At 40.7% G+C, this 117,243-nt stretch overlaps 7 protein-coding genes and 2 long non-coding RNA genes across 33 annotated transcripts in view; 4 read left to right on the top strand and 5 right to left on the bottom strand.

Annotated features, from left to right (window-relative positions):
- Positions 1-3,671: 3,671 nt before the first annotated feature.
- LOC5510443 lies at positions 3,672-4,840 on the bottom strand. Its single transcript, XR_004295646.2, has 2 exons — positions 4,462-4,840; positions 3,672-4,018 (listed from the first exon to the last, which is right to left on the bottom strand). It is a non-coding gene; the product is annotated as an uncharacterized LOC5510443 (long non-coding RNA).
- Positions 4,841-5,888: 1,048 nt separating this feature from the next.
- On the top strand, positions 5,889-11,315 carry LOC5510444 (ectonucleotide pyrophosphatase/phosphodiesterase family member 5). The gene is made up of 2 exons (XM_032379560.2): positions 5,889-8,608; positions 9,748-11,315. The coding sequence occupies exons 1-2, from the start codon at positions 7,453-7,455 to the stop codon at positions 10,041-10,043; spliced, it is 1,452 nt and encodes a 483-aa protein (XP_032235451.2). The 5' UTR covers positions 5,889-7,452; the 3' UTR covers positions 10,044-11,315.
- A 10,372-nt stretch (positions 11,316-21,687) lies between these two features.
- On the bottom strand, positions 21,688-27,327 carry LOC5510445 (alanine--glyoxylate aminotransferase). 3 transcript variants are annotated; one of them, XM_048722202.1, is made up of 9 exons: positions 26,794-27,327; positions 26,061-26,226; positions 25,609-25,764; positions 25,070-25,235; positions 24,837-24,932; positions 24,546-24,631; positions 24,172-24,217; positions 22,748-22,867; positions 21,688-21,831 (listed from the first exon to the last, which is right to left on the bottom strand). In XM_048722202.1, exons 1-8 carry the CDS (start codon positions 27,251-27,253, stop codon positions 22,757-22,759), a joined length of 1,287 nt encoding a protein of 428 aa, XP_048578159.1. In that variant the 5' UTR covers positions 27,254-27,327; the 3' UTR covers positions 21,688-21,831; positions 22,748-22,756. The 3 variants fall into 3 exon arrangements, with proteins under 3 accessions (XP_048578159.1, XP_032235473.1, XP_001630921.2); XM_032379582.2 differs by lacking the exon at positions 22,748-22,867; XM_001630871.3 differs by lacking the exon at positions 21,688-21,831 and having other exon boundaries at positions 22,335-22,867.
- Positions 27,328-27,462: 135 nt separating this feature from the next.
- Positions 27,463-28,763, top strand: LOC116617155. The gene is made up of 2 exons (XR_004295647.2): positions 27,463-27,558; positions 27,648-28,763. It is a non-coding gene; the product is annotated as an uncharacterized LOC116617155 (long non-coding RNA).
- On the bottom strand, positions 27,984-56,870 carry LOC5510446 (PH-interacting protein). 4 transcript variants are annotated; one of them, XM_048722186.1, is made up of 44 exons: positions 56,666-56,870; positions 56,531-56,589; positions 56,433-56,462; positions 56,188-56,247; positions 55,238-55,388; positions 54,041-54,133; positions 53,484-53,569; positions 53,028-53,102; positions 52,653-52,793; positions 52,177-52,257; positions 51,990-52,018; positions 51,798-51,869; positions 48,756-48,826; positions 48,456-48,556; positions 48,187-48,326; positions 47,856-47,907; positions 46,408-46,509; positions 45,666-45,732; positions 45,251-45,318; positions 44,883-45,011; positions 44,428-44,505; positions 43,821-44,010; positions 42,397-42,613; positions 41,887-41,983; positions 41,568-41,800; positions 41,388-41,465; positions 40,920-41,043; positions 40,405-40,524; positions 40,111-40,218; positions 39,796-39,877; positions 39,311-39,362; positions 37,747-37,829; positions 36,975-37,086; positions 35,586-35,647; positions 34,797-35,042; positions 34,398-34,446; positions 33,738-33,863; positions 33,277-33,343; positions 32,584-32,631; positions 32,356-32,385; positions 31,945-32,013; positions 31,776-31,871; positions 30,634-30,786; positions 27,984-29,951 (listed from the first exon to the last, which is right to left on the bottom strand). In XM_048722186.1, the coding sequence occupies exons 1-44, from the start codon at positions 56,694-56,696 to the stop codon at positions 28,815-28,817; spliced, it is 5,295 nt and encodes a 1,764-aa protein (XP_048578143.1). In that variant the 5' UTR covers positions 56,697-56,870; the 3' UTR covers positions 27,984-28,814. The 4 variants fall into 4 exon arrangements, with proteins under 4 accessions (XP_048578143.1, XP_048578140.1, XP_048578144.1 ...); XM_048722183.1 differs by lacking the exon at positions 34,398-34,446 and having other exon boundaries at positions 34,748-35,042; XM_048722187.1 differs by lacking the exon at positions 34,398-34,446 and having other exon boundaries at positions 34,748-35,042; positions 40,405-40,521.
- On the top strand, positions 56,429-62,660 carry LOC5510461 (dehydrodolichyl diphosphate synthase complex subunit DHDDS). 2 transcript variants are annotated; one of them, XM_048722203.1, is made up of 7 exons: positions 56,429-56,614; positions 58,425-58,567; positions 60,360-60,476; positions 60,755-60,856; positions 61,134-61,248; positions 61,543-61,650; positions 62,203-62,660. In XM_048722203.1, exons 2-7 carry the CDS (start codon positions 58,524-58,526, stop codon positions 62,485-62,487), a joined length of 771 nt encoding a protein of 256 aa, XP_048578160.1. In that variant the 5' UTR covers positions 56,429-56,614; positions 58,425-58,523; the 3' UTR covers positions 62,488-62,660. The 2 variants fall into 2 exon arrangements, with proteins under 2 accessions (XP_048578160.1, XP_032235474.2); XM_032379583.2 differs by lacking the exon at positions 56,429-56,614 and adding an exon at positions 57,147-57,420.
- Positions 62,661-63,839: 1,179 nt separating this feature from the next.
- Positions 63,840-90,726, bottom strand: LOC5510447. 12 transcript variants are annotated; one of them, XM_048722193.1, is made up of 14 exons: positions 86,618-86,834; positions 86,414-86,499; positions 85,528-85,602; positions 76,261-76,329; positions 74,619-74,778; positions 72,200-72,384; positions 70,103-70,239; positions 68,987-69,170; positions 68,504-68,598; positions 68,165-68,318; positions 67,429-67,492; positions 65,632-65,897; positions 64,783-64,942; positions 63,840-64,571 (listed from the first exon to the last, which is right to left on the bottom strand). In XM_048722193.1, exons 5-14 carry the CDS (start codon positions 74,767-74,769, stop codon positions 64,348-64,350), a joined length of 1,620 nt encoding a protein of 539 aa, XP_048578150.1. In that variant the 5' UTR covers positions 74,770-74,778; positions 76,261-76,329; positions 85,528-85,602; positions 86,414-86,499; positions 86,618-86,834; the 3' UTR covers positions 63,840-64,347. The 12 variants fall into 12 exon arrangements, with proteins under 12 accessions (XP_048578150.1, XP_048578147.1, XP_048578154.1 ...); XM_048722190.1 differs by lacking the exon at positions 85,528-85,602; XM_048722197.1 differs by lacking the exon at positions 86,618-86,834 and having other exon boundaries at positions 86,414-86,504.
- Positions 90,727-90,813: 87 nt separating this feature from the next.
- LOC5510462 lies at positions 90,814-111,602 on the top strand. Of its 8 annotated transcripts, XM_032379564.2 has the most exons (9): positions 90,814-90,942; positions 93,514-93,628; positions 104,813-105,522; positions 106,132-106,226; positions 106,542-106,695; positions 107,453-107,516; positions 108,149-108,414; positions 108,802-108,964; positions 110,431-111,602. In XM_032379564.2, exons 3-9 carry the CDS (start codon positions 104,842-104,844, stop codon positions 110,676-110,678), a joined length of 1,671 nt encoding a protein of 556 aa, XP_032235455.1. In that variant the 5' UTR covers positions 90,814-90,942; positions 93,514-93,628; positions 104,813-104,841; the 3' UTR covers positions 110,679-111,602. The 8 variants fall into 8 exon arrangements, with proteins under 8 accessions (XP_032235455.1, XP_001630895.1, XP_032235460.1 ...); XM_001630845.3 differs by lacking the exon at positions 90,814-90,942 and having other exon boundaries at positions 93,387-93,628; XM_032379569.2 differs by lacking the exons at positions 90,814-90,942; positions 93,514-93,628 and adding an exon at positions 93,805-93,959.
- A 1,740-nt stretch (positions 111,603-113,342) lies between these two features.
- LOC5510448 (mannosyl-oligosaccharide 1,2-alpha-mannosidase IA) overlaps positions 113,343-117,243 on the bottom strand; it is a 16,245-nt gene continuing 12,344 nt past the window's right edge. The window contains exon 12 of the mRNA XM_048722001.1: positions 113,343-114,031. Coding sequence (XP_048577958.1) covers positions 113,792-114,031 — 240 coding nt within the window. The 3' untranslated portion in view covers positions 113,343-113,791. The remainder of the gene's footprint in view (positions 114,032-117,243) is intronic.

Genomic DNA, 117,243 nt, shown 5'->3' with positions numbered 1-117,243 from the left:
TCAACCACGAGGCCTTCACTGTACTTAAAATATTTTCTATCTGTACTTTACAATACTCCGTCTCAATACCATCGGACCAATACCATCGTACCAATACCATCGTACCAATACCATCGGGCCAATACCAACGTACCTCGGGTGGACATCGCTCTTTTTTTAGATAGATATGTTTATTGAAAACCTTTGGCAGTTCATTTACAGAAACTGAATAAGATATACTAACAAGTTACGCATTACATATATAAATTCATAAATTAAGAAGTACAAAAATCGCTTGGTCTGTTTGTGCGAGGCCTTGGAATATGAGCATTGGTACTCCCTGACCTGAGAGAATACCCATGATGGTGGATACCATGCGCGCTTAGCACGGATTTCAAGGGCTCTGACCCGCGCGCGGACAAAAGAAACTTGTGACACCCCACGCCGTGTGGAGAGGTTCTGATTTCCGCGCGATAGAATAACCGGTTGAGGGCTAAGGGTAGTTGCTAGTTCCGTTTATAAACATCTACCCCACAACTGAGAGCACAAATAATGCACAGAATATAAGTTTGTAAACTCGCGGTGTAATACGTTATCTATAAAATAGCTCAGCACTTGGAATAAAGGTGCCTAAACTCGGGCCGCTTTTCGCAAGAAAACATTGCGGAATTCACGCGCTCTGATTAATATGCTAATTCCTGAAAGTCTTGCAGACCGACGTGTTTGCCTGTATCTCACACAGTATCATTGTATGTGTATGGTTATAAGGTGTGGCCATGCCGCACCAAGGGTGGGATCGGGACAATAGTAGCGGGAATAGTAGATGTGGGGAATACAGACCGCGAGCATCCACGGATATGCCAATGCGGTAACGTAACGACTTGCAAAGATTTCTAAGACCACATAAGATAAGCTGTCACACAAGATATGCTGTCACACAAGATAGATGTACTGGGTCACGCTATAGACACAAATGTGGACTTTAAAAGCACACTAGCATACACACATTGGCACCAGTCGGGACTTCATGATGAAGTTTAACTGAGGCAAACCGGCTATGCCATGCTGACGAGTCCTAATAAGGACGAAACAGCTGTCCATGGTTGCCGAACTGCACGGGTAATAGACTGTGCTAGCGTCCCGTCTTGGCCCGACTGGTGCCAATGTGTGTATGCTAGTGTGCTTCTAAAGTCCACGCTATAGACACAATCGCTCAAACGAAAACGAGATATTCAATGAGATATTGTACCATGTTGACATTTCCGGCTAACTTCCGCTCCCTTACAATAATGATATTTACAAGACTACCCTAGTTCAGATGTTCTAAACAATCGCTGCCAAAATACGGATCACGTACCCAAGAAGCCCTAAGAAATCACCTTTTAGTTGAGCTTTGAGTTAGATAGTGTTATCTCGTTATGGAAACTCATCTGTATCAGTCTCGCCCACATTGGCTGTTGATTAGCGGTTATGGCACCTGGTTTGGGTAGAAAAAAAATGGAGGGGGGGGCTAGTAGGGGGAATGTGTTAAGTGGGGAAGGGAGGGAGGTTTAGTAAGGTGAAGCTCTTTGAAATTTAAAGCAACCTTACAACATATGTTTTACAGTCAAATGCGAAGGGGGGAATGTGTAGTCCGGTCCTCGACGTGAAAACTGTTACTCGTGTTTATATGGTAATATGGTATGATTTTCGCGGAGTACGACAAGAAGACACAGAGAACAAAAACCCATCCTGCGCAGTTGTTTTTGGTGTCTGTCACATGGCATTTCAAAATCGACATCGACTGCGCAAGGATCTAGACGATACTTGGATAGCGCTTTTAATTGCCAACCAACCAACTCCACGTTCCCCAAAGGCAAAGCCAGCGACCATTTTGTCATACTCAGGATATTGCTGCTTACTGGAGGCAAACCAACTGATTTGAAATGTTTCATTTCGCCATCACATGAAATTTACACGACAGATAGGGGATGGAGAGGAGGAGGGTATGCGAGCGGGCGTTTTGCATAAATTATATACTCGACAACACTTGAATACATAAGTCATGAATGTGTTACGGGAAGCTGAACCCTTTGTATTGTAAAGTACACATGAGAGCTTCAGCTTTTTTCATGTTTATTGAAGATAAAATCTAAACTTTTCGCACAAATATATATTTATACAGTAAATTAGCTGAATCATACTCTTTATATAATAAATACTGAGCTTCGACGCATTGATCGAATGTTGTTTTATCTGCAATTGTACGCGTTAACATGTAATACTCCATTTCTAAAGCGAACCTGCGCCTTTGAAATTCATTTGTATAAAAACTAACTTTTCTCTTTGTTTACAAACGTGTCGTCGGGAGATTATAATGAAGGGATATAATAACTCGCACACGAAACCTTGCGAAATACATCTAAACAGAACTTTAGACATGTACATCTCATCGGCTATAGAATCTAACAGGTCAACATTGGCATTCACTAAGCGGAAATAATTCCAATATGCTTTTGTCATGTAAAAAATATCCATGAGATATGCTAATTGTCACTTGGCATCGTTGTGCAATGTAATAAGGTTCGGTACAGCATGCGAATTATTGCACGCACGCTACCTTGAATCCTTAATTAGCGCGATCGCATTTCAGGGCGCGCTTGTCAAAGGAAGTTGTTGATGTGTAGGCACGGTCGGTCTTCCTGTCGGCTGTATACGGGGTTTGGTGCTTGCTGTAAATATCCCTTTCGTGCATGATCAAACGTGATTGTGTCTATTGTCTGGAAGGGGTACCCCCGCCAAGGCTGTCTCGTCCGTGCGGGCTGTCTCTTATGTGCCCGTGTTTTCATAAAGGCCTGCTATCTAGAATTGTCTTTGAGACCATTAAACCATTTATCAGCAGTGTTGCCATCGAGTGTCTAGCGCACCTATATTGCCTAATTCCTGTTGCATGTCTGCACTGAAAGTGCACCGAAAAATGCTCTCGGTAGTTGCCATCGCTTGCGCACGATTTTGTCCGTCTTCTTCTGAGTACCATTTAGCGTCTCTTCACGTACGCGAATCCACGCACGCTTACTTTCCGCCGGGTCCATTCCACCGTCTGTCGCTTGTGTCGGCTCATCATCACGTTTCTGTAGATACTTCTGTAATCGCGTATCTTTAGTCGCTTACACGTACATGGGCCACGGTCTACCCCCTCGAGGCATACTCCTCTGAGGCTGGGGCCGCATGGCGGGGTAGTTGTAGTGGACGGATGACTGTGCTGCAATCCCTGCGTATACTTGCTGCCGTTTTCTCTGGAAGAAAATGCTGCGCAAATCGGGTAATTCGTACGGCCTGTTAAGCTGCATCTCCACTATGAGCCTCGCTAGAGCTGACTCATCAACATGGTCTAGACTTTCAAAGAAATCCTGGCTCAGTGGTGGGGTTGTGTCCTTGCGGAATTCAGGCATCTACAAAGCACGAATAAAATACTTGAGTTATAAGACGAGATCGTAACTTTTGGTCGGTTCTTTTAAAAACGTTGTAGCACAATAAAATTGCCTCTGGTAGTTGCGTAAGATTGAGGGTACTTAGAGTAAAGAAAATCACAGAAGACGCAAAGACCGGTACAAACTTGTTTACATCCGAACAACGTAGCTGTAATCAAAACAACTTTGAAAATGCACAGTACGCAAACGTGTAACCTACTTTAAAAAACTTACCTTGTCTTCAGACTGGTGGTGATTTACGTTATAAACAAAGTATAAAATCCGTGAGTCGCGGAGGGAAGCTGCGAATGCCTCTATCAGGTGACCTGCTCAATATTGAATAATGTGAGTACGAAATAGCCCCCACGCTCGAGTGATGTGACTTCAACTGAATCGTTCACAACCAGTTTCGGTTGATAACTGCGCCGCCAAAACAATAGCTATGCAAATTTGACCTCGACTGTTTCGTGTGATGATTTCACAAATGACGTACATACCACTGGCGCGGAACCGCCGACCCTAGGCAGGAATACTTCATGTATGAATCACCGCTACTACAGGGATCCCAAGAAATCAGAGTTGTTGGAAACCTGGGTAAAACACAGATTTTTTTTAGTGGACCAGTCTAATTTTTCACAATCAAGGTTTCATAAATAGCTTTGGGATGAGAGACAATAAGAATAACCTTAAGAATAGCAATATTCTACAAACGATATCTCAAATTTGTTATGGGCTCCCTGTGTTTTTGTTTGCACAAAGTACCACAATACCCATAGAAACGTCAATATTTTGATGCCTCACGTAACTCCGGTTGTAAATAACTTCCCTTTGATTTTAATTCACCCCATAAAGAGTAATGAGGCTTGACATGCCTACCGTGCCTTGTGGCTGGTATAAGTATTATTTTCGGGTGATTGTACGATTTTCATCTCTTCCGCTGTGTTCGGCATAACAATGCGCTATTGCCAAGGTCTTTTGGGTCGAGTACGGCGGGTTCTGTTTCGTGACAGATAAAAGTGCAAATTAGTCATACCTTGGACGTATAAAGGATACCGAGCCAGGTTCTTGCACGAAAGCTAGAATCAATTTCTCGAACAAGCACGAACTTCAAAGATTCAGGAAACTTCCGGATGAAGTGTATTTCTTCGCTCGTTGTGACCACACGCTCTTGGTATTTCGGGCTGACGCGGGAGTCTAGCGAGAATGCGCGTGTGATGGTTATCAAAGCTTCCCGTTTGTGTGTAATGTTTTTATGAGAGGTGGGAAGGTCGTGTTTATGAGAGGTGGGGATCGGAGGTCGTGTTTATGAGAAAAAAGGGGGGGGGATCAGAGTTCGTGTTTATGAGAGGAGGGTGGGGATGGGGAGGTCGTGTTTATGAGAAGAGGGGTAGGATGGGAGGTCGTGTTTATGAGAAGAGGGGTGGGGATGGGGAGGTCGTGTTTATGAGAAGAGGGGCTGGGGATGGGATGTCGTGTTTATGAGATAGAGGAGGGGGTGGGGAAGGGATGTCGTGTTTATGAGAGGAGAGGGTGGGGGATGGGATGACGTAATGAGAAGAGGGGGTGGGGATGGGATGTCGTGTATATGAGAAGAGGGGATGGAATGTCGTGTTTATGAGAGGAGGGGATGGGTATTGGATGTCGTGTCTATGAGAAGAGGGGGTGGGGATGGGATGTCGTGTTTATGAGAAGAGGGGGTGGGGATGGGATGTCGTGTTTATGAGAAGAGGGGGTTGGATGTCTTGTTTATGAGGGGAGAGGGTAGGATGGGATGACGTAATGAGAAGAGGGGGTGGGGATAGGATGTCGTGTTTATGAGAGGAGGCGATATGAGGATGGGATGTCGTGTTTATGAGAGGTGGGGATGAGGATGGGATGTCGTGTTTATGAGAGGTGGGAATGAGGATGGATTGTCGTGTTTATGAGAGGAGGGGTATGGGATGTCGTGTTTATGAGAGGAGGGGATGAGGATGGGATGTCGTGTTTATGAGAGGAGAGGGTGGGAATGGGATGACGTAATGAGAAGAGGTGGTGGGGATGGGATTTCGTGTTTATGAGAAGAGGGGGTAGGGATGGGATGTCGTGTTTATGAGAGGAGGGGATGGGGATGGGATGTCGTGTTTATGAGAAGAGGGGATGGCATGTCGTGTTTATTAGGGCAGAGGGTGGGATAGGATGACGTAATGAGAAGAGGGGGTGGGGATGGGATGTCGTGTTTATGAGAGGAGGGGGTGAGGATGGGATGTTGTGTTCATAAGAGGTGGGGATGAGGATGGGATGTCGTGTTTATGAGAGGAGGGGGATGGGATGTCGTGTTTATGAGAGGAGGGGATGAGGATGGGATGTCGTGTTTATGAGAGGAGGGGATGAGGATGGGATGTCGTGTTTATGAGAGGTGGGGATGAGGATGGGATGGCGTGTTTATGAGAGGAGGGGGAGGGATGTCGTGTTTATGAGAGGAGGGGGTGGGGATGGCTGATTGCTTCGGTCTATTGAAAAACAGGCATTTTAGAGGCCATTTGTATGCTTTTATGTAGGTGATAGAATTTCCCTCGAGATATGCCATTTGTCTGGTCATTACATGGATAGAAGGAACTCAAAAGAACTCAAGAGTATTTAATGGGCACACCCTAATTTTCCCCAACGTATACAGATGAATGAAACAAAGCCTTATCAAAGCGTGAGAGTTAAACAATCTTTTTATTAATGTTTGTCTTCTCAGGGTTTACGTGCGATATTTATTCTTTGTTTGCAGTGCAAAATTAACCCAATCAAGAATCGAAATGAACCGGCCATTTACAGAGTACTCGGATATCTAATTGCGTTTCTTTATCGCGGAAAATTGCGTATATCTCGTCTAGATTAAGAATAGGGTGGGAAGTTGAAGTGCAGTTTTGAGATATTGCTTGAGTGGAAAATTAGCGATGTATTTTATGTGCACGAAATTGAATCATTTATACGACTGTTTATTTAATCATTCGTCGGTTCGGAAAATTATTAAGTGTTGAATTGCCCATGCGTGTGACGATAAGACGGTCGCTTGCCTAGTGCGGTTGCAGGCGCGTACACAGGGGGGGTGCGCAGGGTGCGCGCGCACCCCCCTTGGCTGCCGAAAAGGGGGTAATTTCTTATTGAGGAATCTTCAAATTCTATGCTTTTTTTCATATTATATGTTATTCCTATGGCTGCACACACACCCCAGTCATACCGTTATTAACAGTACAGATAAAACAGTAAGATTATCAAATAAAATCTACTATGATATTATTTCTGTTTCAATATTCCTAAAAAAAATAAACTTCCACGTGGTACTGACTAAACGTTTTCTATACCAAGTTAGTCCCGACACTTATTTCAAATAAGGTTGCACTTAAGAATCCATGTGTCGTGACGTTCACAATAAGCAACACTGGTTTATTCTGCCTTCTCGTCGCGTTTCAATGTTATTCTATATACCTTCCTTACTGTACAGAGCCGTGGGTCAAATCTCCGCCGAGAAGGCACTTGTACAAACCGATTATCTGAGGTCTATAAGCAATGTCAAGTCCGTGCAACAAAGAATTCCTTGAATCGAATGGCCTTCAAGTCACCGTCAGCAACACTTGTCTACAGCACGAAAAGTTAAAAGGATGTGCGCAATGTTCGTGGACAGTCATTTTTGTTTTTGTTGTTGCTGTTGTTGTTGTTGTCCCAACCCTCCTTTAGTAGGGAGGCGGGGTTTCGGGGTCATTGGTCACCTGTTATGATGCACGGCCCGTTTTGTTCTCATTACTTATTCACAAGCTTAGCTTTTTTTCAAATATCGGTGCTTTTTACATTGATTCAAACGGTTTCTCTTCTTCCCAAAAAAAAATCACGTTCTATTCAAAACATGCACTACGCCTCGGTTTTTTGAATGATACTTAACAGTGCTCTTGTTATTTTAATTACAAAATTAAAGCCATTGTTTCGTAGATCAGCGGTTAATGTGTACTTAGTCACGGCAAGCTGCGTATCGGAATAAGTAATCTTTAACGTCGTCTTCATGCATGCTGTCATGGCCTTAATGGCCCTGTACCGACCCTCTGCGCTCTTAGGCATTCTCGCACATCTTCTCTGCCTCGTCCAGGGATTCTCAGACCATCCCGTCTTGCTGGTCTCTCTGGATGGTCTCAGCTGGCGCTACACGGGCGGCGACCTCGCTAACACTTCAAACCTTGATTACATCGCTTCTACTGGGGTCAAGGCGAAATGGATGCGGCCGATTCAACCCGTGAAAACATGGCCTATACATCAGACGTACATGACCGGATTATACGCTGAGACTCATGGAATCGTCTCTAATAATTTCTGGGATCCGCTTTTCAAAGAGAAGTTCGTTTTACAGTACGACTGCTCTAATTTTGACCCAAAGTTTTACAACTCTTCAGAGCCTCTTTGGCTGACGGTACAGAAGCGCGGCGGGAAGTCTGGCGTCCATTTCTGGCCTGGGTATTATAGCTATCCCGAGAAACCAAGTTATACCGAGAAACCGGAGTGTTTTGTGGACTGTTCAGCGATAAAGTCAAGCGACTTGCCTCGTTATAGAAACAAGACAAGGCAAGGATGGCCTCCGTATATTCACTGCTTTGCAAACCAAAGTCTGCCTTATAAAAACCGCATCGACAAGATACTCAACTGGATGAAATCTGACGACCCACCGAAGTTTGTCGCTTTGTATGTAAACGAGCCGGACTCTTCCGGGCACGGCTTTGGGCTATTTTCGGGTCATTACAAAAGGGCAGTGGAGAAAATGGACAAGGAGGTCATTGGGTATCTCATTGAACGTCTTATAAAGGCGGAATTGTTTGACAAGGTAAACCTGGTGGTTGTATCTGACCATGGCATGGTATCTATCTCGTCCTCTAGGTCTATCTACCTTAGTGACTTTGTTAACCCCGACACTTTTACCATGTCAGAGGCTGGCGTGGCGGGCCACCTGTGGCCTCGTGACCGAGTAGGACTAGAGGACGAGATCTACCAGAATTTGACAAGGGCTGCAGCTATAAATTCTCATTTTAGTGTGATTAAGAGAGATGACATTGACGAGAAATACCACTGGAAGGACAACCGAAGAATCCCGCCAATTTACGTGAAGACAGAGCTGGGCTGGACAGTTCACCAGATACGGCCAGCGGTCATCACCAATTATACAAGCGCGGGTAGGTATAGCAGCTTAACTCTCTTTCTGTGGTGTAGGCAATAGGGGACTTGAGCTAAGAAATCACGTGACTTTTTGGTTGACAAACTCTAGCAAAATAAACGCAGAAATGGCTGCGCCCGTCACACAAGAGAACGACGTGCTAGGCAACGCCGACAGAGCCAAAAAATGGCAAGTTTTTCCAAAGTAAGGTCTGGTTAACTTCGGTAAGCTTGAATTTTTGCATACAGGTTCCTTATGTTATGTAAACCAACATATCAAAAAGTGTTTTTTTCTAATTGATTCGTCTTCGAGACATGAGGCTTGAAGTGCAATTTTCAAATGTTCAAAGTATTAATTCTCCTCGTTTTTAGGGAGAAGTCGGGCTCCAATCAGAAATTAAGCCAACTTTGATCGCTTATATCTAAATTTAATATCTTCTAAATTTCTTTAAAATTTGGAATTAAACTTTTGGTCAGAGTAGCTTTTTGGATGCGGAATCTTTTATATCGAGAACTGGAAAATTTAATGCCTTTTTTTACTCTGTCGGCAACACCAAGATCTTCAGGCCTACAGCATTCTAGGTGTCAGGTATAAAGGGAACATGCCAGGGAGAGCAGACGCGTGCAGAGGTGTCAGGTATAAAGGGAACATGCCAGGGAGAGCAGACGCGTGCAGAGGTGGAGTGCGGGGCACACAGGGTGTACCAATACATTCTAGGTGTCAGGTATAAAGGGAACATGCCATGGAGAGCAGACGCGTACAGAGGTGTCAGGTATAAAGGGAACATGCCAGGGAGAGCAGACGCGTACAGAGGTGTCAGGTATAAAGGGAACATGCCAGGGAGAGCAGACGCGTACAGAGGTGGAGTGCGGGGCACACAGAGTGTACCAATACTATCCTTTTCCATGTGATGCCTATGACTGCGCAGCCCCTCCCCTAGTTACACACCTGGAGAGAGTATGGATATTAAAAATGCTGGCTCTCACAGATGTTTTTCATGCCGTGCGGTAAATTTGTTGGCTTAGTACGGCGAACCTCAGAGGTTCGATCAAAGGGGGACTCCTACACATAGAATCAATATTTAAAAATAAGAGATTGATCATACATTAAAACGACACATGTATGGAATAAATGGTGAAATGATGCTTTGTCTTACAGATCACGGCTGGTACCCAGTCCCCGGCCAAGAGCGCCTACTAGGCCCAGTCTTCTTTGCCCGCGGTCCTGCCTTTAAGCGGGATTATGAGTCACAGAACGGGCTCAACGTGATTGACGTGTATCCCCTGCTTTGCCATCTACTCGGCATAACACCGCTGCCGAACAACGGTTCACTAGACAACATGAAGGAAATTCTGGCAGATTCGTCGCTTAGCAACGCAATGTGCAATAAGATCTTTGGCTTGTGTCTTGGAATATGCGCCATTTTTGTTTTTATTGGACTTCAGAAGCTATAGGAAATCTTGGTTTACGTCACATTGTCCTTAAACGTACTTCTTAGTCTTTTATAAACCGCAGGTGGTTATTTGCTCCCCCCCCCCCCCCCCCCCCAAGAGCATATCAATATTTGGGTGACCTTCAAACCCGCTCGGTCAATCTCTGGGAGGCCTGGGTCTAAGGGCTTTTCAATATTAGTGAGATAAAAATTGGCCAAGCTGTCAGGTTTTTTTTTTACAAATTCTTGCCACGAGTCTCAAATTGACAGGGATCAGCATTTTTTACCATATTTGCTGGAGATCAGGGAGCGGGAAAACTTTAGCTCTTCTAAATATGGGCATCAATGACCATATAAGGCAATGCAAACGAAGGACACTATCCTTGGGGAATATGTTTGATATGTTCTTTTTAGGAGCTTCAGAAGACAGAAGCTATGGGATCAGACAGGCATGTGGACATGGAGTGAGAACCATACTAATATGGCTGGCAGAAAGAAAAGGAGAGCAAATGTATCACTACTTTTTTATTGTTTTTACCATAAGACGTCTTCCATTTCGACCATATCGAAGTTGCTCGATTTTAACTCGTTTGTGACTTGTGACTCGTCTGACAACTCGCACATCGTTCGAGGGAAATAGGGCCTTTGTAGGCGAAGCGTTTTATCGAAGCCACGAGGACAGAACCTGAACTAAGCATTTTCTCTGACATTTTCTCTCACCGTGCACTTTTTAATTACAAATTGTCTCGCTGAAAATAATTGCAAGTCGTACGCGCCATGTCACACGTGAAGATTTTCCTGCGCTATGGAAAATTTGTTGCGGAAAGAATAAATTAGTTCTACTTTTCGTGCGACTTTGAGAATGAAAAACAAGTTGCAAAGATGGTGTCACACGTAAAAAAGGACACACGTGCGACTTGCAATCAGTATTATTTTTTGCGAGACAAGTGCAAGAGATAAAACGTACGGTGACATGGCTTAAGACACTCGCGTTATCGTGTTTGCCGGACGTTGTGAACTTGCGTCAACGATACACAAGGGGGCTTTTTTTAAATATTGCTTTTCTTATCCGACATGTGCCTAGGAACGTCATTGCGCAGACGGATCAATAGTAGCAGAGGCGTAGTGTGGGCATTTTTACGAACTATGTACGAACTATGGCACCACGTTTTAGCCAAAACCTCCCCCTTGAAAACATATGAAAATGTTAGGATTGTTGACGTGCTCTGCAAATTTCCTGGCGCAGTTTATAACGCTCATCTACCATACATCAAAATAAAAAAATACTAAGGTACTTTTTGAGACTCGGACACGCTTGCCCCGTCCCAACCCTGCACACACATGATTTAAGATAAAATTATATATAATTATATACGCACGTGGTAGATTGGCCTTTAGGATGTAACGCCCCCGAGTTGGGCTACTGCAAATAACGAATGGTAAAAAGGAAGGAATGCGAAGATTGGTGATTTTGGGTGGCGAAGTGGCAGGGATAGTGGAAAAAAGTGAACGTTTTATTTCCTTATGCTCTGTTGTATTTTCCTATTACATTCATCATACACCTATTTCAAAAAAGGTTGTGCAAATGGCGAATTGCAAATAGTAAATGGTAGTTCTAAGCCTGAACGGTGCTTCTGGGTACTAATCATTCGTAAAATGAAAAGTTTTAAATAAAGTCTAGCAATGCCAGAGACATGCATTAATGATCTTTAATGGATAATTGTTTGATTTATCCATATTCTTCAGCATTTAATAGAAATTTATCGAGACCCATGGTTCATTTCGGTCCTAGAACTGCCATTTGCCAATCGCCATTTGCCGTTTCGCACTGACAACGTTTTTTGAACTAGGTATATGCTCAATTCAGTAGAGCCGACATATTCGCCATCGTTACTATGGTTATCACCATGGAGATGGAACGGCAATTATTGCCAACACTATTCACCATACACAGAAACCCAAAATGTGTACTCAAAACTTTGCACAATTGTTTTAAATAAGGTTGTACTCAAGAATCCACGCATAAAGTAAAAATGGCTGAACCCTGATCTCTGAAAGACATGTGAATGTCACAGACACTGATGTTACTGCTTCACAAAGATGAGTTTGCTTTTATTTAATTTTATTTGCTTGTTTTTTGATAGCCACAAAGCATTGCGGGTTACGACACATGGATTCCCCGAGTTCAGTCTTATTTGAAAAATAAAATGTTTTCACAAAACATGACCAGAAAAGGATACACAGATCCATTACCAGAAGCAGAAAACATTGCTTGGAACCGATAACTAAATAGCTCACTACAAATCACATACATCCAATTTATCACAAGATATAACATATCATACACATAGCCACCTCCATACATACTTAAAACCTTACACATGACCACAAGAAACGCATTACGCGCTTGAACACACGCTCTCCGCGTGACATGCAGAATAAAAGTCCCAGGCCCTGCGGCCAAAGCCTTGTGTCTCCGTTTTGATAAAATCTTTGTCGTCTCGTGAAGTAAATCCTCTTTGTGCACCCAACCAAGTCACAAACATCTGACGTCATAGAGAGATGGACAGATACGAGTCGATTATGTTCGCAGCACGCGTAGTTCTAGCCTGCTTGCCGGCTCTCATTGTGGGGTATTCGGAAATGTTTTATTTTCGAATATTGGGAACCCTGTGCGCGCGAAGGCCGAGGTGCGCTGGGCCGAGGGTGAAAAGTGATTTCTTTGCACCCGTAGTCCTTAAGACACTGTAGTACGAGCAGCAGCAAAATCGTACAATTTGGCAGCAAAAAAGTTCGAAAGCGATAATGCGCGTTTTACTACCGGCGACCAAGCTTTTGTCACAGCAAACTTTTTGTTGCAAATTGATAACGTTTGCTTCAGCAAGTAGAAGATGGTTCTATACTTTTTGCAACAAAACTCGGGGATACTACTGCAGTACTACTACAACAACCCAACTTGTCTCGCAGCAAAGTCACGCCAGGCATACGCAACAGCAGTTGCGTTAGCCAATGAAAAATAAGTTTTTAATTAAATTGCAATAAAAAAAGAATGCTGCGACAAAAATTGGTTTGCCGGTAATGAAACGCGCAACATCGCTTTCAAAATTTTTCTGCAGAAAGTTGCCTCAAAAGTTGTACCATTTTGCTGCGTGTATTTACCATACCTCAGTAGGGGGATGGCTGTACCCCGCAACTTTCTTGATGTTTCCGTACCGTGCCCCCCCCCCCCCCCCCCCCCAATATTTCCAGGCCTGCTGCGGTTCTGTACCTTTAGTAATAAAACAGACTGTCACGCTTAAGGATATCGCATGAAAACGTATTAAGTAGCCATACTAGAGTGTAGTACTAGACCATGTCACACTCTACAATATTGCATGACATCTGATAACCATACCAGACTCTGTCACGTTCGATAATATTGCATGACATCTGAGTGCCATTCCATACTCTGTCACGCTCGATAATGTTATGCACCCGGTCACGCTCGATAATATTGTATGACATCTGATAGCCATACCAGACTCCGTCACGCTCGATGATATATTGCATGACTGCATCTGATAGCTATTCCAGACTCTGGCACGCTCTATGGTATTGCATGACATCTGATAGTCATTCCAGACTCTGTCACGCTCTCGATGATATTGCATGACATCTTATACACATAACAGACCCTGTCACGCTCGGGGTTAACGCATGCATGACCTCGTGCAGTCGGCTGTAAGGCGTCACCCATCATCCGGGGACAGCAAATAGAACAGGAAGAGGCCGTGATTCGACTCGAATGAGCGCTGCATTTCTCCGTCATCACACGCCCCACCCCTTTGTAAGAATCTGTGTATTATGCACCAGTTGCGTCACAGAGCTGAAAAAGAGCTGATTACAAAGGTCCTCTGGACTTCCAATGGTCTAAAATAGCCTGGGACGAGCGCCCAGGAAACCTGCGATTTTCTAAAACGTTAGGGACTAGACTCCATTTTCAAGATGGCTACCAGCAAAATCGAAGCAACACGAAACCCTGCAAGTTTACGTGGACGTTCTACAACGATAAAAAAGCGAAAGAATGATTGACTCCCAAATATGGTATGCAAGCTAGGAGCTAGGAATACACCCGGGTCAGTAAAGCCATTACACTGAAATACGAAAAAAGCCCGACACACCCCATGATTTTTGCAGCCTTTGAAATAACCCGTCTGGCTCCATCTCAGTCTTGAATTTTACTAGCACCATATTAGTCCTTAGTGCCTTATCACCTAGCCTGCTTGCAGGTGTTTACCCGGTGTTTTTTTCGCTATGTTTACCCGGTGTTTTCGCTATGCGCCGAGTCGTGGCCGCCATCTTGTTTTATTCTGGCCGCGCGCGACCGAAAATCCAAGATGGCGCCCAAAACACCGAAAAGCGGGTCAACATAGCGAAAAAACACCGGGGTAAACGCCTGCAAACAGGCTTCTTAGCACCGTGTGAACGTGCGGTAGCACAGAGCGCGTTAATTGATGTGATTTCACACTGACCAAGTTACAGATCAGAGATATTGATCATTTCACCGGGACAAAATCTTGATATGAAAAATAGAATAACAGGAAAGATATTTTCACGGTTTTACCGGTGTACGCCAGGACATGGCACTTGATCACAAATACAATAATAAATATAAGAGAAATGGAAAAACAAACAAAAGAATATTTTAGAACGTAGGCGTAAAAAATAAAAAGCTGGTAGAAAATAAGGCCTGAGTTCTTATCCACTCTTATGAGTGTGATTTGAGTTGACGGCGCTAAGAACGTCATGTTTTGCTCAGATTTTGTCTCTCTATCGCTATTTTAAATCTGTGAAGGGATTACTGCGTTAGGAGACATTTGCTACTGCGTGCCCATGGTGACGGTATCCCTCACGATACATTCTAGTAAAGCAATATATTGGTGTTTGCTTAGAGGGTGAACAAGTTAATAAGTTTTGTGGCTAATTTTCAGCGATATTTTGAACAGATCCAAAGCCCGCCGAACCAATCCCTTTATGCGAATCTCCCGACACTTTTGGTGAAAAGTGATTTAAAAAAAACAATTATGTTATTATGCTTTCAAATTGTAGAGAACCAGGAATTATTACCTAACAAAGATTTAAGGCTTAAAATTCGTGAATGAAATTACCAATAATGTGATTTCTCGTGCGTTTTTTTGTGATTCTTCTCTTGTTACAATAAAAAAACGAGGTTTCTTTTAATCTATTTTAATAAAATGTCCCTAGATAATAAGCTTTCCTGTTTCTTCCATTCTGTCAAAACAATATTTTCAAAATCTTCTGAAAAAGTGTCAGAATAAAGTTGTTTTGACTGAAAAAAAGGCTGAAGACGATAACCGCACGTGACGTCACCCATAAAGATTCTCTAAATCGCCCTGTAGTTGCTTTATATTTGAGAAAGTACATAAGTTACTCACACTTTCCACTGTATGTTTTTATAACATTTTGGCGCTTCTAGAAGCGAGGGAAGAAAGACGTGATTTATTTCCCTCAGTATTGGCTCGAATAATCTTATCTGAAGATTTAGGGACTTCATCACGAAAATGACTAAAATCTCCCAAAAGAAGCATAGAAAATTGCATACTATTGTGTTTTTAAATGCGAGATAGAAAATATGATATTGTTATGTTAAAATATGGTATCAATATAAAAAAAATACTTATAAATACAATAACGGTACGCCAACTGGTGTCTAACTGTGTTTATTTAAGAAAGCTTTTAGCTACTATTTGAAAAATAAAACAACACAACATAACACACATCAATTTAATGTGGGAATGCACTCAAAGTATTCCATTTTTAGAATGGGAAAACACTTAGAATATATCATTCATAAGTGGAAAAACGTAAAAAAAAACCGGCGTTTATAGGTGTTTTGAAAATGTTTCTTTTTCCAAATCTTTTGCACGGAACCACAGCCAAAAACTCTCAAGCTAAGTGCAAAGTTCAGACTCTTCTATTTGTCAAACTTGGCGAGAAATTAATGCTTTCAACTGGAGTATGTGAGAAGGAAGCGGTCAAATTAATCATGTGTGAAACTGTCATCGCAATAGGAAAACTGCACACCTGCAGGATTTAGGTATAGACTTCATACAACGAGTCTAGTTGTATTTAAGTCAATCAAGCTTTATTCAAAATATGCTCTACCTTTACAAATATTTCTATACTTAATAACTTTATATAATCTGCACCTGCGTCAAATCAGTGTTGTAGAACACAGGCTGGTGAAATCCATTATTTATCAATTCACTCCTCCAACCGTTTCAAACCCTTAAAATGATCACATTTACAGTAATTTGTGGCGGTGAAACTTGTTAAATTGATCTTAGATGACAAAAGCCATTAAAAAAATCTTACTATTTAAGAATTTTTGAAGTTGTGAATAGCAAGAGAACGCGCTCGCCAGCGAGCCACATCTATACAGCTGACATTTTGGCATTTGCCATTATACTTATCTGAAATCAGGAAAACGCCCCCAAAAAGCGAAACACTTTTAAGCACTTAGACTGGAGAAGTGAGATTTTAAACCTGAACCGACTGGAGAAGTGAAATTTTAAACCTGAACCCCGGAAGATTTATAACCTATTAATAGACTTTGTTATATTTAAGGGAGTAATTGTGAAGGAAGGATTTGGGGTTGAAGCCATTTGGACGTTTCCCCCGAGGCGGAAACCTCGTCTTTATGCATATCGATATTCCTTGTCCACTCCGCGCTAATTACGAATCGCAATTTTTTTAGTTATCTTATATTTTGGTACAAAAAAAAACAAATATGCAACCATCGTATGTCATTTTTTAAGGTGTGATCTAACAAATTTCTAATTAAAAGCTGTACACATGTTCATTTTGGTACAAAATATTGATCAAGATTAGAAATAATGCATTATTTCACTTGTCAGAAACCTCTCTCGATTCCAGATGATGAACACCTGATTGCTTTCCTTTTCAGTTCATAGAAAATTACACGAAGAGATAATCATTTAACATTACGTCATGGCTAGGGTTGTTTACCGAAAGAGCATGCGTTTTAATGACTTCTCATCACATAACTATCGATGGAAGATGTTATGGCTGTGGTTTTTACTTGATTCTCTTCGTTCTTTCTCTGTGCAAAAGCAGGTTCTCTTGAACTCCATATGCTTTTCTTTGCATTTATATACAACAAAGATAAGGTTGCCTTTCTGTTGTCTGCGTGCTTTTTGACCATCCACATTTGGCATTGATACTTCAACCTTCTACTTAGCAACGCTTTGCTACCATTTGTAACTATTTCTGAAGAACTATGTAGCTGTGAGGAACCCATTCGCCTTGGCTAGGCTTTGTTCACTGCTCGTGCTAGTGGGCCTCACAGAAGATGCCATTTGAGTAGGTTGTCGGCGACTATAAGATTTCTTCTCTGTGTGCGTAACGGTGAACCACGTTCCTCCAAGACACGCTCTATCTCGTCGCATATCGCCAGCCTTCTCGCCTCATGCGATCGAACTGTGTAGTCTGTTTCCCTAAAGGCCAGTTCGTAACCTTCAAGGTCAGGCTCTTGCATTGTTTTTGATCGGACGAATTTCAAATCCCGCCGTTTGATTGAACTGTTCGCGGCGTCACGTCCTTCGCACGCGGCATCAAAAGATTTCCCCCGTAAGGTTATCCAAGGCTTCATGGCGAACATCTTCAACTTCCCGTTTCTCAAATGCGCGGCGTTGACGCTACTGCTGGCCGAAAGCCTTTGCAGTGGAAACCGGTCGTCATCATTTCTCCCCACCTCCTTGCCTGTATCATCTTCGTCCAGTTCCTCACAAACACTTTTCTGCCGCACTAAACCTCGTTTCGTTTTTCCCGCCATCTGCGGCGACCGCTCCAAAGTGACGACATCTTTCTCCATGATCAGTGATGCATGCTCGGCCTTAGCTCCCAGGAACTCCCAAGTGTGGCTAGACTCGATGATTCCAATGCTGTGTTTTCCCACTTCTTTCATCGTGCTCGCCTTGTAGAGCTATGAGATGGCGATAGACCACTCGCCATTCTTATACGCGGATCACGTGCTTATCTTTTCTAGTCACGTGTTTATCACGTGATCTTATCGCCAGGAGAACTAAGCCGGGCACGTTTGCGAGGTATTATCAAACAAGGAATAAAGTGAAAAGCTCCGAATTAAAAACAATGACGATAGTCCTGTTATCAATGATCGACAATTGCGTTAAAGCTTAAGAAAATAATTGAATTTTGAAAAAAACATATCAATATTTGGGTGACCTTAAAACTCGCTCGGCCCATCTCTTGGAGGCCTGGGTTTAAGGGCTTTTCAAGGCTTGTGTGATAAAGATTTGACCAAGCGATAACGTTTTTTTTTTTTACACATTTTTGCCTCGAGTCTGAAATGGACAGGAATCAGCATTTTTCACCATATTTTCTGGAGATCAGGGAGCGGGAAAACTTTAGCTCTTCTAAATATGGGCATCAATGCCTATGTAAGGCAATGCATACGAAGGACACTATCCGTGGGGAATATGTTTGATATGTGTTTTAAGAACCATCAATAAAACCAGTCGAATCTTATAAACACTATTACACCCATCTCGCTTTTAGTTTTTTTTTAAAATTGATCATATTTCTTGTTATTTTCAAGTCAAATATCCGAAAATAGGGGAGGGGGGTCTGGGGCCCGCTCGGCCCAGGCCTAGACCCGCCCCTGGGCAACAAAACAAAAGCACTTCCCACACTGTATGCAAACAGCTTTGTTGAGCCTTGATTTTTGACAGTTGTCTCGCCAGCAATATTTGCGATAATTACACACGGGGTTTATCATAGCAAGCCGGTCCTCAGACATGCAGTATTTTATCACTACGGAGTTCAGCCTATAAAAAAGTGTTTAGAATTTTACCGAGCGAGTTGTAATCTCGCCAATTGTCAAATTCAGGTCTTTCGTATGTAGTTTAGTTCAACCCCAAGGTTCAACCACCGTAGGAAAACTTCTTGAACCGGATCTGTTCTAGTTGAGCTAATTATTAAAAATGTTTTTGTTTTTATTGATATTTATTCCACTTCGAAATGAGATTACAATCTTGATGTGAGAATATTTTTATAAGAACGTTCAGCCAGAGATTTCAGGCCGAAGCTTTGGTAGAGCAAAACTTTCATTTGAGGGATTTGTTCTAAGACATACAAAGGGGGCGTAAGGGGGGCGAAAAACGCACTCAACACCGCACAGAAAAAGGCAAAAAACCGTCAAAATAAGTCAATAACCGTAAACCGCGAAGTCTAGAGAAACTGCAATACCGCGAAATAAAATAAAAACCACACCGATTTAAGGCAAAACCGCATCACCGCAAACCCTTACCCAAACCCTCCTTACATTATCAAATTGTGTCTCTCATTGGGACTTTGATACCCTGGGTACCAGAGACTCCGAGCTTCGCGGCGACAACGGGTAAGACTTTGAACGCTATTTTTAGCTTTCACCTGATTCATTCTCTTTTTTATATATCAGTGGTATTGTATCTTTATATTCAGTAACTAATCACTGAATTTAAAGAACATAATTTTTAAAAAATGAGAACGGCTCAGCCTCACCCTGAAAAGAGCGTAAATGTTATCACTAGTTAGAAGGGAAAAGGCTGTGACTCCGTTATTCCGAAGCGGTTCTTGTTGTTATTCAAGTACGTCAAAACGTATGCATCCCAAATGGATGGTTTGTTGAAATGGAGTCATTGTTATAGGTTGATGGGCTTCACTGTCTATATCGTTTATACAAGTAAAACAATTTAGGCAATATTAGAATTCTGTTTGCTATAATTCGACAAATTAACGTGTGCCAGTGAAATTACATCTTACATTATTAAGAAAAGCAATGCTTTTCAAATTCGTAATTCCGCTTTCTTCAAATATTGTTTGCATTTCAAATTACGCCCTCTATATCCGGTTCCATTACACCAATATAATTCTTGGATTATCTTGAACATTTATCATTATTCTTGTAAGAAAAACGAGATCGCTTTGTCGGGGTCATCAAACGTCCAGGTATCATGGACACTTTTAAACCCAACGGTAACATCGAGGTTAACCAAAATCCAGGACCAAGTGAAGAACAAAAAAATGGTGAGAACGAGAAAAATAGAAAAAGTCATATTCTAAGGTTAAAGAAATGCTTCAAACCACGGAAGCAACTGAGCTCTGAAGAAGTCCCAAATGAGAGCCAGCGAAATACCAGAAAGTGGAAGTCAAGCGAGATTCTAGACAACGCTAATCAACACGGTCATGGCGGATTTGAACCGAGAACATTGCAATTAAGCAATGGGAGTAATGGCCAGACACAAAAACATCTTTCTACGAAAGCTTACTTGATCGAGAAAACAGAAACACAAGGAAACACGACGGAGCCGTGTCCGTTAGAAATGGAAGGTACTCAGAGAAAGAAATATGATGGGGTGGAATACCTGGCCGAGCCACCAAAGGGGTATTGCTTCCGCAGAACGGGAATTTGTAGAGCGATCGAGAAAAACACAGGCACGGAAGACGGCGAGCTGTCACTGTACAAGCTACGTAAGGCTTTGATTGTAAAGACGGTGGTTCAAGAGAGATTCTTCTTATATTAGAATGATATGTAACGAGGCGTTACAAACTGAGACTAACGATTTATTATCACTTAGACTCCTTATCAACTAGACGAGGGGCGGGGGGGGGGGGGGGGGGGGGGGCGTGATGGGGGGGGGTGCGAAAACCGCATAGAAAAACCGTAAACCACGCAGTCTAGATACCGCGGAATAAAATACGAAAAACCGCGCCAGATTTAAGGCAAAACCACATCATCGCAAACCCTTACGCCCCCCTCCTAGATTCCTTATAGTGCAGGATGACTGAGAATCAAGAATCTGTTCGGAAAGGACAACGCAATCACGAATACAAAATAAGTACACTAACTGGTACGGACTATGGTGCATTTTTGGAAGAATTCATCAAAGCAATCACTTGCTTCCTAGGCACGTGGCGGAATGGGTGGGCAAGTACGGTGAAAACGTCAAATAGAAACGTGCTAGATCTCACGAATTGAGAAGGTAAACCGCTACATGCCGCGGGCGCGTTTACGCAGATCGCACAAGCCGATAATATAGTCTGCGGATGCCCATTTGTGGGCAGCGTAGACAAAAATAATCCAGTCAGATCATACAGCAAATGGTTAACCTGAGTCATCGGTTTATCTGATCTTTATTATAATTTCACCATCTTTATTATAATTTCACACTTCATGGGGCTACGGCAGGTGTGTTAGGGTGGTGAAAGTCCATTTTACAATTCTCTCTCTTTGAGGCAATACCTATGTTGTAATGCATTCAACAATTGTTTAATACTGGGAAATATAACAACGGGTTAATAAATTACAATGCCAGTGAATAAATATAAGGAACAATAAAAAAACTGGTCCGTTATTTCGGCTTTAGGTGCTTTCCCGTTCAACTAGAACTAAACTTTCGGGTTTCGAGGGTATTCATCCTCGTTGAACCCAGGGATACGCGGAGACTGAAGCGAACGCTCGCCTAAAAACGCCTGCGAGGGAGGCTACCGAAGATGTGTTTTTTTTTTTTCAAGTTTGAAAATAATCAATTGGCATCTAGATAGCAAATACATTGTGAACGGCAAATGAGAACAAAAAACAAAAATTATATTTTCTACTTTTATTTATTGTGGTAAATTCACAGCCTTGCTTTGTACCCGACATGCTCCATTGCTTCCTTGAGCATGCGCAGTGCGAGTGTCACGTAATGCTTTTCCGAATTGAAGCCCATAAAACCAAGCCTCCAGACCTGAAAATAAACCGGAAGCGGAAATAAACACAAACGCGAGTGGGATGACGTCACAATACCGCGAGAGCCCCAGTAAACTCTTTAAGACCACAGGTAACCCTGCGCCAGGATTTTAGCTCTAACAGCCCTCTATCCGTAGGAAAGTGTTTTAATCAACACAGAAGCAATTAAAAACCGTCGTTTCTACCTTATTTGGAGTTTCACAAAAAAACATCTTTAACAGATTGTTAATATAACACACTCGAGTTACAGGTAATGCAGGGCTCATTTATCAGTTTGATAAGGGGAGGGGTGCAGAATTACAGAAAATGTGGTAGATCTACAATTGTATGGAAATTGTATGGATAAAGAAAAAATAATCATACTTATTCGCATTTTTTTATGATTCCGATAAAAAATATCCTGCAAAATGACATTCACAAGAAAATATATCCGGCACCAAGAGCCCATAGAATTGTTAATGACCCATCTAATGGATAGCGACTTTTGAAATGGCCATATTATTACATGCTACCTAATAACCCTTTATTTTATGCACCTACTAACAATATAACCAATTTCTGATAGATATTTAATCTTTACAAATATTACCAGCTACTACATTATTATATACCTTAAAAGACTAGATATTATGTACAGGATGAATTTTCAAGGCTAAGCAAAACATTTATTGATTATGTATAATCTATTTGAAATTTCAAAATTCAAAGAGCTAAATAATAATAATAACAATAAAACCGAGGTAAAATGATTAATCATATACACCAGGCATTTTATGCCGAAATTGAAGGATCATTTAAAAACATCTACCTATTTACTACATATGAACATTCTACTGATTATAAATTTTCCAAGGCCTGAAGCTATGTTACAATAAGGATGTAACTAGGTCTTCACTGGCCAGGCTGGGGAGCACCTTGCCAGATCATTTTCCGGCAGACTGCTTGGTAGCGTCCAGGGCCTCTTTGAACAGCCGTAGGACTGCCGGCACATTCTCCTTGTGACTATTGAAACCCATCATCCCAATACGCCACACCTACGGCATCCATAACGGATTAATAATCCACACAGAGGAAAAACAAGGGGACAAAGAGGCAGGTCAAACACCCATGACAACATTACATGGAGGACAGAGGATGGTTTATCTAAAAATGTCATATGATTTAGTGCCATAGAAGGCTGGGAAATATTGAGGCCACACAATACAGAAACATTAAGAAAATATTGGCAGGCACAGTCCCGCCCCCACTGGTCATCTCCTTATAATTACCTCCCCCCTTGCTATGGCCCTGTCATCACATAGCATGAACCAGAGTCAAAAGAATGTCAAGGAAAGGATTATAAGCTTTAGTTACAATACATTATACATGCACATAGGTATGGCATATTGGTGTAATACTTTTTTAAAAAATAGCATTAATAAATAAGATTTTTTTTAAATGTGCTTTAGCACTCATTATTTGCTATGGCCCTGTGATCACATAGAATGAACAGGAGTCAAAAGAATGCCAAGGAAAGGATTATAAGCTTTAGTTACAATACATTATACATGCACATAGGTATGGCATATTGGTGTAATACTTTAAAAAAAATTGCATTAATAAATAAGAATTTTTTTAATGTGCTTTAGCACTCATTATTTCAATATATATACACCTATTTCAATTAAGTTTGACTATAAGAACATGGAAAATGATGAATGCCAAACACCACTGGTTAGGGAAAACAAGTCTTGTATCTGTTAATAGCATTTAATGAGGCTTTATTAAGCTTGTAGCGAGGCCCTTGTAATGAATGAACACATTTTTGATTATTATATATTATTATTGGCCAAACTTTGTTCCATTTTCCATTTTCTTATTTCTTTATTGAAATAAGTGTATACAGGCCAATTACTAGGGGGTCCCCTTTTGAGGGAAGTGAAGGAAGGATTTTTTAAGATGTCAAGCCGGATGAGCAGGAGTCTAGTTTTAGTAAAATCTTCCTACAAAACCCTCTAGAGCTACAGTATTTGGGCATTTTTACATTTTCTATAAGAAAACATTATTAAGTGACACTTACTCTTTGAAATGTGTATTTACACATATAAATAAGATATAGTTTAATTAAGCAATATTTCCTAGCCATCTTATACAGTAGCTATTGATTAGTGCGATAACATCCTAAGAGGTGACGAATTGTCCTTAGAAATATCCATCTTGGTTATTTCTGATTTGACTTCTTGTTCTTGGATCATTAAAAAAAGTTCTTGTTTTCTCAGATTTTTAAAATTGCATTCTCAGAATTTTTCAAATTGACCATATGCCAAGCCCTATTCTAGTAATAAAGCTAACCACATACCTTGCCAACAGTAGGGCCCATTCCGCCAACAATCTCAAAGTGATAACTAAAGGAAAGAAGGCAAAGAGTATATTAAAGCCAGTTGATCTGATTTGCGTGACGTGTGGTTTTGTAGGCTATGAAAACCCCATGCATGAGAACTAAATCCATTTGAATCATGCTAAAATTCAATCCATCCTACAAAAAAAAATCGACTCGATTATATTTCTACAATATCAAACAAAGGTGGGTAAGTCATATTTTTCAAAATGATGGGACTAAACATTCAAAACAAAAACAAAACAACAGTGTCATGCAAGTCAGTTTCCTGGACTTTAAACCAAGAACCTTGATGAATTTCTAATTTGAAAAATTCATCTGAATGCAACACTTACGTGCTCATGAGGTAATCCAGCACACCTTTCCAGTTCGGGAAATCAGGGGGGATCTCAATGGTGTTCAGGGTCGGCAGACGAAGATTCTACAAAGGAAGAGATTAAGGATAGGTCAAAACACAGGGCCATAACAAGACCTCTAAATACTGGGGGGGGGGACAATACAGAAAAATCAAGAAAAGGGGTAAAGCCACACCCTTACTGGTTTTAAGTAGAAATGTTACTAATTTTAGAGGGCAAAATTGAGTGAGCTATTTTTCATTTTCCCTTTAAGGAGAGCTAAGTGCTTACTTTATCTTTGACAAACATCTTAAGTCCCAAGTCCTCAATTCCTTTCCAGAAAAGCTCAGCGTTGTCATGATGTCTCTTCCAACAACTCTCAAGGCTCTGACAGAAGATACAAAAACTGTAAGTGCGAGAAACTGCAGAAATTATAGGCCCGACCACCAATGATTCAAAAACTCCCTGCTGCCACATTTTCTGTGGTAGTCTTGAGCAGTCTGAGAGTGAATTGATTTCTGTACCTCTTCTGCTAGCTGAGCCAAGCTCTCCCTCAGTGTATACAGCAGGTTGATGGGTGCGGTATGATGGTACCGCCGAGCTCCCTCGTCACACCCCCAGTAGTTACCAATTTCCAAGATGTCCAGATAGAATGATGGTACTCTGGTCTTCCTGTTTCGCACTTTCTCACTGGAATAGTATAAGAATAATAATCCAGTATAAGCATTATCTTAATAACCCCTTTGCCCTTTCACATAGTCACATATACTGGCACTGTCTATATAACAGTCATCTAATCAAACCTGAAAAATGCCTTACATTGCTCCTGTGTTACGTACATTGGTGTTGGTCTGCCTGTGGTGATATCTACATTGTCTTTAGTCTGCCTGTGCTGATTCTAGCATTGCATTTGGGCTGCCTGTGGTGATATCTAAACTGCTGTTGGTCTGCCTGTGGTGATATCTAAACTACTGTTGGTCTGCCTGTGGTGATATCTAAACTGCTGTTGGTCTGCCTGTGGTGATATCTAAACTGCTGTTGGTCTGCCTGTGGTGGTACTTACATTGCCCTTGGGCTGAATGTGATTGGACAGATGCCGGGTGGACATCCAAACACCTTTTGTGAACCAGTATACACCACATCAAGCTCCAAGTCGTCGGTGAAGAATGGGGTGCCGCCCAAGGATGCTACTGTGTCAGCGATGACCAGACAGTTGTACCTACAGACAGATTGGGATTATATCTTTCATGATACCAGAGTAGTAATGAAAGCAACATGTACTAGTCACAGAGTGCCCTATTAGAGTAGTGGACTATCAGTTTCTACTTTGTTAATAGTTTTATTTTAAATACAACAACAGTGGTCTATATGCAAGAAGACTTGTTGAAGGTTTGATACTTTATTAGTGATATTTAATTGAAAATCTCATGGTTACTGTACTTGAATTTGCCACTCTAAATCATGGTCCAAATTGTAATGTGTGGCCTTCTTTTAGCTCATAGTAAGAATACTTACTTGTGGCAAAGAGCACCAACACCCTCAAGTGGCTGACACACGCCTGTTGATGACTCGCTGTGAGTGATGAACATGGCAGCTGGTTTATGTTCTTTGAGCGCGGCCTCTATATCTTCAAGAGTAAAGGCCTCCCCAGGAGTCTTCTTAATCACTCTGACATCAAGCCCTGCAAGAACATGTAGCATTAACAATATGAAAGCATACTATACAAGGATAAAGGGAAGTCTGAAATTCATCTGGTTTATGGGAGAGGGGGCTAAAAATACTATGCTCATTGGTATAGCCAAACTGCCAAAAGATCAATTTCATGATTGATATCGTTAGTAAAAATATCAATCACATAAGACTACAACAAAACGGTGTTTTCATTTTCAATATGAGCTAAATTCTAAAAAAAACAGTGTCGACGATATTTTTTTATACTCCAAGTTGCTTGAATTCGAATAAAGCTCAAAACAAAATATGCGTTCCATATGAATTTTCGAATGTTCAGAAGCACTTGAACGGCTTCCCGATCTGTAACATTTCTAGTTCACGACTCCAACATGGCGGATCAGGGCCATATTTTATTGTTCGCGCTAGTGTTCTAGAATTTCAACAAGTTTAAACATTAATCGCGATTTTCCCAAACACATAATCTGCCTCCTGTTGTGCCGAACGTTTAGAAGGTTATTTCTACGAAAAGCAGAGAATGTTTACACGTGTTGCCTTCGAATCCCATCACGAGTCTTACCTTGTCGATCGGCGATATCCTTGGCTCGCATCCCCCACATTCCATTTTCACAGACCAGAAACGTCTCTCCTCGCTCGACAATGTTCATCATCGATCCTTCCATGCCCGTATGCCCGGCTCCAGTGAAGACAAGTGTGTATTCGTTGTTCGTTTGGAATGCATATTGTAACCCTGCCTTGATTTCGTCAAGAATATTGTGAAACTCCTTCTGAAAATGTCCTAACATTGGCATTGCCGCCGCGTTGTATATTCTCGCATTTGGATTCGAAGGTCCAGGTCCGAATAACAATTTTGGATGTGGCGCTAACGGCTTTAGAAGAGCCTTTGGGGGCTCGATTTTAGTAGTCGTTTGCATCGGAAAATGGGCCATTTCAGACGAACAGCGAACGTTTTTGATCAAAAGTCTACACTGCCTGAACAAAAGCGAAGTCTGCCGGCTCCGTAGAACACTCAGGCTCATGATTGGTTCGAAGGTTTTTATACCCGGTTCCTTACGTTATCCCTCTCAGGCACCAGTCAATTTAGTATCCTCTCTTGTTGATTCTGACTGGTTAATTTTTGGGGGTGTGTATTTATATAATTTTGTCACGTGACTTAGAAGGTAACGTGTCACGTCTCGGGGAAAACCAGTTTGTAACCGGATATTGGTTTTCCTAATTTGCAAAGGAGATACGATAAGCAAACTGGGCCAACAGCAAAGAAATAAGCTGAAATACTTCATCAACCTCCCAAATTACTGACGCTTAATATCACAGAGACTTATTGGTAATTATTAAATTGGTTAAGTCGCTATTTACTATGGCAATTATTTGTGAAAAAATCGTGACTTACAACAATAAACTTCCGTCAAACAGTGTAAGTTGCGTAGGAGTGATGACGTCAGAGGATCCTATGATCGACGCATGCTCATGATGGCTCGCATGTAACCCCAGCCAATAACCGGCTTGACCTGTTTTGGCGGGAAGCTTGCGTGGGACAATGGTTCATAGCTGGAATTGTCTGCATGACCCTGGCATATTTGTCAAGGAAACAGTATACTATCGTGAAGGAGGAAGATTCAGCCTGATTTATTGCATTCTTCCTTGATGAATAATAAAATAAATCAAGGTTCATGGTTCAAACGGATGTTCTAGAATCCCATTTGCCGCGTTTCTCTTCCTTGAATCACACACACAAGACTTGCACAACAATAACTTTTCTAGAATTTATTCGCAAATAAGCCATAAGAAATATGCACAAACCATACAAAAATAGAAAAAAAACATTTTTTTTTTATAATATACAGCAGTACTGACAAAGTAATAGGCTGATATCGTAATATTCAGGTTCGGAGGCGAACTGAGGAAGAAATTTTACAAATTTTCCAGGGAAGGAGAGGAAAAGGTACAGGTATCGTCATGAATAAAGATAAATCAAAACATATCAAAAACCCTTGCACAGCAATAAATAATTATAGCTAGTCATTCTTTGATGAAAAGCAGACTTCGGTAGAAAAAAATCTATTCTAGAATTGCCAGATTTAGGCTTATAAAAATGTACAAACTTGCCAAAAAATATCCGCTAGCATAGCGGTCACCTTTCATTTTCCACGTGCGGACACCAGATGAGAACGAAAAGCCGTGAAATTGGTTAGGCGTGCCCGCGAAAATTAGAAACAGCGGTGTCTTCAATGTTCGTATCACATTTACACATACTGACTACTAGTTACAACTATATAGCTTATATTATTAATCTAGAATCTTTATGCTCGCGACAATTATATCAGATATTTATTTTCATGCTTATCTGTTAATGGTAGAACTCTACTTTGTCAAATTTTATATAAATATGTAGTATTTAGTATATCTAAGCTTCGGTAATTCGCAAACCACTCGAAGAAACCCGGCATCCCTAGCGCGCTTACTCAAACAGTCCAAGCATTCTTAGCGGGCTCATTAAAAAAAAAAAAAAAATCCAAGCATTTTTAGCGGGCTTATTCGAATAAGACTAGTATCCTTTGCTACATTGAATAAGCATCAAGATTATTCAATGTAGTCCAGCATCCTTTGCGTGGGTCTGCGCACGCGCCCTCGGCTCGACACAGTGAGCACCTCGCCGTCACTGTCACTATCGGTTTCGGCATACGACACGCCCCGCCCTCGCGTGCGTCTACTCGACCGAGTCTCCTGGTCTATCGACGCACTGCTCGACCGACGGTTTGACCGGTTGCTTCGAGTACTACCCGACGAGGTTATACGCGAACGGGAAGAACGCGAGGTCCTAGAAGCTGCCGAACGTGAACCGGACTTACTCGGTAAGGCAGTCGGGCGGACTTTGGGTCTTACGGTACTACGCCGAGATGGTTGCTCCTCTAAGTACTCACTCTCCTCGCTCTCGTCACTATCCTCTTCTTCTTCTTCTTCATCATCATCGTCTTCACCATTCTCTTCATTCTCTTCGTCTTCGCCATTCTCTTCGTCTTCACCATTTTCCTCGTCTTCATTCTCTTCCTCCTCCTCCTCCTCTTCGTCTTCGTCCTCGTCATCATTCGTCTCCTCGGATACCAGCCTTGCCCGCCTTCTCGTAGAGTACTGATGTGGGGCAGCGTCTCCGTTCACAACCACCTCTGGCCGAGCGGGCTGCCGTCTTCTGGTGCTGCTACCTCCCGCCTCTGATGACACAGCGACCGCCGCTGCCGACTGTCTCCCGACGCGAGCGGATCTGGCTCCACCCCGTGCAGGGGGGCCCGCCTCCTGAGGGGGGGACACCTCTGCTATCGTTCGTACGCTGATTCTCAGAGGCGGCACCCTCGCAGCTGAGGAAGAGGAAGCTGCTGCTGTGTTGTTCTCAGCGGGACCCGCCCTACGAGTAGGAGGGAGCCTTATCGTTGTCCTGAGTGGGTCTCTACTCCCCGACGGTCGGGAGACTACACTATATCCACTATCCTCGGTGCTATCGGTAGCGTACGCTCGACTGTCGGAAGCTTCTCGGGCATTCACGATCCGCCACGACTGCTGACTTTCGCTACTCGTTCCCGCTGCACCCTGGGATTGCAGGAGTTGTTGAGTCCGCAGTCTTGTCCTTCGGGCTCCACCTGAGGCGCATGCGTACCAGTCGCTAAAAATGCTATCCACCCGGTCCTCGAACATGGCGGCGAGGCGGATAGTCATGCTGTAGATCTGCAAGGAGCACAACATGTTAATAAGCAAATATGACACATTTCAGGAAATACGAAGAGCACAATATGTTCACTGAAATCTATACGACACTTGTAAATCGCGCTTTCTGATTGGTCAGGGGTCCATGTGTTATTAGAAGAGACACGCATGCTTAGCGTCAGCATACGCGCGCTCCCCAAAACAAAGTTGTACGGTAACGTAAAAAGTAAAACGGTAACGTAAAAATTGAGGAAAACATCTCAATGAATGAACATGACATGGCATGGTATCAGGAGAATACTATTTTAAAATATTGTAATACTCATGATTCCCTACGGCTAATTACTAACCACGATTCAACGAAATACTACTACAAGGTTTTATGCATCCTCAGAAACCCAGGGCTTCGAGGTGCGACAACTAGGCGACGGAGGGAGGCGACGCCCTGGAGGACAGGTTTCATGCGAGCCCATCCATTCCCCATACCTCCCTCTCCCGCTAGCCCAATAGGTCATTCCAGCTATAAGCATGCGCGCGCACTCACCATGGGAACCTACCTCAACTACCGGCATGCAGCGCGCGCTTCGTTCGATGTAGGCTTAAAAAAGCGCGCGCTGCATTCTGGTAGTTGAGGTAGGTTTCTTTGGTTATGCGCGCGCAATCTTATAGCTGGAATGGCCTATTGCTATCATGCATCACTTACCCGAGATCTTGGCTGTGTGTTGTATGCTCGCGAGTTGGAGAACACGAGTCTTATATCGCTGACAAGCTGTTCTGGGTCGCTGTACTGATTCTCGACGAACTTGCGCCACACGGTGGAGAAATCCATGGGCTGTTCCACGTAATCTGTGTAGTCCTAGAGGATAAAAAGCACATCAGGTGCCTTCGAGATGAGAGGTATGATGCTCACCGAGAATAGGGAGGGGGAGGGGGTGGGGAAGGGCAAGAGGTAGGGAAAAGGTCTTGAAGAGGTAAGAATAGATTCAGTCATCAGCAGTGGCGTAGCCAGGAGAGGAGGAGGGCAAGAAGTAGGGAAGGTCTTGAAGAGGTAAGAATAGATTCAGTCATCAGCAGTGGCGTAGTCAGGAGTGGGTGGAGGGCAAGAGGTAGGGAAGATGTCTTGAAGAGGTAAGAATAGATTCACAGTCATCAGCAGTGGCGTAGCCAGGAGTGTTAACAGGTGGGAAGCCCTTTCAAGGCATTTTCTCCTGTATTTTAGATGTCTCATGCATTTACTGTCCTTTTGGCTGCTTTAAGGGGGGGGGCCTTGGCCCCCCTGGCTACGCCCCCTGATCAGATGGCTTCTAGGTGGATTCTTTGGCTCTTACCAGAGCAGTAGTAGAGTAGTACGGAAATACAAGCATTGCTATCACGTTGCTAATAACATGGAGTTAACAGGAGTCCATCATACTCAAGTTTATTATTTTTTTCGGAATAGAACCATCCTCTTGGACCCAGGGCGTCGCGAAGATCGAGCACACAGGGAGCACTCCCTGTCAGCCCGATCTCCGCGATGCCCGGGGTCCCCGAGGATGGGATGGAACCTTATCACCCTCCCCACACCCACGCCTTGAAGGTTGAAGTAAAGCCTTTTTTTCGCATAGACATGTTTTTATTGGAACCATGAGAGCATTAAGCGCTACATAAAAAAATGAAATTTTCTAATTTCTGCTAAGAAATGTATTTATGGAAAAGAAGGCGATACCATTACACACTGATTGCTTTCCCTTCCTTTAAATATCCCAATGTGAGTTTTTAAATTTTCCGTTGAATGTTACAATTTTGTTTCAGTTTTTATCATTTTTAGTCGCATGGGCAGTTGAAGGGGGAGGGGGGGGACCTCACCGGGAAGTCAGCCAGGTTGACAGGCGCCAGGAAGGGCTCGGCGTCCTCACGTGACATCAAAAAATTCAGTAGAATTCGCGCAGACGTCACCCAAGACTAAAAGGCAGAGGAGGTCAAATTAAAAACTCAAATTCACTCCCCGATTGGTCAAAACATGATTGACATGTACCTCTTCTCTAGGCTCCTCCTCCTCTTGTATCTTTTGTCGCTTGTTCTGACGTCGGCTCCGATCAGACTCCTGAACAGGATACAAACACAATGATCAACACAAGTAGGCATACGACAAGTAGGCATACGACAAGTAGATATACGACATGTAGACATAGGCATGTAGACATACGACAAGCAGACATACGACAAGCAGACATACGACAAGTAGACAAACGACAAGTAGGTATACGGCAAGTAGACATACGACAAGTAGACATACGACAAGTAGACATATGACAAGTAGACAAATGACAAGTAGGTATACGGCAAGTAGACATACGATAAGTAGATATACGACAAGTAGACATACGACAAGTAGACATACGGCAAGAAATCAAATCTAACGAGAAAAACGCAAGTAATTGCTCACCTTTTTCCTTTTACCGCGAGCGTCAGTTGTCTGCGGAAATCAAGACATCAATTGCAATGACATAAAGCAAAGTTATAGTAAGACAATTTTAACTTCAAGTGGTTAATATAAATTTATAGTACCAACTAGACAAAGTGAGATTCAAGTGGTTAATTTAAAACCATTATACAAAACAAGTTAGAAATATACAAAACAATGTAAGAATCAAGTGGCGAATATAACACCCACCTCCTCAGTGGTCTGTTCTGCGCCTGACTCATCCGATACACGGGTTACCTGTGATGACAACACAAAATAATTTTTGGTTTTTGCAAACTGAAAACTGAAAAGGAGTGGCGCGAGGCAAGCAAATTAAAAGGTCAACCAAGAAAAAAATCGATTATATATTCAAACAAATTAAGAAAAATAATCAAATATATGTATAAGTGGAAATCATCGGTCAAGAATCATCAACGTTTTGAGATGAAAAATATTCGATTTACTTGCAAGGACTTGACGCAAATGAAGAAGAGAATGCAAGTTGACAAAGTTGCGTAAGTGAACGCAAGTGGCCAAACAAAAGGATAACAAGTAGCAAAACTTGTGACAACTTGCGCTGACTTGCACTTCGTTTGACCAGGGCTTGCAGCCGCATTGTCACCAGTTTCCTTCCGAAGTTCCGACGGAAACCCCAACCGTTAAAATACAAAAGAATCTATTAGAATCCGTGATATTTAACAGGCCATCCGCTCTAAGTTATCAATCACATCCTCAAAAAACTTCCAATAGACACACTGCTTTCAATATTTTGAAATATTTTTTTTGCGTTTTCCGTTATTAAAAGAAATCGAAGACTGTTACGCAATCGACCGGAAGTAAACTGGTGACAATGAGGCTTTAAAAACCCAAAGTGAGCTAAGATCCAAACTGTTTACACGGTACCTCGATTTCTTCTGCTAATTCCTCTTCCTCACCAACCAATGACAAAACATCACGGCACGTGGAATCCCTGTGTGCGAGATCGCAAAAAAAAAAAAAAGATTGACAACGATGTAGTGCTAATGGTCATATGCCGCAGAAGTCCTACAAATTGCATTTGACTAGTACCTGGTCTTACCTCCTGATGATAAACCTTGTGCTAGAATACACGTAAGGTTGCTTTACATTTCGAAGAGCTCTAAGAAATATCCCACCTTTCCATTTTGTAACTCTATATACTCGTTTTTGTCATCCCCATTCTTGCCATTCCACGCCATCATTTATGTTCAACATTTTCCTCCCTTCCAGATTATCTATCCAACAAACCCCCCCACCACCACCACCACCACCCACCCACCCCAGGTGCTTTGGTACGAATACCCGCCTTCAACCGAAAACAAACTGATGCCCAGAGGGCTATTTACCGTATGAACTCTGATAGTATGTTCACGAGTCTTGTTGAGTTGCTGACTATCTGACTGTCCTCTTCGTTGTAAAGTCGTGCATTGCGCTCGATTTGCTTGATGTCCCAGATCAAAGCATTCGCTCGTCTGGAAAATAACGGTGCACACGAAAGAAGCAAATGAGTAAAAAAAAAAATCAGGCAGAAGACAGGCTTATGCATGAGTGTAGAGGACTCGCTTGCAGACAAAAGATATGCTTTTTAGAATCTAGCTTGTCGAAACTGGATTAGGTCGATAGGGTAGAGTCAATCTACTTACAGTAGAATCTATTGCCTAGTTTCTCGATAATGGTATGTAGGTCGATAGCGTAGGGTACAATCTACTCACCGGTAGAATCTATTGTTTCTCAATAATGGCATATAGGTCGATAAGGTGCCCTGCTATAGCAGAGCTTCCTTTCTGTTTGTTTCTATCAGATCACATATCCGTGTCGCGTCTCTATTCTTTTGCGTTCTTGTCTGCAGAGACGCAACACGGATATGTGAGCTTATAGAAACAAACAGAAAACGCTGCTTGCAGGGTATCGATAGGGTAGGGTACAATCTACTCACCAGTTAATTATATTGCCCAGCATCTCGATAATGGTATTTAGGTCGATAGCGTAGGATACAATCTACTCACCGGTAAAATCTATTGCCCAGCTTCTCGATAATGGTATGTAGGTCGATAGAGTAGGATACAATCTACTCACCAGTAAAATCTATTGCCTAGCTTCTCGATAATGGTATGTAGGTCGATAGCGTAGGGTACAATCTACTCACCAGTTGAATATATTGCCTAGCTGCTCGATAATGGTATTTAGGTCGATAGGGTATGGTACAATCTACTCACCGGTAAAATCTATTGCCTAGCTTCTCGATAATGGTATGTAGGTCGATAGCGTAGGGTACAATCTACTCACCAGTTAATTATATTGCCCAGCATCTCGATAATGGTATTTAGATCGATATCGTAGGATACAATCTACTCACCGGTAGAATCTATTGCCTAGCTTCTCGATAATTGTATGTAGGTCGATAGGGTATGGCACAACGCTCCAGTAGTCGGGATAGGCCTGGACATCCACGGGGTACACAAACGGACCCGCCAGACTCAGCTCACAAAGCCGGTCCACACATCCCATGATCCGTGACGTCATTTCGTCTCGACCCTCACCAAACCAGTCCGCCTCGGACGGCTCGTACGCAAGGGCTTGGCGGTCCTCATCGGTCAGCGGTATGTTACTGGTAGCTGCACCGGAAGTAGTCTCATCACCATTGCCGGGGTCTGGAAAAAGTGAAAGCGTCAGATACAACTTCTTCGATTCTATTGAAAATTGGACTTTAAAATCGATAGTTTGATAGAAAAAAAGTAAAAAAAATGCTTGCATTTTTAAATGAAATAATAGGCTTTGAAGGATGAAAGCGTAATGGGTTCAAACGTTCAAACGTTTTGTTTGATGGTCGGCTAAACGATAAAACATGTATGCTCAACACAAATGTTTGATTAAAATGTTTAGGTCTGGTTCAATAAAGTGCCATGTGAGCGGCTAAACGTGCAAACATACTGTTTGACAAACATGTTTTTATGTATAGCCAGGCCTTAAACAATATCGATCAACTTCTCCTTTGCTTTTGTTTATAATAGAAAAAAACAACGGTTTCTTCGCGAGAAAACTTAAAAATAACCATCCACGATTAAAGTCTGATACTTTATTACTGATACAGTATTTAATCGAAAGTTTCTCAGCTACTTGCTTAAATTGGCCGATGAAAATGGATTTTTTGTGACTCGACATTTAGCGGGAGCATAAAATGGCGGCCATTTTACCTTGATCGCTTACAGGCTCCAGGTCCCACGGACTCATCCTCTCGGTCTCTCCCGTGTCCCACCTACACACGAACCATAAAGAGATGACACACACGAACAGTCTCTCCCGTGTCCCACCTACACACGAACCATAAAGAGATGACACACACGAACAGTCTCTCCCGTGTCCCACCTACACACGAACCATAAAGAGATGACACACACGAACCATAAAGAGATGACACACACGAACCATAAAGAGATGACACAAACGAACCATTAAGAGATTACACACACGAATCATTAAGAGATTACACACACGAACCATAAAGAGATAAAATACACATGCAGGTCTATGAATTCAGCTGCCATCCGACACGAAGAAACTAGTACCCGAGAAAAGGGGCGAGGATCTCCATAAAAGTAAAAGTAGACAGGGTAATCGTAAAAAATCGTAAATCGTAAATAAATCCACCAGCTGCTATCCCTTAGGGGCTGTGCCTTGTGGGGTGTTATTCTGGTTCTGTTATCCCTTAGGGGCATGCTAATGGTGTCCCGAAACGCCCTTAAACCACAAGTCAACTGAGGGCTTAAAGAGCCCTGGTCAGCCACACCTTTGTTATTGTTTTCAACTATTATTGGGAGACAAATTATTAGAAGACACCCCAAAATAGCCACCTAAACATAAAATCTTATTATTTATTTACCAAATTCAATCGGAAATACCTCAAAAGCATTCACAAATCGATGGGAATCGATACATCCTGAAACTTGGTACTTTGCTAGGATGACAAAACGCGGCTGACAGAAGCTTTTTAATATTTCCGGCTTTTTTGTCGGTATCTAACGGTAGTGCTATCTTTTAGGTTGAAAATTGTTTCGACCACACCAATGTGCTCTTTCTTAGGGGTAAGCTTTGTTGTTGGCAACATCCAAAGTGTTATCTCTCAGTTGAGATTGATGTTACTTTCGCACTGCTTTAATAGGTATGTGCAACAAATAACCCAAAGCCTTTTCCAGACAATAACAGAGTAAAATATCCGCATTTTCTATGACAGTGATCCATTTGTGTTGAACCAGCGCCTCAAACGAATGCGAGTTTTGCTCTTGCAAGTCTCAAAGAAGAGTCGCCATACTACACAACAGCGCCCCGCTGGAATAACTTGCTCTATCAACATTAATAGCAGTCACTTCTAATACTTGAACTGAATTGGAACTGAATTCGCAGGACTTTACACCCAAACCTTGCTAAACCTTATGATGATAACAACACAGCAACAACAACAACAGCAACAATAACGATAAAAATAACAAATACTTAAAGAACAAAGTCCCAAATTGAAACAAAAAGCTTCCTTACATCAGCCGACTTCGTAACTTCGTTACTTTATGACTGACTTCGTAACTTACTCAACGGTTAAGCACATGAACTGGCTGTCGGGGTACTCCTCTTGGAGCGGACTTCGCTCGGTGATCACGCCAGCCCACCAGGAGTCATCGATGATGCTACGAAATCGATCACCTTGAAGCATAAAAACAGAGTCAGTCTTACACATCACTTCGCTTAACATTCCAAGACATCACTTGGCAAGTCATAACACTCTCTGCATTCCAAGACAAAGCTCAAACATCTCGAGAAATTTTACTTCGCGTAATGTGACATATTTTGGGAAATGAGAAGTCCGGATTACAGTGAAATATATCCGACTTTTTCTTTAGAGGATTACAGGGTAAATATGTCCGCATTTTCTATGACAGTGATCCACGTGTGTTGAACCAGCGCCTCAAACGAATGCGAGTTTTGCTCTTGCAAGTCTCAAAGAAGAGTCGCCATACTAAACAACAGCGCTCCGCTGGAATAACTTGCTCATGCGGACAGACAAGCTATGTAAAAAAAACTTCAGGATAACCATCCACTTTACATTTTCCTTGTATTTACTGGGTCGTTTCATAGAGATAGAGGTGTGAATATCACGGGAACATTTGTGGATGGGTATTCTGAAGTTGTTGTAAGATCGCTGTAAGATCTATGTAAAAAAACTTTAGAATAGCCGTCCACGTATTTGTATTTTCCTTGCATTTACTGGCTCGTTCTATAGACATCGAGGTGTTAAGTATTTAGTGAACTATTTGTGGACGGGTGTTCTGAATTTGCTTTAAGATAATCGAGATGGTAATGCACCTTCTTGCCAGTTCCTGTCGATGGAGCGGTCGTAGTGCTGGCGTAGGATGATAAAGTCAAGCACATCTTGCATGTCATGGTACCTATGTCAAACAGAACTCAGTTAGATCCCTCATTGGACATGTTGGATACGAGGTATCTATGTCATACAGAACTAAGATCCCTCATTGGACATGTTGGATACCAGGTATCTATGTCATACAGAACTAAGATCCCTTATTGGATATGTTGGATATCAGGTATCTCTGTCATACAGAACTAAGATCCCTCATTGGACATGTTGGATATAAGGTATCTCTGTCATACAGAACTAAGATCCCTCATTGGACATGTTGGATATCAGGTATCTATGTCATACAGAACTAAGATCCCTTATTGGATATGTTGGATATCAGGTATCTCTGTCATACAGAAATAATATCCCTCATTGGACATGTTGGATATCAGGTATCTCTGTCATACAGAACTTAGATCCCTCATTGGACATGTTGGATATAAGGTATCTCTGTCATACAGAACTAAGATCCCTCATTGGACATGTTGGATATCAGGTATCTCTGTCATACAGAACTTAGATCCCTCATTGGACATGTTGGATATAAGGTATCTCTGTCATACAGAACTAAGATCCCTCATTGGACATGTTGGATATCAGGTATCTCTGTCATACAAAACTAAGATCCCTCATTTGACATGTTGGATATCAGGTATCTATGTCATACAGAACTAAGATCCCTCATTGGACATGTTGGATATAAGGTATCTCTGTCATACAGAACTAAGATCCCTCATTGGACATGTTGGATATAAGGTATCTCTGTTATAAAAAAACTAAGATCCCTCATTGGACATGTTGGATATCAGGTATCTCTGTCATACAAAACTAAGATCCCTCATTTGACATGTTGGATATCAGGTATCTCTGTCATACAGAACTAAGATCCCTCATTGGACATGTTGGATATCAGGTATCTCTGTCATACAGAACTAAGATCCCTTATTGGATTTGTTGGATATCAGGTATCTCTGTCATACAGAACTAAGATCCCTTATTGAACATGTTGGATATAAGGTATCTCTGTCATACAAAACTAAGATCCCTCATTTGACATGTTGGATATCAGGTATCTCTGTCATACAGAACTAAGATCCCTCATTGGACATGTTGGATATCAGGTATCTCTGTCATACAGAACTAAGATCCCTTATTGGATATGTTGGATATCAGGTATCTCTGTCATACAGAACTAAGATCCCTCATTGAACATGTTGGATATAAGGTATCTCTGTCATACAAAACTAAGATCCCTCATTTGACATGTTGGATATCAGGTATCTATGTCATACAGAACTTAGATCCCTCATTGGACGTCTTGCAAATCTCACCAGATTCGAGACACAGCGTATTTAGGCACCACCTCCCCCCCCCCCCCCCCCACACACACACACACCCCCACGGCCTTACATATTTGTATCCTGTCTGCGTATTTACAATGCACGACTAAACAATCACTATTCTACTTGTTATCAAATACAACTAGTAAAAAAAACCAACGTGACATACTTGACAGTAAAGGATGCTCCCGTGTGAATCCCTGTGTCGGGGCTGATGAGAGCTGCGGATCAAGGTCAGCGGTTAATCATAACACACATGCCTCTCCATCGCATGAACTCATAGGGACTGGATGGCAGCAACAGTTGAAAAAAAATAGAATTAATTTGAGAATTGGAAGGTCACGCGCTAAAATCTTCTTAGCCATTGCCATTGTCGCAGTCCCTGTTATTTACCTAGCAAGTGTCAAGCTATAGTTTAAATTCATTTAGATTGTAGGCATTTACTGGCTATTATTTGGAGATTTAGGCATATTTTGGATACCGTCCCTTTCATGTATCTCCTTTTAAATGCAAATATATGTAAACGAACAAAGTCGATTGCTTCATATCCATTTGTATGCATTTGAATTTGAAGCGGCACATAAAAAAACTGACGTCTAAAGAAGGTCTCAGTGATCTATCTTGCATAATGAACTCCCTTTAGTGAACACGCACCGAGTTTGAGGCAGGCGAGGGTGGGAGGGATGCCGTTACTAGATGAGAAGTGTAGACTGACAATCCGGCAAAGCTCCACGGCCTAGGCAAAACATAGCAAATCTTTAGAATCCGTCATGTACTGTATGTATTCAATGTTATTCAGCTTGAATATATAGTTTTGCACAAATAATTCGCTGGGTAAGTGTAAGAAATTATTTTACCATCGTAGCTTGTAGAAGCGTTGCTTTTTCAGTTTTACTTTTGTCATGTTTAATCTTTACCCCCAGTCCTAGCCTGTTTTTTTTTTTTTTAGTTTGTTTCATGTCATGTTACCTCTAATCCAAGCTTGTAGTAGCATTGCTTCTTCGGGTTTGTGTCATAGATCTTTCGTCTCATAACTTCCTTGACATATCGCTCGTGGCCTTGGCGCAGATAGTACACCTTATAATGGAAGTTTAATATGGAATTTCATCATAGCTTGAATTCGCGTATCTTAAAAAGTTCTCTATCTTACAGCTTTCAGATGAAAAGGGGAAGGATATGCGGGAGAGGAAGTGTGGGGTATGGGTATGGAGGTTTCAATTTTTCGAATGCAGAGAGAGGATTGGATTAAGAGTTTTTTCTCACCTCGTCCCCTATCTGGGGTACGTAGGGGGATAGGCAGGGCTGGGTGCACATCAGCCATTCAGGAGGGTTGTAGAATTGGAGAACGTCGTCTACATTGTCCAACTTGGGCTTTTTAGGCTGCTACAAAAACACAGGTCAATTGGTCAGATACTATCAAAGATACTGGAAACGGCCGCATACCCAGAATTGGCGGGGGGGGGGGGGGGGGGGTGCGCAGAAATAGCATCTGAATAGTCCTTAAAAAGTAATGATCCACATGTTGCCGCCAAAAGGGGGTGCGCGCGCCTCCTGTGCACCCCCTGCGTATACCCCTTGGGGCGAGTGTACGGCAAGCGTGCTTGGTTATCCCAAGTGCTCTTTAAACACAACAGCCGAAAATAAAAAGGACTAAAACAATAAACTGGATTTATTGAATAAATGAAAAGATAGCATATAACTCAATGAGTGAATTGAGGAGTGACTATAAAGCTACTATTGCATAAAAAACATTATTCTGTCTTATCGATTATTAATACCTTCTTTTTTTGCGGCGGTTTTTCCTTCTTCTCTTTCTTCTGTTGGGATCGCTGTGGAGAGCTGGGGCCCGGCTGATCAGTGTAGGTTTCGTCATCAGAGGAACTCAATAGCCGCCGAACTCTCCTGAGGGATTATGTGTAAAAACAAAAAGAAGTATTTTGGTAAAGCACTTCAGAGGTAAGTGAGTTTCTAGATTATATTCAGTCCTTTTCAAAGATAGGATACACCAAGACATGGTCATTTTTTCATGAGCATTTCCATTCTTATTCTAAAAAAAGAACGCTTTATTTGCAAGAAAACATCAAAATATCAGTCCAGAATTGAAGCCTGATGCTTGAGTAACAATACCTATTTGATTAAACGTTTTTCAGTCTCCTGCTTGCTTTAGTCGATGGAAATGAAATAACTGAGTATTTGCGGGAGCGTAAAATGGCGGCGTGGATAGGCCTTCTTTTAATATGACAAACCTTGTTCGTCTGTTGTCATTCTGAGGCTGTGAGCGAATCCCGACCTCTTCTGTCCAATCAGAATACTCACTCGACTCACTGGAAACAAACAGTCTGTTTGTTAATCAATAGCATCCAAATATGAAAAAATTGCGCGTGTTTCCCGGAACTCTTTTCTTATAATTTCTAAGATGTCACTACCTCGAACTCTCGTTCCATTCTTCCTCATCTTCACTATCGCTCGGTGTCACTATCACCTCATCCTCCCCAGACTCCTCTGTCTCTTCCACGGACATGGCTGACCGTGTGGCGTACATAGCTCGCTGGGTCCTGGCACGAGTCCTAGCCCTCTCACGTGCGCGACTGGCCTGACGGGAAGATCTGCGTGATTGTGCACGCTGACTTCGCTCGTTTAGCGCTACGGCTTCTTGGATCTGAACAAATGAACATAGGTTAGATGCAATGCTCCGATAGTCGAACCCTTTATGTTTATCTTTTTTTATATTCCATGCTGACTTACCGCTTTTGCGGCGGCAGTTTGCGGACGCTTTTTCTTTTCCCGAAGGTAGTTCATTAGCTCATTACGGCCAAGATGTATACGGCGATCTTCCTCAAACCTGTTGGAGGGAGAAGGTCGTGTTATAATCACCGGTCGTTTAACGGTCGATGTTACATCTCATAGAATTGTTATCTTTTCACACAGAGAATCCTTTGCCACACTTCTTAAAGAATGTCGATCAACCATTCCTTTATTGTTTTATAATTTATATCTATTCACAAAAAAGTAATATATTATTGGACGATATTTGATTGAAAATATCTTGGTATCTCGCTTGAATCTGCTGAAGAAAATGGATTCATTGTATTCATTGCATAAAATGGCGGCAAGATTGGCCTTCTTTAAATAACAATTTGAAGCACAATTAGAGGGATTTGGACAAAGGGATTAAAAACTTCGCTGTTCTTTGATTGACTATTTTATCACGCTTCTATTGGAGTAGATGTGGAGATTCTGTGAGGTCTTACTCACTTTGCTACACTCGGCTTCAGTTCGGGTGCGATCTTGCGTTTCCGCCAAGCCGTGATGTCAGCCTCCGAAACGTCCTCGATGACCGGAACATTTCCATGCGCCTGTCGGACGCCTTCGACGTCTCCACTCTGACGCATCCCATAATTTCTGCTCCCTCCTGGACTTTGCAGAGGAGGGGGCATAGCTGCGACGTCCCCACGAGCAGGGGAGCTGGGACCTGTGGAGAAAAGAGGGTAGATTAAAGCTGCATTGTCACCTGCTTACTTCCGGTCGATTACGTAACAATCTCCGATGATATTTAACAGAAAACACGAAAAATATTCCAAAATTGGAAAAGCAGTCTGTCTATTGGAAGTTTCTTTGTAATTGCTGATTTAGAGCATATGGTCTGTTAAATAGCGCGGATCCTAATAGTTTCTATTTTCTTTTAACGGTTGAGGTTTCCCTCGGACATCCGGAAGTTAACTGGTGACAATGCGGCTATTAGAATTATGACCTACAACTGTTGCATTATTTAGACAAAAGCAGGTACAATAAAGGCTGTGCAATTAGCCCACGGAAGGAATTCGCGCAGTACTTTTCTCTTTCAAAAAAGTACATATTTTATGCGATTTACTCTATAAAAAATGATGAATTCGGGGTCCAATTTGGCCACCTATCTTTAAAGATAGGGCGAACTTTGATTTAAAACTAGAGGAGAAATTATTTTGACTATTATCTAAAAATATATAAAGTATATTTCTTACGATGCTTAGATACCAAACGTGAATCCCTCCAATAGCTCTGTTTAATGAGTGAATTATTCAAAAAAGCTGTATTCAGAAAGGATATGGCAGAATTTGCAGCCGCAGAGAATAAGTGCGCTTAATAATAATAATAATAATAGCATTAAAGATGGTTGACAAAAGAAAATTTACACCGCTGCGTAAATCTGTAATCGTTTAGTAAGTTATTACTCACTAGTTGAACAATGTAATCTCCCAAGATTTGAACCGTGCAAATTTGTCCGCTGGATAACTTTTATTCAGGATTTCTGCTAGATAAGGATTTATCGGGTAAAAAGACTTATCTAAGCATTGCGCAACCAGGCCCAGGTTAACCCATATAGAAGATACCCTAATGTTTTGAATAAGCACCCTACCTAAGTGCCCCACCTCGCCCTCGAATTTTGAAATAAGCGCCCCCTTTAAAAAGAGTGCCCCTATGGCGAAAATCTATTTATAAATAATAAAAACCCCTCAGAAGCTGATATTTCCCGCCAAAACAATTTAAGTGCACCCTCCCCAATAAGCGCCCCCTCTCCAGTAAGCTCCCCCAAAGACCAGAAAATTTTAATAAGCGCCCTGAGTGCTTATTCGAATCATTTTGGTACTTGAACATGTGGAAACAAAGATGCATCCAAATGTCGTTATCAGGTCACTCACCAGCATTCTCGGCAGCCTCGATTTCGGCAAGCAGGGGGGGTAGCTCGGCCCGGGGTGTAGTGGGTGGTTGCCTGGCAGTGCGAACGTTACTGCCATGGCCTGGAACTAGTCGCTGGACATGGGAGGGGTGGGGGTTCCCATCCACGTCAACCAGGAAGGGTGGGGGCATCAGGTGGGGTGCCGTCTGGGTCTGCGAGATAACAATACATATTCCACCATGAGAGATAACACACATACTCCACCATGAGAGATAACAAATATATTCCATCATGAGAGATAACAAACATATTCCACCATGAGAGATAACAAACATATCCCACCATGAGAGATAACAAACATATTCCACCATGAGAGATATCCAATATATTGCATCACGAGAGATAACAAATATATGCCATCACGAGAGATGACAAACATTATTCTACCACAAGAGATAAGAAACATATTCCATCACGAGAGATAACAAACATATTTTGCCATGAATGGTAACAAAAATATTCCACTATTGAGGGATAATCACGTTCAGTTTATAGTTCAATTGATTTCCTTCCCTATAAAGTCTGGTTTACGCAGCTTTTGAGTTCTGCAGTTGAATGTCTTCTTTTACCTGTTCATCCAGTACGTAGCTGTTAGCGTCACGAATCAGCGGTCGGTAGTCTGTGTGGAAAAACTGCTCGCTAGGGACCTGTGAATAAGTCAACACACCGTTTCAGCCTTATGTTTCATTGTACGATATGGGAAAAAATGTATGAGGAGTTGACAACTAGACATTGAGGCAGAAGCCTTGAAAACATCAGTAATATCTATCCTTTTTAGCACTCTTTACAAATCTTTAATTATACGGTATCTCATCAAACCATTACATAGGTGTATGCTGAAAAGAACGTGCCCCATGACATAACAATAAGCAAAAACATGATCAATAAAACGTCTGTTTCTAAACCGCAATAATCATTCTCAAAGCGGTAATGCATTAAAAAGAAGAGGGTGAAAAGTTATTTGGCTAACACCACCTATATGTGTTACTATAGAAAAACGAAAAATTGCTAACGGCATACACACCTTATTAAATGGGTCGCTGGATCCATAGCCAAAGATGCACAAGTGACCGTGGCTATCCGTACATGCAAACTGCAGACCATCAGGGGAGAACTTACAGTCAAACACTGCCCCATGGCCCTGGCCCTCGATCTGAAATAGAATGCAACCGTTGTATCAAATGGTGCTGGAAATCACTGGTTTACATTAATAGTGGATACAAATTGCTGAGTGAAGGGTTCAAAGTATGAAGTTTTTAAATGATTTACAATATTTTTTTTTCATGTGCACATTTGTTTTAACATGACACTTAGTGAGTGTGCTTAATGTGCTACTAACCAGGGTAACCAAGGCTACTCACTTACTGCACTGCACTTAACAAACAAACTTACTGAGTTAAAGAAACTCTTGATCATTTGCCCTGTCCTTAAATCCCACAATATGACAAGGCCGTCATGACCTGAAAAAGTTATAGGATGTTATAAAATTGTTTAAAAAGGTAAGATATACACAAATCATTTGTAATACTGAAGAGATCAAAAGATATAACGAGATATGTAGACACAAAATATCTGCATTTTCTATGACAGTGATCCATTTGAATTGAACCAGTGCATCAAACGAATGCGAGTGTTGCTCTTGCAAGTCTCAAAGAAGAGTCACCATACTAGACAACAGCGATCTGCTGGAAAAACTTGCTTTATCAGCATTTAATTCCACTATCATTTTTATTACTTTTGAAAAGTTTGGGCTGTGCTACTACTTATTTTGAACCAAATCATATAAATTCTCTATCACCTAGCTTACCTGCACTGAGGAAGATGTGTGGATCTGTTGGATGGGCTTCAAGAACAAACATCTCGTCATGATGACCCTGTAAACGTGAAGGAATCAATTAACTCTGTTTCTAACTGTTTGGTAACTGCAAACTGTTTGGTGACTGCTACTACATGGACAAATGTAACTGAGAAGGGGTATAGGGGTGCACTGTAGGTGATCTGTGGACTGGGATAGGAAAGGGTATTAGAGCAGGGGTACCTATGAAGAAGTGTGGCCACAATTGAGACAGTGAGTTGACCTAGGATAGAGAGGTGTGGACAAGCATACCTGAGAGGCGTCAGTAAAACAGTACATGGAAGCAATCCTTAAAAAGGGGTGGGGGGTAATGAATGGATCTTGGGTGGGGAGGGGGAGTATGTAATCACCTGTACTATGTAGACTAACAGCCCTGAAAGAAGATGGGGAGGGGCTTTATATGGACATAAGGTGGGGAGGGGGACTATGTTATCACCCGTACCCCTTGCAACACTGAAAGGGAACAAGTTGGGGTACCAAATGAACATAAGGTGGGAAGGGTGAGTATGAAATCACCTATACCGTGTGGACTAGCAACCCAAAGTGGAGGCGTGTGGGGGGTACTGCATAGACATAGAGTGAGGCCTGTTATACAGTAAATAGAAGCATCCCTTTGAGGTTGTGGGTGGGGGTTCTGAATGGACCCAGGGTGGAGAGGGGCATGTACTGTATGCACTTGAGAGCAAGTACTCACTTGTAGAACATGGATGAGTGCCCCAGTCTCGGCCTCCCAAACTTTCAGGGTGTGGTCATTGATTGCTGTCACCACATGGCGATCCCACAAGTCCCATGCAACCTGAAACATGTGACAGTTTAAACATTTATCTATGTAGAGTAAGTAAACTTCACAACATCAGAATCATCACAAATGAATGTCATGTTTAGTGTCAGCAGCCATTTTGTCATATTACCAAAATAGAAAGTGTGAGAAAGCATCCAATCAGCTGATTAGGGTGAGCTTCAAGGAAGTTTGATTGAATTTGGCAAATGAAATATTAAACTCTTCCCAAACACAAGTCAGTGGAGGTTTTGCTACCTGCGACAACTTGCGTTTCTTGTCCACTTCAGTTGATATGTTTAGAATTTGGACATGTTCAGATTTAGAATAAAAGTGCCAGGGCTTTAATCTTTTTAAGATTTCTCCACATAATTGTTTTTCTTTGGTATTGAATAAAAACTATAACAAGAGTGTGGCTGACAGAGAGGGCAAGCAAAAATAGCAAGTTCACCAAATTCTGATCAAACCTAATATGAAGGGACCACACACTATTGGAGAGAGACCTGTGATTTTCTTGTGAAAAATCACAATATTTTCACAGGAATACCACAGGTTCTTATAAATTTGAAATCCTGTGAAGACAGTTGTTTTCATGGGTATAAGGCTTGTGAAAATGCCTGTGAAAATATCGATGAAAATACCTGTGAGAAATCCTGTGAAAAAAGGGCTTCTGGAATTGAGCGCTTGTGCGGAAGCGCATAATTTGGCTTTCTCCGCGTAATCCACAAATTCCGCGTAATTTGGCTAAATTTTGAAAGACAAAACATTTAAGTGCACAGCTGATGTGTTCTTTTAGGGTTCTTACCTCTATTTCTCGTAAAAAAAAGACAGTTATTCTTCGTAAGAGTGCAATATTTCAAACTGAATTTCGAAAACAAATAAAATGACTAGGCATTCTTTGCTAAACCGCGAAGGCCAAGGACTAATAATAAAATACCTTTTTTAATTGGCTGGTGGCTAGGAACCAATGTAAACTTGCCTAAGATATTTTCACGCAAAAAATAAACCTTTTTAAGTTATTTCGTGCTTTCCTTCGGTACAAAATGTAGTTTGGGCGTAACAGCTGATATTCCGTTTATTTTAGCGCGTAATTCAGTAAAGAATCCTGCAAAATTTTGATTTAAAAAAAATGTATTGCAAAATCCTGCGTAATTTAGTGTGTAATGATTGATTTTCCACGTAATTTAGCAAAGAATCCCGCGTAATTTTGAGGGTTTTTTTCCACGTAATTCCAGAAGCCCTGTGAAAAGCATTAGAAATGCCAAAAAAATCACAGGAAAATCACAGGTCTCTCTCCAGTGGTTTGATTAGAATTAGCAAAATAGCAAAAAAAAAAAAAATACTATACATCATAGGCAACTCACCATAGTTGTCCTTGGCTTGATTGCCTTAAGAGCATCATCAATTGGCAAACATCTAAAATCATTAAAGACATTTATTTTCAAGCAAGGAATTAAGATACCCTCAGGAATTAGAATATTTTAATAGGTACAGTATTGTCAGGAATTTGTTTAGCTGGAAGTAAGCACTTAATCAAAGTGGGCACTTACTTCAAAATCCCAGCTTTAGCTCTATACCAGTTTACTAACTAAAACCCTTCCTTTTTTGGGGAAGACTGTTTGAGGAAAGGAGGCACTACATAAGTTAAAATTAATGGTAGCTGTGAGGTAAGCAAGCATTGTAAGTTCATCTCACCCTGGTAATGTCCTAGTTATGTCAAGGAGGATGTGTTCCCATTTAGATCTTTTAAAAAACCAGATGCGAGCTGTTCCATCACGGGAACCACTGAGAAACTTCTCACCAGTATGATTGAATTGAATGCTGTCAACATGGTCCTGATGACAAACAACGAAAAACTTATGATGGTTTAACTGTTACTGACTAATGTTGGTGATGATGACAATGACAACAGTGATGATGATGCTGATGAAGTTATACCAAACACTTTATTAATTAGCACATACTGAGTGGACATCTAGTTCAGCAATGCGTTCTGGGGGACCAGGGCTCATCTGGTAAATACGAATAATGTGGTCTGTGCTTCCAGCGACCAGGAAGCTCCCACCTGAAGACGAAACAACATTATCATTCATAAACAGGAAACTATGAACATGTGACAGACAGAACAACATAACATATTCATTATTTACAAACAGGAAACTTCCACCATGTGACAAAAAGAATATAACATGATTATGGTAAACAATAAATAAATCATCCAAGTGACTTCAGGCAGGTAAAGTAGGCAAGTGCTTTGCAAGTACCTGGACTGAATGACGAGCACACCATTTGTGTTCCTGGCCTGGACTTTTCTATAAACCTCAAGGGCTTAGGGCTTGAAATAAAATAAAAATGCATATAAGAAATGGTTATTGTTAGGTTTAATGCCTTAAATAGAAATGAAGGGATATAGAGGTGGTTCTTGTGACTTAATCTTAAAACTTCCCGTATGAAACGAGAAGTGCTTCAAAGCACTGCAAAAGCACTTCGCAGCGTACATGCAGCCAAAATGAAGCACTTTAGCAACTATTAAACAGCGGAAGCCACTTCACAGCACACTTCCATTCCGCTTTGAAGCGGATGAAGCGAAATGAAGTCATTTTAACGTCTTTTTGAAGCGGTCTGTTAACACCTTTCAAGTACGTACTCTGCTGCAAAAACGCTTCAAACAGCTCCAATCGCTTCTGAAGCGCTAGGGAATAACGTGCGAATAAGCTAGGTTGAGACATCGCATGAAGAGTGCACTAAGATCATATCATCATCCATCACAAAACAGCAAAATCGTAACAAGGCCGCACCGACTTCAATGTACTTTTTTAAATTTTCACGTCGTAGGTTGAGGGAATACATTATCTGATTGCTTGCTTTTTACAGCATTTTAGAATAGAGAATTCCATTCTCCGGGCTTTCTTTGTATCTTCTTCCTGAAACGATTGCCACGCGGCCAGCAGTAACTAGTCTATCACTTTCATCATTTTCACCAAAGAGACCATGAGAGTTTGTGTTTGAGTCTTCCTGAATATTATACAATTCATCTTCAAGGCTTTGTTTGAGCTCGTCGAGACGCTTATTGAGCCAGGCTGGCTGTTTGTTCCGGAATAGAAAGTTTTGACAAATTTTCGGAACATTGCAGACCATAATTCCTTTTTTTCCTGTGCGTTAAGCATGAGGTTTATATATGTTTGAACATCTGATAACATTTAGCAACACAAAATCAAATTGACAGCCTTCATGGTAAACATTTGAAGCATTCAAATTTAGATTGCTGAATAGCACGTGAATCAAAACGGACCAATGAAATCGGGTGTGCTATCTCCGTCAGTAAAGGCGGGATATCCATACTAGGTTCGTTGAAGTTAGTTGATCGAAGTGAATTGTGTCGTTGCATTTGCTAGCCAAGGTAAAACAATGTAATATGAAAAAGTGTTTGCACAAGTGTTTGCACAAGTGTTTGCACAAGTGTTTTGGGTGGACGAAGCCTGATTCAGTGTTGTCCAGATGGAAGAAATATGGGCCAAAGAAGTGGGGAAACGGGTAGAAATTGGCGTATTTTGGCCGTGAAGAGATGGGCCGCGGATTTGTAGAGTGGAGTACAACGCTGAAATAAAAGCTTTATCAGGAACGTATGTGCTTTTAGCATAAACTTGTAGGAGAATATGCTCACATTAATGTACTTTCTTATTTCATTACTTAATTTTTTATCAAGTCGTATACTGCTATCCACTAACAGTATACCATTAATGAAATAATTAATTGTAGGACCATAAAATTGACAATGGAGTCTTCAGTTATGCACTTCATAATCCTAACTACTCAAGCTAAGATACATTAGAATATCGTTTAAGTTTAAGTTGAGGTGTAAAACACAACATAAATGCTAACGATCACTGTATTTATAGTATAGCGATGATATATTCATTTACAAGATTTCATTTCCTAGCTATCAAAATTGCGAAGATAGCTAGCCTATTTTTTTTTACGGTATAGCTTATCTTTTAAAGTTGAGGTGTAAAACACAACATAAATGCTAACGATCACTGTATTTATAGTATCGCGATGATATATTCATTTACAAGATTTCATTTCCTAGCTATCAAAATTGCGAAGATAGCTAGCCTATTTTTTTTTTTTTTTTACGGTATAGCTTATCTTTTAAAGTTCTACACGCGGGGAGAAGATTGCAGTCGCCGATCGTAAATCGTTCACAAGTGTGTCGTCCATGCTGGAATCCTATCCTCTACCGAGGCATAATAAAAACATCAAATTTGAAATCCATTTAAATTTTATAAAGCGCTTAATGCTGCTACTATATACAACTGCAGAACATTAAAAGATGGATATAGATAACATTTATCTTTATAAAAATAAGAAAAATTGAAACGTCTGTACGAATAGGTATGTCCGTGAATGATGATTTCCTTTTCAAACCACCATTGGACGTAGCGCATGTTCTCACGCCACATCTTATGAGCTCACCAAACAGACACACGCGAATATTCAGCTTCTATTACTGATTTGCCGGTTTATGATAAACTAGCACTCACATTGTAGTTGCGAAAGCATTATTGTGCCATCTCATTTAAATTGTCTAGTTTGATATTTGAATTTTTATATATTTTATATTTCTAGCGTACGCAAAACGATGTTCAACGGTTTGGAAAGCCAAGGAGATTGACTGGAGCAAAACAGTGTGAACAAGCGCAATATAACGCCAAGCGGTCAATCGCAACCAAAGCGCAAAACGATAAGTGAAAGGACGTTATATACTTTGTATATAGAAGAACTGATTGGCAAAGAGAGACATTTAAAACCCTGAATTTTAATGTGTGGTGTGTAGAACGGGTTAAATTTTCCTAATTTTCTCTTCCTGCTGTAATCAGTACTGTATGCAATGAGGGTCATAGAAATATGGATTGCGTGAAACCCGAATAAAAATTGTTTTCATACCATCTTACGGCGTTAATCAATAAGAGTATCAATCATCGCTTCATAACGCTTCTTGATCGCTTCAAATAGGCTGCTAGATAAAGTAATCAATGGACCGCTTCAATATAGCTTCAGCGCTGCAGACACGCTTCTTGCGTGCTTCAATTGAAGCCAAAAAGTGCACTCAAAGAAGCCCCCAATATGAAGCCCCTTTGAAACCCTTCTTAAGCCCCTAATGAAGCCTTTTAAAAGCCCTTCAAAGCGCATCTCGTTTCATTTGGGTTGGGGCTTCATTCGAAACAAAAGGTAAAATTGTATCAGTATGAAGAACACAAAATGTGGTATTATTATTGTGTAGCATGTATTATTGTGTAGCTTACTCAAAGAGGTAGTTGGCTGGGTTAAACTTCCAGAAGCACACAGTACCATCACCGCCAGTAGACATTAGGTATCTAGAAAAAAATATATGTAAATATAAATAAAATGTACAAAGAATTTATTATAAAAGATACTCCTGAATCATGGATTATACATAGTTGTTGGTTATATAATTCAAAATATATATTTCTTACCTTGCATCGCTAGCTGGACTCGGACAAAACTACAAGTGCAGAGAGACAAACAAAACACATAAGCAACTAAGAGCATTAATTATTTAAGTGGCAAACATGAGGAAGTCCTCACCATAACAAATAATGTAAAATCATAATCTCTCGCTGAATCTATAAAATCAATTCATTTAAAAGATGATCATCTAACCTGTAATGAGGTGATCATGCCAGTATGGCCCTGTAAGACAGCAACAGGATATGTCGTCTGCAGCGACCACACCCTGATTAACTGTGGAAAGGAGGAACATGTCTTGTACTGTAGCTCATAAATCAAATCAACCTTATATTACATATCAAAACAATGCCTGTTGTGCCATTTAAATTTTATTTGGTTGCTTCAGTACATTACATTAAGGAAATTGGTTGGCTAAGGTACAGGGTGGATATGCACCTGCCTGGTCACCTAAAGTGGGCCATTCCCTATCGTAGGGCTGTCAAATACCATCTTTTTCATATGATACCTATGACTGCACAACCCTCTCAGTAAATTCTAAGTATGCATCTGACATTTAAAAGATAATGCATAACTATCGCCATTTCTAAAAGGGATGAAAGTGTTTAATAGTTGATGGCATGTATATAAAAATATTGCGACCTCCTGATCAGATCAAATAAAGCACATACCTTGTCACAACTCCCAGCAGCAACCAGAGTGTTTTCATAGTTGATAGCAATGTCGGACACTTCCCCATTATGGCCTCGAAGGGTGGCCAGGAGTCGTCCATCCTTGGTGGACCAGATCTTGACCAAGCTATCGTCAGCTCCCTTGTAACAGAGAGTCATTTTGCCCAACTCAAAAGAGCATCTCACTTTTATTTCAAATAAAGTAATATATGGGAAACAAACTCTTTTGATACTGAAGAAATGCATGTAATACAGACGTACAGAACTATATTTTCTGGTATAAGAACATTTTTTTTAACAATGGAATATCATTTTTTTGAACGATGGAATATAATTTCAAAATTTTTAGTCCTAACAGCAGAGGTGAATACTTACAGTAATAATGCACTGCCCAGTCCGATCAAACAGAACGCAATAGACGGCAGATAGGTGACCAAGTATACGTCGATGCTGTCATTACAACAGATAATAGTGAGTGCACAACAAAGACATATATTTTTAAGAGACAGGTGTCTTGTAAATCTGTCATCTAAACCCTAGCACATGCACCTAATTTAAAAAACCTTGTCAGAGCGAACAGCGAACGGCAGTTCCAAGACCAAAAGGTGTTTATGGGTACTAATACATCAATAAATAATGCCAGAGCCTGACATTTATGGCCTTTAATAGACTATTGTATGATTGATCCATATTCTCCAGTGCTCTTTGAAATAATGAAAAACATGGTCAGTCAACTACCACTTGCCAATTGCCATTTGCTGTTTCCACTGACAGCATTTTTCTTAGACGGGTGCATATACACAAGACTTTAGGCTTGATAACAATGATTACCATTGACTGCTTGACATAAACATTGGGTTGAGCAAGTTGTCTCTTGACAGCAGGTCCACTGAGCTCACGGCCAAGCAGGACTTGGGCTAAAGAAATCAGAGGCTCTATTAGCAAACTCACAATTGCAAATATATTTTCCTAGTTAGTTATTTATGTACTTAACATGCACAGTTATTATAAGGTTATTGAATAGAATAAATAGGTCACAAAAATTCTAGGGAGATAAAGAAATTAAAAAGGCCATACAAAGTTAAGTCTTCTACAGTTCTCATTTGGGTCTATTGTCCTGTGTCCAATGTTTATTTGCAAAATGAAGACGAGTTATTATTTACAGTAAGTGATGTTATAGTGTTGATAAAGTGTTTTACTTTTGGAAAGTTTGACCCGCGTCTTTCCACACCAGAAGTTTTTACAGAATAGTAATAGACTCAGCAATCCAGTAACATTTTTGCAACCCACCATAACAACTGCCTTATGCTTCCTGATAATAATGACCAATAAGATGTAAAATGACCTATGCAGATCTTGCAGTTCTAATGCTGTAGTGGTTGTCTTACCAATGTTAGGGCGGAGCCTTTTACCAATAGGCGGCAGAAGGGGGGCACCATGGTTGCAGAGAGCCAATGAGGAGACAGTTGGGTGGATGCTTTCTGTTAGAAATACAATAACAAAAAAAAAGTTTAAAAGAGGCAGATCTAGCTTTTTGCTGAATGGGGGTTTGACCTTTATCATCAATACAATTGACCACTCCCCATCAAGTATAAAATGGTCTCTTAGAGTGGTTTGGGTGCATCCCCAAAAAAGAAGTACTATTTTATCTTATTCCCTACCAGGAACTCTTAAAGTACTCTCTCAATGTCTGAGCACCAAGGAGAGACAAGGGATGGGTGAAAGCATGTATCGAAGGGGAAAATTCTGTATAGCATTTTTCACATATAAAACTTTCCCTAGGAAGCCCAAGAGAGGGGTTTAAACCTCCTATCCCCTCCCCCAGGAGCTGTTACTGTTTAGATGAGGAGAGTTGGATGAGTGTTTTTTTCATAGAAAGAATAACAGTTTCCATGTTTCTCATGTTTTTCCTAATTGAAAAATATATCATATTCTGATGAATTCTTCTGGACTGAAGGCTTTTTTGAAACCCACCCTCTCCACCCTTAAAAAACTCAAATGTGATAAAATTAAGTGTAATAATCAGAAATTACTGTTTCTTCTAAATATAAAACGAGTAAGTACATATTTTGTTATATTCACCTATATATAAGTTTCCAATAGCTATGAGTTATGATCTGAATAAGCACCCTCATTTAAATAAGCGACCCTCCTAGTCCACGAATTTTGGGATCAGCGCCCCCTCTTAAATAAGCCCCCCCCCCCCCCCCCCCCAAGACCCAAAAAGTTAGATAAGCGTCTCAGGCACTCATTTCGAATCATTACGGTACCTGAATCATAATCATCTGTAACTCTGAATTCTTAAAGCCGTATTGTCACCAGTTTACTTGCGGCGGTCCAATGAAAACCTCAACCGTTAAAAGACAAAAGAATCTATTAGAATCCGAGATATTTAACAGGCCATCCGCTCTTAATTATGGATCACATCCTCAAAGAAACTTCCAATAGACAAACTGCTTTCAATATTTTGTAATAGTTTTCGCGTTTTCTGTTAAAAAATCATCAGAGATTGTTAGGTAATCGACCGGAAGTAAACTGGTGACAATGTGGCTTTAAAATAATACGAATATTAAGCCAAGACAAACCTGAGCCTGTTCTTAGGAGTGATTGCCTGCCTGCTCCTAATAAAGTCTGGACGCCTCGGACACTAGATGGCACACACTTGTCGAGTAGAGGGCAGAGACGGGAGGAGATCTGGGCCAGAAAGTCGACCGAGATGTGTCTATTTTCGTACGACTAAAATAACACAAATAACATGCGTCTATCAGACCAGAAACGGGCTTTGACGCTAAAAGGTCAAAATAATCAACTCTCATCCAGCATGGAAAATATAAATACTAGAAATGTAAAGCTCTACAATATAAATTTTAATACCAAACTTGAAAACCGACAACTCTCAGCACAGAGGAGCGAAATAAACGATGCTTATATTTCTAAGCTAAGGTTTTATGTTACATATCAATCAAGAAATAACATTCTGTTTTTATTTCACGCAACTCCAGATGACACGAGTGAAACAATCGGATCCAAATCCTAGTTTTCACTCGATAAATGGGCGATCAAAGCTTCCAAAACAATAAAGCTCGAACGTTTCAATGTGCTAATTCAGAGCGCTGAATATGTAATTTGACCCCGGCGCGGAATGGACAATCGGTAATTGACATATGGCAGTCACGAGGTGTCAGTTCCGCCGGGCTGATGTCACCGCAGAGGGATGTAATTGGCTGAGGCCACAAGGAGATTGGAATCTATTATCTTTGGAATAATAGATCGCGTTGGCATGCGTAGTTCGCTTGCCAGGCTTCGCTCTGAATTTCATAATGAAGCGAAGTAAAACTCCCTACTTTGCCGCGACCCAAAACCCCAAAAAACTTGCGATTTCAACAATAGAAAACTGATCCCAGGAAAACCCAGATCATAGAATTTAGAAAAACCCGTTTTACCTCAAATAAAACCTCCCTAATAAATTTTAGCGGGCCTGAAGCGTTCTAGAGGAGTTATGTGCGTGTTCGGGTCGAAATGGGGTTGTTTTTACCGTTTCTTGGTACGATTTGGGGTGAGAGTTTCCTTCCCAGTCTAATCGTCTCGGCAGAAGCTGTTGAGAAATGGGTAACAAGTCATGTCGCGTAAACATTGCATGCATTAAAATCTATTGTTCCCTATCCACGCTCCTATCATCTGTAGCCGAGAAAATTAGATATCCTTCAAAAACAGGGTAAATCCTACTAGTAGGGGTGTAGCAGACTCCTACGAGATGTGTAAGGGGTGTTTCATACGTACCGCGTATTCTTCCAATTCGCATATCAGAGCCTACGAGGAACAACGCGCTACATTAGACTCAAAATTGAACCGAATTCTCAACAAAACCACATCCATACCTCCGCTGCCCTCTTGCATGGTCCACCACTAAGGAACTTGGCAACCAGGAAATAGAGTTCTATAATTTTTGGACAAAATAGGGGGTAAGAAACAGCCGGGGGAACGGCCTCGAATTCGGCGAAATTCGGGCCTACCTTTTTGGAGTCTTTCTTGGGTAGAATCCATTGGGATGGTTTACTGGTTGTGTGTTTACTATCCCTGGACTAGTTAAAGTCCGTATCTTTCGCTTTGTTGGCCATAAAAGTTGTGTAGATTCACGAATTCTTAGCACGGTTACAGCGTGACATGGCGGCAAACAGCCTTGAACTTGTCTTTGTCATGACATCACTTTTGAACTAACACTTATTATGTACAACCTCGTAGAAACTAAGAGCTGATTGGCCAAGTCATATCAAGTCACGAACATAACACAAATCCTACTCGGCTCAAACTCCATGGAAAAAAATAAAAACGCCTCATAAATTCATGTTATAACTTTTAATATAAATGTTGCTTTTATTTCTTTTACCACACTTTTGTGCTGAATTTTAGCTATCACAAAAGCAGAATTCGAAATGTCCGCAATGCACCAGACCAATCACAGAGCGCATTATTATGAGCTATTGAGCGGAATTTAGAGTGCTGTGCTAGCGCATGCTCTCCTGTTCACAACTCGCCGCGAATTTCTAGTTTGAGGAAAAAGACGTAGTTTAATTTTTTTATTTTCATGGCTTGGTTCAAGGAAAAACAAAATACAAGCTACATTCGAAATTTCTGTAGCAATGTGCTGAAATCTGGGGAAATACCAAAACATGTAGCGATAATAATGGACGGAAATCGCCGGTTCGCAAAGAAAGTGAATTGCGAAAGATCCAAAGGCCACGAAAAGGGCTTCGAAAAACTCACTGAGGTCTGTAAAATATACGAATATTTAGCTTTCTCTTTCTGATGCGTGGGATTTCAATCTCTTGGGGCTATTTCCTTCGAGTTATGCAACGCAGTATACTTGTGTAAGATTATTTATCGTTATCAGTGGAAAATGCTCCTCTTCTGTCCACGTAGGCAAAAATATCAAAACAAGGTTTCCTTTTGAGATTTCAAAATACAAGAACTTTGCTTTGATTAAGCTCATTTTGAAATACGTATACAGAGAATATATGTATATTTTGCATGATACCAGACAAGGCTCAACATTGTTTACAAACATTCTATTGTAAATTTTACTCCTATCCCAGTTTTTTCCAAAACTTTCTAAAAATAAATGCCTGTTTTGCTTATCAAAGGATGCATGTCGATTATCACCGGTGTTTTATAGTTGTTACCTTGATTTTAATCGAGTACTAGATGTAGCCCTATCTGTCTTTGTAAATGCGCCCTCATCACCCTGTCCCTTTCCAACCCCACCCCTCTTCACCTTTAATCCTTCACCACAAATTAAGATAGCAACAAAGCGGTTATAGTGCTGAATATATGAGATTGGTATTACTAACTATTATGATTATGTAAGAGATAGTGGCTAGATCACATCATTGCTTGATTATATAGCAATAGTTGTCAACCTCTTTTAGGAAAAATCTTGATAAAATACAGTGAATGAATTTTAAGATAGCTAATGCGAGAGAATACAGTAAATGTATGGATATTTAAAAAAAGGCTTGAGAAAAGGTTCAAGATCTTTAGACTTTAGTCTAATGCGGGAGAGTTGACAGGAAGGTATAACTGACACGGATATTTGTGGGTTTTTTTTAAATCATGTCTTCCCTGGTGAAAACAAGGAAGTCACAAAACTTAGTAGGGCCTTGACTTAGAATGGCTTATTGTACTAAAACAAATTATCACCACGCAATCAGGCTGTATCAGGTGTTAGGAACAGATCTACTGTAGATGGACAAGAATTTCTTATTTCATTTTCAGGTTCTCGAGTGGTGCTTCGAGCTTGGTATACCAGAGGTCACAGTATATGCCTTTAGTATAGAGAATTTCAAGAGATCTAAAGATGAGGTTGAATGCTTGATGGAACTCGCAAAACAGAAATTTGACCGTCTTCTGGAGGAAAGGTAGATTTCTGTTACTGTTTGTATCTTTGATATATGAAGACATTATCATTTTGGAATATTTCCCATTTTTAACTGGTGAATGCTTGTAAAGCATTTACGAGTTATTGGAGGGACTTCTGTGTCACATGATCGTGGGATAGTTGGATGGTCGGATTGGTCATCCGTAAACTTTTTGTGGTCTTTCTGTGCTTTAGCAACACAGCGATCCTTAGTTCATATGTATACTTTCGGTATTCAACTTCCGGTTAAAGCCTGATGCCTGAGTCATTGACCTGTAACTGCTAAAGTATATAAGCTAGTTTCTTCAGAAAAGTCTTCCATGTGGGTTGAGCGTGCAAATGCGCCTTCGTCACCGAGGTCAATTGATCTTCTAAGGTTCAGTCCAATTCAAGCTGTTAGTTTGCAAACAAAACAAGTAAAATGCTAGCAAAGCTTTTAATTCTCTTTGTTTTAGTACTTGCCAATTTGTTGGCAAGTACTAAAAAAATGTTGTTGTTTGTTTGAATTTGTGCTCAAAGAGCGACTAGCCGAAACTGTGACTTTTAAAGTCCTTGAAAAACAAAGGGAAAAGCCTGCAGGGTAATTAAAAAAAGCCTCTGTTAGAAGGACAAAATCGAAAAGAATAGATTTCCACAAATAAATTTGTCACAATTCTTCCCAATCTAAATATCGAACAAAACTCGTACAAACACGGCCCTTGCTTATTCATCGAATAACAATTTTGCGAGTTTCTAGAATGTTAACATGCATAAAACACATTGTATGACAGCAGCGTGATCAATTATTCAGGTTATTTTATTTTGTTTCCTGAAAGAATATGCTGAAATTTAACATGCTAGCAAAAACTTTTCGAACTGTACGATATCAATAACATTAAAACTAAATTTAGCTACAGCTTGATTCAGCAATTCCACATTTTAGTCAGCGGTGTGGACACTTGTCTTGGACCGCAGCGAACCCAGGTTTGATTCCCACTGATTCCCTCTATTTTTTTCTGTTTTTTTATTTTATTTTTATAATAATAATAATAATAATAATAATAATAATAATAATAATAATAATAATAATAATAGTAATAGTAATAGTAATAGTAATAGTAATAGTAATAGTAATAATAATAATAGTTTCAGTCAGGAAGTAACCCAGAACTTACACTAGGCCAGTACTTCAGTGAAATAATCAAATTTACCAGGCAAAACAATGCTAATATTTATGTCTTATCTTCTTATGAGCCTTCTTTAAACACTCTCTATAAAATACAGAATGCAAATGTAATGATCAGACAGAAGAATCAAATTTTATTGTGTTAACAACAGTGCTTTTATTAATTCGTAGTTCAGTAGTGAGTCAAAAGTGGGTAATTCCTTTTTTCCAGCTTGATGACATGCCTTAAGGGGGGGTGACTGGGGGTATGTAAATCCGCTGAACTGCTACATTTTCAGGGCAAATCCGTGGCTCCGCAGATATTTTTAGATCCACATGGTTTGATAGATAAACAATAACATCGATTGAAATTCATTTAAAATCCGAAATTCGACCGTCAAAGCAGCCAAAATCCGAAATACGCGCCCAAATTGTCCTGATCCTTGATCCGCCGTATTTTCAAAAACTGCCAATTCACTGAAATAATCATCGAAATCCGAAATCTGTGAGCATTTCGGGGCCGAATCCGCAGATCCGCGAACCTATTCACCCCCCCCCCCCCCTTAAGAAGTTATGTCTGTTGTTTATTGAAGGCTTTGTTAAGGTTTATTGTTAATATGTTTGTTTCTTTGTTTGTTGTCTATATCAGAGATATGATTGATAAACATGGTGTTTGTGTGCGAGTTCTTGGGGACCTTTCTATGTTACCTGATGACCTACAACGATCTATAGCCAGAGCTGTTAACTTCTCTAAACACAACACAAGGTAATATGAAAATGATAAACTCTTTTGGAGTTTGTTTGACCCTCTTGTCAGTGCAAATGGCAGTTATAACATCAGAAATTAAGACTTTTTAGTACCTATCAGTCTTAGAACTGCTATAAATATTTTTTAAATTAGGTGTATGAATGGAATAGTATGGCGAGTTAATGAGAACTAGGTATACATACCAGATAATTGTGGTGTTGACTCGAGATGTCTTTTTTCCAGGAAGCAAGATGGAAGTATACTGTCGAATAATGCGTTTTTGTTATTTTCTCAAGGCATGTCCTTAATGTGTGCATGGCATATACATCGCGACATGAGATCTGTGAAGCAATAAAAACAATGGCAAAAGCTGTAGAGGATGGAGCATTGAAACCCATGTGAGTAATTTGAATTATGTAACTACCACGACAGTATCATAAAGATTTGGGCTAAAAAGGTTTAGGCTAGGCTAGAGATATAAGCCGGTATGAGTAGATCAGTGCTCTTAAAGACACAGTGTTCCCCCTCCCCCTCTCTCTGATATAAGCCTTCTACGCTCTTCCATAGGTATGTACTGTAAGTGAACATGTGGAATATCAATGCCCTAAAAGACACAGTTACACCCCCCCCCCCCCCCCACCTCTCTCTGATCTTCGCCTTTTGTCTCTCAAAAAGGGATATAAGTGAGAATGTACTAGACCAGTGCCTGTACACTCATCAATCACCCGAGCCTGATCTGCTGATCCGTACGTCAGGAGAAGTTCGTTTCAGTGACTTTCTACTGTGGCAGGTAAGGGATAAGTGATGGAGTGATTGTTAGGTAACGTAACAAGGCTGAAAAGTTAACATTTGTATATTGATTTTCATGACATGCTCTTTGTAAGGAGTTTATCTGAGCTAGAAATGTTTTGATGTTATTTTTTGGCCAGCTTTTAATTGCATAGCATAGATGGTAAGATATATCAGTTGCTCCTTTCTGTTCATTATCTGTTGTAGTTTATAAACTGTTTACCTCTATATTTGACGATTGCTTATCTTTGTCAATTATCTTGTAATTAAAAAGCTATGTGTATTGAATTTCCAGTGCTCCTATACAAGTCTCTCGTTTCTAAAAGTGCTCTGGCCAGAATTCTCTGTTTGGAATTTTTACTCAGCGATATTATCCTACCAGTGGAACTTCACTGCCATACAGGTATGGTTGGATTAACTCTCTCACCCCTATTAAAACTCATCGTCTTTATAAACCTCACAAACACCCTAAAATTTACCAGGACTCCAAAACCTCGAAGGAATTATTACTAGGATATAGGATAGATAATCTTAAAGCAAATGTCTCAGTTGTTGAAATATGGATCTTGATTTCTGACAAAGTTAGAAAAGAAAAAAAATGTATTAACACAAAATGAATTGCATCATTGTAACAGGGATGATTCCCTAGGGAACTCCCTTGATGTAAATAACAACAAAACGGCTGCTAGTGGAGGCTCTTGCAAAGCGGTGGCTGGACTAAGAGTCGACTGCAGTGCATTGTTGGATGTATGAGGGTCTGTTTTCACTCTGTGTCTCAAACTTTTTCCTCAAAAGAAGCCTGGAGTGGATGGTTAGATAACTATTATTAATCAATATAAGAGTTCTTGTTTTTGAAAAAAATTACTGTTATCAGCCTGAGGACATCCCATCTGACGAAGTAATTTTATTTGGTCTAGCGCTTATCCTTTTTTTCTTCTTTTATTATGTTCTGTAGAAAATACGACAAGATGCACAAAAAGATAAAATTCATAAAGAAATGGAAGCCGATTTAGAAGTGGTTTTAAATGAACTCCGAGCTGAAAATGTGTGTGTATCAAATGGTTCATCATCATCTAATGGAAGTGGGTCACACTATGAAGAACTGATGAGGAAACCAGCTCTGAAAGCCCGCGTGGAGAAATACCAGGACAAGAAAAGGGAAAGAATAGAAAGATTTCTAAGTGGGCTGGACGAGCTACGAACTGACTACTTGCACAGAATGTGCACAGTGCAGAATTGATAGACATATTTTAACTATAATTATATTAGACAGAATCATTTAAACGAAACAGAAATGGGATTGATAATTTATTAGCATTTTTGCACTTTTTTGGTGTTTTGGGTTTTTGACTTGGAGTATACAGTAATTATTTTTGTATGAAAATAGAACTAAATTTTTATTTGTGGTATCGATATATTTTCTACTTGTAATTATATGAGTCTCGTACCCAGTCGCTGCGCGTTGCATTTTTGGAAGGTTGAAAAAGCGCACGGTGCATGATGGTCAGGATGCGGTTTCGGGGTCTGAACTCGTTTGACGTTATTTTTTATCCGTCTCCGCTTCAGGGTTACAACGGATGTCCGCGCAACAGCAAATAACGACTTGGTACGAGTCTGTCGTTATATGTGCTTCATTGTTTTGTTACTACTCTTGTGCATTTGTTCTTTGTTATCATCTTGCATGAGTCAGTCATCAATATCATCATCATCATCCGATCATCGTCATCATCATCATCGTCGTCGTCATCACCATCTTCTAGGTTGACATCATCACCACCACAATCATCATCACCACTACCACCACCATCATCATCATCACAACCACCACCACTATTCTCACTGGACTCATAGTATGATATATAAGGAAAAAACTCAGAAATTCAGTCTCATTTGAGCTCGCAAGCCACGAGGTCGCTGTTCGGAGTTTTATGTTCTCTGTTCCCCCGTTATGCGCATATTTGCTAGCTGTTAACCAGTGGCCTTTTGTTTTGTATATTAGATCGTTGGCCGGGCTACGCTAAATTCCTTTTCTGTCTCGGGCAATGCCAGCCTAGTCCCAGGCGTTCTTACCGGGTTTCTTGTGAACCCTGATGTAGCTTGGGGGCTGGGACGAGCTCGGGGAGATGGTTTTCTGTGACGTCACAACTCTTATTTATCAGCCTTGACTAGGCTGAACACAGGAAACCCGATAAGAACGGTTTTCCTGTGCTCAGCTTAGTCACAAGCGTTCTTATCGGGTTTCCTGTGTTCAGCCTAATCGCAGGGGTTCTTATCGGGCTTCCTGTGTTCAGCCTAGCCCAGGCGTTCTTATCGGGTTTTCTGTGTTCAGCCTAGTCCAAGGCGTTCTTATCGGTTTTCCTGTGGTTGCTTAGAGTTGTGATACAAGTTCTGTGGGTGGGCTCGTCTCAGCCCATAAGCTGCCTCGAGGTTCACAACCAAGCAAACCCAAGGAAAACCGGTAAGAGCGCCTGGGACTAGGCTGGAATCAATGGGCTTTAATAGCAGGCCCCAGTGCTGAAAAACGCAAGACCAGCGTTTTGAAATGGCGGCTTTTTACCGGGAACTGTGACTGTGAACTGATGACAATGCGGCTTTATACACTGAGATTTTGTTTGTTTTCGCCAGAACACGCGCATGCGCATACATTATTCAGCACTGCCATTAGCAGTGCATAAAAGAACGGAATGGCGGCGGCTCATCGGAGGTAATGCGAGGGGCATCATTTGAAAAGAATTGCAGAATACAATAAAAGAGAGGTCGGCGTGCATGCAAAGAGCAGAGACTCGATTATCTAAAACTGTGGCAATACCCGTGTTCAGGTCCTCGGGCGATTATACAAATGGAAGTCTGTTGTGAAGGGCCATCATTTTTGCGCAAGTATTCTTTCAAAGCATGCATTTAACATTAATATGTCTAGCGGTTTACCCCATCGGCGCAAAAAAAACTGAGACCGCTTTACGAGAGTTTATCAATTATCTAAAACTTTAAATTTGGAGCGATATACTAGAAATAGCAAAGCGATGTCCACCTGCCTCACGGGTTATGACATTTGCTGCACAGTTGGATAACAAACCGAAACGATAACAAAATGCGCTAATTACTATACATCAGTACGATTTCCCGTTATATGATTAGCGTTAGCGGCGTTAAATTGTTTGTCTCGTAGCTTCTTGAGGTTGTCTATCCATGACTCGTGGAACATCTGGTATTCGGCAATCATCGTGTCAAGTTTGGCATACTGAGTCTCGTCCGTTGGCTGTAGCTTCACCGTCTCGTCATTCGAGTTAAACGCCATCTTGGAATTGAATTGCATGCGCTGGTTACCTAGCAACAGAAGCAGAACTTATAAACAACGGCACAACGCGAGTGTTTTCGGGCCTCTTATTTAGAAAAGGGGCTTTTATCGATTTCGGACTTCCTGTGGCGCTAAACTCGCCCTCATTCCCTCTCTTCCACAGGAAGCCCAATTGCCTGCACAGGAGGCTACAGCATGTAGACAACAGCCGAACTTTTATAATGATAATTTGTTACTCACGAAGTTTGGGCCGTCGGCAGAACATCTCCCAAATAAATCCAATCGCAAATAGGAATCCAACGGAGCCAAGCCCCGCGTACATAATAGTAGCAAACATGTCTTCTTGGTAGAACAACGCCTCAGCGGCCTTCAGCTGGGGACTGACGTCATCAGTCGGATTCTATAAATAACACAACGTGACGTCACTAGTCAAGGAGTCCATTTCATTTATCGGTTATAAATAGTGAGGCGTACATATCCCGATCTTGATTGTGGAATTGTAGATCTATAGATATGGAAATATAGCGTTTTTGTGAGAAATGTGTGGGACGCAAGAAAAACTTTCATGACTACGGAATGTGGTGTCATACTGTACGTCTTGCATCTTTTCGGCATGCCAAGCTAAGTGTCGGTATAGCACAAAGAGCCAAAGCTAGTAACAGAAGGCTATGGTCACCGTGTGACGTCATACAATAAATGAACTCACCTATAAAACGGGACCTAAGATTTGTGTTTGTTGGATACGATATCCGGAATTGAAAGATAGCCCTTATTGGCCATTCTTATATTGCGCGGGGGACTGGGTCGAGTCGATAAGCGAACAGCATGCTGGGATATTTTAGGGGTGCAATTCAACATGGCGTCATAAACATGTTGATACTGAATGAAACGATAGAAAATGGCTTTGGCAATTCTGCTCCCGGAATATCTTCGTTTGTGAGATTCACAACATCGACAGTGGCATCGTTGGATCGTTAAATGGCGACGCCTAAAATCATCCCAGCATGCAGTTCGCTTATCAACTCGACCCAGCCTCCCACGCAACATAAAATGGCGAATATGCGAGTCTCATGTTTGGGCTGTAAGTACCTTAAGAGGAGATAGCTTCTCTGCAATACTTTCAAACACTTCGTGAGGGTAATCGTTAAAGTACTCCCTCATGCATGCCTCAAGACGCGAGGAATTCAGCGCCAGAGCCACGCCATAGGTAATCGAGTGATCGATGTATTTCTCCACTCTGATTGGCTCATCTCGGATCAGTTTCAGAAAGTAAGTGATGACGTAATTATCCACCAATGCGCCGTCGATGTCGTTGGTCAGCAGTTCCGATGTCATTTTGTATATACTGGGGAATACTGAAAATCGTATGAAAGCACATTGTTTCATCCACTTATATATGTTTTATCAAATTAGAAGAGGGCCTTGATAGGGTAAACCGTAAAACGTTCAACTTAAATTTAGAAAAAAATAACAGTTAACTGTTATAAAGATGCCGAAAATTTAACAGTAACCGCCTATTTTCCCCCTGTAAACGTAGAAACGCCTATTTTGTAACCGTTTGACGTACAAACGCCTATTTTTTTACCGTTAACCGTAAATCAGGTTTCCCCATTGAGACTCTCTAAATTTTGCAAAATGCGCGCAAGAAGCAGGAGAACAGCATTTTCTAATCTATTCTCCGAGAAGCAGGAGAACAGCATTTTCCAATCTATTCTCCGAGAAGCAGGAGAACAGCATTTTTCCAATCTATTCTCCGAGAAGCAGGAGAACAGCATTTTCTAATCTATTCTCCGAGAAGCAGGAGAACAGCATTTTCTAATCTATTCTCCGAGAAGCAGGAGAACAGCATTTTCTATTCTATTCTCTGAGAAGCAGGAGAACAGCATTTTCTATTCTATTCTCCGAGAAGCAGGAGAACAGCATTTTCCAATCTATTCTCCGAGAAGCAGGAGAACAGCATTTTCCAATCTATTCTCCGAGAAGCAGGAGAACAGCATTTTCCAATCTATTCTCCGAGAAGCAGGAGAACAGCATTTTCCAATCTATTCTCCGAGAAGCAGGAGAACAGCATTTTCCAATCTATTCTCCGAGAAGCAGGAGAACAGCATTTTCCAATCTATTCTCCGAGAAGCAGGAGAACAGCATTGTCCAATCTATTCTCCGAGAAGCAGGAGAACAGCATTTTCCAATCTATTCTCCGAGAAGCAGGAGAACAGCATTTTCCAATCTATTCTCCGAGAAGCAGGAGAACAGCATTTTCTAATCTATTCTCCGAGAAGCAGGAGAACAGCATTTTCCAATCTATTCTCCGAGAAGCAGGAGAACAGCATTTTCCAATCTATTCTCCGAGAAGCAGGAGAACAGCATTTTCCAATCTATTCTCCGAGAAGCAGGAGAACAGCATTTTCTAATCTATTCTCCGAGAAGCAGGAGAACAGCATTTTCCAATCTATTCTCCGAGAAGCAGGAAAACAGCATTTTCCAATCTATTCTCCGAGAAGCAGGAGAACAGCATTTTCCAATCTATTCTCCGAGAAGCAGGAGAACAGCATTTTCCAATCTATTCTCCGAGAAGCAGGAGAACAGCATTTTCCAATCTATTCTCCGAGAAGCAGGAGAACAGCATTTTCCAATCTATTCTCCGAGAAGCAGGAGAACAGCATTTTCCAATCTATTCTCCGAGAAGCAGGAGAACAGCATTTTCCAATCTATTCTCCGAGAAGCAGGAGAACAGCATTTTCCAATCTATTCTCCGAGCTTTTTGCCCAACAATGCCAGCATATGTTCTTTTTTCGCATGGGGCTCAAACATGCGTTAGGAAAACGCCCCCTCAAAGGGACTTGTTGGCCTGTGGGCATGCGCAAAGGCGACAAGAGAGAGCTGTACCTTTCATATCGGCATTCATGCTCACTCCCAGGCGGTATTCCTCACTCCCGTTCACGGCCCCGATCTTAAAACAAAGTACAGCGTTAATTAGAGTGGATTTCAAAAACCCGTGAAATACTATTTAGTTTATTTAGTAAACACTGTAATGTCTTTGCTCTCTTTTATTCCGGTTTGACAATTACATTTTAACAATTACATTTTGTTGCACGGGATTTTGAAAACCACTCTAACAGGCGCGTAGTGTAGAATAAGCTGGTAGAGATACCTTATATCCGTGTATTTTAAAATTAGGATAAATGCTTAATTATAGGGGGTAACTTAGATCCGTGTATATTAAAGTTGGGGCAATTGCTAAGTGTGTAGAGATACCTTAGATCCGTGTATTATTAAGTTGGGACAAGTTCTTGCTGATAGAGATACCATAGATCCGTGTATTTTAAAGTAAGGGTAAGTTCTTGAGTATGGAGATACCTTAGATTTGTGTATTAAAAAGTTGGGACAAGTTCTTGATGATAGAGGTACCTTAGATCCGTGTATTTTAAGCTATTTTAAAATAAGGGTAAGTTCTTGAGTATAGAGATACCTTAGATCCGTGTATATTAAAGTTGGGGCAATTGCTGAGTGTATAGAGATACCTTAGATCCGTGTATTTTTAAGTTGGGACAAGTTCTTGCTGATCTTAGATCATAGATCCGTGTTTTTTAAAGGTAAGGTAAGTGCTTGCTAATATAGATACCTTAGATCCGTGTATTTTAAAATTGGGGTAAGTGCTTGCTGATAGAGATGCGGTGACGAGTGCGGTAAAGATGGACACTATGATGACGCCTGTGATGATCCACACGATGCAGAACACGCGGCCAAACGCAGACTTGGGAGATCGGTCGCCATACCTGGTCAACAAGCAAAGCATTTAAGAAATGAAGAATTTTTTTGTGCCTTCCTCGCGCTATTACAACGGAGTGCTGAGTCCAAGGCAATTTTCTCACCCTACGGTTGTCATGGTTACTAAAGTCACCCTCACCCTAATATTGTCATGGTAACTAAAATCCTTACCATAAATAAAATCATTTCTTACCCTACGGTTGTCATGGTTACTAATGCCCACCAGAACCCTTCCCAGGCCCCTCTGAGGAATGGGGGAGGGAACTCGTCCGGGTTCTGACTGTGATCCTAGAATAATGACAAGAAGAATAAAATGGTTACAAGAGACAGGCCATATAGAAACAGACAAACGGTTTATTGTATTGATAATAACCCCACCCTCCACTTCCCTACTCACCGGGAAGCATACGATGATACCCGAGAAGGAGGCGGTCACCGGAATAAAAGTGAGCATGAATAAACTCCCCTTCAGGGCCATAGCACGGGGTGGGCCACTGGGGGCACCCCCTCCCCGCTGCCGCCCCAAAATGTTTTCAAAAATTATAAGAAAATGACCGGTAGGGGCGTGGTTGTGCCCCCACCCCCCAACATTTTATAATTTTTTCCTTATTGTGCATCCCCCCCCCATCTTCCGTGGCCTGCTACGGCTCTGCCCACCCTTCCCTCCCCTACTCACCAGGAACCATATGATGATACCCGAGAGGGAGGCGGTCACCAGGATAAAGATCAGCATGGGCCACGCGCTGATGATTGTCGTGAAGAGCACGTGGGTTCGCGTCTTGCTCGGGTCGTCATGCACGAGAAGAATAATACGCGGGGCTCGCACGAGCTGCAGGAAGGCGTGGCCACGGAACGACCGACTGTAGAAACAATGGTAGAATATAACAACACCTTAAGACACAAAACATTGAGCGAAACACTCTACAGGATAGGGACCTTACGCAAAAACGATGGCGCCGTTTTTTTTTTTTATGCCGTCACCGTTGTCATTGCGAAAGGTCCCTAATGATAAACTGGTGGAGCAAGCGCCCTGGGGGACTCTCCAGAAAAGTAGACGGTGGTGATCTCATGGTCACGGTGGTCACATGTTATAGAGTATAAAAATATAATCCCTTATAGGGTGTTGGTAAAACAAAATTTTGTTCCGATTTTGCTTACGATATAAAATTCTCCAACTGCTATTCCTAAGGGGATGTTTACCGTTGTTTTTCGATTCTGTTATCTCTTAGGGTATAAATTTCGACCAATTGCTATTCCTAAGGGTTAAAAATGCAATCGACCACACCCAATTTGCTATCTCTTAGGGGTTAGAATTTCTGAAGTGCCCTCCCTTAGGGTTAAAATCGATTTTGCCGACGATCACCCCGTCTGTTTTTGTCGAGTCCCCCACCCCCAGGGAGCAAGCGGCTGTAAATTACACAAATCGACATCACTGATGAGCACAGAAGGATCAAAATTGCAATTCCCTACTCCATTGCCTCTCTGGTAGTTATATAAACAACCTGGCTGAGTTAGACGGCACGATTTAGTCATATGCGAACCTGCCTACGACACGACTTAACACAGACTACGTTACTTATTCGTATACGAGAATCGTATCGGAGTCGTAGGCTGATTTAAACTCAGCGACTCGAGTTGTAGAGGTGTCGCATACAACAAAATTGTGCCGTCCGAAAAGTTTCCTCTGGCATTTCAAGGATACGTACTGTAAAACTCACCACTTTTCATCGCATCCCGACCATGTGGAGTGGCGGTAGGGTGGGAGGAGAGAGGGGCCGTATGGGTTACTCACCTAAAAGCGTCATACCCGTACAGGGGAAAAGTCATGTCGTACTCGTTGCTCATCATGGTGTCTTCTGCATGTCGTACTGATTTGAGGAATTTACCGAACAGCACAGTGCTATTGGGGTGGCAGCAAGCCTGAAGCATCTACGAGGAGACAAAAAATGCTTTTTTGATAAGGCGCCGTAAATATCACAAGTACTTGGGGGGTGGGGTAGGGGTTCTTAACAAATACTATATATTTTGCGTCCTCTATACCCCGGTCAACAATTCTAGCTACACGCCTACCGTCGATTATTGTGTCAAGGTATGTGTCTTATGTCCTTGTCTTCTTCTCTAGTGTCGTGTCACGCTGTATCGTCTATTCTTATCTTATCTTGTCGTGTCGTGACAGGTCTTATTATACGTCGTGTGTACATTTGTATATTTTTGTGTCGTTTCTCAAATGCCATGTTTTGTCATGTGAAACTACGTCGTGTTTATTATTATTGCGAGGATTGTATCGCTTTGTGTTTTGCATGCCGTGTTAAGTTGTAACATGCCCTTTTACCGTGCCCCGTACTGTGTCTTGTCACGTTGTTTCATGTCTTGTGAGTTTGTCGTACCGTTTCGTGTTCGCATTTTTTACCGTGTCCTGTGTTGTATCGTGTCGTGTCGCTTTTAAATTTCCGTATCGTACCGCGTCGTGTCACATTGTATGGATGCGTGCACGCATGGTGTACCGTGTCGTGTTCGTACGGTGTACCGTTTCGTGTCGCGTCAAGTTTTATTGGGGATTTAATGTTATTATGAATTATGTATGGTGTAATGTATTTTGTAGTTAGCTGACCCTACCGGTAATTCAGTTGTAAAAGAAGTGCAAACAGTTGAAATAAACGAGCATTATTATTATTATTATTATTATTATTATTATTATTATTATATCGTCCCATGTACGTACGGTGTGCCTTGTCGGATCGCGTTATATCGTGTCGTGTTCGTACGGTGTACCGTGTCGTGTCGCGTTATATTGTGTCGTGTTCCTACGGTGTACCGTGTCGTGTCGCGTTATATTGTGTCGTGTACGTACGGTGTACCGTGTCGTGTCGCGTTATATCGTGTCGTGTCTTGTATATCGTGTCGTGTACGTACGGCGTACCGTGTCGTATTTTCTTCGTGGCGTGTACGTACTTTGTACCGTGTCGTGTCGCGTTATATCGTGTCGTGTCCGTACGGTGTACCGTGTCGCGTCGCGTTGTATCGTGTCGTGTCGTGTTCGTACGGTTTACAGTGTGATGTCGCGTTATATCGTGTCGTGTACGTACGGTGTACCGTGTCGTATTTTATTCGTGTTGTGTACGTACGGCGTACCGTGTCGTATTTTCTTCGTGGTGTGTACGTACTTTGTACCGTGTCGTGTCGCGTTATATCGTGTCGTGTTCGTACGGCGTACCGTGTCGTAATTTCTTCGTGGCGTGTACGTACTTTGTACCGTGTCGTGTCGCGTTATATCGTGTCGTGTTCGTACGGTGTACCGTGTCGTGTCGCGTTATATTGTGTCGTGTTCCTACGGTGTACCGTGTCGTGTCGCGTTATATTGTGTCGTGTACGTACGGTGTACCGTGTCGTATCACGTTGTATCGTGTCGTGTTCGTATTGCGTACCGTGTCGTGTCGCGTTATATCGTGTCGTGTCTTGTATATCGTGTCGTGTACGTACGGCGTACCGTGTCGTATTTTCTTCGTGGCGTGTACGTACTTTGTACCGTGTCGTGTCGCGTTATATCGTGTCGTGTTCGTACGGTGTACCGTGTCGCGTTGTATCGTGTCGTGTTCGTACGGTTTACAGTGTGATGTCGCGTTATATCGTGTCTTGTACGTACGGTGTACCGTGTCGTATTTTATTCGTGTCGTGTACGTACGGCGTACCGTGTCGTATTTTATTCGTGGCGTGTACGTACGGTGTACCGTGTCGTGTCGCGTTATATCGTGTCGTGTTCGTACGGTGTACCGTGTCGCGTCGCGTTATATCGTGTGGTGTACGTACGGCGTATCGTGTCGTATTTTATTCGTGACGTGTTCGCACGGTGTTCCGTGCCGTGTCGCGTTGTGTCCTTGGTTTGACGTACCTGACTCATTATCGAAGGGAACATGCCATCTACCGTGAATCCCACACGTCTGTTGTGAACGGATTTAAATAGCGTGACATAGGGCGAGTACTGGTGCCAAGCTATGGACAAAGGCATCCCGGCCTCACACCGCTCATCCAGCGAATACTGGCGGGAAATCGCCTTCACTCGGTCAAGGTCTTGACCTGAAAGAAGGCATTCAGATATGATGCGGGGAAATCCAGGGGTTAAGTGTGATGGAGTAGGTGCGATAGTGGTCATGGTCTTGACCTGAAAGAAAGGCATTCAGATATGATGTGGGGAAATCCAGGGATTAAGTGCGATGGAGTAGGTGCGGTAGTGGTCAAGGTCTTGACCTGAAAGAAGGCATTCAAACATGATGTGGGGAAATGCAGGGGTTAAGTGCGATGGAGTAAGGTGCAGTAGTGATCAAGGTCTTGACCTGAAAGAAAGGCATTCAGATATGATGTGGGGAAATCCAGGGGTTAAGTGCGATGGAGTAGGTGCGGTAGTGGTCAAGGTCTTGACCTGACAAAAAGGCATTCAGATATGATGTGGGGAAATCCAGGGGTTAAGTGCGATGGAGTAGATGCGGTAGTGGTCAAGGTCTTGACCTGAAAAAAGGCATTCACATATGATGTGGGGAAATGCAGGGGTTAAGTGCGATGGAGTAGGTGCGGTAGTGGTCATGGTCTTGACCTGAAAGAAAGGCATTCAGATATGATGTGGGAAATCCAGGGGTTAAGTGCGATGGTGTAGGTGCGGTAGTGGTCAAGGTCTTGACCTGAAAGAAGGCATTCAAACATGATGTGGGGAAATACAGGGGTTAAGTGCGATTAGGTGCGGTAGTGGTCAAGGTCTTGACCTGAAAGAAAGGCATTCAGATATGATGTGGGGAAATCCAGGGGTTAAGTGCGATGGAGTAGGTGCGGTAGTGGTCAAGGCCTTGACCTGACAAAAAGGCATTTAGATATGATGTGGGGGAATCAAGGGGTTAAGTTCGATGAAGTAGGTGCGGTAGTGGTCAAGGTCTTGACCTGACAAAAATGCATTCAGATATGATGTGGGAAAATCCAGGGGTTAAGTGCGATGGAGTAGATGCGGTAGTGGTCAAGGTCTTGACCTGAAAAAAGGCATTCACATATGATGTGGGGAAATGCAGGGGTTAAGTGCGATGGAGTAGGTGCGGTAGTGGTCATGGTCTTGACCTGAAAGAAAGGCATTCAGATATGATGTGGGGAAATCCAGGGGTTAAGTGCGATGGAGTAGGTGCGGTAGTGGTCATGGTCTTGACCTGAAAGAAGGCATTCAAACGTGATGTGGGGAAATCCAGGGGTTAAGTGCGATAAAGTAGGTGCGGTAGTGGTCATGGTCTTGACCTGAAAGAAGGCATTCAAACATGATGTGGGGAAATGCAGGGGTTAAGTGCGATGGAGTAGGTGCGGTAGTGGTCAAGGTCTTGACCTGAAAGAAAGGCATTCAGATATGATGTGGGGAAATCCAGGGTTTAAGTGCGATGGAGTAGGTGCGGTAGTGGTCATGGTCTTGACCGGAAAAAGTCATTCAGATATGATGTGGGGAAATCCAGGGGTTAAGTGCGATGGAGTAGGTGCGGTAGTGGTCATGGTCTTGACCTGAAAAAAAGGATTTAGATATGATGTGGGGAAATGCAGGGGTTAAGTGCGATGGAGTAGGTGCGGTAGTGGTCAAGGTCTTGACCTGAAAGAAGGCATTCAAACATGATGTGGGGAAATCCAGGGGTTAAGTGCGATGGAGTAGGTGCGGTAGTGGTCATGGTCTTGACCTGAAAAAAAGGATTTAGATATGATGTGGGGAAATGCAGGGGTTAAGTGCGATGGAGTAGGTGCGGTAGTGGTCATGGTCTTGACCTGAAAGAAAGGCATTCAGATATGATGTGGGGAAATCCAGGGGTTAAGTGCGATGGAGTAGGTGCGGTAGTGGTCAAGGTAGGTGAAGTGGAAGTGAGTGTGCCGTAATGGATTGAAAAGTTGGAAGTATGAGTTGTGGTATGACAGGTACCGTCAGTGTGAAGGGAGCTTAGGGTCGTTTAGGGCCTCGTAGCAGGGAGTGGGCACAGGGGCACCCCCACCCCACCCCCCACCCAAGTATGGGCGTGGCTGTGCCCTCAAATATTTACTTGATGTTTCTGTATTGTGCCCCCCCCCCCAATATTTCGAGGCCTGCTAAGCCTTTTAAAAAAAGCAATGCTTATTAATACATCCCGAAAGTTTCTTGTCCTTATTTTGATTGTTAATGATTTGTTTTTTAGTCGCTCCATGGCGTGACATTTCTGAGTTTGTTTTAGCTCGAGTCTGCCACTTAAAAGATTTCTCAGTGAGAGTCGCCTATTGGTTAGTAGAGGTGGCGTGGGTGAGGTAGAGGACCAATCATTACTTACCAAATCTAGAGACATTTGCATCTAAGTCCATCATGTTGTATGCGATGTGGAAGGCATTGTCCGAATGGTTCCTACTCTTGAAATATGGGATAAAGATGCCACCAACGGGGGTAAGACTGGTGACTAGCGCTAGCAGAGCCAGGGACCACATGGTCGGTATCTGAAAGCAATAACCACAGGTATCCCAGGAATAAGGAGTTATTTCAGAAAACGATACCGTTGTTGTTTTGTGAGATAAACTAAACGGCTAGAGCGAATAGTAAAGCAAAATAATTAGGATTTAAAGGGAAAATTTACCGTGTTGATAACACCTTGATAATATAGATCATTTTACTGAAAGGTTACCGTGTGGATAAGACCTTGTTATAATATAGATCATCTCTACTGAAAGGTTACCGTGTGGATAACACCTTGGTTATATAGATTACTCTACTGGAATGTTACCTTGTGGATAAGACCTTGTGATAATATATATCATTATCTACTGAAAGGTTACCGTGTGGATAACACCTTGTGTTAATATAGATTACTCTAATGAAAGGTTACCGTGTGGATAAGACCTTGATGATATATATCATTATCTACTGAAAGGTTACCGTGTGGATAAGACCTTGTTATAATATAGATCATTATTTACTGAAAAGTTTCCGTGTGGACAAGACCATGATGATATATATCGTTATCTACGCCAAGGTTACCGCGTGGATAAGGTCTTGATAATAAAAGACAAGCCGTGAGGCACTGTAAACTATCGCCAATCACTCAACGCCACTTGGCTGCGATCTCGATATATGTTTTGCTAGCGCAAGTGTAAACACCTCATATAAACACCCAGTGTTGAATGCGTAAACACTTTTAGACATTTATTCGAAAAGCTTGTGTGGGAAGACAAGACAATTAACTGAAAATTCACTAACAATCAGTACAAGACAGAACACCGAATACTTCCCGTGATATTTGCATTTTCAATTCTGTTCGGCCTTGTAATTGTTACAGCTGCGTATTCAGACTGAATTTAATAAAAAAGTTTAATGAAATATGTACTTTAGGTTACATGAAATACGTGGTAAATGTAGCTAGGTAAGAAGCCAAAAAAGTTTTAACTGAGGTATATGGCAATTACTGGTGGTTTCGGAAAAGATAAGATAAGAAAATTACAGTTAATCACCTACAGATCCCTTTCTTGGCTTGTGAAATACCTTTAATAATATTATGAATTTTTACTATTTGGTATGCAGGCATCTTCGATTAAATAGCGAAATAGTTTTGGCTATTTCTCTTCTCTTTTGTAGCTAGCGGTAGCGGCGCTTTAAGTTAAAATTTGTGTCTCAAACTGCTCTACAAGTTCTGCTTTATTGAGATAAGTTTAATAATCTGTTTATAAGGTGTAATTTGACGTTATCTTGGCTAATTGTATAAGCCCTTGGGCGAGTAAGCACTTATTAAATTGTTGGTCTATGCCAGTTTTGTTGAGTACCTCTGCTTGAAATAATTACTTGATAGTTTTCCTACCTAGTCCCGATGTCATAGACATCATAACGATACCTTACACTGACATCATAACATAACGATTCTGAAGTAGTCGAAGCCAAAAAAACGGACCAAGATTGTGGTGCTTGTAACATGGATCTTATCATCTTACCAATTTGCCCTTCGTGCGTAAGATGCGTTCTGTTTCTCAACAGGTAATATGCTCCTCTCAGCTCAAACACTGCAAATTAAGAATCAAATAGCGATCAAACTATTAGAATGTCGTTCACAACACTAGTTAATCGACCAGTTTGAACAACTTACAAGTGGAGGTATACAGAAAAGACTCCCAAAATAACCCACTTATGAGGTACAGACTGGGCTCCCCGCTGATACACTTTGCGGAGATCTGTTTAAACACTTGTGCTCTTACTCCCTCTTGTAAAGATGTTTACTATTAAGCTATCTGATGTCAGGGCTTATAGTAAGCTCTCCGATATCAGGAAAGCTATGTATGACAAACACGAACCACGGCGTCTCCGTGTACTTTACGCACCCTGAATAATATGTCGCGCCTACCTGATGATATTAGCTGTCTGAAAGCGCGTTAATATATCGCTAGGAGTTCACATTACGCTCGACCCCCTAATGACACTAATTAGAAGACTCTCTAGTGCTTAGCTCTTTGGATACACTTGGTAACAGCACCAGAGGTGCGGACCTATTTATATAGTCTTAGAATGCAATTTTTTATGACAGTATTTCATTTCAATTCATTAAAATTGAATATGCGCTCAAATAGCAACGACATTAAGCAGTTTTTTTTATAATCATTGCCCCCCCCCCTCCTCCCTACATCCCTCCTTTACATCATCCTCAGGTCGCCATCACTACCCCTCTCTGACCCCAGGTCATCATAAGCCCCATCCCCCCCTTTCCCCCAATGCCCTCAGGTCACAATTACAACACCCCATTCTATCAATTATACACAAGCATCTTAGATGCGTGAAAAACGTTTATGTGAAAGCGGCATCAGTTTTAGATAAGTCTTTTAGATGCATGCGTGAGCAGGTTAAAGTGTGAATGAGACATGAGTTGTATGTGTATTTTGTAAGATCTTCTTTCACTTTTGACTAAAAGAGGTAAAGATGAAAATATAGACACATTTATCTGAAAACTTTTCCAGATTTGGACGGAACGTGTCTCAGAAATGAGAGCCGTTTTTAAAAATATTGTTTAAATGTGTAATATAAATATTTAGCGAATGCAAATTCAAAGCAGCATTATTTACTTTTCTTATCACTATTCTAGACAACATTTGCTTTACCGAGAAAGATAATACCGGAGATTATTATTGATTTGCCATTGACCGGAGTTCTCTCCTTCCCCTGGTATGTGTTCAGAAGTAATAAAACTGGGGAAATACTTACATTATTCTATTTCGTTTTATAACGCACCATTAGAGCGGGCGGGAAGTGCTTCTATTGTTGAGAGATTTTACCTGGAAATATACTACCCGTAATCGCCCATTAAAAAAAATATGCCAATAACAAGTGGTTAAGGGCTAGGTTGATTTTAGCTAGCTTTTGGCTCATTGTACAGCTTTCTGTTTGTCATATTTTCTGGAATATAAAACAGAGCTCCTTGTAAACGGTCTTTTTTATGCCTTGGAGGTGAGAGAAAACTATTAGCGTCAAAATTAGGACTTTATCCCCATGGCGATCTCTTGTTATGCACGGTATCTATTATAAATCTTCTGTTAAGGCCGTCATCCATCATGGTAGCAATATAACCTATACTATTTCTTTATCTAGGATGAGTATCTTCTCGCAGATTCGTCATGAGCTTTCATAACATTTCTACTACAGAGACATTTGAAATAATTTAAGTTAAACAGCGTTAAAAACGCAGGAGCTATTTTAAGGCATATTAGAAGTTAATCAACTTCTCTTTCGCCCCTCTTCTGCAGTATTCTAAAATGAATCAATGCTTTTCTAAACTTTTTCCGGGCCATAACAGTACAAGTTTGTATCAACACAGCGCTTTTAATTGTTTTGACATTAATGCTAAAGCTTTCTTATGGTGAGCTTGTGTAATCAACGCACTTTAAAAGTCGATTATGTTTTATTTTATTGCAAAGATAAGGCAAACGTTGCAAGGAAAGCTTCTGAAGCATAAACTTCACGATATTGAGTTCAGGAAAAAAGCACTAGGTAAAGCGAGCACATTTTTGTCACACAAGCTGTCGCTTAATGTGTTATTATTAAGCTAAACTTTGGCTAGATCGCTATATTAGTGAGGTTGTTTTGTAGGCGTGAAATACTTACACTTGAGGTACCGGTCGAACAATAGTTTCATAACCCTGTACTCAAAAGTTCACTTGCCGATCCGTACAAATTCCAACAAGTTCTTCGGAATGTTTCTTAAATGTATAGATTGTTTTGTTGATATAAGCATGGGTTGGACAATTAAAAAGGCTGACTTAAGCCATAATAGAATGCTAATTATTCTGGGCTTTGTGTTGGCGCCGGTGAACAATACTGGAATATAATCGCTCAACAGGCAATTTGGTTCACACAAAAAGACATCGCAAATTGCGAAAAGGTTTATTAATGCTGAGCGATTCTACAAGAATGAAAAAAACAGCCCTAAGAGAAAGTTAATTTATTATCCCGAAAAGGGGGGGGGGGGGTGAAGATTTTGATAAAAGTAAGGGGAAAAAATTATAATTGCCCCCCCCTTGAGGTGGAACAAAATTTCCCATTTCCCCCCTTATGCTCCCCCCTCATAAGTTCATTAATTCATTAAAACATTAATTAAGAAAAAGTGAAGGTACATAATTTCTCGAAAGTGCGAATAAATCTAGGTTGTCAACTTGACAAAGGTTGAAGCTATATATGACACAGACGAAGAAGAAAGGCTTTCGTTCTTCTTCATGCAAGAAAAGTGCAGCTCGAGAGAGAAAAGAAAGAAAGAGAAGAAGACAGCACATCAAAAATGATCGAGGCAGGGGCGTAGCCTGAGGGTGGCCTAGGGCCCCTCTCCCCCCCCCCCCCCCCCCCCTTTAGCAGCCCAAAATACAGTAAATGTATGAGACATTATCTAAACATATCAAGAAAATTTAGTCAAAAATTGTCGTTTTTGACAAACGCGGTCACTTCCGAAAAATGAGCGTTTGTAGCATTAGAACGTTTTGTTAATGATTTTAACGGAACAAGCATGTAGCGAAACCATGAAAAAATGTATATAGGGTGTATACAGGTTTGAGGTGCATAGATAAACGTGGTTTAATACGTATCTTGGACTCCTGGATTGTGCATGCCAAATAAACTGTCCCTAAACCGAGACAAGTTAAGCCAAGAAGTCCCCCCATTTAGACCTCGGAAATTTCTCGAGCCCCTTATATAATTTTGACAAATGGTGAGACGAATCCCATTTTCATTGGGATCATATTGGAACAGACGAATATTTTTAAAATAACATGTCTTTCTTCTTTTTTTTTTTCTGTCGCTTTTCGATACCCGCCTGTTGGCGGGGCTAATATCGACAACGACTATTTCGAATGTAGGATCATCATCTGTTTCAATATCTATCTGTCCAATTTAAATCTGATATTAGGTCGGTTTCTATCTGTTATCAGATTACTGATAATTATTGACGCCAGTTTTTTTTATCAACCATTTCATCGTGATAAAAGAGAGCACTATATACTGACTTATCTCGTACAAAATGTAAATTAACAATTTATCGGTCATTTTTATATAACATTTACATGTTTTCATTTCTCTGGTTGCCCATTCTCTATTTAGCTAAACATCGGATAGAATAAAAAAAACCAAACTGTCGAGATCTCGTACCAGAACAATGAATACAATACACCAAAAACTGGAAATCGACTCTGCCAAATTTTCGTCTTTAATAAGACTTCTTCAGGGCAGACTAAAGTCTGCCCTGAAGAAGTCTGCCCTGAAGAAGTCTTATTAAAGACGAGTCGATTTCCAGTGTTTGGTGTATAGCTAAACATCGGAATACTCTATTGCATATCGACGCATAATTTCGTTTTATTCTGTATAAATGCAAGGCCTGTTCTTAATAAGGTGTGATGTTCTTTTAGAACAATTGTGGCAAGTTATCCTAAGGCCCTCTGAATGTTACTCTCTCTATTTCCATTTCCACATTTATTAGTTATGAGATACGCTCTTGTTATAAGATCTTTGGACGGCGTAACAGCGTTGTCTACGTTTTTAATGTCTCTATTGTTATCCGTCAGTTAGAAACCCCCATCACCCGTACACTTTTCAGCAAGAAAATTATCGCCGCAAGTTTTTTTTCTGCGACTTGAAAAAAGTTAATGCGGAAAGTAGAAGTAAGTTCTACTTTTCGTTTGACTTTGAGGAAAGAAAAAACAAAATGTGTCATACGTAAAAAAATGCGCGTGCGAAAATATGCCTTTCATTCTCACTGGTCTCTGCACAAATTATTATAGATGCTTGTAGCTTATAAGACACACTAGCTACAAAAGTAATAAGAAGGATTCAAAATCAAGTATTTGAAGTTATCTTCCTCACCAAGTCCAGTCACCCCCTTCAGAATTTTGGCGCTGTGTGTTTCTCACGGAGTTAACCGGGCGCTTGTTTGGGTTTACTTCCTTTCCCCTTTTTCGTTTTCATAGGATTCTTGTTAATCGAGCTAGAACAATTATCCGGCCACGAAGTGACTTTCGATCATCACAATATTTGAAGTTGAATTAAACATTCCAACTAAACTCAGCATCTTGTCGTGAGACTGATTGATGCTTTTATTAGCGTGATAAGCTGGTTTGACTTTTGCTTTGGTATTCTTTGCTCGTATTCTCGATCCTGGAATCTGTCATCTTCACTCACTCACTCTACAGTGATCCAGTCACTCTATGATCAGGCCCTTACCCAGGGGGGTGCAGGAAGTGCGGATGCACCCACTTTTCCCCCCACTGCCGAAAGTCTATTTTAGGTTCTTAATAAACGTGCTATTTGTAGACAAAACTATAAAGCATAATCTAGATCACTCTGGTATGTCATCAATCCATAAGTCAGGCTATTTTTAGCCAAATCCGACAATCAACGTCCCTTGGACGTTCTTTCGTGGTTGGTAAGATTTTTATCAGAAAACTCACTATCTCCTCCGCCCCCAAGACAAAATTTGGTCCACTGATTTCGCACCCCCCCGCTCCCCAAGAAAAATACTGGGTGCGGGCCTGATGATATAACTGATTCTTTGTCTAGTTTGCCGTAACTGGAAAACTTTCTGTTACTTGTTCGCCCATACCTCCCCGCAGCGTAAATGCGTAGGTCTCCATTCCTTTTCGGTCTTTATCGACTAATCAACATATTCGAACTTAGCAATGGTCAACAAGAGAATTCTATCTTCCATTTGGACTTGCAAATGCTCTAGCAGCTTATTAAACCAAGTGCCAAGGTTGTTCAAGTAATCAAATCAATTTATCTTTAAATCTATTATGAGTTTCTGTAAAATAATTCAATTACATTCCAATTACATATAGTAATGGAATCTATTAAGAATATTTTAAGATGCCACATTGCGAGCTCCAGTAGCTCAAAAATTAAGTACAAAGATTATTTCTAGTGATAATTTTTTTCTTGTGGTTCCTATTAGGTCCTCCTTATAACACAAAGTAGTGGACTGAATAAAAAATAACTTAGATTAAGAGTTGTTAGTGTTTTAGATAACAGGCCAGAAAATCTAATTTATTTTGATACTATCACGCACGTAGGAAAGTGGTTATTTATAATAAGAAATGAAGGAACTGGAAACAAGACTGATTATCATTAAGCTCAAGGATTTTCAAGGATTCACGCAAATGATTTTCTATGCGTTATTACACTTAATTTTTGCGACGTTAAAATTTGGCGATTTTGAGATGAAGATATTTCGCGACACTTTATTTTCGCGATTTACCCATTTTTTTTAAAACCAGATGATTATTTTTTCGCGATTTCGGGATGATAAAATCCATAAAAACAAGTAGAATTTAAATGTGCTGTAATCTTAAACTGAAACAAATTTCACAAAAGATGCGTGGGCATTTTTGGCAATTTTCGCGACACTTAATTTTCGCGAACCTTTCAAAATCGCGAAATTCGCCAAATTAAAGTGACGCGAAATTTAAGTACTCTAATTCATAACATAGTTGGATGTAAATCTCAAATGTTATTTGTGCTGTACAGGGCCGCAGCGGGGTGTGGGGTACTATGGGTATGTGCCATGCCCCCCCCCTTTCCCCAATATTTTAAAAATATAAAGAAATTACCTGTATGAGCTTGGCTATGCCCCCCCAATATTTTAAAAATATAAAAAAATTACCAGTAGGAGCTTGGCTATGCCCCCCCCCCCCAATATTTTAAAAATATAAAGAAATTACCTGTAGGAGCTTGGCTATGCCCCCCCCCCCTAATATTTTAAAAATATAAAGAAATTACCAGTAGAGGCTTGGCTATGCCCCCCCAATATTTTAAAAATATAAAGAAATTACCAGTAGAGGCTTGGCTATGCCCCCCCTCTAATATTTTAAAAATATAAAGAAATTACCAGTAGAAGCTTGGCTATGCCCCCCCCCCCCCCAATATTTTAAAAATATAAAGAAATTACCAGTAGGAGCTTGGCTATGCCCCCCCCCAATATTTTAAAAAATATAAAGAAATTACCAGTAGGAGCTTGGCTATGCCCCCCCCCCCCAATATTTTAAAAATATAAAGAAATTACCAGTAGGAGCTTGGCTATGCCCCCCCCCCCCCCAATATTTTAAAAAATATAAAGAAATTACCAGTAGGAGCTTGGCTATGCCCCCCCTCCCCAATATTTTAAAAATATAAAGAAATTACCAGTAGGAGCTTGGCTATGCCCCCCCCCCCCCCCCCCCAATATTTTAAAATATATAAAGAAATTACCAGTAGAAGCTTGGCTATGCCTCCCCCCCAATATTTTAAAAATATAAAGCAATTACCAGTAGGAGCTTGGCTATGCCCCCCACACCCCCCCCCCCCCCCAATATTTTAAAAATATAAAGCAATTACCAGTAGGAGCTTGGCTATGCCCCCCCCAATATTTTAAAAATATAAAGAAATTACCAGTAGGAGCTTGGCTATGACCCCCCTCCCAATATTTTAAAAATATAAAGAAATTACCAGTAGGAGCTTGGCTATGCCCCCCCCCCAATATTTTAAAAATATAAAGAAATTACCGGTAGGAGCTTGGCTATGCCCCCCCCCCCCCCCCAATATTTTAAAAATATAAAGAAATTACCAGTAGGAGCTTGGCTATGCCTCCCCCCCAATATTTTAAAAATATAAAGAAATTACCTGTAGGAGCTTGGCTATGCCCCCCCCCCCCCAATATTTTAAAAATATAAAGAAATTACCAGTAGGAGCTTGGCTATGCCCCCCCCCCCCCCCCCCATGTTTACCCCAATATTTCGAGACCTGCTAAGAGATGCGAACGATATATTCCATCAAGGAGCCTCGATAGCAAAAGAAATATTCCACCAGGGAACTGTCTCGCAGTTATTGTGCTCTGAGGCTCATATGGTTCAAAAGATAGTTTATCCGAATACACAGGATGCCTACAATGGGTGCGCAGACTAAGGTATGATATGGAAAAAGAAGAGTAATTTCAAAGAACCTCCGGTAAGAATTGTTACGGATTAAGGCACACCCACCTAATCCATCCATTCCCCCCATCCCCATATCCATTCACATGCATTACCCCCTCATCTCCATCACCCCCTCATCTCCATCACCCCCTCATCTCCATCACTCCCTCATCTCCATCACCCCCTATGCCACACAGTCATAAGTACATATTAGGCTATCAGTTTAGGGAAGGGAAATTGTTTAACGGGGGGGAGGGGGGCTGATATGTTTGGGGGAAGGGTTGCGGTTTTTTGAGTATCAATTTGGGGGAGGGCCTCAATTTTTGATACCGGGTTTACTTGTTTTGAACAAGTATTCTGATCAAGTTCCGAGCCTCCTTCCCTGCTAGCAGAGGCCTCTTTTCTCTGTATTTCGCTGTGCTGGTATCTTTTACTCGCGAACTCCAACACAGTGAAATACAGAGAAAAGAGGCCTCTGCTAGCAGGGAAGGTGGCTCCTAAAAGTCTGGAATTTCAATTCAAAATAAAAAAATAGAAAAATGAATGAAATGCGCCTTCTGCTTTAACTTTCATGACTTTCCTTTGCTTGGCGTTGAAAATCATTATTCCCTAAAGTGTGGCCTCTGCTACTATTTTCATCTTTTGCAGTTTTTTTTTTAACTTTTATCAATGAATTTACGAATTTCTATTTATGAGAAAAACCCTCCCATACTAACTTGTCAGATTAGTGGTATGAAAACAGTATTTAAATAAGATTTTAGTTTGGAAGGAGCTAATGATACTGTTTCTTCTTAGGTTATAACAATAATTAGCATTTCATATATTTGAAAATGGCAAAATTTTCACAGGGGAGAGTGCCCCAAGACCCTCTACACAATATTATTGTTTACACCCCTAAAAAATGGGCTCGAAATCAACTTTTTTCCTAAGTGCATTCAAAGTCAGTCCCCCCCCCCTTCCCATTACACACAAACACAATAATTATAGTTCCTTTTTTGTCCCGGGGAAGGCCTTAATTTTTGGTCGTCTTTTAAGGGAAGGGTCACTATTTTTGTGCTTTAGATTGAGGGAGGGTGGCAATTTTTGAACCAGAAAAAAATTCAACTAAAGCAGCCCTCCCTCCCATCCCCCCCCCCCCCCCTCAATGAATAATGACCTTCCTTTACTTAAACACTTATCTACACATAAGGTTACTTGGTGGGTTTCACGTGAATGTAATTAGCAGCATTTCGAGTGTAGACAACATTATAAAAATAATGATAACCCAATTGACAAAATTTGACAATAACAAATGGTCGATTTTCTTTCGCGAAATGCGCCAGGATAAAATATGCGATTGTACTCTAGACATATTCTGCGACAGCTAAATATTGTCTCAGCTTTTGGCGTCTAGATAAAAACCGATGTCGGTATATGCCTGGTGTATCAAACATCCTGACTGTCCTGACAGGAACTAGGTATAACAAACCTTGGGACTGGTTCTTACTGTGATTATCCAACTTTTTGTTTATATCTCATCAGGGCGAAAACAAAAACGAATAAATACAATTAAGTATCACCCTAACGCCTAATCAAACATCTTTCTTTTCCTCTTATGTTTTTTTTTTCTTGGATTATAAAAAAAAATTCAAAGGGGTACCTAATGAGATGGAAATATCATGGAAATATCTTGTTACCACTGAGAAGCTATTAAATTATATAATTTCCTGCTCCTTTGGAAAACTTTGTTGTTTTAGTTATTTTTCCCCTGCCCTTTTTATTTCGATTTTTGCTTTTTCTGTGTTTTTCCCCTACCTTTGTCAACATCGGGACAGTGGCTTTCGAGGCATAGGAAGGTTTCGTTTTTCTGCCATTTACTTCATAGGTTTTCTAAATATCAATTGCAGTGAGAGAATGTGTTTTTAATTAGAATCCTGCTTTCACTATAACCTCTACATTTCAATATAAGCTAGATCCAGGAGTTTATACCATTTCTATCCAAAAGGAATAATAATCTGTATTTTTCTTTTCCCCAAAGACACCTGCCGGAGATTTTGGGCATTTTGTCAAGCTTGTGACATTTTTCTAAATCTAATTTCGCTTCAGAATACTTCTTATTGGCTTTTTTGAAACCTTACCTTTTTACTCGTGTGCTAGTTCACGAAGAGCATAAGTATAACCTAAGTCAGTCGTAATGTCATCCAAGCAATGGTTACTTGTAAGGGTAAACCTAGTCGTCATGTCTGCCGGAGAATATCATTTAGACCATTACCCCATACAAGCTATCGTTATCAGAGCTTTGTAAGCGATTCCTAGATATTAGTAGAGTAAATGATTTCTTGTGGTTCAGTGTCGTAAAAGCTGCGACCCTTTGGCGTGTCAATTAAATAGATACAAACAAACGCAGCAGTAACTGGGTAAATGTCGTTTTTGATGAAGCGCCACGCGAACAGTTAAACCTCCTGTAGCTTGGTCTTTGTTCAAAGCGCACTGTTTAGCCTTGGCTATGTTGTTGTAAAAATATTGTAAACTCTTGTGTTGTTGTTTCATTTTTCGGTAATTAAAATATCAGTGTGTTTAACGTTATGTAAAGAATGCACAAAACTGCAAAAATGCATGCTAATAAGCTAAACGTTTTTTAGATTCATCTAAAAAATAATGCCCTATGATCGTTGATAGTCCAATAATCACATCGCCTGACCTGTCTCTCGAGGGATGATCTTGAAGGGAGAATTATAGGCTTTTTCACCAAGATGTCGATAACTTTAGTTTAGCCCTAGTATTCTCCTAAAACATTTGAGGTGACTTTGTTAGCTCTTAAAGCTTAGTAAAATGGGCCAATCATGAACAAACTTCTTTTCTCATTCAGCTGCTGTTATGAAAATCGAAAAAGAAAGAGGCTTACCTCGTAAAATGCAGATAAGGTTTTGTCATTTTCAATTGTATTATATGATCTCCCTTAAAAGATTTGCTCCGAAAGGATGTACTATCTGTCGTTTCAGCTGTCGTCCCAGAAAAGGGAAATTTGTTTGACAAACGGTCAAGCCCCGCAAATATACAAGGAGCTGCTGTTTGCTGTTGGCAGCGTGTGCTGTTCGTATCCTGTTGGGAATTATTCATCATGTCTCATGAGCTTCTTGGGGCGCCTCCGGTTCTGTCAGGCTTGGAGATCAAAAACCTTGTGTTTGGACTGTTGGGGGATTTACGTCAGATTTTTGTAATGTTATAATTGTGGTAATGCGTTGTTTCTTAAAGGATGTGTGAATGTTCTTAGCGCACGCAAAATTTCTAGTTTTCATACTCATTTTCCTTTGCGTATCAAAATGGGATTTTGAAAATCCATACGCGTTTCATTATTCTATTTCTTTTTGTTCTTTTCAAGAGATCTCATGAACAATAACACCTGCCTCTAAAGGCGCTAAAAGCTTAATGAAGCCTTTGGTTCAAATCTTGTTTAGAAATAGAATATCTTCTTACTGCAGTGATACACCCGGTGTACGCGACCTGCTCGCATGCGGCCAGTGTTGCACGTTGTTTGTTCATATACAAATACAGGTATAGTTGAAAAATATTCAATTCAATTCAATATCGTACGTAACAAAAGGGGTAATAGGTTTAACATCCCCCCCACCACCACCACAACACCATCACCACCACCCATCACCCTTTTGTCAGACTCTTCTACCTACGGACACTCGCATCTCAAAATATGGCTTTTTAAAATGATGATATCTTTAAATTTCCACAGTGAGACACGAATCGCGTCATTTTTAATCACGAATACTGTCCAATGCTATATCAGATACATGGTAATAAAAACGTGGAGTAACCATAACTTTGAGGATTGAGTTACCTTTCGTCGTATTCTACTGCTCCTTTGGAACACCCAAATATGCAATACCTGGCAATGTCTAAAGCATGGTACAAAATAAGATATTCGTTTGCTAATGATATAAAACGAGATATAGTGTATGGCGCGGATTTTAACGTAACTCATCAAAGGATCCATATTATTTTCTATCTGGTTGCATGGCAAATCAACACACCATGCCTTAGGCTTATAAATGACCTTTTAAAATCATCCACGTTCTCGTACCGCTAATGTAGAGATGTGACAATGTCTTTATGAATCTGAAGTACCTCCTGCGGGTGAACTGCCCTAAGTCGTACGGTTTCACAGGTGCGCGAGAAAAGTTCTTAGAAATAGATATCATTGTCTCTTCCTTACCGTGTATTTACGTGCATTCTCTTGATTACCTAACACTCAACGACTCACTGATTTACTGAATAACTGTATTCATCCATCACGCGCGTCTATAGTGGCCAAATCGCATTAAAATCCATTAAGAGATGTATCCGGTAATGTGTAGATCACCCACTCAAAAATAGCTTAGCTCCTCTCCATCAAGCATTTCGCCACCACTGCCGCCATCAGCCTTACTTAGAGGGGTAATTATGGCACCCTAGTGCGCTCATTTGGTTGATAAGGCCTTGTGGCTTCTACTGATAGAGAAGCAATAGAAGTTTATTCCTAAGTGCCTGATAGTATGTGTCTTTTGCTTAGGGATGGATCATGACCCAAAGGTTTTACACACATGGTAACAAGTAATCAATACGCCATGATAAATATTTATTTATTGGTTAAATTGTATCCCCTTTTTTTCTCTGGTTCGTAGTTTTCAAAAATGACGGATTTTCCAACTATTGGTCGTCATAGCTAGTTTTTTTATATCTTCTTTCAAATTTAAAACAACGTTCATTTTTATAAGCAATGCTTCTTTCGTTCCATCTGATTATCGCTGTTTTCATCACAGAAACCAAGTTTCTATTAAGGGAGATTCCTTTTTTGCGCGGAAAAGCCTGAAGAGTGGGCTAATTAAACACCCATTTTGTTATTATCGTTGCCATCGAGGTGTTGATTGTGTCTGAGAGTGACACTAAAGAGTGTAGAAAGAGTCTGTGACTGTGACGAACTGATTGCTAAAGTCGCGACGAGTCGCATTTTGAGCAGCAAAAGTAACAAAAAATATTCTGTTTTTAGTGGCTTGCAAAAAAGACATGTCTTTTTGATATTTGGAATTCAAGCAAGTATTTATTAGAGGTCATCTCAAACTTTGTGAGCACTTTCTACCTCAAGGTAGAAAATGTTCCCAAAGTTATAAGCCCTTGAATGCTCTCGCACAAATTTTTGGATGAGCTCTCAAAACAGGGTAGTCTCTAGATAAAACAAACATCCGATAGCTCGACTACATTCAATTATTAGAACTCTCAATAACCCGATCTCCTATAACACGAACGCACAATAACCCGAACTTCTATAAAACGAACTCTCAATAACCCGAACTCCTATAATACGAACTCTTAATAACCCGAACTCCTATAACACGAACTCTAAATAACCCGAACTCCTATAACACGAACTCTAAATAACCCGAACTCCTATAACAAGAATTCTCAATAACCCGAACTTGTATAACACGAACTCTCAATAACCCGAGCTCCTATAACACGAACGCACAATAAACCAAACTTCTATAAAACGAACTCTCAATAACCCGAACTCCCAATAACACGAACCCTCGATAACCGGATCTCCCGATAGCTTGAGCTCACTCCTGATTACTCCTGATAACTCGAACTCTCGAAAAACAAACTTGTGATAACACAAAGTCCCGAAGCCGCGGATCGCTTGAGCTCCTGTTGGAGGAACACCCACCCAACCTACCCCCCTTTTTTCTGCTTGTCAATCAATGGTTGTCGTTTGTCTAATGGACAAAAGAGCCTGGGGCGAGCGCGCGGGAAAAACTGTGATCATCTGAAACGTTTATGGTCCAGGGCTGTTTTCTTAGATGGCGGCCAACAAAAATGGAGCAAATGCCGCTTGCAGGTTTACGTAGAAATTCTCAACTTACACAGTTTGAGATTTATATACAAAAAAAAAAAAACTGGTTGAAACGGACTCAAATATTCCATTCTCAATCACGGCTAGCAAAACAAACAAATCACATACATCAGGAGGAATATCGTGCTCAAATAATTAAAGAATGTCGATCAATCACTGCTTTGTTATCGTTTTGAATTGAAAAATACAACCAACATTTAATTGGAAACTAAAAAACAAGCTACGAATGAAGACAAGACATTTTTGAAAATATCTTGGTTAGCTGATGGGAATGGATGTTTTGTATGACTCGGCATTGAGCGGGAGCATGAAATGGTGGCTTGATTCTTTAATAGCGCCTATACGGGCATCTAGATACATTGGAGCCGACTTGAACTTTCAATAGAAACAGTGCGGGATCGCTGTGAGTTCTAGTTATCAGAGTTCCCCTATAACGTAAATGCTCTGTGTCATTTTCAATTTAGCCATTCACACTTTCTATAAAGGTAGAAAATTCTATTAGGTTCTATATGAGGTAAACAAGGTTGTAAATAAATCGCAATCCGTTGGTTCTTGCACAACGGAAATCCGTTTTGATTAAGATTCCTGCTGCTTATATCCAACCACAGTTTGAATAACGAAATAAACACAATGATAACATCATAATCAAGATAATCATACGAAAAATAAGTTAAAGAAAAAATTGTTTTTTTTGTTTTTTAGTTTTTTTTTTTCATTTGCATGCTGTTTTTGTGGTCTTTCTATTTTGATATCTTGTAACTAAATTGTTGCACTTGTTTTCTTGAAACCAGCGTCCTGTAATATTGTTATTACACGAAATTTGCACCTTTAGTAATGACGTTGCGATTTATTAAGTGTCACTTGGGGTACTTCACAGCAGTGTGATTGAAACTTCGCCAGCACATTGCAAAAACAAATTATTATTTACTTTAGAAATAAAACCCTTGCATTGTCCGGCACTAACCTCAACATCACGGTTGAAAGGCCGCGTTCTCTGCCACCCTAATCTGTGGCTGCTTTGAGTTACGCCAGCACAGCTCTCGGTGCAAACCAGTAGTTACGGAGCCAGGATATAGTCCAGGGCTATCACTGTTCAATAGCCGTTACCTGTTATTCACAGGTGTAAAGTGTTTGTGGCGACAAAAGGCGTCCGTGAATGTAAACACACATAGCAGGTGGCGGGGTAGGACTCATTTACGAATCACTTGAGTTGTAGGTTGTTTGTCAGTGCAACAGCGAGATTTTCCAGCTGCTTCAAACTTGCTGAAGTATTTTTTTTTTCAGTTTTGCAGAGTGAAGTTATGACTTGGACTTAAACGCAGAAAAAGGTACTAATCTTTTTAATCATTGAACTGCCCATTCCACCCTGGACTATGGAAATCATCCTCTAGTGTTGCTAATATATCTTCATAGACCGCTGGTGTTATAAATATCAAATCTTTAAGATCTGTGGTCATTACGTAATGAACAGTATGTTATATACTGATTTCATATACGAATCAAATGTTTTGAGACGATATATTTTTTCCTTCCTATTCCAATATCCCGAAAGATGTTACAATTTAAAGTGGATGTACGTTCACACAAACAAATGTTTTATGTATTGAAAGAGAAGGCAGGCAGGCAGGCAGAGAACGCCTACAATAGATTAAGGAAAAATGTTTTTTTTGCCCTTTAGTTAATTATACACACGAAATAATATTAAGAAAAAAAAATACAAGTATACGGTGCAAAATGCTTGGTGCATTCATTATCCTGTCACTGTGTCCAAGACACAAAATTTGTGGCCCGCAGAATGTTTCCGTTGTGGCCAAACTGGGACTTGTGTACTCGTTTGGCCAGCTAAGTACACGTACGGGGACATATGAACATTTAGCATCGCGTTTTCAGAATCAACCGCAAACGGCAAACCGGTTTGTGGTTTTGACGTACTGGCGAAACCGTAGTTTAGCACATTTGACGGGAAAAAAATCAAAACATCTCTACTTCAACCGTGCCAAAAGTATTAGTAATTGTGCACAATGTCAAGGAAAATATATTATTTCAAGTGTCAAATGATTAAGAACAACGTGAGCTCATAGAAAATTTGAGGGGAAAACTGCAGAGGTAAATCACTTACCGCTAGACGGTGCTCCTGAGGTCAAAACGCGAACCGCAGACTGCAAGCTTGACCGCAAGGCCTTATCACGTGACACCTAGAGGTTTGACGTTTGCTGTTTCCGAGAAAAAACGCGGTGCTAAATGTCTATATACCTACGGCCCAAGAAAACGAGGTAAAAAATTGTATTCATGTAGGGTCCACCATCTTTTCGTCATTTTATTATTTTTTTTTATTTTGATTTACTATTTCTATGATTGTTTTTCTGTATAAAAAAGAATTGAATTCTAGTGGGAAAAGGGTTTGGGATGCATCGTGTACTTGTCAAACTAATGAGCAGTGCATAAATATGTGCTTTAAAAATGTCATCTAGAAAATCTAGTGACCCTTTTGCCAACAATATTAATTATCCACCCCTCTCTTTCTCCCAAAATATCCGAGGTCAACTTCTTCGCCGATGTGGAATAGGCCATTCCAACTATAAGTATGCGCGCGCACTCACCATGGAAACCTACCTCAATTACCGTCATGCAGCGAGCGCTTCGTTTGGTGCAAGCTTAAAAATGCGCGCGCTGCATTCTGGTAGTTGAGATGGTTTCTATGGTAATGCGCGCGCAAACTTAAAGCTGGAATGGCCTATCAGCCCTCACCTAACTAGAACACCTAAAGAGGCACTCAAACGGAACACAGTTTTGGAAAACCTTTGTGTAAAAGACCGGTTGCCATGGTTCCCTGGATTGTCACATCGACATACCAACTGCAAATAAATTCCCTCTGATAAATTTAAGGAAAGGTACCAAGCTCTTAGATATTTCTCTTAAAAAATAATAGCCATTTTCATCGAGAACACACGAAAACTGTGGGTTTTTTCGGTCCTAATGCTGATTAGTCTTCGATTAAATCTCATTCCCTAAAAAAACTTCAGTTCCATCAGATATTTGCATAATTTTCGATAATTCAGTTAAGTAAAAAATGTGCCTATCTGGGAGTATCAAATACCTAATAACTTTCAAACAAAGAGAAAGCCCATTTACTAAATGAATCACTCGCTCTCGCACCCCTGGCGACTAATACCAACGGAATGAATTGAGTGCTTCTGAGTGGGCGACAATATCAAGGTTATCTCTAGGGCTTTACTAGTTTCCGGGGGATCATTAAATTAATTTAGCGTAACGAGGCGGAAAATAAAAGACTGTTTTTTTCGCACCATCAGGCTTTTTATTACTTTACACGAAGGCAGGTGTTTTGAGAAACTGAAATAATTGTTCATATTTTGAGTGTTATATGAGATGAAATCTCGTGCAATTGTCTGAAAATCATTCGATTGTATCGTTGCTTTTTCTCCCTTAGTTGTAATTCCTCTCTCTAAGGCTGAATCCTGCGATGTATAGAATTCATAAAAAGAAAAGAAGATGCTGATCGACAACAACGTCTTAGCCATAACATCATTACTTAATTATTTTCGTTTTATTCTGACCGAAAGTGATGCAATTTACAAATTGACATTCAAGAACTTTCCCTAGCTTTCTCAATTATCCCGTTATTTTCTCACTGAAGTGATTTGGTATTTGCGTTCACTAAATGAGGGCTTATGTACTTTCAATGGTGATTTTTTTAGGGCTTTCCCTGATGGGATTACGGGCGAATCAGTATAATAGAGCGCGCGCTCTCTTTGACAAGACCGGGTTCTCTTCACTGAAGAGATTAACAGTTTCATAGAAAAAAGGTTACAAATAATGACTAAGGCTCTCTCTCTAGTCTTCGGCGGACAAACAATACTCATTTGTAATTACGCTCTCAGATCAGCTGCCAGGGCAAGGGCCTCTGTTTTCTGCTAGCCCAGCAGGGTATCATACACTCTGGTCACCAAGAAGCTCGCGCCAAACTTCACGCAGCCTCTTCACGCCAAGACTTCGGTGAGTACGGAAAGATCACTATTAATTTCCTTCCATCAATATTTGCTAACTTTGATCAAAGTTATTCATTGTTCCTTCCGCCGATCTCGATGTTTGTCCTATCTCGAGAAGTTTTCCTGAATGGGGTCATGATTTTGATTGGTTTTAGTTTCGAGATATGCTTTCTTGTTGTTTAGGAGTGTGGAAAAAGCGACGTCTAGAGGATGTGAAATATTAATTTCATTTCCTCATTTTTTTCGGGTGCATTGGAACATTTTGTTTGGGAAATAACTTGTCCATCATCCTCCGCTCGAAATAGTTAAAAATGCTAAACAAGTGAAGAATTATACAGGTTAGTAAAATCATTTATTGTTAATGTGTCAATGATAAAGGACATCGTTGAGGATATTGTCCAAGATCACAAGTCGATATTTAGAGTAATTGCGAAAATAACCGACAACTGGCTCATTATCATATCTAACAAGGATAAAATCAAACAAGTTTTCTATCAATCGACTTTTGTAGGTATAACAGGAGTGCTTGACAATCTCAAGATCATCGATATGATACGACACAAAGAGAATCATATTTAAAGCACATTGTTGAGAATGCGCCAAAATAGACAAAAACATATTTTCTTGGAATTTGTAGAATGATACAAGGCAAACAACTGAGAACCGCAGTCTCGTCACGCCGGGGAGGGGGAACCCAAATAGCATTGCGGTTTCGTGACAATTTCTCCTGCTACCACTGAATACCGAATGGGGTGAATTGGAATTGAAATAATAAAGAGGAGATAATGAATTTGATTCGTTGCTTTAAGAATTTTGTGCTTTAATGTCTCTGCTAATAAATTCTACACTCAAAAAAACTTATGCAATGATACAAGAGGGTTTCCGTTCCCTCTACATTATACTGCGTTTTGATAATCTTTCCATGTTTCTTCCGTCTTTGCTGGGTGCCTATTGTTCTTTAATGTTAGAAATTAGATGGATAAATGTTTGCATTTAATACTAAAATAATTCTACATGCTTCATCAGGAAAAGTAATGCCGCAGGCATATGCTTAGAAGTCTGACTTCACATTGGGAAGAGTAACTGTTTACATATTCTCTCGGAGAGGAAGTATCGCTTAAAGCAAGGGACGCTTTTCCTTCTAATCGATTCTGTAGACAATGGTTCATCTTGCTTTTGAGGAAAGTGTTTTGTTTGGTTCAATTTGTAATCAATTTAATCGGCTAGACCAGCGGCTGGACAATGTTTCTTTTCGTGGTTCCATCCTATTACTAAACATACTAAGGATATCGTTTCGTTTCTCATTTTCTATTTACAAGTTTTGGAAAATATGTATAATTTTGTTTTCTTTAAAAAATAATAAAGCTCCCACTGTTTTTTTAATAGCACCTCGCTTTTCACACGGAAACAATGCATTTTATTTAATAACAAATCGTTGAGACTGGATCGAGTTTCTCGGTGTGACATCTATATGACACAAGTGTTATCTCATTCCTATCACGGAATTACTGCGATTATCAATATCCTGTGAACTCTGGTTAACAGTCTGGTTATTGCTTCCTAGCTTTCGTCATTCAAACTAACGGAATTACATTTGGGGAGTTTTTATTGGTCAGCGCCTCGCGGAGAGGTGGCGAGGTTTGAAACCATTTCAGTGCTGGCCAATTAAAAGGATTTTGAATGAAAGGATTTTGAATGGCGGAAGTCAGGAGACGATTTATCTGTTGGAAATCGTCGTCGAGTTTGCAGAATGCTGAAAACTGATTTAACGGACAGATTCAACTACAAGGTCACCTCAACATTCCCGAACGAAGAGGGTTTGGGAGAAGCACAAAATAAATTAATATATTGGCAGGTCAAAAAAGATGTGACTCTAAAAAATAGTTTCCTTACCAAGGTTTGGGTTAAATATCCCTAAATCCATGCTTATGGTATCATAGAAAATTTTATGGCTTTGTTTTTTTGGAACATTGAGAAATAAGTGCGTCTAAAATAACATGCATTGCTCCAAGGGAATCAAACAAGCGTAAATAAAAACATAGACAGGTCTAGAAAGCTGTATCATTTTTGTTTGCGCGCCTAGAGATCAGGATTCAGCCATTTATTCTTTGCCCATGTACCACAGAGGGTTACGGACACATGGATTCTCCAGTGCAACATTTTTTTGAAGTAGATTATATCTTAATATATCTTATATATATATATTAATATATGTAATTAACATATTATTGATAAGTTTATTATTATCATCATCATCATCATCATCGTCGCCGTTGTTGTTGTTGTTATTATTATTATTGTTAACATTAGTAGTAGTAGTAGTAGTAGTAGTAGTAGTAGTAGTAGTAGTAGTAGTAGTAGTAGTAGTAGTAGTAGTAGTAGTAGTAGTAGTAGTAGTAGTAGTAGTAGTAGTAGTAGTAGTACCGAACTCCGCTGGCTTGACATTAGACAATCAAGATTACTGTGTTGTTTCTAGGACAGCGCCGCTGACAACGCCTTCAAACTTCAAAGTTCATACTAGAATTAGCAATAACTGGCTTTGCAAGTAACTCCGAGATCTGGATTTTCCCAGGCTGTTCACTGAAACAGCAGCACGCAATAAATTGTAGATACTATAGTTGCACAATCCGACTAAATCGAATTATCGCTTTTGAAGCAAATCTCGAGTGTTTCCTTAACATTGTTACACAATCCCCGGCAAGTCATTCTTAATAACAAAAAATCTGCCGTGTTAAATAGATTTGTTTTATCAGGTCACATGGACAGAGTGTGTATCGTTTCAAATGAAGCGCGCATCTAAATCGGAAGTATTTTTTCCCACCGTAACTTTGAAACACAAAGGGCCTTACACAAGAACAACAGCTTCATGCTTACTGCCCAATTCCAAACTAGTTTTTTTAAAGTATTTACTAATTTCTATAGCTAGTTAACTCGCGCCTCAGACATACGAGTATAAGTTAAAACTGTATATCACTAGAAGCTGAACTCTTGTCAATGCAGCTATCACTAGAAGGAACTCTTGTCAATGTAGCTATCACTAGAAGGGACTCTTACCAATGTAGCTATCACTAGAAGGGACTCTTGCCAATGTAGCTATCACTCGAAGGGACTCTTGTCAATGTAGTTATCACTAGAAGGGACTCTTGCCAATGTAGCTATCACTAGAAGGAACTCTTGTCAATGTAGCTATCACTAGAAGGGACTCTTACCAATGTAGTTATCACTAGAAGGGACTCTTGCCAATGTAGCAATCACTATAAGGGACTCTTGTCAATGTAGCTATCACTAGAAGGCACTCTTGTCAATGTATCTATCACTAGAAGGGACTCTTGCCAATGTAGCTATCACTAGAAGGGACTCTTGTCAATGTAGCTATCACTAGAAGGGACTCTTACCAATGTAGCTATCACTAGAAGGGACTCTAACCAAAGTAGCTATCATTAGAAGGGACTCTTGTCAATGTAGCTATCATTAGAAGGGACTCTTGCCAATGTAGCTATCACTAGAAGGGACTCTTGCCAATGTAGCTATCACTAGAAGAGACTCTTGCCAATGTAGCTATCAATAGAAGGGACTCTTGCCAATGTAGCTATCACTAGAAGGGACTCTTGCCAATGTAGCTATCAATAGAAGGGACTCTTGCCAATGTAGCTATCACTCGAAGGGACTCTTGTCAATGTAGTTATCACTAGAAGGGACTCTTGTCAATGTAGCTATCACTCGAAGGGACTCTTGCCAATGTAGCTATCACTAGAAGGGTCTCTTACCAATGTAGCTATCACTAGAAAGGACTCTTGCTAATGTAGCTATCACTAGAAGGGACTATTGCCAATGCAGCTATCACTAGAAGGGACTCTTGTCAATGTAGCTATCACTAGAAGGGACTCTTGCCAATGTAGCTATCACTAGAAGAGACTCTTGCCAATGTAGCTATCAATAGAAGGGACTCTTGCCAATGTAGCTATCACTACAAGGGACTCTTGCCAATGTAGCTATCACTACAAGGGACTCTTGCCAATGTAGCTATCACTAGAAGGGACTCTTACCAATATAGCTATCATTAGAAGGGACTCTTGTCAATGTAGCTATCACTAGAAGGGACTCTTGCCAATGTAGCTATCACTAGAAGGGACTCTTACCAATGTAGCATTCACTAGAAGACACCCTTCCCAATTAAGCTATCACTAGAAGGGACTCTTACCAATGTAGCTATCATTAGAAGGGACTCTTGTCAATGTAGCTATCATTAGAAGGGACTCTTGTCAATGTAGCTATCACTAGAAGGGTCTCTTGCCAATGTTGCCATCACTCGAAGGGACTCTTGTCAATGTAGCTATCACTAGAAGGGACTCTTGCCAATGTAGCTATCACTAGAAGGGACTCTTACCAATGTAGCATTCACTAGAAGACACCCTTACCAATGAAGCTAAGCCTGCGGATCTTCGGATGGGACAGCTTTCGCTCTAATGGTAAATCCGTTCACATACCTGCAATTCCAGTCAATCAAAGTGCTTTTTCCTGTGGCAAGATATGACAGTTGAAGATATCTGACAACCCAACTAAATCAAAATGACAAAGGAAAACCACAAAAGAGGGGAATCTATGGCGAGAGCTGTTTGAACAAGTATATGATATGACCGAACAATGTGTCGAGTATTCTTATGCTCTCTTGACAATATAGTCCCTTCTAGTGAAAGCTCCATCACGATAAAAACAATTCTCATGTTTTTTCGCGTACACAGGGAATAGGGAGGGGGGTAGGGGTGCGCCCCTTTACCGCTATATCTTTTCCATATAAAACTTTTGACTCAGCACCCTCCCCTCCCCCCTCTCCGAAGCGAATCCATTATACACACCAGAAAACAAAGAGGAAGAAAGCCCTGCTCAATATAGGGTATTTTACTCTACTACTATAGCTGTAGGAAAAACGCGCGTCCATGTTATCGCCTAATTTACAACAAGACTTAGACCCTATATATCACCACTAGGCGACATGTCAAAATGTGTGAAGTCGCTTGAATATTAATGAGCCGTACGCACGGCGTTTATGATTTCGACTCTCGCTCTCTTAATTAGCATACCTAGAGCCACACTCACCGTTCGCACAATATCGTTGCACCTTGACACAATAACAATACGAAGAACGGCTCTTACAAAATCAGATGTTCTATTTAAAGCTCCTTCACCTTGGGGTCGAGCATCTCCGGAAAAACAGACGACGGGAAAAATGAAACGAAGAAACTTAATGTTACAATAGCATCTAAGGTACAGGTCCTATTATAAATGTTATTTATTGTATTGGGAAAAAAATAAGTACTCGAGGCACTATAAAACGCCAAGGTTTAAATTTTCCTATATCGAAAATTTATTATTACTATTATTTTTTAGCAGAGGTCCACGGTAGTTGTTTGTGGAATTCTCGATATTAATTTGTTTGTGAGTATTCAGTAAACCGTTATGTTAAACTATTCTAGCGAACACAAAAATAGAATGAAGTTTTTTTTATGAGTTGTAATAGGTTTGCTTGAAGTGAAAGCTGTTAACTATGACCGATTTTTGCCCCCGGGGACAATGAATGAATTTCTGTGTTACGAGCGAATCCAATAATGGATTGTCTCCTATAATGGGATTTTACCGACTTATGAGCTAAAGCAAAAATCGTATTCATCCGATCCGAAAACAGGACTGCAAGCATTAACTATTAAACACATCACGCACAGTGAGAACTAGCCCGAAGACTATTTACGGTACTATATTTTCACGGTGGAAAAAAACTATAGCATCTACAAAATGTACAGACGCTTGTATTCATGAAAAATATAATTAGCCAATGCTTCATTTTGAATTAAATCAATATTTTAGAAGTTTTCACTGGTTGGCTTTTAATTTTGCTTGTTGTTTCAATTATGGCCCGAAGGCTGATAATTTTTTTGTTATTTTACTGGTAATATTTCTAAGTCAGGTCTCTTGGAGAGAGGCCATTGAAAACTTTAAATGTAAACAATGCATAACACGTATGTTTTTTGTTCAAGAGGGAAAATAAAGACGGAAAATTACCTGTCTTCCTTTTGCCGCTCGTATTAAAGAAATGTAAAAGATGTTTGTGACTTATATTGAGCTGGTTATTTTTGTAAATTATAGTTTGTATAATTTTGCGGAGTTTTTCATCACAGAGTTAGGGTTTAACATATTATTTCTGTGCTATTTAGACGTATTACTAGATGGCGATGTTTTTTATCTTTGTTTATCTCGTTTTTAAAAATTAAAATGCTTACATTCTAGACAAACGTTAGCAATCAAATTTTCAGGTTAACCAAGTGAAACCAGTAAGAGGCGAAAAAATCGTTGCTTTATTGAAAAAAATCTAGTTTTTAAATTTAAGTCTAGAGAAATTATCCCAAACTCAAACATTTTTAGTTGGAGCCGTTTTTGCAAGAAAAATAATTAGCAGCAGGTTGTAATTTTGAAAATTAGTTGGGTAATTTCTCATAAAATAAAACCATTAAAACCAATTTATTACTGCTCGTTAAACTCAATTATTTCTGTTATAAATGTCTTACAGGCCAATATCGCACAACGCTGCTAAACAAGTGACAACCCTTGAAATTGATAGTTCTTTTCAAACTTGAACTTGGGTTTTCGGTGTTAATTTGTCAGATGATTATCCATGACCGACGTGTAATCAACTGTGTCGATAATTTCCACCGTTTTTCCACCGTTTAACAGGTGTTGTGAACAACACTCCGACATCGATTACACGAATCACTATTATTCGAGATGACAGGGGTGTTGATATACATACTGAGTAGTTCAAGAAAATATCCATTACGCCTTCCCCCCCAACCCCCCAATGGAGGGGATTGAAAATTCTGGGGGGGGGGGGGGTCAAATGCCTAGGAATTTCCAGAGGGGAGGGGGGTGAAATGCCCTATTTCCTTAACAGTTACAGCATTTATTTTTTTTACCAGGGGGTTGGAAATTCCAGAGGGGTGGGCGTTCATACCTCTTTTTTTCAAAGCCATGAATGCTTGATTTATGACTCCTTGCAGAAAAAAAGGGAAAATTTTCCGTGACTAAACCAGGCTAGTTTGACTACAAGAAAAGACTGTTGGTCCCAGCCAGATCTTATTGTCGACCCCAAACAAGTTTGTATTATTGCGCCTGTACTGTAATATTACTAGTATTACCCGGTGGTTTTGCTTCAATTTAGAATGGAATGCCAATGTCAAAGTTAGTTATCTTGAGACACTTTTCCTCAAAATGTCTTAGGTTCTCAGTTCTCGTTGCAGTTCTAGATATGTTTTACTCATAACATTAGAAGGAAAAATATACCAGAACTTTTATAATGCAAGAAATGTTAGAATAATAGGACATGCTAGGCACAGTTACAAGTAACATGCATGTGTGCGATTTACGATCGCACACATGATCGATTACATCGATTCACGATGTTTCGCACGTATCTAAAATTCCACAGATTGGCGGGCCACAGATGATCTAAAATGTCGTACATAGTGGACTTAACAGATGAAGCTATAGTAAATGCTGCCAGAGTGCTTCTTTCGAGGAATTTTAAAATCAAATTCACCTTCGTCTTCGTCTGTGGGTGGAAATGATCTCTTCGCCTGGAGAGTGTCGCCTGCGCATGACCTAGCTGTCTGAACAAACAGTTACATAAGACATTATTCAGTTGTTAGTAGGTGCGTACCCAGGATTGCTGAGGGGGAGGGGGTGCGCAGTCATGGCTATCACATGGAAAAAGGATAGTATTTGACAATCCTTCAATAAAAATGGCCCACTTCCTGGAGGTTTGCGCTCCTCCCCCCCCCCCCCCCCCCCCCCAACCCTTGTGTGTACAAACACGATCATGGCCATATTCAATTACATAAAAAAGAAAATTGCTATTGTAATTGGGGGCGGTGGCTATAAGAATACTGCATTACCGCAATATACTCTCAGTACACTCTTTTTTTTTTATAAGAACCTTTTTTATGAGAACGTCCAGCCTGAGATTTCACCAAATTTTAAGAACATGCTAAGAACATGCCGAAAGCCATGCTCAAAGTACCAGTAGGGGTGACCTTTGCGAGCGCCCGCAAAACACGCTGGATCTTCGAGCGTGCAGATAAGCAGCAAAATATTGATTTGTCAGTCTGATGCGTTCTAAAATGCAAATTGTGTTCATAATAATAAAAGCCATAAACATTATTGTAATTTTATCATGTGTGTAATTTTCTTTCTAACACTCCATATGAAGTATCATATTTTATACACTGAAATTTAAGAACATCCATAAGAAAGTTTTCAACCTTAAAATGCTCCAAAAATACAAACAGCCCCGCCTCAACTAAAAATTAGACGTTCTTATAAAATTCTTCCATGTGTAAGCTCAATAGTTTAAGAATTGCCTAGCCATGCAGAAACAGCCATAAGAAATCCTAGTTTTAAAATGGTAAAACAGAGACGTGTGATTAGAGAGAGTTCCTCACTACTTCGATCTGATTTTCATATCGCATGACCGAAATCAATCTTAGTTTCACAATAAGGGACTGTGAAAATAATTATCAGAAGGGGGATAAGAAAAAAGGAAAACCATTATAGTTAAAGTTAAAGATCATCTAAAAGAAGAAGAAACTGACATTTTTTCCACACTCGAATTTCGATTAAATGTTCGAAGTTCACAGTAAAAAAGAGTCTTTTTTACTGTGAACTTCGAAGATTTTATTACTATTTCAAGTCATTCAAGCTAAATCTAGATCACTTAAAAAGATCATATCAAACATATTCCCCACGGATAATGTCCTTCGTATGCATTGCCTTATATGGGCATTGATGCCCATATTTAGAAGAGCTAAAGTTTTCCCTCTCCCTGATCTCCAGAAAACATGGTGAAAAATGCTGATTTCTGTCAATTTGAGACTCGGGGCAAAAATGTGTCAAAAAACTTTATCGCTTAGTCAAATCTTTATCACACAAATCTTGAAAAGCCCTTAGACCCAGGCCTCCAAGAGATTGGCCGAGCGAGGTCACCCAAATATTGATATGGAGCTCCCCCCCTTCCCCTGCTCTAGACTCTGACTCCCCCTCCCCTCCCCTCCCGATAATTATTGCAAAGTTCGTTAAAATGCGTATTCAACGTCCTACGTCTGCGAATATTCTCAAGAATCATGTCTCTCCATATATTGCCAATTCCTTGAATACCACCTTTCTCTACATAGATGCCCATATACATCGCGCATTTGATCAAAATTTTAGCTTTTGCTTAGGATGTGGGCCTTTACAGGCCAAACAAAGACCCCAATAAGCTCGGAGCCTATTGTTATTGGTTGGATGGTAAAGGGGGAGGGGATACCCACTTACTGGGGCGCGTTTTTTACTCGTGATTCTGGAATGAATAGAAAAAGCGCGCGTTCGTTTATCCCGCGTTCCCATTCCGGAATGAAATGAAGGCCATTCCACCCATTCTGCTACCTGTAACAGAATGACTCGAATGCCATTCTGAACATTCTCTACCAACCATTCCCATTCCAGAATGATAGAAGTGACCTAGTCTAGACGCCGTTCTTTTCATGTGTCATTCCAAATGTCTATGCATGCAAATCAAGATGAAACAATCGGCTTCGTTCATTTGCGTGTATTGCATATTTGGAAAGAAAAGAACGGAGTCTGAACTCTGAACTAGGCCTGTAGGCGTAGGGGGTAGGTTTAGCGTTCAGTTCAAAAGCATCACATTTCAAATCGCAATCGTGAAAATTTCCTTACCAAAGATGTAGGACTTTACCAAGTATTCATAAATTTTCGTAAGAAGTGAGACATGACTCGAGGCTGTTTGATTATATATTCTGGTAGGTGTTTAAAGGGTTACTTAAATTTTTACCACAAAGAGGTGATATCTTATACCTTTTATAAAATATATAAATGAGCTTACATTGTAAGACATGAGGCGGAATTCTAAATGGGCCTTCTTATCGAGGCCTAAGGCTAATGGGAGCCTAAATTGATGCGATAAATGTTATCACAATATATGAAATTGATTTAGTGTTAAGAGCACGAAAAGTAATCATCTTATCAAACCCATACTTACTACTAAAAGGGAGAACACACTCTTGTAAAAATCAGCATCAGCTGGTTGAGAGTAATTGTCTTCGTGCTTTATATTACTACCTGCGTCTTACTTTTTCTCTATTATTCTCTTGTCAAAAGATCTTCCCAATGAAAAAATGAAACAGATTGCTATAATTCTAATCTTAGGCTTCTCTAATTGTTCGGCTTTAAAAGATAACAGTATTCATAAACCAGCTTCGGTCTCGTAATTGCCCCTTTATTCCATTGCAAAATACATTAACTTGTGAAAGGCTACAGCTAAAGTAGCTTTTTTTTTCACGTCTAAATGAAATGAGTAATTTTAAGATAAATATTTCCACCATCAATTATTATTAGCCAATGGTACACTTTAACACATAAAACACAACTAATTATGAAAGGGATGTTTTTGTGAACGTTAATGCAAAGGACTGTTATAGAGTAAATTTCTTTTGATGTTGTCCTTTCTATTTTGAGCGCGGTTTGATAAATATTAACTGCGATTCCTGCTGATGTATAATAATAAATGTACTGCAAGTTAATTAAAAGACACATAGCAGGATGTAAAACAGGTGTAGATCTAGTCCCCAAACGCTATTTTTCAATTCATCCTGTTGCTCTGTATCAAGCCCGCGAGCATGTTTTTACATTCCAATTACAGCGCGTCATTTGCGTTGGTAATGTTACTTATAGGTGATCTCCATTTGTTATCATGTTATATCATTCAGAATACTTTTAAGCATTTAAAACCCTCGAGGGACTCATTTGAGCCTTAACTCTGACAGCACGGTAGCGACAGGCTTAAGACAAGCCAAGGTTTTACCTCTACTAACTTTTGTACGTGAGCTAAATCACTTTTTAGATTGTACTGATTGACCAAGCGAAAACATATTCCAGTGGAGATTTGTCACCGGAAGCCAAAAAATATTTGTAACGTATGTATCTTGGGTAATCTTCAGGAAAAACGCGTTTTGGATTTCGACCTAAAACGTTACCGCAAAAGGGTAGCTCCTAACATAATTCCTCTTGAAAATTTCAAATAGGCTGGTATTGGCAAATTGTCATTTGCGTAAAAATGAGTTTTCTCACATAATTTTTTTTTTGACAGGACACTTTCCTTGTAGTCGTCCGTAGCAAATGGCGAGTTCGATAGGGATAACAGCTCTTATTGTTTGGACACTGGTGGCATATTCGACAGCCACCGAGCAGGACTTCTCAGAGAGTGCTCAAGTGGCAGACATCTCGGAGGGCTTCTTTCTGAAACCCGATGACATATTTAGCGAAAACACGAGTGCAATTTTCAAAGAATGGAATGCATCTTTGGCGGGCAGACAGTTGAGCAAGGAAGAACTGGCAAGGTTTACTCTTGACGAAAAGTGCGAAAATGGGCTGCCTGTGTCGGCTACATGGCAGTTCTATGGACCATATGCGAGGCCGGTCTTGAGTGGTAAAGGTTTGGGTGTCGAAGGGATCTTCCCAAACCTCATCAACCAAATGCTTCATGTCTGTTGCAATAACACGTACGTCAATCAAGGAAAAATATTGGAATCTATACGTGGAATGGAAGAGACTCTAAACGATCCGGAGACGGCATATGATCTTACTTTTCCAATTACTGGTACCAGTTTGGACGATGAGGCTTTTAAGGATATGAGTTTTATCCCATTCCTACAAGCTCCGAGAGTCGCGCTGTTGGTGAGGGATAAGGAAAAGATTGACCAGACTAAACAGCTGTTCACGACTGTTTCACTGGCGTGGCCAATACTCGTTTTTATCGTGGTAGCTGCAACCTTTTCAGGAATCATCATCTGGTTATTGGTAAGGCTTGAACTTATATCGTCCCACCTATACCACCTCGCATTGTCACCTTAGCACATCACACTCACTACCACATCATCCTGCACAACACCGTACCATACTTTAGCACTCCACCTTACCACACTTTAGCACACCACCTTACAACGCTTTAACCCATCACCTTACCACACTTTAGCACATTACCTTACCACACTTTAGCACATCACCTTACCACACTTTAGCATATCACCTTACCACACTTTAGCACACTACCCTACCACACTTTAGTACATCACCTTACCACACTTTAGCACATCACCTTACCACACTTTAGCACATCATCTTACCACACTTTAGCACACCACCTTACCACACTTTAGCACATCACCTTACCACACTTTAGCACACCACCTTACCACACTTTAGCACATCACCTTACCACACTTTAGCACACCACCTTACCACACTTTAGCACTTCACCTTACCACAATTTAGCATACCACCTTACCACACTTTAGCACATCACCTTACCACACTTTAACGCATCACCTTACCACACTTTAGCGCATCACCTTACCACACTCTCGTCAATGTGTTATACCGCTCAGTCTGTAAGCTGTTATCTTCAAGGATCGGCTGAAGAATCCTGATGAGTTTCCGCGCCCGTTTCTCAGTGGAACTTGGGAAGGATTTTGGTGGGCTTTCGTCACCATGACAACAGTCGGGTCAGTATTATTTTCAACACAATATTGAATATATATACCAAGGGTACTTGGGAAATCCTAATATATACCGGGAAATTCTAATATCAACAAAACAACCATGTTATCCTCCTCTTTCTGGGATTTTTGCAGCATGAGATTATTAGGTTTATTGTTAAATATCGTATAAATATCAATACAAATAAAGGTACAATTGCAGGTAATATACGTCATCGATAACTTTGGAGCTATACCAATGTACGTAGGAAGGCAGGAAAAGTAGGCAGGAAAGCTAGGGCTATTAAAGCCTTATTATAACACCTGACCTGATCATTTCAGGTACGGTGACCGTGCCCCGAAATCTCTCCTCGCGCGCGTGTTTTGCATTGTGTGGATTCTTGTGGGGATCATCATTATCGCAATCTTCACCGCCATCATCACCGCTTCACTCTCTGCCAGCATCCAGCATCATTTTTCCGTCCACGGAGCCTTAGTAAGTCTAACTCCAAGCATTAGCGTATGAGGTATGACTACAGGCGCGTACACAGAGGGATGCGCAGGGCTCTCTGGTTGGCTGAGTTACAATATTTAGTTGCTTTATGGCTACGAAAGTACATGCTCTCTGACTGGTTCTTTTGCTTAAGCGCTATTATACGAAAGCTTATTTCCCAAGCAGGCGAGATTAAAGTTTTGATTTAAAGAAAAGACTTCCAATGACTAACACATAAAATCTTGCCCCTGGTTAAAAGCTGTAGCCGTCGTTTTAAGAACCTATTATGGCGATTCCCATTACATCGCCACCCTTCGCCTTGTATCTCACAAACAAGTAAAGTTGACTGCGAAACTACGATTGTTATGGAAACGCGGATGATTGACGTCCACGGACTAACCAAAAGCACTGTTAGAATATCAAGGCGAAGGGTCGCGATGTATTGGGAATCGCTATAAGACTAGCTTTGTTTTTTTGGGGGGGGTGGTTTGGAATTGTTAGCTGTCAATCAAACCCAAACCGTCCCACGCGTCACGCTCTTGATAAAATTGGTGGGGTTTAGTGAGTGGATAAATAACTGATGTCTGTTAAATCTGGCAATCCTTCGTCTATGGACAGCTTTGAAGACATCCTTTTGCTCTTTCGCAAAAACATTCAAATGAAATACATATAATTAACTTGTATTCCAGAACAGGAAGCCCGGTAAGAAAGCCTCGGACGAGGCTGGGTAGTATCTTATCACGTGTCTTATTTTTTTCAGATTGGGGCAGCTAGTGGTAGCGAAGAGTACAGACTTGGAGTCAGTCTCAACGCTGAAATGAAACGTAGGTATTTTTGTAAAACACATAAAGGAAATTTCAGACTTTTTTAATGACTTTGAAAGCCGGTTGCTGCTTACTGCGATCTGCAACAAGAATAGACCAGAAACGTACCTTTAAAATGGCTCCCTGGTTAAAGTACTTATTCGGTTAAAAAAAAGTATTTAAAAATGTAAATATAGAGTATTCAGGACCGTCTTTGTCTTCGTCCTAGGCAAATGACCTTGTGGTATTAGACCTCAGTCTTATGGGCCGTACATTCGAGACCTCGGTCTGATATTTTTGAGTATTGTACCCTGGGGGAAAGGTGGGGGGGACGACTCCGATAATCCGTCGTGGGTGATCGTCGGCAAAACCTATTTTAACCCCCAAGGATAACACTTTGGGTGTGGTTAACAGAAATTCTTACCCCTAAGAGATAGAAAATTGGGTGTGGTAAAAGGAATTTTTAATCCTAAGAGAAAAGAGGATCGGCAAAAAGGTAAACACCCCCAAAGTAATTAAGCAAGCAGTTGGTCGATTTTATACCCTAAAAGATAGAACGATCACCCCCGTCTACTTTTCTTGAGACCCCTCCCCCGGATATTATATACGTATACATACATTTACTTTGTGACTTTGTGACTTTGTGTCATTAGCGTTTGGTGTCATCTCCGCAATGAACGATGCCCTGATGGACCGCACCCTCAATGGCTCCTTGATTGATAACTATGTGTTGACGCACTATAGCAAATACTTATCCACGAATCCTATCCGGATTGAGACCACCTATGACCATCCGATAACGTACGGGCTCGTCGTTCGGCATAACTCATCGCGGATGGTGAATTGCTTCAGGGGTTATTTGAGAAACCACCCCCAAGAAGTGTTTGAAGTAATCGCCAAATATCTGGAGCCCCTTAAGGTCGGTATGGTCGTGTTACTGAGGTCGATTGGTTCTTACATTCATTGTGTCGTAATAAATGCTAAAGTGAATTGAAGAAAGGGTTGTTGTTTAGAAGCAATAGCTATAGTCAGCCTTTGTCATCGGTGCTTTTTTTGAAATTCAGACTTCAACTCCCTATGTAATTATTTTTATTTCAAGTATCAAATCAGTATTGAATTAAGTGAACGGAGGAATTTTGGAAATTGTCTCTTATTCAGGAAATTCAATGGTAGAACATTGTAGCGAATTAATGCAAGGCTGGAAGTTAGACGCTAGAAAGATCATTTACGGATGAATTAACAGTTATAACAGATGATAACATAGTAGGGAATTACACTGACCCTAATGTCATAATGTGATTTCCAGAACCCCACTGATGATGTGAGCCAGGAGGTGAAGGCATCGGAGCAACTGTTCTTCTACCGCGAGAAGTCCTTCCGCCGAGTTCTCTATATACTACTGGGGGGAGTAGGCGGATTACTCTTCCTCGGGTTTTGCTGGGAAATATTCTACCACAGGCCTGCAAAACGTAAGCAACTCGCTTTTTAAATACACACAGGGCAACCCCCTGTTTACTCGAGTACGACATAACAAAAAAATGTTTTCCAAAAAAAAAGTTTTCCCAAAAAAGGTCTGGTTAACTTCGGTAAGCTTGAATTTTTGCGTAGAGGCTCCTTATGTTATGTAAACCAAAATATCAAAACGTGTTTTTTCTAATGGATTCGTCTTCGAGATATGAGGCTTGAAGTGCAATTTTCAAATGTCCAAGGTATGAATTCTCCTCGTTTTTAAGGAGAAGTCGGGCTCTGATCAGAAATTAAGCCAACTTTGCTCGCTAATATCTAAATTTCATATCTTCTAAATTTCTTTAAAATTTGGGATTAAGGTTTTGGTCAGAGGAGCTCCTTGTATAAGGATCTTGAGCTTATATATTGAGAATTGGAAAATTTAATGCAATTTTTTTTTTGCTCCGTCCTCGAGTACGGGAAACCCGGGCTTATTAATTGAAACTTCGGACTGGGAGGCATTTCCAATTGGAAGGCTCAAGCATCGTATTTGCTCTGATAATAGAAGGACAAAGCGGGGTACTCTTCTCAGCCATCCCATGAAGTGCCCATAAAACGACACCGGCCAGGCATGAAATTGCTTTTAAAAGAAATTACAGCCCAGATTTCTCAGGCAATGTTACTCGTACCAGTGGATGGTAAAAATGAAAGCGGTCTTACCTTTTTATACCGGAACCTCGTATTCAAACAACATGGTTTATTTTCAAGTTACCCACTACTAACTCACTAATAATAAACAATTATTGGATGAGGTTTTATACTGCATTCACACCAAAACAACCATGTTTAGCTAAAAAATGTTTTTCTTTGCCTTATAACTTGCCAAGTTTCTCATTGTGTTGAATTCTTACTAGCTAAATGATAGTAACACTTAATAGTAACATGTACAGCACAGCCTATTCAGTTTTGTTCTTGGTTGTGTCCACTCTTGGAGATTGAGATTGAAACCAGTTTAATTAAACCACCAATATAACCGAATTCAATAATTGTTTTATCATACAATGATTCAGTAAAACACACGTGCTACTAACACTTAAACTTACTTATAATTAATTAGTTGTGTAGTTCCAGAAAACATGCATACCCCCCCTCCTCCCATGGAGGGGATTGGAAATTCCGGGGGGTATGGGGGTTAAACGCCCAGGAATTTCCAGAGGGGTGGGGGTAAATGCCCGATTTCCTTAACAGTTACTGTATTAATTATTTTTTCAGGGGGGGAATTCCAGAGGGGTGGGGGGTCATACCTCCGACCCCCTTCCATTGGGGGGGGGGGGGGGGGTTGGATATTTTCTGGAACTACACTATCTTGTATCATGTCAGGTCATCACATTATACGGGAACCCTGTGTTCAAACTGCAAGATTGTTTCAAGTACCTGCTGATTACTACAAATAATGTTACTTAACATATCGTATTTTGTATCATGCCAGGTCATCACATTAAAAAGATCGAGAAAAAGAAGAGTGCTTCATACCTTGCGTTTCCGGGGACAGGCAGTGCCGACAAGTGTGACTGCCACGAAATGCTGCTCAACAATCAGACAATCCAAGCCATCAAGACTAAGTCCGCGAAGATCCGGGAACTCATCCAGGAATACGAGGCATTTTACGAGGAGTGGCTCACTAAGGTCCGGGAGGTCGAGAGTAACGAGAACGGATTGACTCCCCACATGGTTTAAAGCTGCGTGACACAATGCATTGTCACGCAGATGCAGATGGCAGATGGGTAACGCAATTCATGATTTTGCATGACATTTTGACAGCCAATTTTTGAAAGCGTCACGGACTTGGTATTTTGAGGGAAATTTTTCCCTTTAGAGAAGATGAGGTAAACGAGATATTTACATCGATGTAACATGGTGCGTAGCTCTGTCACGTTAGATTGTTAACGTTGGTAAATGGCAAGGACATTGGAGAACACCAGACTAAATGTAATCGCGGGATTTCCAAAATTTCTAGCCGTCTAATGAAAAATCCAAGTTTTATTAATCCAGCTTACAGCTTAAAACGTGCTTTCGCCTTGTTATCATGGCTTCTTTACTATTAGAACATTAGAAGGCCCGTTGTCATACAAATCTCTATATAAATAAGTTCCATTACAGGCGCGTGCCAAGGGTGGTGGGGGGAGGGGTGGGTGCGCCCTTGGCCGGACCCCGACTGCCTTTCCCCCCCCCCCCCCCCTCCCCCTCAGCAAATTATCCTGGCTACACGCCTGTATCTCCTAAGGGTTTGAATGCCGTGTGAAAAGCCTTTTGCCTACAAAAAAAAAGACAGAAATGCTAGGGACCGTCCCTTTGTCAAGTCTGGTTATCTAAGACAACAGATGAACCTTTGAAACCATCTTGCTGCTGTTCTACAAAATGATACGGCATTTTCCGATGTGACATGGCTCTTAGAGTGGTTTTCAAAATCCCGTGCAACAAAATGTAAAGTGTAATAGTCCAGCTAGGAAAAAAAGAGAACAAATACATACATTGTATATTATTATACAGTGTATTATTAATAAATAACTTATAAACAATATTTCACGGGTTTTTGAAAACCACTATAACACTCTTTAATCTTTTGAATAACACCTTTAATAAATTATGTTTCCATGTTCACTTTGGTTCTAGTTTTTGGTTTTTGTGGGCTGATCCTTCTGGCGGCGCCGAAAAGAGGTTTTCTCTCCATCTTCGTAGCTCCCCAAAGCAATCTCCCCCAATAGAGTTCAAGGCCTTTGAGTCCCCTTGGCATTTACTCTAGTCCCCATTTAATATGTAGAACACCACCCGACGTCTTGCTGTCAATCATGAGGAATAACAAATAGTGATTTTTAGAAGGGAGAATGAGAAGTGCAGTACAGTACCCCAACAAACCTCTGCTCGAAATATTTGGGGGAGTAGTGTGCGATACAGGAACATTAAGAAAATAATTGGGCCACTCCTTCACTGGTCATTTCCCTATTATTTTTTTAAAACACTGGGGGGAGGGGGGGCACACATACCCCCTAGTGCCCGACCCCATGCTACGGCCTTGACGGCTCAGCCAATGTTCGATGTGCAATAAGAGATTCAAGCTATAAATGCGCGCGTTTTCATTTAGAAATGCCGAGGCCACCTACCACAACTACCAGAATGCAGAGCGCGCCTTGTATAGTTTGTTCGACAAATCTGGAGTAAGTACGCAGCTGCTTTGTCTCCTATTATCTTTGTTCTACAAAGGAGTTTTTTTTTTTCTCTATTCTTCTCTTTCTTTGTGTCGAGGTGTGGATATTGTTCATTTGCCCAATCAAATTGCAGCTTGTAAGAGCTGCGTACTGACCCCCAAATCTACCAAAGTAGCCGACATACCGTGCCTTTTAGCTGCAATGGCCCATTCCTGGTTATTCGCCGTGTTTTGCTGTGCTTGCTAAGAGGTTATTTATTATAGTCGAGTTTTTAGAATATCAAAACAATAAAATAAAATAGGAAATAACACGTCTCTGTAAATTGATTAAAACACTTTAAGTATGCTACATTTCTTTATTGGAAATCAAATTTTAATTGTAAGCTATGTACATTGTTATACTTAATAACACATTATTACATCATAACAAATGCGTTAATTGTCTTTCCCTTCGAGCTTGTATTTGTTAGTAATTGACTTGAATCATGAAGTTAATTGATGAGTAGTACCTAAGAACTTTAAAATTACAGACAAGTTGACAAATTTAGAAATCGGAAATTGCATTGGTAATAAAAAAATATACAATAAGCATTACACCCATATTACAATGTGTAGCATTTTTGGGGAAAAACAATTTTGGTTTTCCTTTGGATGGTTCTCATTTTCGCGTATATTTGATTTGGATTAGTTTGGTTGAGCCCCCCTTAAGAACGTAGTCATACTCTAATGCTTTTCTACATTAATGGATCTTAGTGTGAATGTATCCGCTTGTGGTGCTTTCTCTTCCCTAGATCCTCAAATTTACAAAATTAAAGCGATATGAATTTGTTTGTCATTTTTGTGTCCTTACTAAGTGCCTTGGGGTCCTTCTTGAGGTAAGAGACAGCACCGCAAGATAAGAGTGAGACAACGTGATTAAAGAGACATACGGAGACATGTAACAAAGTATTTACAAGAGACATGACGGAAAAACCTGGAAAACGCGCAATCCCAAATAGAAAGAGAAGACACAATTTCTTACAATGGCTATAGGTTCCTTGTATTACGGACTGATTTTCAAAACACAAATAACGTGAGGCCGAAGTGCACATAACCAGATTTTGGCTTTTTAATATAATTTTTCCTTGATCATCATTGCCCTGTGTATTAGTTCAGGGAAGAAAAGCTCAAATTTCAATTACCCTTTACAAAAAGTCGCATCAATTTAAAAAAAAAAGTCGCACTTGATATTTTGTTTGCTATAAGTTACTAAGTACTCAGGGAAATTCTCCGCCATATTCGATGTGAAATGGGCTTATTTGAAGCGTCACGTCATGTTTTTTCGTCACGTCTTTACAAGACGAATGTCATAGATACCCTTGCCGAAGCCTTGATTTATGGGTATGTCTTGATGTTGACCAATTATTTGTGCAGGTGAAACAGTAATCAGAAATTACCAGGTTGACTTTTCAGTCAGGGTTGTGATACACGGAGTGCGAACCCTTATTTCCCCTCACCCCCTGGAGTCTTAGCTTTACCCAGAACAAGGCAGGGTGTGTTCATGATTTGTTCCGGAGAAGAGTAAGAATCAAGTTGACGTTTGACAGGCGGGATAGGCGCCTTCATTAGAGGGACGTGTCTCTTAAGGAGAAACGCCAGCGATCTCCTAGCTATGAACCCCCCCTGGAAGCTCAGCTTTGCCTATGACAGGCAGGGGGTGTGCCTCGGTGTTGATCACCCATTTGTCCAATGGCAGAAGGGAGTCATCAGAAAATATCATGTAGAGGTATTTTAGTGTCTCCGCTAAGAAGAAACTCTGCTGGACATCGTCATGAGCGACGTTTGGGTTGGTGACGTCACGGATACCACTGTAGCCTCCGTCCACGCGACAATGCTTCTCTATATTCTGAAAGGTGACAGATTAACAAGGGTGAGCGAGTCCGCCGTAAAAAAACATCATAATTCAAACACGAGGTTTCGAGCTCCTTCTACCCCCCGACTCGAATTTGCAATTAAAATCAGATTATTACTTCGCTAGCAGTAACAAATTATTAGCCTCCTGTAAAAAATTCTTATCTCTGAGCCTCTATCGGCTGAAATGAAACTATATTTGCACAGGTAACAAAAAATTGGTGATTTGCTGTCCACTCACGTTTTCGGTGCAAAATCTCAAATTTTACACTATCCATAGTATAGAGCATCTGCATAAATTATTATCGCACTGTGATGAAAATGCTCGTACTTTAGAGCGCACACAGCTAAGTATAAAATTATTTTACAAAAAATAGAAACACTTTAGGTAGACAAGTCTTGGAATGGTATTATTGATTTGGTTTAGAATATGAAATTTGAATTTAGCGCTCAGAGCAGTTGTCCTGACATGGTGACTCATTGACTACTGATCGATTACTGATTGTTCTTGAGCCCGGGGGTGGGAGAAGCTTTCCCTTTTATAGCGGAACCTCGTGTTTAGGTTGCGCCCGCGAATCAATGTATCGTAACCCTGGTTCATGGGTAACGTATAATGGCTGAATCCAGGATTCTGAGCGTCGTGTTTAAAAGTACATAAACAACCATACTAATGCTGTCTTTACCAGTGTTTGTTTTAATTTACGAATATTTATTTTTGAACCAATAAGCATTGCGGGTTACGACACGTATATCCTCCCAGTGCAACCTTATTTGAAATGGTGTATCTTTTTTATAATCTTATTATCTTCTATATATTCTCCCTGCATGTTCAGTACAAAAAAAACTTTGTGAGAAAGCTATTATCAAGCTTTTTGCCGCTGAACAATGGGACTTTGGCTGGTTTTTGCATGATTACTTTAAAAGACTTTATAGTGTCGAGTCCGATATCCATGAATGAAAACAGATAGCTAAAAAGCTGCTTAATTTCTTGAGCAGTGAGTATATAAGTATTTCTGAACTTATTAAGTCCCAACGATTTTAGTTCAGTAATAATACCGCTTTTTCACTGCGTAATCAAGCCACCTCTAACAAATACATCCCTCAATGTAATCCGTTAGTAGTCGTGAAACAAGCTCTATCAGTAACGCTTAAATGCTTCGGAACTTTTTAAATTGAAGCTTGTCAAATTTTATTGTTATTGCAAAGTTACTTATCCGCCTTTCAGTTCTCTCGTCGATTTAGGGAACTTCTTTTGTTTTTTCATTCCCATTATATTTTTGGGATTTCGATTCTTGCGGTTTTCTTGCAGAAATTAGATATCATTGTATTGCATTTCCTTTATATTGTAAGGCTGCCACACCCATACCATTAAGTCGTCAACAGATGTCTCCGTGTGCTGGCAACTGCAACAACTTGATTTTGCAACAAGATTTTGCTCTCCTTTAACAAGGTAAATCATTTTAGCGTTTATTCCCCGGCATAAGAAAGCACCCGGTATTTCTAAATGCCACGTGCACGTGTTAAAATTATTTCTTGTCCAATTCATTAGTAGGACCTTATCCTAAAACCTTCCAGAATCGGTTGGAAACAATAACAGCTTTTGCTTCGCTTTGATATAGCCGATTTATAACAAGATCGGCCCAGCGAAATATCGTGATCCTTGAAACCTGATTTATTTAGTAGAGTTTCATATTTTGCTGTTGAACTATGTTCGCTTTTTCAAGACTTCGACCTTCGTATAATCTCAATTTTCCTTGGAATATTTTCATCTCTTTGATAGCTTGTTTTATTGTCTTACATAAGGACCCAGCTCAAACTGATGGCACAGGTGAAATTATCTGGTGCGAGCAATCAAAGCAACGCCACTTCGAAAAAGATCTACGTTTCGTACCCAATGGAGGGGTACGAAAGGGGGCCATGATTTCGTTGACTGCTTTGGCTGTCGTGGTAAGCCTTCTTGCGGTGATTGGCAATGGCTTTGTCGTGCACTTCAAGCGAAAAAAAAAAAAAATCACGTCCTCGCGTGCGTAGAGCGCTGGATCGCTCACACGTAGCGTATTTCGTGCAAAGCCTCGCCTGGTCCGATATATTGGGCGGTATATTATGCGTGCCTCTCTTCAACTGTCTAATGCTAACAGATATTGCCCAAAATGACTGGGACTGCAAGATATACCGCGGTATAACTTTTCTTTTTCCTTCCATAACGATCGTTAATCTTTTCGCACTCGCAGTAGAGAGATTCTTAGGGGTTTTCTTCCCTTTGTTGCTTCCTACAAAGCATGCTGTACGCTGCTCAGTTGCCGGGCCTGGGTACTTGGCTGTGTTTCCACGGTAGCCCCGGCAGCTTGTTACAGACTCCTCCAGGTCGATATTGACGACGCGCATTATACTCTTCACTGCATTTACGATAAATCTGTGGCCAAGTTTCGAATCTTAATGTACACCTTTCTCGTAGTTTTGTACGTATTTACGTGCATCGTGCTCAGCGCAATCGCCATCAGAATAACAAGATTCCTCAACAAGCGAAAAATGAAAACCGAGGTGGGTGGTAGAGACGCACTGCGCTTCAAGGGGTCTCGCCTTGTGGTAAGTGTGCTTATCGCTTTCATCGTACCATACGCGATGTGGTTCTTTTTCACGGCGTTTAATGTTGCGATAAAACCACAACTGACATACCAGCATGACCCAATTCTGCGCTATGTCTTTGGCATGGCGTGTTTTGCTAATGGGTCGTGAATCCACTTATCTACTGTCACCACTCAAAGGAGTTTAAAGATCGACTAAGGAAGAATCTTAGATTGGATACTGTACCCTACAACATTGGAATTCTCCAGGCCTCTGGATCAAGCCGAGATGGTACAAACAACGCTTTTTGTCAAGATTCGATATCTGCACGATTATCCCTACATGATGTCGAGCTTTCGTTTGTCGTTCAATCCAACTCTCAAACCGCTTTGGCAAGCCGTCAAAGATTTCTCTTTGAAGGCACACTTAACGTTAAACCTGCAACGCGCTATTGCATAAGTGAAACCGAGCCAACTCATTCAGATCCCAACAGGGTCAAATGTTCTTTCTTTCGACGTGGAAGATCGTCCATTTTTCCAACCACGCCCTGTTCTACTCCGAGATTTAGGGTAGTTAATCTCCCTTCAGTCAACACATCCAAACACGCTCCATCTATTTACGAGGGGCCATCTACCTCCTTAT

The sequence above is a fragment of the Nematostella vectensis genome, chromosome 14 (assembly GCF_932526225.1).
Source record: "Nematostella vectensis chromosome 14, jaNemVect1.1, whole genome shotgun sequence".
Classification (NCBI taxonomy): Eukaryota; Metazoa; Cnidaria; class Anthozoa; order Actiniaria; family Edwardsiidae; genus Nematostella; species Nematostella vectensis.
The sequence above is the reverse complement of the archived record's forward strand: the minus strand, read 5'-3'. Positions and strand labels throughout refer to the sequence as shown.

What these genes read in the sequence shown, in the direction of transcription:
- LOC5510444 (XM_032379560.2), top strand. Translation starts at nt 7,453, where the DNA reads ATGCATGCTGTCATGGCCTTAATGGCCCTGTACCGACCCTCTGCGCTC. An exon ending in CACCAATTATACAAGCGCGG is followed by an intron (nt 8,609 to 9,747) that starts GTAGGTATAGCA and finishes TTTGTCTTACAG; the next exon opens with ATCACGGCTGGTACCCAGTC.
- LOC5510446 (XM_048722183.1), bottom strand. Translation starts at nt 56,696, where the DNA reads ATGGATTCTACCCAAGAAAGACTCCAAAAAG. An exon ending in TCAAGAGTTTCTTTAACTCA is followed by an intron (nt 45,012 to 45,250) that starts GTAAGTTTGTTT and finishes ATTCTATTTCAG; the next exon opens with ATCGAGGGCCAGGGCCATGG. An exon ending in ATACTATCAGAGTTCATACG is followed by an intron (nt 33,344 to 33,737) that starts GTAAATAGCCCT and finishes TCTCGCACACAG; the next exon opens with GGATTCCACGTGCCGTGATG.
- LOC5510461 (XM_032379583.2), top strand. Translation starts at nt 57,238, where the DNA reads ATGGCTTGGTTCAAGGAAAAACAAAATACAAGCTACATTCGAAATTTC. An exon ending in GATGGAGCATTGAAACCCAT is followed by an intron (nt 60,857 to 61,133) that starts GTGAGTAATTTG and finishes TCTCTCAAAAAG; the next exon opens with GGATATAAGTGAGAATGTAC. An exon ending in GTGACTTTCTACTGTGGCAG is followed by an intron (nt 61,249 to 61,542) that starts GTAAGGGATAAG and finishes TTGAATTTCCAG; the next exon opens with TGCTCCTATACAAGTCTCTC.
- LOC5510447 (XM_048722195.1), bottom strand. Translation starts at nt 74,769, where the DNA reads ATGTGGTCCCTGGCTCTGCTAGCGCTAGTCACCAGTCTTACCCCCGTT. An exon ending in TACGGGTATGACGCTTTTAG is followed by an intron (nt 69,171 to 70,102) that starts GTGAGTAACCCA and finishes TTGTTTCTACAG; the next exon opens with TCGGTCGTTCCGTGGCCACG. An exon ending in CTGCCGACGGCCCAAACTTC is followed by an intron (nt 64,572 to 64,782) that starts GTGAGTAACAAA and finishes TTCTGTTGCTAG; the next exon opens with GTAACCAGCGCATGCAATTC.
- LOC5510462 (XM_032379564.2), top strand. Translation starts at nt 104,842, where the DNA reads ATGGCGAGTTCGATAGGGATAACAGCTCTTATTGTTTGGACACTGGTG. An exon ending in GTCACCATGACAACAGTCGG is followed by an intron (nt 106,227 to 106,541) that starts GTCAGTATTATT and finishes TGATCATTTCAG; the next exon opens with GTACGGTGACCGTGCCCCGA. An exon ending in CTACCACAGGCCTGCAAAAC is followed by an intron (nt 108,965 to 110,430) that starts GTAAGCAACTCG and finishes GTATCATGCCAG; the next exon opens with GTCATCACATTAAAAAGATC.
- LOC5510445 (XM_048722202.1), bottom strand. Translation starts at nt 27,253, where the DNA reads ATGAGCCTGAGTGTTCTACGGAGCCGGCAGACTTCGCTTTTGTTCAGG. An exon ending in GGATATCGCCGATCGACAAG is followed by an intron (nt 26,227 to 26,793) that starts GTAAGACTCGTG and finishes ATGTTCTTGCAG; the next exon opens with GGCTTGATGTCAGAGTGATT. An exon ending in TGGCTCAGCTAGCAGAAGAG is followed by an intron (nt 24,933 to 25,069) that starts GTACAGAAATCA and finishes ATCTTCTGTCAG; the next exon opens with AGCCTTGAGAGTTGTTGGAA.